At 31.5% G+C, this 120,405-nt stretch overlaps 11 protein-coding genes and 1 long non-coding RNA gene across 16 annotated transcripts; 4 read left to right on the forward strand and 8 right to left on the reverse strand.

Moving 5' to 3' along the window:
* Positions 1–21,019: 21,019 nt before the first annotated feature.
* Positions 21,020–23,646, reverse strand: LOC126668699 (serine/threonine-protein phosphatase 7 long form homolog). Its single transcript, XM_050361881.2, has 5 exons — positions 22,859–23,646; positions 22,706–22,786; positions 22,224–22,650; positions 21,775–22,140; positions 21,020–21,667 (listed from the first exon to the last, which is right to left on the reverse strand). Exons 1-5 carry the CDS (start codon positions 23,581–23,583, stop codon positions 21,473–21,475), a joined length of 1,794 nt encoding a protein of 597 aa, XP_050217838.1. The 5' UTR covers positions 23,584–23,646; the 3' UTR covers positions 21,020–21,472.
* A 24-nt stretch (positions 23,647–23,670) lies between these two features.
* LOC126668700 (uncharacterized) lies at positions 23,671–25,077 on the reverse strand. The gene is made up of 3 exons (XM_050361882.1): positions 24,507–25,077; positions 23,985–24,431; positions 23,671–23,909 (listed from the first exon to the last, which is right to left on the reverse strand). The coding sequence occupies exons 1-3, from the start codon at positions 25,030–25,032 to the stop codon at positions 23,671–23,673; spliced, it is 1,212 nt and encodes a 403-aa protein (XP_050217839.1). The 5' UTR covers positions 25,033–25,077.
* Positions 25,078–31,520: 6,443 nt separating this feature from the next.
* On the forward strand, positions 31,521–33,308 carry LOC126667882 (heat stress transcription factor A-2). 4 transcript variants are annotated; one of them, XM_050360998.2, is made up of 3 exons: positions 31,521–32,018; positions 32,106–32,742; positions 32,963–33,308. In XM_050360998.2, the coding sequence occupies exons 1-3, from the start codon at positions 31,710–31,712 to the stop codon at positions 33,034–33,036; spliced, it is 1,020 nt and encodes a 339-aa protein (XP_050216955.1). In that variant the 5' UTR covers positions 31,521–31,709; the 3' UTR covers positions 33,037–33,308. The 4 variants fall into 4 exon arrangements, 2 of the variants coding, with proteins under 2 accessions (XP_050216955.1, XP_050216958.1); XM_050361001.2 differs by having other exon boundaries at positions 31,524–32,018; positions 33,088–33,308; XR_008790055.1 differs by having other exon boundaries at positions 31,528–32,018; positions 32,106–32,863; positions 33,088–33,308.
* A 135-nt stretch (positions 33,309–33,443) lies between these two features.
* Positions 33,444–36,008, forward strand: LOC126667880 (cytochrome P450 711A1). Of its 2 annotated transcripts, none has more exons than XM_050360995.2 (5): positions 33,444–33,880; positions 34,206–34,358; positions 34,482–35,268; positions 35,379–35,474; positions 35,562–36,008. In XM_050360995.2, exons 1-5 carry the CDS (start codon positions 33,648–33,650, stop codon positions 35,889–35,891), a joined length of 1,599 nt encoding a protein of 532 aa, XP_050216952.1. In that variant the 5' UTR covers positions 33,444–33,647; the 3' UTR covers positions 35,892–36,008. The 2 variants fall into 2 exon arrangements, with proteins under 2 accessions (XP_050216952.1, XP_050216953.1); XM_050360996.2 differs by having other exon boundaries at positions 33,444–33,773.
* Positions 36,009–36,162: 154 nt separating this feature from the next.
* LOC126667881 (protein IQ-DOMAIN 6) lies at positions 36,163–38,994 on the reverse strand. The gene is made up of 5 exons (XM_050360997.2): positions 38,544–38,994; positions 38,222–38,467; positions 37,907–38,134; positions 37,673–37,786; positions 36,163–36,994 (listed from the first exon to the last, which is right to left on the reverse strand). The coding sequence occupies exons 1-5, from the start codon at positions 38,607–38,609 to the stop codon at positions 36,305–36,307; spliced, it is 1,344 nt and encodes a 447-aa protein (XP_050216954.1). The 5' UTR covers positions 38,610–38,994; the 3' UTR covers positions 36,163–36,304.
* A 2,279-nt stretch (positions 38,995–41,273) lies between these two features.
* LOC126669717 (IQ domain-containing protein IQM4) lies at positions 41,274–44,480 on the reverse strand. Its single transcript, XM_050363258.2, has 8 exons — positions 43,771–44,480; positions 43,557–43,671; positions 43,300–43,365; positions 43,094–43,182; positions 42,925–43,012; positions 42,537–42,767; positions 42,260–42,361; positions 41,274–41,847 (listed from the first exon to the last, which is right to left on the reverse strand). Exons 1-8 carry the CDS (start codon positions 44,172–44,174, stop codon positions 41,458–41,460), a joined length of 1,485 nt encoding a protein of 494 aa, XP_050219215.1. The 5' UTR covers positions 44,175–44,480; the 3' UTR covers positions 41,274–41,457.
* Positions 44,481–45,873: 1,393 nt separating this feature from the next.
* On the reverse strand, positions 45,874–50,105 carry LOC126670042 (mitochondrial carrier protein CoAc1). Its single transcript, XM_050363694.2, has 7 exons — positions 49,205–50,105; positions 48,736–48,821; positions 48,438–48,645; positions 47,403–47,535; positions 46,737–46,921; positions 46,402–46,530; positions 45,874–46,120 (listed from the first exon to the last, which is right to left on the reverse strand). Exons 1-7 carry the CDS (start codon positions 49,400–49,402, stop codon positions 46,022–46,024), a joined length of 1,038 nt encoding a protein of 345 aa, XP_050219651.1. The 5' UTR covers positions 49,403–50,105; the 3' UTR covers positions 45,874–46,021.
* A 10,211-nt stretch (positions 50,106–60,316) lies between these two features.
* Positions 60,317–62,544, forward strand: LOC126666684 (cytokinin riboside 5'-monophosphate phosphoribohydrolase LOG8). The gene is made up of 8 exons (XM_050359523.2): positions 60,317–60,423; positions 60,649–60,777; positions 61,126–61,223; positions 61,355–61,385; positions 61,622–61,721; positions 61,838–61,908; positions 61,997–62,140; positions 62,284–62,544. Exons 2-8 carry the CDS (start codon positions 60,661–60,663, stop codon positions 62,374–62,376), a joined length of 654 nt encoding a protein of 217 aa, XP_050215480.1. The 5' UTR covers positions 60,317–60,423; positions 60,649–60,660; the 3' UTR covers positions 62,377–62,544.
* A 2,088-nt stretch (positions 62,545–64,632) lies between these two features.
* Positions 64,633–68,589, reverse strand: LOC126670549 (probable magnesium transporter NIPA9). The gene is made up of 9 exons (XM_050364304.2): positions 68,278–68,589; positions 68,057–68,155; positions 67,752–67,881; positions 67,500–67,592; positions 66,462–66,514; positions 66,302–66,360; positions 65,595–65,715; positions 65,258–65,406; positions 64,633–65,164 (listed from the first exon to the last, which is right to left on the reverse strand). The coding sequence occupies exons 1-9, from the start codon at positions 68,386–68,388 to the stop codon at positions 64,945–64,947; spliced, it is 1,035 nt and encodes a 344-aa protein (XP_050220261.1). The 5' UTR covers positions 68,389–68,589; the 3' UTR covers positions 64,633–64,944.
* A 1,144-nt stretch (positions 68,590–69,733) lies between these two features.
* Positions 69,734–70,389, reverse strand: LOC126669487 (uncharacterized). Its single transcript, XM_050362969.1, has one exon. The coding sequence runs from the start codon at positions 70,177–70,179 to the stop codon at positions 69,823–69,825; it is 357 nt and encodes a 118-aa protein (XP_050218926.1). The 5' UTR covers positions 70,180–70,389; the 3' UTR covers positions 69,734–69,822.
* Positions 70,390–93,504: 23,115 nt separating this feature from the next.
* LOC126667344 (uncharacterized) lies at positions 93,505–95,247 on the forward strand. The gene is made up of 2 exons (XR_007638166.2): positions 93,505–94,755; positions 94,885–95,247. It is a non-coding gene; the product is annotated as an uncharacterized LOC126667344 (long non-coding RNA).
* A 1,468-nt stretch (positions 95,248–96,715) lies between these two features.
* Positions 96,716–102,253, reverse strand: LOC126669932 (uncharacterized). The gene is made up of 12 exons (XM_050363574.2): positions 102,013–102,253; positions 101,764–101,825; positions 101,620–101,670; positions 101,336–101,362; positions 101,150–101,254; positions 100,199–100,306; positions 100,009–100,080; positions 99,863–99,913; positions 99,296–99,358; positions 98,852–98,976; positions 98,501–98,708; positions 96,716–97,554 (listed from the first exon to the last, which is right to left on the reverse strand). Exons 1-12 carry the CDS (start codon positions 102,113–102,115, stop codon positions 96,850–96,852), a joined length of 1,680 nt encoding a protein of 559 aa, XP_050219531.1. The 5' UTR covers positions 102,116–102,253; the 3' UTR covers positions 96,716–96,849.
* Between the last annotated feature and the right edge of the window lie 18,152 nt (positions 102,254–120,405).

Below are 120,405 nucleotides of genomic sequence, written 5' to 3' on the forward strand. Positions count from 1 at the left end.
GGCTAGATTGTAAATTTTGAAAAGTTTAGGGGCTAAAGTGCAAATTAGCCAATTAAGCCCGAAAATAGAAATTTGAGGATTTTCGATGGAAATATGTATTTTTGAGTTAGTATTATTTATTCGGAAATAAATAATACGTATTTGAATTAATAGAAAGATTAATTGAATAAGTTTTGGATTAAATTGAAACTTTTGAAAAGTTTCAAGGACCAAAGTGTACTTTAGCCAGGATATATATGAGATTGAGATGAATGAAGAAGGGATCAGAACCTTCATTCCTTTTCTTTCTTTCTTTCGTTCTTAACGGCGATCGATTACGGTTCCATCGCTCGATTCCGTTTCTCGTCCATTTTCGACGTTTAATAGCTCGAATTGATCGTACTCTCGAGGCGAATCACGGTAAGCTTGACGTTTTACCGTTTCGTTGATTATATTTTAAGTTATATCGATTCAAAGTTTTAGGCCACGAAACGATTTTATCGTTTTATCGAGTTTAGGATTGATATATAACGTTTTGAGCTTAGAATACGCGTTTTGGTTGAGTTTGGAGCGTTTTTACGTATATAGCAGGTCGGGAACCCCGGAAATCGATTCCGGGGGATCGTGCACGACTGTACACGATCGTGTACTGTGGTACACGAACGTGTACTTGAGGTACACGAACGTGTACCATCTATGGTACACGAACGTGTACTAAAGTACACGAACGTGTACCATCATATGGTACACGAACGTGTACCAAGATACACGAACGTGTACCTCCCTGCACGAGCGTGCACCCTTCGATTCTCGCACCCTGAATCTTCGTACCTCGACTGAATTAATGGAATTCACGTATTGAATCGGAAATCGAATAGTAGTTAACCTAATGAGGTTATAAGAAGATTGAATTGGAAGTAATTTGCGATCCATAAACGAGTTTGATATCGTTTAATGGGATATGCGTGAGAAGCACGACGATTAATAAGAGTTCAATGTGTCGAGTCTCGAGTCTAGAGTCAATCTTAGAATAGGATTCTGATGTGAGTCAAATGTTTTGAAATTGTTTTAGATCCAGCGAGGCAAGAAGGAGCTGGACCAGGAGTTCGGGAAGCTTGACGTTTCTAAAGCCCCGACGTATTTTTGGATAAGCGTTTTCTGTGAGTTTATACGATTTGCTTTTAAAGTATTTAATTAAGCAATTATTTTATATTGCTTTATATTTGAATTGCATGATTTATATATTAAATCTTTAAGTGAGTTGCACATATGCTTGATTTGAAACCAGTATTGATCCGATGGAACGTGCTACCTATTGAGCGGCAATAGGACTGTGTGATCACCAGTTTTGATTTGATACAGCTGTGAATATGATTAAGTATATGAGTTCTGAAGGTAGATGTATGATTGTGATACGAGAGTGAACTCGGTTACGGTGTAACCTGAGCCCCGTATCTAGTGGGTTAGACCCACCACTGGGATTAAGAGAAGTGTCGCGACTGACGTGGTAGAGTGTGAATACTCCCGGGTCGGACTATTGGATAAGTCTTCCTCTGAATATACACGGTTAACATATTTGAGGATTAGGGTTTCAATCGGATCCTGTACTTGGCTGCATATGATTGATTACGATTTTATGTTTTATTTGAATACTTATTAGTAAATGTATGAACTCACTCAGTATATCCCAATATACTGACCCCTCACAGATTTCCTTTCAGGATAAAGACGCTTTGAAGCAACGGACTTCTATCCTACTTCCAGAAGTCTGTATTTTTGAGTATGTAAAGAAACAGTACTTTACTCTTAGAGCTGCAGTAGATAAGTATTTTGTGAGTCAGCTGTAATATATAGTTTTATGTAAATATTACTCTAACGTTTTAAAGTTTTAAACGTTTTACGCTTGCTGCGTTATTTATATATGGTGACTGCCAGAGGATATGTGTGCCTGGCATGTGTGCTTCTGCATGACACGTGTTTGCTTATGTCATGCATGACGTTTACATTTCGCGAAAAATTATTTTACGTTCTCAGGCTTGCTACGGGTTTCGGAGCAACCACTCCCATTCCCTAGCGCCGGTCTCGGCCCTGAGATTGGGTCGTGACAATGTTGGTATCAGAGCCAGGTTCCAGTTACCATTGCTTATGTCAGAAGAGTGATTGATTTTCATAGGAGTCTACTGCAGCACATAGGACTTAAGTCTTGTCTTTGTTACGTATTCATTTAATTTTCAAACTTTCAGCTTTCCCTCTAGGTTGTGAGTCTGTCTTACGTGTGTGTTCGCATGTGATGAGATGCGCGTTTTATACGGTATGCGTTTGCGATAATATGTGATTAAGTGGCTAAGTAACGCTGTTTGTCATGGTCAGGATGTCTGACCAACGACAAGAAGTAGAGCGAGCTGCCGCTGCAGCACGTAATGTTATAGAAGGGGCGCATGACGTCCATCCAGAAGCTCAAGATGAGTCTTCTGTTCACGGAGGAGGAGGTGGCCAAGAGGCCCAGGCGCAGGCACCTGGAGTGCAAGCGCAAGCCCAAGCCCAGCAACCTAATGTTGTGGGGTTTGATCTGAATCAGTTCCTTACGGGAATTGCGGCTATGCAAGCTAATCAGGCTGAGGTGCAGAGTATGCATCGTGAGCAACTACAGCAGCAACAGTTGCGTAACGTGGCTTTCACTGATCGAGATATCGTTTTGGCTTATATGCGCCTCAAGCCAACTAAGTTTGACAGTACAGGCGATGCTCTCGATTTCCTCGAAGAAGTAGAACGTAATGCTCGACGCCTGCAAGCTAATGAGAGACAGACCATCATTATGGTGGAAATGTCATTGAAAGGACCTGCGAAAGATTGGTTTCAGCAGCATATTCAGCCAACCATGGATACTATGACCTGGGCTGAATTTGCAAACCACTTTAGGGAGTACTTTTTACCATATGCGGTGACGGAGAATTATCGTAGTCAGTGGTTGACCCTGAGTAGAGGCAATCGGTCTGTGCAAGAGTATGTAACGGAGTTCACCAGAGTGAGTAGGTTTGCACCAGACCTGACTACTGACCCTGTTAGAGTGAACTCGAGGTTTGTAGAGGGTCTAGGAGCGGAATTTGTGAGTCTGACGTCCGATATCGGAAGAACCCTAGTGCAACTGATTGATAGTGCTAGGCAAATGGAAGTTTCTCTGATCCGTTTTGGAAGAATTCCTGACCCTTCCAATGTTGCACCTGTGAGAGATAATACGTTTCGTAGCGTACAGAGTGCGCCTACTCAGTCATATGTTGGGAATTATTCTCGATACACACAACGTCAGCGAGAACGCAAAAGACCTCGACGCGGAACACGAGTTAGTACCTCAGGCACCGGATTTAGTGCCAGATCGATGAGTGACATGGGAGGCGGAGTTCCTCTATGTTTGAACTGTAATAGGAGGCACTATGGCGCGTGTTACACTGCTAATGGAGCATGTTTTAATTGTGGTCAACGGGGCCATTTCGCTAGAGATTGTCCGAGGCAGATGCCTCAAGGTTCGATGACTACAGTAGTACAGCCTTCTTATCAGCAGCAGAGGACTGCACATCAGGCAGCGTCAGGGTATGATCAGACTGGAAGTACCTTTACTGGCCAGAGAGGCCGTGGCTATGGAAATCGTGGAGGAAGAAACGGCGGAGGACGCGGTACTGGCCAGACTTCGCAGGCTGGCGGGAGTCAAGCTAGGGTCTTTGCACTGAATCCTCAGGAGGCTCAGGCTTCCAATGCGGTGGTGCAAGGTACCTTTCCTATCGCTTCTCAAGACGCATTAATTTTATTTGATCCGGGCGCTACGCATTCGTTTGTTTCGCCTAGTTTTGCTAGTAAGTTAGGAGTGCAACCAGCGTATCTTAGGAATCCCTTATCCGTAGCTACCCCAGTTGGAGAAAGTGTGGAAGTTAGTATCGTTTATCCGTCTTGTCCTGTGAAAGTTCAAGGACGAGATTTGTTAGTCGACTTAATTTTACTCGAGGTATTAGCTTTTGACGTCATTCTAGGAATGGATTGGCTAGCTCAGCACTACGCTAATGTGGATTGCCGGAAGAAGACGGTGACGTTTAACACGCCTGGAATTGAAGCGGTTTCAATTGAGGGCGATAAGATGGAATCTTCTACGAGCATTATTTCAGCTATTAAAGCTTGTAGTATGTTGAAGAAGGGATGTCAAGGATTCTTAGCAGTAGTACGAGACGTGGAGAAGAAAAGTGTAAACTTAAGCGACGTACCAGTTGTATCGGAATATCCAGACGTTTTTCCAGAGGAATTACCTGGATTACCCCCAGATCGCGAGATTGAATTTTGTATCGAATTGGCTCCTGGCACGAAGCCAATATCGATACCTCCTTATCGAATGGCGCCAGCAGAGCTCAAAGAACTTAAGGATCAATTAAAAGAATTGTTTGATCGTGGTTTTATTAGACCGAGTGTATCCCCGTGGGGTGCACCAGTGTTGTTCGTGAAAAAGAAGGATGGATCGCTTCGACTATGTATCGATTATCGACAGCTGAATAAGGTGACGATTAAGAATAAGTATCCGTTACCTAGAATCGACGATTTGTTCGATCAGTTACAAGGAGCGAAGTTTTTCTCCAAGATTGATCTAAGATCAGGCTATCATCAATTGAAGATTCGTAACGATGACATACAAAAGACTGCTTTCCGAACTCGATATGGACATTATGAGTTCCTCGTTATGTCGTTCGGATTGACGAACGCGCCAGCAGCCTTCATGGATTTGATGAATAGGATATTCAAACCGTACTTGGATCAGTTCGTGATCGTATTTATCGACGATATTTTAATCTATTCGAGTACAGAAAAAGAGCACGCTCAACATCTGCGGATAGTACTACAGAAGCTAAGAGAGCATCAGCTTTACGCCAAATTCTCTAAATGTGAATTTTGGCTAACGGAAGTGGCTTTCTTAGGTCATGTGGTTTCACAAAGCGGCATTAAGGTTGATCCAAAGAAGATTGAAGCTGTGATAGAATGGAAACGGCCTGAATCAGTTACGGAAATTAGAAGTTTCCTTGGTTTAGCGGGATATTACAGACGATTCGTACAGGACTTTTCGAAGATCGCTGTACCTTTGACGAAGCTAACTCAAAAGAACGCGAAATTCAACTGGACGGACCAGTGTGAACTCAGTTTTCTGAAACTGAAAAAGTGTCTGACAACGGCACCAGTCTTAGCGTTACCAGAAGGAACGGAAGGATTCACAGTTTACTGTGATGCGTCAAGAGTTGGACTAGGATGTGTCCTTATGCAACACGGTCGAGTGATTGCATACGCTTCGCGACAGCTCAAGAAGCACGAAACGAACTATCCGACGCATGATCTAGAATTAGCGGCGGTGATCTTCGCGCTAAAGATCTGGAGACATTATTTATACGGCGCTACGTGCGAGATCTTTACAGATCATAAGAGTCTCAAGTACATTTTTGACCAACGAGAGTTAAACCTCAGACAGCGGAGATGGATGGAATTACTGAAAGATTACGACTGCACGATACAATACCATCCAGGCAAGGCCAACGTAGTGGCAGATGCCTTAAGCAGAAAGTCAGCTGGAAGTCTCGCGCACGTTACAACGACATGGCGGAGGCCATTAATCAACGAGATACATACGATGTTTAGCCAAGGAGTGGAGTTCGAAATCTCATCTCTCGGAAACCTAATGGCTCAGTTAACGATACGATCGACGTTGATAGACCAGATCAAAGAGTTGCAAGCAGACGACCCTCAATTGAAGCATCTAATTGAGGAAGTTCAACAAGGAAAGAGTCAAGATTTCAGTATCGTCAACGGAATCTTGAAATACGGCAGTCGAATGTGCGTTCCAGATGCGGAAGACTTAAGACAGAAGATCATGGAGGAAACTCATGGAACGATCTATAGCGTTCATCCTGGTTCCACGAAGATGTACCACGACATCAAATCAACGTATTGGTGGAGCGGAATGAAGAAAGACATCGCAGAGTTCGTGGCGAAATGCCCGACTTGTCAGCAAGTCAAATTGGAGCATCAGCGACCTTACGGATTTCTTCAGCCGTTACCCATCCCGGAGTGGAAGTGGGAACAGATCACGATGGATTTCGTAATCGGATTACCCAAGACGCAGAAAGGGTTCGACTCTATTTGGGTAATCGTGGATCGTTTGACGAAGTCAGCACACTTCATACCTATCAAGACGACGTATTCTGCAGCAAAGTTAGCAGAGATCTACATCGATAAGATCGTGAGTCTACACGGAGTTCCCGTGTCAATCGTTTCAGATAGAGGTTCCGTATTTACCTCTCATTTCTGGAAAAGCTTACAAGACGCGTTAGGAACGCGATTAAATTTCAGCACTGCGTTTCACCCTCAGACGGATGGACAGTCTGAGCGAACGATTCAAACGCTAGAAGATATGCTTCGACTTTGCGTATTAGACTTCGGAGGTAGTTGGGATACGTACCTACCTCTAGTCGAGTTTGCCTACAACAACAGCTATCATTCAAGCATCGAGATGGCTCCTTACGAAGCATTATACGGTCGCAAGTGTCGATCCCCTATCTGTTGGGATGAAGTCGGTGAACGAAAGCTCACTGGAGCAGAGATCATCCAGATTACGTCAGAAAAAGTACCGTTGATAAAACAACGTTTGAATACTGCTTCCAGTCGACAGAAGAGTTACGCGGACCCCAAAAGGAAGGATATCGAATTTCAGCTCGGAGACTACGTGTTTCTCAAAGTATCACCGATGAAGGGAGTAATTCGTTTCGGAAAGAAGGGTAAATTGGCTCCGAGATATGTCGGACCGTATCAGATCGTGGAGCGTATAGGCTCAGTTGCCTATAAGCTAGACTTGCCACAGGAGATGTCGCAAGTTCATCCGGTCTTCCATATTTCCATGCTTCGGAAGTATGTACCAGACCCTTCTCGGATAATTCAACCACAAGTGGTGGACGTGAGCGAGGAACTAACTTACGAAGAACGACCAGTGCAGATTGTCGATACGCAGATACGACAATTGCGAACGAAAAGAATTCCAATGGTGAAAGTTCTTTGGAGAAGTCAATCCGTAGAAGAGTGCACGTGGGAGACAGAAGAGGATATGCGGCAGAAGTATCCATATCTGTTTACTCAAGGTACGTGGCTAATTTTAAATTCGAGGACGAATTTATTTTAAGGGGGGGTGAATGTAATACCCCAAAATATTTTAAGATAATTACGTCGTGCCACGTGACGTGATTTCTGATAAATTAAATTAAAGAGAATTTAATTTAATTATATCGGAAATTCAGAATAAAAATCTAATGAGTCAATTAGCGGGATTTAAGGAATTAAATTTGAAAAGTTGGATGTGGAGATATTTCGGGGCTAGATTGTAAATTTTGAAAAGTTTAGGGGCTAAAGTGCAAATTAGCCAATTAAGCCCGAAAATAGAAATTTGAGGATTTTCGATGGAAATATGTATTTTTGAGTTAGTATTATTTATTCGGAAATAAATAATACGTATTTGAATTAATAGAAAGATTAATTGAATAAGTTTTGGATTAAATTGAAACTTTTGAAAAGTTTCAAGGACCAAAGTGTACTTTAGCCAGGATATATATGAGATTGAGATGAATGAAGAAGGGATCAGAACCTTCATTCCTTTTCTTTCTTTCTTTCGTTCTTAACGGCGATCGATTACGGTTCCATCGCTCGATTCCGTTTCTCGTCCATTTTCGACGTTTAATAGCTCGAATTGATCGTACTCTCGAGGCGAATCACGGTAAGCTTGACGTTTTACCGTTTCGTTGATTATATTTTAAGTTATATCGATTCAAAGTTTTAGGCCACGAAACGATTTTATCGTTTTATCGAGTTTAGGATTGATATATAACGTTTTGAGCTTAGAATACGCGTTTTGGTTGAGTTTGGAGCGTTTTTACGTATATAGCAGGTCGGGAATCCCGGAAATCGATTCCGGGGGATCGTGCACGACTGTACACGATCGTGTACTGTGGTACACGAACGTGTACTTGAGGTACACGAACGTGTACCATCTATGGTACACGAACGTGTACTAAAGTACACGAACGTGTACCATCATATGGTACACGAACGTGTACCAAGGTACACGAACGTGTACCTCCCTGCACGAGCGTGCACCCTTCGATTCTCGCACCCTGAATCTTCGTACCTCGACTGAATTAATGGAATTCACGTATTGAATCGGAAATCGAATAGTAGTTAACCTAATGAGGTTATAAGAAGATTGAATTGGAAGTAATTTGTGATCCATAAACGAGTTTGATATCGTTTAATGGGATATGCGTGAGAAGCACGACGATTAATAAGAGTTCAATGTGTCGAGTCTCGAGTCTAGAGTCAATCTTAGAATAGGATTCTGATGTGAGTCAAATGTTTTGAAATTGTTTTAGATCCAGCGAGGCAAGAAGGAGCTGGACCAGGAGTTCGGGAAGCTTGACGTTTCTAAAGCCCCGACGTATTTTTGGATAAGCGTTTTCTGTGAGTTTATACGATTTGCTTTTAAAGTATTTAATTAAGCAATTATTTTATATTGCTTTATATTTGAATTGCATGATTTATATATTAAATCTTTAAGTGAGTTGCACATATGCTTGATTTGAAACCAGTATTGATCCGATGGAACGTGCTACCTATTGAGCGGCAATAGGACTGTGTGATCACCAGTTTTGATTTGATACAGCTGTGAATATGATTAAGTATATGAGTTCTGAAGGTAGATGTATGATTGTGATACGAGAGTGAACTCGGTTACGGTGTAACCTGAGCCCCGTATCTAGTGGGTTAGACCCACCACTGGGATTAAGAGAAGTGTCGCGACTGACGTGGTAGAGTGTGAATACTCCCGGGTCGGACTATTGGATAAGTCTTCCTCTGAATATATACGGTTAACATATTTGAGGATTAGGGTTTCAATCGGATCCTGTACTTGGCTGCATATGATTGATTACGATTTTATGTTTTATTTGAATACTTATTAGTAAATGTATGAACTCACTCAGTATATCCCAATATACTGACCTCTCACAGATTTCCTTTCAGGATAAAGACGCTTTGAAGCAACGGACTTCTATCCTACTTCCAGAAGTCTGTATTTTTGAGTATGTAAAGAAACAGTACTTTACTCTTAGAGCTGCAGTAGATAAGTATTTTGTGAGTCAGCTGTAATATATAGTTTTATGTAAATATTACTCTAACGTTTTAAAGTTTTAAACGTTTTACGCTTGCTGCGTTATTTATATATGGTGACTGCCAGAGGATATGTGTGCCTGGCATGTGTGCTTCTGCATGACACGTGTTTGCTTATGTCATGCATGACGTTTACATTTCGCGAAAAATTATTTTACGTTCTCAGGCTTGCTACGGGTTTCGGAGCAACCACTCCCATTCCCTAGCGCCGGTCTCGGCCCTGAGATTGGGTCGTGACATTATTAATAAAATAATTTTATATAAAATACTTATTATTTTCCCATACTTTATATTCTTTTTAATATATATCGTTTATTTTGTATTTATTTTATATAAATTATCAGTTCTAAGAAAATTCTAATGAAAAATTGTTATATCTTATATATAATCATTTTCATTTGATCTAATATTTATTGTATTATATATTTTTGTTAATTTTAATTATTATTTTCTTATATAATATTTATTTATTTTATAATTATCATAGTTTATTTATGTTTATTATCTGTTCATTTTAAATTAATTTTTCTATTATATGAAAACTATATTTACTAATACAATATAATAGTTTTACTGGCCATTTGAGCTGTCTCTAACTTGGTCATTTAAATCTCATCTCGTTCGTTGTAGTTGCAAAATAAATTAAAATAAATATTAAATTAAATAAAAATAATTATTCAATAAAATATATATATTCTTCATTGGAATTTTATTAGAACTGATAATATATAAAAAAACAAACATCATCATTTAAATTAATAGTGTATACAAATAATATTTTATGAATTTTTAATTATTAATTATTGATTAAAATAAATATATATCAAAAATAAATTATAAATTAAAGTAAATTTAAAACTCTCAAGTTCAGGGGTTAAAAATGATAATTTAATAAGTTTATAGGTGTGATAAGTTAAACAAAAATTTTAGAGGTCAAATAGGTAAATTAATATAAAATCAGGGGTCAAACAATGCATTAAATATTATATATTTGGTGATGTGGCAGACGAGCTGATAACCCGGTCAAAGGTCATTTTCCACGTCAGTGTGTTTGAGACTCAATCTCCTTTTCAGGGGTTAAAATAAATTATTTTAACAAGTTTAGAGGTTTGATAGGAAAACCGTTAAGTTTAGAGGTTAGATGGGTAAAAGGGTACAAGTTCAGTGGTTAAACTATGTATTAAACCCATTTCTTTATAATTAGACAATTGTTGGTACCCATGCACTGTTTATATCATTAATAATATAAATCGAATAGAAAAAGAATTTATACAAAAAATTCAATACATAGTATAAATTTATATTTTTGTATAAATTAATTTGGAATCACATGGTATAAACTAATATATTTTTTTGGTGAAATTGTTTTTAGCACAAAATTAAACAATATTATTTGGTACTTTTTTTGTTTTTTGATATATAATTTTGGAGGAAGTTGGAGTGGACCATAATTAACGGAATATTAGTTTAGATTATTTTTAAGTTTGATGTTTTAATAGTATTTAAAATTATGTACCTTAATTTTAATCAGAATTTATACCAATAATAGTTTATGTTTATATTAATTCTGGTTAATTAATTGGTTTAGTACTTGAATTCAACTAGTTAATTAGCTGAAATCAAATATTAAATTAATCATTTTATTAAATGATACGTGGCAGCATCTCAATACTTATTGCAGGAGTTTCCTTCAACTATGTTTGGAGGAAATTTTTGTTCCTTCAAAAATGTCCATCATATTTGAACTTTCTAGAACATTCCTCTCCATTTTCAATTATCCAAATAAAATAAATACTAATAAAGATTACTAATTTACCATCTTTGTCAATAAAAAATAATAATTTAACTTTTAATTAAGTACTATTTCCATTTTAACAAAAACTTAAAAAATGAAAAATAAAGTATTTATTCTATCCGAAAATAATAGTCTACTTGTTTATTTTCACACAGTTTAAAAAATATAATTAATGATCTAACGTTTCACAATTGTATTTTAAATTTTCTTACCATATCATAGAAACAACATACTAAAAACATGGACAATTAATTATTTAGGATAAAAAAGAAAAAAAAGATACTATTATTTTAAAACGGAGATAGTAAAACAAAACAAGTCTAGAGAGAAAATTATAACATTAAAAGAGGAAGAAATTATTATTGTTGCTGCTGCTGGAAGAACTTCTTCTTCACCGTCTTCAAGCTTTTATCCACAACCAATTAATTAACCAGAATTACAAAGACGTATGAAATAGTTTAGGATCCATCGACCGATTCAATAATTTCATAGAGTCGAGCTCGTAATAGCTTCATTGTTCGGGATTCTCATAAATTCTCTACTACTTTACTTCCTAAGTTTTTCAAAGCACAATAATTTCTCCAGGTTTATTAGTCACCTTAATACTTACGTAAGTATTGATTATAGCTTCAGTCTTTAATGGCGATCTATGTAGTATGTATGCTTTGTCCGATCAACATATTCGTTCTCAGAAATGTTTCAAACACATTATATTTTGGACATGAACTTTTTCTTATATAAAAACCCCTCACAATAATATTGTTTTGCCGTATTCAAGTGTCTCGTATCAATTTTTAGGAAGCGTCTAGTTCAATTTTCTAGAGTGACTTCAGATCCCTATAGTCAGTATTTTTGACGTATGTACAATATCATTTTTGTACTCTAGAGGTCCGCAATAAACCCCCTTCACATTTCTTTCAATTTCTTGTATGTAAATATACATATTCTCTATAAATGTGTGTGTATTTGTTATATGTATCTTAACATGAAGATAAAGTTAATACAAAAAAAAGTTGTGATAGCAAAGGAATAGTTGTGTTTTAACAGGTTGTCTTTGATGCTATGTTAATATTAGTTATGATAATGTTAATATTAGTTATGATAATGCTATGTTAATATTAGTTAGTGTTTAAAAATTATACAATCGTTAACGAGGTACATCACGAATCATGTATGAAGCTCTTAAGGTAATATAAGTTTATATAAGCTCTCCAAATTCATTTCTCATCCTTTTCTAATTGATGGAGTTAGTAGCTCCGTCTATGAAAGAAGAAGAATATCCGACGAAGGTAAAAATTTAGTTAAAAAATAAAGTCATCAACCCAAAGAGGAAGTCAAACGGAGATTATGAATTAGCTCTATAATTTTTAGGTTTTGGTTAGTTTTTGTAAGTTAATTTTTTAAAAAGTGACAAAAAAATTGTTCGGTTCATTTTATGAGTTTTACTTCTCGGATAGTTGACGTCAAACTTTTCCTTGACTAGGAGAGTAGTATTTTTAGTAAATATAGATAAGTTGTACTTATCTAGATAAAAACAGCTATAAAATATAATAATATTTTTAAGTTTAATTGTTTAATTATTTATTAAGAATTTTATTATTTTTATCATTTAGTGATTAAAAATAAAAATCAACTTTTGAAAAGTTAAAAATCATACCAAATAGAATTATCACTAATACTCCTATAAAGTTTCTATGTAATTAACTTTTTAGAAAATATAGTTCCCGGAAAGTGAATAATTATGAACCAAGCGAGGTCTAAATTGGATGATTAGTTTATTCATATGTACTTCTTTTTCTCAAATATATTTTTCAGTTTTGAAGAATTATCCTGAGAGATTTACATTTGCAGGAATAAATAAATTATTTAATTTTATGTATGGCTTTGTGCATTGTTGCTATGTTAAAATTTTGGGTTTTAACCGAATATTTAGATACATAATTATCAATTTTTTTGTATCAATTCGTTCGATGATCACATTTGTTAAGAACCGATTCACTTAACCAATGATAAAAACCATTTTTTATTTATTTAAATCCAAACCATTACATTTGAACGATTTTAATGAAATTAAAGCAAATTTTGACATGGTTTAGATTAATGGTTTGATTCTATTTTTGCTCATATTTAACAGCTTGATTTGCTGCTCTATTCTTTCTTTGGCGCATCACTTTTCCCCGCATCCCATGCAACTTTCACCGACTCCGCCACTTTATTTCCGATACTCTCCACTGCTTCCTCCGCCTTAGCCCTTCTTTCAGTCGCCTTATCAGAAGCTGCACTTGCATCATCAGTCGCCTTTTCCGTCACATCTTTTGCAGTACTTGCAACATTATCTATAATGTTTTTGATGTTGTCTGATGGTGATTCACCCTTCGCGCCCTCTTTCGTATCGTCTGAGGCGGATTTGGCGACAGTCTTCCTCATTGAGACGCGGTTATTGCCGATAAACTGAGGGGCGGAAGGGGAGAATTTAACCGCCTTTTTGGCAAATGACGGGGAGGAGATAGACATCATAGATGAAGCCATTGTTATAGTAGTGAAGTGATTTGTGTTTGTTGTAGTTAGGTCTCTCCATAGTGTTACTATATATTAGAGAGGAGACTTGTTAGTGAATTCTGATTGGTAGAGGTTAGATTTTGTTCATCTGACTTGGCCTTCACTGCACCACAACTTGCCTTGGCTGCCGACATGCATTTGACTGCAACCAAGAACACTGCCACGTCTGCTGCCGACGTGCTGTGAGTTACTGGACAAGATGATCAGGACCATATATAATAATGCATGGTGAGGAATTATCATCGAAGATAGGCTTCAGTGATTGAAACATCTGATTTGATGAAGTTGAAAAAAGATATTTACATGGAGAAATGGAAATATCTGGCTACATCCTTTTGGCCCTATTCTTAAAGTGGTATTTTTATACACTAAAGTGTAATAATATGGTATTTCTATAAATAATTCTATTGTATATTTCTATACAAACACTAAATTTGATATTTTTAAAAGAATTCCTAAAATCAAAAGGGAGAGGATTTTGTGTGTTTCCTAGGATACAAACCATGCTATGTTCTATGTATGAAAATTTATTGTATTTAGGATATTTGTTTTCTTTTTTAATGAAAATGCTTAAATTTTCATCTCTGTTTATAAGGGATATAGAAAGTTTGGGGAAATCAAAAGATGAGTAAATTTTCGGAATCGTATTAAAAATCTGATTTTTTTTAAATAAAACTTTCAAGCAGTACTAAAAACCAGAAGGACGACAAAGGCGAGAAAAGAAGAAGTTTGATGCGTTTCAAATAATATCTTTTTAATTTAGAGTTTTGGTTCTACCGGTTGGATACAATTTAGTAGGCCAATAACTAATTAAAAATACGGATATTATTTTAAACATAATCATGCAAATTTTGTTGTTAAGGTTACCTATAAAAGCACGGATTGGGGGGGGGGGGGGGGTGAATAATACTTTTCAGTTTACTATTAAATAAAGGTTTTATAGTCATTAACTAATTAGTTATTTAATTAATCACTATTGTAATTAAATTTCTAATTAGAATAGGTAGCTAAATTATCTCCAATTTCGTTTTTAGTATTTAAAAAATAACTAAATTGTCTCCAAATTAGTAGGAATACCTATCTTTTAGTTTGATTGAACTATAAAATTAAAATATTGTATTTGGTCAATATATTATTATTTAAATTTCTATCTTATTATTTTTAAAGATATTATTAATAAAATTAAGTTAATTATGTAATCATGATTATTATAAAACTAAAAGAAGAATAAATTTAGTATGAAAAGAAATTTAATAACCGAATATATTATATTTACTTTTATAAAAATTCTTAACTAATTTAATATTAATTATAAATAAAAAATTGATATAATTATAATAAATTTATTAATATGTTCATTGACGAGTTACGTTACGAGCCACGTGCATAACACGTAATGCGAAACTAGTCAATATAAAAGTGTTCGCTCCCTTTCATCCGCACTTTCATATTGTAGTATTTTACAATGTGCTACGCTCGTGAATGATATCTATGTGACATGTTTGATATATTAACTATCAATTAATTAATATTATTTTTTAACTTAATTTTTTTAATTTTAATAAATTATTATTAACTATGTTTTTACGAAGAAATTATAGCGTGGGAATGATATAAGCATGACTCATTATATGTAAAAAGTATCAATTGAATAATTAAATATAATATTTTAATTACTAATACATTATTTAAATTAGTTCTATTTTTTAATATTACTTAATTGCATAAATAATTCGACAATTTATTAATGGCATTTGATAATTTATTGCACCCTATTTATCAAATAAATTAGAATCGACACTTCCTGAGCTAGTACTTGAAATGAATAAAAATATTTTGATATACAAAGATAAAATCTACCGGTTATCTTGATAAATTAGGCAACAATTTTGTTATAAATTATGTACAATCTAAATAAAAGATTAATAATACTAGTCAATTAGTTAGTTGATAAGAGCATGTAGTAGCTCTCTTTTTAGTTTTTGGCCAAACGTATATTTGGGTCCTTGCACTTGTCGTCTTTTTTAATTTGGGCCCTACACTCAAAAACATCCATAGTGAATCCCTGCACTATCAAAAATGACCATAATAAGTCTCTCCGTCTTATTCTGTTAGAGAGTGAAACACAAGCGCTTTTCTTTGAGACTGGTGATATTTATACTATACAATTTTGCCAATTGGATCCTTACACTATAATTATTTGCTAATTGGGTCCTTACACTATAAATTTTAATTAAAATTTTTTTATTCAAAATTTATCAAATTATAATTTTATTAATTAAATTAAATTAAAATATAATATAATTTTTAATATACACATTAAATAAATAAAAACATAAAAAAACACTTTCATTTTACTCTCATTAAAAAAACCCTACACTTTCATTGCCCTCTCAAGCAAACCCATCGTCACGAGCAAATCCATCGCCCCCAGCTTTGTCTGTCGGCTCTACCATCATCTCCAGCGTCGTTTACCGGCTCCAACATCATCTTTAGCGTCGCCTTCCTCCTTTACCATATTATGTCGCAAAACGGTGACGGCTCCGATGAATAACAGTGGCCGCACAACGGGGGCAACGGTGGCAGAGTGTAGGGATGGATTAATTTTAGGAAAGTTAGGGTTATTGTTTTTTTTTTATTTTAGCCATAAAAGTATTTTATATGTAAATAATAGATTCGAGTTCTTTTTTTTATATTTAATAAAAATAGGGTTGTCTTCTCGAAACTAATAAAAATTAGGTTTTGAGGAATGTTTTTTAATATATTTAATATTTTTTATAAAATTAAAAATTAATTGTATATTTGAAAATATTTATTTTAATTTAATTAATTAAAAAATTTAAAATAATTAAGATTTTCAATTAGATTTTAAAAAAAATTGTTGATAGTCGGAGACAATTTTAATATTAAAAATGCTAAATATTACAAATAAAATTAAATAAAAAATTATTAATATTATTTGATGACAGAAGGACCCAATTTGAATATTTTTTAATGTAAGGACTCAATTTCCAAAACAATTATAGTGCGGGGATGCAATTTGGATATTTTTTTAATGTAAGGACTCAATTTAAAAAATAATGACAGTGCAGGGACTCAATTACACATTTTGCATCTGTTAGTTTTTAGCGTCATCTACGTTCCGTTTACTCGCTTACCGATAGGGACTTGAAATAGATATTTTTGATAGTGCAGAGATTTACTATGAATATTTTTGAGTGCAGGGACTCAAATTAAAAAAGACGACAAGTGCAGGGACCTAAATATACGGTTGACCTTATTTTTAGCCAAGTGTCGGCTTAATTAAATAACAATGAAAATATATCCTAAACGCCCGCTAAGTCCAGAAGAGAACACAAGAGCTAGACAAGGGCTTCTATACATACGGGGAATAAAGACACTGGCAAGATCATCCGAGAGAAAATTGCAAATTTCTGTTGAAAGTATGTTGGTGTTAGCATTGATTCTGAAATTCCTGTTGTTCAAAATGTCCACAGCGAGCTTGTTTTAATACAAAGATTTATTTTGTATTTTGAATAATGGGAATAAATCACTATAAATTTGAAACATTTGAATTTGTTTTGCCATTATTTCCACATTTTAATAACCTATTTTTATTAGCTTACCATCAAAAGATCATTTATAATTATTTATTAAAACAAAAATCTTGAATAGTTTGTAGTTCTTTTATTTAAAAAGGTTTTCAATTTTTTTAGAGGATTTATATATCTTTTAAATAGAATTATAGGTTTGATTAAGTATATGTTTTGTTAAAACTAAACTCCATTTACATTCATAGTTGAAACTTGAAATTGAATTTGTCATACCTTTGACTGTTTTTTTTAGATAAAACTAAAGTTATCTGATACTTTATTATTTATTATTAATTGATTATTTATATAACTAAATAAAAAAAATTCACTTACTACTAGCCTTAGCTAAAATACTTTAACTAAAATGCTTCTCCGTCCATTCTTAAGCAATTAGCCTCACATTTAAAAGACTAAGCTAATTATAATCAAAATTTTGAAAATCATATAAATTATACTCATATTTAAATGTAAAAGAATTACTATGAGGATCCTTACATACTATAATTAACAGTTTGATACTCCTTATTTGAAAATCTTATTTAATGGTTTCTCACTTTTAATTTCGCTAACTGTTAGCCGCTTCTCTTAACTTGGGGTACCCGATAGTTAACGGAATAGAATTTTAGGTACCAAATTGTTTGAAAACGAGGTATCAAATCGTTTGACAAAATAAAAAATGAGGGACCAAATCATCAATGAAATTGAAAGTTAGGAACTAAATCATTTAAAAGTAAGTGTCAAAATTAATGGAGGAGTCTATTAGTTAACAGAATTGAAAGTGGAGGAGCAAATAATTACAAAATTGAAAGTTGGCGACCAAATCATCTAAAAGTAAATGTCAAAATTAACATAATAACCCAATAGTTAACAAAATTAAAAGTAAGGGAACATTAAGTAGGATTTTAAAATAAAAATACTATCAAAATGTTAATTAAAATTTAACTGGAGGACTTTGAAATAATTTGCTCTAAATGTAAACTTATCTTCTATTAATTAGTTAATGTTTTTCTTATTAAAATTAGACTTCGAATTAACTTTATGTTTCTTTTATTTGACTAATATCATAATTTTTCTTTCTCATATATATATATATTATATATATATATATGTTTGCAGATAAATAGAGGTGTCCACGTTCAAGGAAGACTTGAACAAACTCTGGACTGTCTTTTAAGCGATTTTGGTTATGTTTATAGCTTCAGACGATTTTAAAAAAATTCAGTTTAAAATTAATGTTAATAGATTTCTTTTGATTTTAATTAACATTAGCTATTTAGAGATAATCAAATAATAGATAAAAATTAATATATTGAATATTATATAGAAAACAAAATATAAATATAATTGATATATTAATAATTTTTAACTATTTAAGCCATAGAAAATTGAAACCGGCTTTCCCATATAAAATAGATATAGATGGACTAAGCAGTGAAATCTCGAAAGATGAGAGGTACTCATTGATATTTCTTTTATGAGAAAATTACACTAAATTACCCAAAAATTAAAAAATTTATGTTAGTGACTCACATTTTTTTTTGCAGTAATCTCTCAATTTTTAAAATCTATTTTCATGCGTACCTAAATTACTTTTCTTTTCCTATTTTATCCCTCACTTGTATATTATTATTGTGTGTGTAATACACACAATCAATTCCTTTTCTTCTCCTCTAAAAGCCTACTACAAACGGCATTGTACATATAATCATAGTCGGCAATCTATGGTGGTTCCACTATTGTTTCTGGTGCAGATTTCTTTTTATAACTCCTGCTTAAGGATTAGGGTTTGCAGGTTGGTGTATATGTGTGGTTGGTTGGTGGTTGGCCATTGGGTCGGAGCGGCGAGATGATCGGAGTTCCGGTGGTCGAGGTGGGATTGCTGGTGGTCGATTTCAACATTCCTGGTTATTATTATCTAGATCGGTATAAAATGGCTGATTTCAAAATTCCAATTGAAGGTGAAGCAAATCATAACAAAAAAGTTAAATCGTCAGTTATGATAACTTAATAATTGATGTTGAAAGTGGCCATAAAAGGATTGAAGGACTAGATCTTCTTTTAGTTTGCAGTGTGCCCTATGATTTATTTGTAGATGCAAATATACTGGTGAGTTGATTGTTGACGCCGGAAAAGTTTATATTTATAAACGCCAGAATATGTAATAATTTTGTATTTTTGAAATCCGATTGCTACGTTGCCAAAGATGAAATCATCTCTGTAAATTTGTTTATAGATGTGTGCATATAATGTGTCTTGGTATGCATCCATTTGACATCGGTTTACGACAAATTGTGCATTTGACTGCTGCATTTTATAGTTTTAATTGGAAAAGTAATGCGCAAGGTGGGTGTAGAAGTCATTGCTATTTGTGCACTTAAGGTTACATAGTTGTTTAGAGAACAAATGCAAAACAACACTAGCTTTGAATTATTGTAAATTATTTAGGCAACACAAGAGGTATAGACTTGTATGAATCATTCACATTATTCATATTGATAGTTTGCAAATTTGTTATTATTTGATTGTTATCTTTCTCATGTTTTTGGTGTAAGTTTTCTTATCCCAATTGTAAATTTAATATAAGTTTGAAATAAATTTAGGTTATTTAAAATAATTAATTTAAAATTTAAAATAGCAAAATAAACCAATTAAATGAAAAATACCTTATAATATTCTGAAAGTAAATTTAACATAATTTTAATATCAAGTTAATTTCAACTTAATGGCAACTTGATATAAATTTAATGTCAACCTGATGTAAATTTAATGTAACTTTAATTTAAGCTTGAATTTTTTTTAGTTTATTTAAGGTATTGCTTCCAATTTCATTTTTCAGTTTTTAGGTTTTAGATTTTGTTAATTTTACGATGTTTGTTTTATTTACTGATTATATGTTTGTATTTGTGATTCTATTTTGAGATTTAATGTAATATACAAATTTAATATCTCTTTTAAGTGAAATGTATTTGACACTATATATAACCGAAAAAAACCTAATGTGAATCTGGTGTGAACCTATATCAACTGAACTATCTTAATTAAAAATTTGTTTTACTGCTCTTTACAATATTAACTGACATTTTAAATTGAGAGTATTTTCAGATTTAGTGTGATATACAAATTGAATATCTCTTTTAGGTGAAATATATATCACAATCTATATAACTGAAAATCAACCTCATGTGAACCAATATCAATTGAACTACCTTAATTTAATTTTTAATAAAATTTGTTTTGCTGCTTTTTACAATCTTAAATGGCATTTTATATTGAGAGAATTTTGAGATTTTGTGTAATATACAATTTGAATATTGCTTTTAAGTAAAATATATTTGACAGTTTATATAACCGAAAAGGGTTTTTGACGGATCTGTGCCTACGGGCTTTTAAAAATTCCATTTTAGTGCCTGTGTGGAAATTAATTCCACATTTGTGCCTGGGTCCACGTCATCCGCGATTTAATATTGCGGATGACATGGCAATCCGCGATATTAAATCGCGGATGATGTTAATTACTCAATTCTGAGTAATTAACCGAATTAGATGCAATCCGCGATATAAAATCGCGGATTGCATCTCTGTCTCCCCAATCATTGGAGAGAGACAATGATTGAGTATTATTTACCCAATCATTTTATTTTTATTTTTAAAAAAAAAATTACTATAAAATCACTAAAATTGTTTTAGTTAGCGTTTTTGAATAAATTCCGTATTTTAGATTTTTGTTAAAATTCTAATAAAATATAAAAACCGTTTTTTAGTTAGCATTGTATATTATTTTTTCTGTTTTTACTAGTTTATACAAAAATTACAATTTGCATAAACAATATGAAATGATGAACGATATAATAATACGGAATAGTCGATAAAATAAAGTAGGATTACAAAATTTAAAGTGTCTACAAAAACAACAAAATCATAAATAATCTCGATATCTAGTGTTCTTCTCCAGTTGAGTCCTCATATCGTACCCCATATCTTGCCTGCGGCGCAGACTGCTCTCAGTAAGATCGCGATACTGTCTATCACCCGGTCTGTCACCTGGCGCGCCCTCGCTCTCGTGATCATCGTCTAGGGATAGCTCCTGATCATCTGCAGCCGGTGCAGTAGTCGGTGCCTCCTGTGACTGCGGAAGGAGGCTGAAGGACGGACCCGAAAACTGAATACTACCGGACTGTAACGCCTCGAAAGAGCCCCCCTCCCCGAGACCTGGACTGTTCAACCAAGCCTCTGATAGCGAAAAAAACATCTGCGACGGATCCGCGACCGGGGTGGAAGGGGAGGGACGCGAATGTGACGCTGACGGTTGATCGAGTCAAGAAAACACGGGCCGGTAACCCTGATCAGAGGGGGTAGAAGGTTGACCATGCTGAGGTGCCTGAAATGGGGGTGGTGTAGCCTGTCGATACTGAGCCGGCTCTGTCAGAGGAGTGGTATACGGCGTCGGTTCAGAGGAGTAAAAGAACGGCCCGGATGACGGTGGTACCGGAAACGATGAGATCGGAGGGACCTGTGTTAAAGAATAAAATTAAAAATATAAGAATCAACATTTATTAACTTGTATTTTAAAATAAAGTGAAACTATTATGCAAAATAACATAATAAAGTACGCAATACCTGCGAGTGCTGCTGAAACTGTGAACCGTCACCCTGAAACTGAGTAGGCCCGCAATAGTTCTGTCGTGTCTGCGAGCTCTCTCCTGCATCGTAATGATAGTACACAGGGGGCGGTATAGGCTGATCTGGCCGCTGGCGAGGCTGGCGTGGTGTAGGCCGTTGTCTACGACGACCGTGAATGGAATCCAAGTCAACCGTCAAAGGAGGGAGAGGAGGCAGTACAAATGCCGGGACTGCTGGCTCAGGCGGTGGAAGAGTGACATCCCGACGATCCTCCATGTACGCCATTTGTGAACTGCGTGCAGCGGACCCAATTATGGAGTCACGGCTAGATCTCCGGACGTGGACCATCTCCGCCAGATCACGCTATACAAGGGAAAACAGTAATCGGTAAATATATAGAAAGTAGAAAATGTAATTGTAAATTTGTAAAAAAAAAAGTTACGTACACTCGAACCGTCAGCTGCACCCTGCCAGGTAATCCACCTCCGGGTGTGTCTCCGATACCACTCCATGTACTGGGAATGGTAGTGTGGTGGACGCTCAAAACGGTAACCGCCAACGACATGTGACTCCCTGTGGAGCCAAATCAGTACGTAATACCCGAGGATCTCCATGTAGTTGTTGCTGCTCTTGTAAAGGAGGGAATGGAGGCGGTGATCTTGCACTGGGGCCAGAGGGATAGGCTGAATAAGCCCAAACTGCTGCAATACTCTATCTGGCTGGTGCCACTCCACAATGTTGTAGTAAATCAAGGGTACCCGAGCACGCCAAACTTCTGAACCCGCAAGGTACTGGGAGGGTATGGATCTGAGGAGATCGTCGGTGTATGGCTGCCAAACAATCTGCACAGAAAGAATTAGGTCAAAACATAAACTAAATTAAAATGAAAAGTATTGTAAAAAAAAATAAACTTACATCACCATAACGCAGCCTGTCAAGCAAGAGTCTAAAGTAAGACAAATCGTGTCTGGGGGCCCCTCGGACCCGACGCTCCCTAGGGCCCGCCCATCTGTCAATTAAAAAATTTAAATGTCAAATTCATATATAACTATCAAATAAAATTAAACGTTATAGTAAATACCTGTCGCCTAAAGGAAGATGCTGTGTGATGGGAAGCGCAGCATAACGGGGACGTAACGGCGTCAAACGCTCAAAAGCCCAAAGCTGCAAAATCCAAAGGGCGCCACCGATGTTACGTCTGTGCTGTGAAGCCATAGAACAAATGCAAAGCTCGTGGTACAGGTGGGCAAGCACGGCTGATCCCCAACTGATGGATCGCTGATCCTCCAAATCCTCCAAATGTGGTAAAATCCTCAACCCCAAATGTCCACTGTTCAAATCAGTGAAGCACAGCCCATCCAAAGCGGCCCAGAGATACGCCCGAACAGCCCACTCCACCTCCATATCTGAAACGTCGTCGTCTAACTCTCGAAAATGACGGAACTGCTCGAATAACCACCTAGTCCCTACCCACGAAGAACCAGAAGTCGTCCCGCTCAACTCTAACTCTCTCCCCAAATGGGCTACGCCGACGCCCTGGTAGTCGTGCTGTGGACCTCCGATAACTGCAAATCCATCTACAGGCAGTCCTGTCAAGATGGCAACGTCCTGTAGTGTGACTGTGCACTCCTCCTCAGGTAACATAAAGGTATGGGTCTCCGGCCTCCACCTCTCCACTAAGGCAGTCACCAGAGACATATCTACCTGATACTGTCTCATCTCTATAAAACCAGACAACCCTGTCTGTACGACCCCCTCTCGGATACGAGGATGGATACTGTCGAAGGGCGTAAGTCCAAGACTCATACGCGATCCCAATGGTCTCAACTCCCCCTGTCAATAAGAAATGAGATGCAGTTAGATTGTGTTAACATAAAACGTTAAATATAAATGTTAAATTAAAGTCTCAAGCATTGATGAAATTGGAAGCCCCCTAATGTTCCTTAGGGTCGCATTGACCGACTCGGCATAATTTGTTGTCATCACGTTGTGGCGCTGTCCTCGATGGTCGTGGGCCCTTGACCATTTTTCTTTCGGTCGATGCTCGTCGGTTAACCATGCATAACCTTCTGGGCTTTTTATCCTCATGACTTCCATATATCTTTTGTATTTTTTCTTCTGATATGCCCGACCTACACATTATTTGACATCAATGTAAATGCACATTAAAATATTATCAAACTACAATCTTATGTTCGAAAAAATACCTGCTTTCTCCATCAATTTTTTCAACGACTTGTCCCTAAAGTGAGTATTGAAATTACTGGCCAAGTGCCTTATGCAGAATTTGTGCGGAACATCAGCCCATTCAGGACGCCTCAGAACTGCTAAAATGCCAGCATGGCGATCAGAAATAATGGAAACCTTCCGTCCAAGAATGACCTGTTCCCGTAAATGCCCGAGAAAATATTCGTAACTTTCAGTACTTTCTGATTCCACAATTGCAAACGCTACTGGCATTATATGGCTGTTTCCATCTATCGCTGACGCTATCAACATCGTCATCTTGTATCTCCCATACAAATGGGTCCCATCGACAAACAGAACAGGTTTGCAGAATCGAAATCCAGCAACCATCGGAAAAAAAGTCCAAAACATTCTAACGAACGTTCTAATATTCGGCTGAAGCATCCCGTTAATGTAAACATCATCGCCTACGCCAAATAATATAGAAAGTTTTAGAGTTAGAATATAAAATGTTTAATTCACCGTTAAACATGATTACATACCTTCCGCATGCCAGAATGAGCCCGGATTTACGTGAACCATATTATGCATTATGTCATTGATACATCCGAAGGATTCATGCCAGTCCCCGTAAACAGAAGCAATTGCCTTCTCCTTTGCATACCACATTCTTTTATATGGAGGTCTCACTCTATGTTCATCCCAAATGCCAGCAATAAGGGTATTAACGCGTATGTCACGCTGCTCCATCACTTCCCTCCGCACGTATTTCGCAATTTCTCGTGCCCCAAAATTTCTATGATTAGCATTTGGCACCAGCTCATTGCACGTATGCGGCCCGATATATTTTGTGCATGTCCACGTATGAGTTGCTTGAAGCAGAGTTGCACGCAGCCACCATTTGCAAATAGGATTATACCTACATGCAAACACAACAGTATAGTTGGTTGTCCGGCGACTTTTGTGCTCCCTCCCATTCTCAACAGAATAAGCAGTAGCGCATGCCTGAACAGAAGCACGATTTGGGAAGATCATCCCAACTTGGAACTCCATCCCAGGATTCCACATAAGGTTCTCATCAGATTCTGGTGCCACATCAAATCATCCAAATTGACATGGTTAAAACCTTCTGGGAGTTGCGATTGGTACACTGTGTCTTCTCCAGAATCATGATCATTGCAATCCTCTTGCTTTCTGCCTCTTCCTCGCAACCAAAAAAATCCTCTTCATCATCTTCATCTTCATCACTCCCTATCTCCGACCCACTCGATTCACTCAGAACCAACTGATCCACAGAGACATCGTGACAAATGACAGTACGATACTCGACGTAAAATTCTAAAGTATCAAGCCCTCGGTACCGCATCGTCTCTCTCAAAATTCCAAAAATATGCTCGTTGTTTTCTACTGAGTACAACGAGTAGGAGACAATACGACCACTTTCAATTTTTGGAAGCCGAAAGTAGATTTTTGTAATCTCCACTTCCGAGTCCGTAGCGACTGCCCTTATACAAATATTTCTCAATTCTTCAAAATTCATCCTATCAATAATTGGCATATCCACCCGACGGCCGCCCTGGTATTCTACTCCAGCCGGAGAGCTTACCATACGACCATTGCACCATATCACAAACGATAGGTTCATAGTCGTTATTGCTACAAATTTTATCAAAATAAATATACATCCAACTTATTTTAGCATTTTTTCAAATTCATTAAATAAAGTCTATTTTTTTAGCAATATTTTTTTTTCATTTTTCATAGTGTAAACTATTTGTTGTCATTTTTCACAATTATTACTATTTTTTTAAAAAATTAATATTTCACTAAATTAATATTTCTCAATAAACTATAATAACACCTACATTTTTGCTAACAATGACTAATTGAAAAATATAACATATTATACTAAAACCTCGTATTTTTTTAACGTACAATTACTTAATAAATAGTAATTAAAAACCTAACATTTAAGTTATATTAATCTATTTTTTTCTAATTTAATATAACAATAAAAAATGAAAAGTAAATTTACCTCTTGTAGTCCTCCTCCAATAGTGCCAAAATAATAAAACTCTTCAAAAATAAATTTCTAATCGAACCGCTATAAAAATAAAATCCGCTCTAAACCGCCGCTTGAGACATTATAATTGAGAGAGATTTGTTTGGTGTGAGAAAAATGAGGGTTGTGAGCCCCCATTTTATAGAATGCAATCCGCGATTTAATATCGCGGATTGCATTCAATTGTTGACCGTTGGAAGCTGTGCTTCCAACGGTCAACAGATTCCCTGCCAATGGCAGGGAATCTGTAAATGCCATCCGCGAAATTAATTCGCGGATGGCATTTAAGTTAGGTTAATCCACAGATTAACCTAACTTAACATCATCCGCGATTTAATATCGCGGATTGCCATGTCATCCGCAATATTAAATCGCGGATGACGTGGACCCAGGCACAAATGTGGAATTAATTTCCACACAGGCACTAAAATGGAATTTTTAAAAGCCCGTAGGCACAGATCCGTCAAAAACCCTAACCGAAAATCAATCTGATGTGAACCTGGTGTGAACTTATATCAACTGAACTACCTTTATTCAATTTTTAATAAACTTTGTCTTGCTGTTATTTACAATCTTAAATGACATTTTATATTGAAAGAATTTTGAGATTTAGTATAATATACAAATTGAATATTGCTTTTAAGTAAAATATATGGAACAAAGGATCACTTTACCCCCTAAACTTGGCACAAAGTATCAAAAACGTCCAAATTAACAAAACGGGATCACTTTTACCCTGAACTTGTCAAATTTAGTACAAAAAACCCCCTCCCCACTCTCACCCTAGAGAGTGTACCTCACTCTCCGGTTTTAATAGGGGTTTTGGTTTTCTAAGGTGGTTTTTGATTGAAAAAAGTTTAAAATAGTCCTAATTTTTTTTAAACATTTTAAATTAATACCTAATAATTTAAAAAAATAACAATTTCATCCTTTTAATTTCAAACGTAAAATTACAAATTAATCCTCCAACTTTTACTTATATACCAAATTAATCCCTAAAATTTATGTTTTTTAATAAAAAAAATTAAAATTTTTTACACATTAAATCAGACCCATGGGTCAAAAAATTGACCCATGGGTCTTGAAGAACAGACTGCCGTCTGTTCTTGAGAGAACAGACCCAGATCTGTTCTCTCAAGAACAGATCTGGTCTGTTCTTGAGAGAATAGAACTCGCCGGTCTGTTCTCTCAAGAACAGACTTCCGGCGAGGAGGAAGTCCTCCTCGCCGGAAAAAGAAAAAAAATTATTTTTTTTTGGATAAAAGTTCAAAAAGGCCCCTAGATTTATTAGAGTTTAATTGTTATTAATTAGTGTTTGAGTGTGATTAATTAGAGTAAATTAGGTTTAATTAGAAACCCACTCTCCAATTAAGTGCCACGTCGGCATAAGGGGTGTTTTTGTACCGGTTTTAACAAGTTCAGTGTAAAAGTGATCCGGTTTTCTCAATTTGGACGTTTTTGATACTTTGTGCCAAGATGAGGGGGTAAAGTGATCCTTTGTTCAAAATATATTTGACAGTTTATATAACCGAAAATTAACCTGGTGTGAACTTATATCAACTGAACTATCTTTATTTAATTTTTAATAAAATTTGTCTTGTTGCTGTTTACAATCTTAAATGACATTTTATATTGAGAGAATTTTGAGATTTAGTGGATTAGTCAAAGTAACCAACAATAAGCATAAATGATCACAAGTGCACGCTCTTTTTATTTTCTTTAATGAAACAATTGCATAATCTTACAAATATGATTCATACTACTACAAATCTTAAAAACCAAAAACATACATACTACTAAAAAAATAGGCTTGTAATATATAAATTGAATATTTCTTTTAAGTAATATGTATTTGATAGTCTATATAACCGAAAATTAACCTAATGTGAACCTGATAACCTTATGTGAACTTATATCAACTGAACTATCTTAATTCAAGTTTTAATAAAATTTGTCTAGCTAACTGATATTTTATATTGAGAGAATTTTGAGAGTAATATACAAATTGAATATCTCTTTTTAAATGAAATGTTTTTGACAGTCTATAAAACCAAAAATCAACCTGATGTGAACCTATATCAACTGAACTAACTTAAATCAATTTTTAATAAAATTTATGTTGCTGCTCTTTACAATCATAATTAATCTGCCATAATTAGTCGGTTCTGGATCAAATTCTCATCAAACGCCAAAATAAACGCAACACAATCGGTATGAAAAAAAAAATTAAATTAGTGCTTAAATTGATTAAGATAAAAATATATTGCAATATTTAAATATTAGTTGTTTTAACTTGTTATCAACCTAATATAAACCTGAAATCAACTTTAAATTGTTCAATATTACCATTGTTTATTTTCCAAAAAAACTTTTTAAATAAAATTCAAGTATACAAACTTTTAAGATGACTTTAGAATAGGGGGATAATAAAAATAGTTAAAATAAACAAATATAGTATATTAGTTTAATTATTTAAATTAATTTGTAAAATGGTAAAATCATGAATTTGGGTCCATTCACTTTGGTCTTTCTTGAATTCAGACTTTGAAGTTTTGGTACAAAATAACTAATTTATTTTGTTTCATCATAAGAAAGAAATTAATTGTGGCCATAACTATAACAGTGTTTGTTGTAAACCAGTAATACCAACTTCCCTGCCACTGAATAATAATGGAAGCATGAAGACAAGCAAAAACAAGCGAAAGTCTAAATTGACAGTAAATACAGTTTAGAGAGATTGGTGTCTAAATTGTGCCAAAACAACACTGCCGTTAAAAAGCACTGTAAGCAAAACAATCGGCACCTATGGATCAAAAGCTCATTGCTCTTTTGGTGCCTACGGATCTCACATAGTGTGACAGTTCCGGGTTTGAATCTATGCGGCTTCTTCACTCCACCGGTTGCCGAAGCGGACGTGTTGGCTACTTTTGTTGCTAACAACTTACGTGGAGCTTTTCCTCCGGTGGATTTTTTGGCCGTTTGCTTATTTCTGACCATGTCAATAAGAGTGATGTTTCCCGCCGTCAAATCTACTCCTGTCCATCCTCCCATCACCACCACTGCTGTCGTCTCGCCGGAATCCTCTTCAAAACTCCTAAATATGAATTTGATTCAACGGAAAAAGCTACTTCAAATGACATCCACTGCATTGAGAATCACGCCATTATTCATAAACATAATTAAACATTGAATCTTAACACCTGAATTGGTATCCAAGACGGTTCCGTAGATCGATCGAGAGAAGAGAACTGATATTAGAGAGAAGAGAGTTTTGTTCCAATTTCTTCTCTGGCACTCTTTGATGAAGGAGGCATAATTGTCCAATGATATTATAAAAACAGCTAATATTGGGTTATGGGGGAATTGTAAATTTTTTTTATTTTATTGAGAGTTTACTGCAAAAATAAAAATGTTGAGGTAAAAATATTAGACAAAATCACTTTTAGGGAATTTGTGTAAATTACCTTTTTTTTATTTTGTAGTAAGTATTTATGTTGAGAAAATTAGGGAAAATACTCCATTTTTTAAAATAATAGTAATGTTTACCTCAACAAGAAAAAGATAGAAAAAATACCTCATTTTTTTAGCACCTTTATTTTTTTTACTCTAAACCTTTTTTTTATTATAATAATACTTCTTTTATATTATTTTTTACTCTAAATATTTATTTTATTACTTTAACACGTGTATTTTTTATTGTTCTCTGATTTCTTCTCTTTCCTCTCTCTCTCTCTCTCTCTCTCTCTTCTTCTTCTTCTTTTCCATTTTCTTCTTTCTTTTCATTTTCTTTTCTTCTTTTTCTATTGTTCCGCCGTTGTTCCTTCATCGATCTGCCGTCGTTCCGCCATCACGCCGCCGTCGATCTGCCATCTCGCCGCCATCGATCCACCGTTCTTCCATATTTAGTTTTAGCGATTTTTTTCTTAAATTGTGGTGATCATTGCGATTTTTTTAATTCTCAGATCAATAAAAATTGCTCTTTATTTTTCTCAGTTTCAGATCTAAAAAATAGCATAAAAAACGATTTTATAATGGAAAAAACGATTTTCTGCAGAAAAAACGATTTTCTGCAGAAAACAGCGTCTGATTATCATATCGGTATCACTATGACATTATCATATCATTATCATAACACTGTAAAAAACAATTGTCAAAAAAATACTTGATTATCATATCGGTATCATTAACGTTAGCATATATGTATCATAATATTATCATATCAGTATCATAATATTATACGTTTATGATAATAGTATGATAAGGTTTATGATAATAGTATCAAGAAAAGTGATTGATTATCATTTCGGTATCATTAACGTTAACATGTATGTATGATGGTTATCATATCAATATCATAACATTATACGATTATGATAATAGTGTGATAAAGTTATGATAATAATGTGATGCAGTTATGATAATAAGATAAACAACGTTATGATAACAGTATGATAAATTTGATGATAATAATATGATACCCTTTGATAATAATATGATAAGGTATATTAAAATGTTATGATATAGTTATGATAAAGTACGTTATGATAATGTTATGATAATATATTGTTATGATAAAGTACGTCATGATAATATTATGATAATATAATGTTATGATAAAGTACGTCATGATAATGTTATGATAATATATTGTTATGATAAAGTACGTCATGATAATATTATGATAATATAATGTTATGATAAAGTACGTCATGATAATGTTATGATAATATATTGTTATGATAAAGTACGTCATGATAATGTTATGATAACAGTATGATAATCAAACGTTTTTTTATAGAAATTTTTTTATTTTCTGCAGTGTTATGATAACGACATGATAATGTAGTGATAATGATATGATAATCAGACACTTTTTTTTCGCAGAAAATCGTTTTTTTTTTTGCAGAAAATTATTTTTTTCAGATGAAAATCGTTTTTTCTACAGATTTTTAGATCTGAAAACTAAAAAATTGTAAGATCGATATTTTTTAGGTCTGTAAGTTAAAGTAAACCATAAAAATTACAGAATCGATAATTTAAATCTCAAATAATAATGGAACGACGGTAATACGACGGCGGAGCGATGGCAGAGGTGATGGCGGAGGTGATGGCGGAGAAATAATGAAGAAGAAGGGAACAAAAATGGAGAGAAAAGAACCATAGGAGAGAGAGAGAGAGAGAGAGAGAGGCTGTCATTAATGTGAGAGTAAAATTCTGAATATTTTGACACGTAGAGTACAAAAATAATTAGACAAAAATCCTGAAGTATTTTTAATATCTTTTCTACACTGAGGTAGTACTTCCTATTATTTTTTTATTTTAGGTAAACACCTAATAAGCCCATTTATGTTTATAAATCCAGCCCAATTTGGAATTCATACTAAGCCCACATAAAACAAAATATCTTCTGCGGACGAGACAATGCTCATCGTGGCACTCTGTAATCTTTCCAGCAAAACGCAGAAATTTCTAGAACGTTTTCGTTGTCCGAAACCGGACAAGAGTCAGAAACTTCTTCTGATAGATACTTCTAAAATGGCCACCATATTTGAACTTTCTAGAACATTCCTCTCCATTTGATTGCAATGCAAATGAAATAAATTCGTCTTCAATTGTGCTTCAATTTAGTTGAAACTCGACCAAATCCTTAAAACAATAACTAAATAAAGCAAAGCAAAAATCTATGGAGAGAGTAATAACAGTGAAAGAAGAAGAAATTACTACTGTAGCTGCTGCTAGCAGCACTTCTTCTTCATCATCTTCAAGCTTTTCTCCTCGACCAATGGAGGGTTTACACGAAATGGGCCCACCTCCATTTCTTACAAAGACGTATGAAATGGTAGAGGACCCATCAACTGACTCAGTGGTTTCATGGAGTCGAGCTCGTAACAGCTTCATTGTTTGGGATTCTCATCAATTCTCTACTACTCTGCTTCCTAAGTTCTTCAAGCACAATAATTTCTCCAGCTTCATTCGTCAGCTTAATACTTACGTAAGTATTCATTAAAGTTTCAGTCTTTAATGGTGATCACTTACATAATCTTGTACTAATTATGATAATTATTGTTGTGTGATGCAGGGTTTCAGAAAGATTGATCCGGACCGTTGGGAGTTTGCAAATGAAGGGTTCTTAGGAGGGCAGAGGCAGCTTCTGAAGAGTATCAAGAGGAGACGAAACGTTTCGAGTACTATGCAGCAGCAAAACGGAGGATCTTGTGTTGAATTAGGACAGTTTGGATTGGATTGTGAAGTTGAGAGGCTTAGAAGAGATAGAAACGTGTTAATGGTGGAGATCGTAACGCTTAAGCAGCAGCAACAGAAGTCTAAGGAGCTTATTGCTTCAATGGAGGAGAGGTTAATGAGTACTGAGAAAAAACAGCATCAAATGATCAATTTTCTTGCGAAAGCTATGAACAATCCGTTGTTTATTCAGCAATTTTCTCAGATGAGTGCTCGGAGAAGACAAGTGCCGGGTGTCGAAATCGGGCGTAAGCGGAGGCTTTCTGCAAGTCCAAGTGTGGAGAATTTGCAAGAAGAGGAATTGGGTACTGATGAAGAGTTGGGAGCTGAGATTGACACGTTATTGTCAGCTGAGTTGGACAAGGAATCGAATAGTAATGTTAATGAGATAATTTGGGAGGATTTGCTGAATGATGATGGGAATGATGAAGAAATTCTTGGCAACGACGAACCAGAACTTGAGTTTGATGATTGGGGTGAGGAATTACAAGAACTAGTTGATAAAATGGAATATTTAAGGTCAAAGCCATGGCTTAACATATAAAAAAAGTGTTTGTCATATTGTACTGAGCTGGTCTCTGCAACTCGGTTATAAGGGTATGACCGTATGAGTGTGGATCTTGGTTTGATTTCAATAAGTTTTCAATATTGTTGTTTGGTTTGATTTTAACTTGGAATGTTGTTTTTATTACACAGCTTGCAGCAAGGCCAACAGATACTCAAATTCCTCTGTATCCTTTAATGAATTTGGATTTCAATACTGTTTCTAAATGGTTGCAGAATTGTGTGTTTTTGTTTTGATTCTATGGTGCATTTTGCAGGCGGACCGGCCAATGAAGATTCATAGGGACTCGACTCGACTCGGTCATCAACTCTTATTGCCGAGTCATTACAAGTTTTATGTAGATTTGCTTGTATAGCTCTGTTGTGCAATCTTTTGCTGTACATTAGAATCTACTACTACTATATAGTTTTGACTTACTTTATAGTATTTGATCATTTGAGCAAGACTATAAAATATTAATGAATTATTATTCCTGTTCTTCTGTTGCATAAGGACAAAAATCATCCCATGTTAAAGAATGTATCCTTTGCACCACATGGACAAAAACAAAAGTGTTTTGAATATATTAAAAACCAGAGACAGATCATGGCTCTTGTCCTAAAATTTGATAAAAACCGATAAAATGGTATCAATCTAATGGTTGAAAATATTAGAATCAGGACAAAAACAGAAGCTCAAAAAGATGCTTATTTGCCCATTTTTTAATGTTTGTCAACCCCCACATCATGATCAACTTTCTTGCAAGAAAGTGTATAAAAACAACTCTATATTTTTCTCATTCTCTCCATCTGAAATAGAAATATATTTGAAAGATTGATGATGATGGATATTGAGGTAATTAAAGAAGTTTTGTTTACTAAAAGTGCCAGTTTTACTGTAGTTTTCACAGGTTTGGCGATTTTATTGGGTTACTTGTATAAGCCTTATTGGGGTGTTAGGAAGGTACCAGGCCCTCCTTCAATCCCTCTGCTAGGGCATCTTCCTTTACTTGCTAAGTATGGTCCTGATGTTTTCTCTGTTCTTGCTAAGCAATATGGTCCTATTTTCAGGTTAGTTTTCTGCTTCAAACTTCAATTTGTTTTATTTGTTCTTTGTTATGTCTGTGATTTGGGAATAATAATCTGTGTTTTTTTCTAAAATAAGGGTTTTTCTTGTGTGTGGAAAGGAATCAAGAGAAAAAGAATGATCTCCCTTGAAATTTTAATATATATGGGGTTAAATATATGTTGCACGGAAACTTGTCGACTTTTTCAAAAGGTTTTCTGAAAATAAGAAACTTTATATTTGGCTATGTAATCCCCATGGTTTTGTTGAATGTCTGGACCACTTTGATTAAAAATTGTGAACATAGAGATTTTTGGCTGGGATGAGCAGGTTTCATATGGGAAGACAACCATTAATAATAGTAGCAGATGCAGAGCTTTGTAAAGAAGTTGGAATCAAGAAATTCAAAGACATTTCAAACAGAAGCATTCCTTCTCCAATTGCAGCTTCACCACTTCATCAAAAAGGTCTCTTCTTCACCAAGTAAGTAAAAAGCACAACTCTTGTTAAAACTAACATTTCTTTTAATATCGATCGAGTCGTTCCCAATTGATCTTATTAGTATTAGATTTTAAGAATGATTTCGGTATAAACTCGAATTTGCAGGGATTCAAGATGGTCAACCATGCGAAACACGATATTATCAGTTTACCAGCCATCACATTTGGCCAGCCTAATACCCACTATGCAATCATTTATCGAGTCAGCTACCGGTAATTTTGAATCCGTCAGCAAAGAAGAAGACGTGACTTTATCCGATCTCTCTCTCAAACTGGCTTCAGATGTAATAGGACAAGCTGCGTTTGGTGTTGATTTCGGACTTTCTAAGCCACAGTCAGTCTCCGAATCATCCAACAATACCCGTTACCAAAAGAACGGAAAAGAAGTCTCAGAGTTCATCGACCAACATGTCTACTCAACAACTCAGCTTAAGATGGACTTATCTGGTTCCTTTTCGATTATTGTTGGTCTTCTAATTCCTATCCTGCAGGAGCCTTTTCGGCAGATTCTTAAGCGAATTCCCGGCACTATGGACTGGAAAGTGGATAGAACTAATAATAATTTAAGTGGTAAGCTGGATGAAATTGTGGCAAAGAGAACGAAAGACAAAAACCGAGGTTCAAAAGACTTGTTATCGCTCATATTAAGTGCAAGAGAGTCTGAAACTGTGTCGAAAAACGTTTTCACTCCAGATTATATTAGTGCAGTTACATATGAGCATCTTCTTGCCGGTTCAGCTACGACATCATTCACATTATCTTCAGCTGTTTACTTAGTTTCTGGACATCCAGAGGTTGAGAAAAAGTTACTTGCAGAAATTGATGGGTTTGGTCCACCTGATCAGATGCCAACCGCCCACGATCTTCAAACCAAGTTCCGGTATCTTGATCAGGCAAGTTTCATAGACTTCAAATGGTAAAAGAATCATCATTGAAATCATAATATAACAATTCTATTCTTCATTTTGATATGTAACATACTGGAAAAATTATAATTTTTCAGGTGATTAAAGAGGCCATGAGATTCTACTTAGTTTCGCCATTAGTCGCGAGAGAGACGTCGAAAGAAGTGGAGATAGGAGGTTACCTTGTTCCAAAGGTATGAATGTAAAACAAGAATGTTGAAACAAAAATGTTGGGATTACTATTAAATGCTCATTGAATGACACATTTTTGTTTTAAACAGGGCACATGGGTGTGGCTAGCACTTGGAGTTTTAGCAAAAGATCCGAATAACTTCCCAGAACCAGAGAAATTCAAACCAGAGAGATTTGATCCGAATTGCGAAGAGGAAAAGCGGAGGCATCCTTATGCTCTGATACCATTTGGAATCGGACCGAGAGCTTGCATTGGCCAGAAATTTTCCCTGCAAGAAATAAAGCTGTGTTTGATACATCTATACCGAAAATACGTATTTCGACATTCCCCAAACATGGAAAAACCTCTGGAACTCGATTTCGGCATAGTTCTTAACTTCAAACATGGTGTTAAGCTTAGAGTCCTAAAAAGAAACTAATACATGAATTATTCTGTAAAGCTTTAGAGTCATCCGTTTGATGCAATCAACTATTAATTTCCATGTTTGCTTACAAAAGTTACATCATCTAAATAAAGAAGTATATTTTTTGAGCAATGTCACTGTATGAAACACATGCCGTAGCACGGAAAAAGAAATGTTGAAATCAAAATTACCGAAACAAAAACTAGAACATCGACATTTTAGTAAGAATAGGCCATAAATATAGTGGTTCAGGAGTTTTAAAACCATTTTCAGAAGCAAAAAAAACTCAGATAAATACAGAAAACTTATATATCTTGCAAAAATTAATACATTCTGAAAACACAAAAAATAACTGCAGAAACAATCCTAACTAATTCACACTCTATAACAGAACAACAAGTGGTTGAACTTCCTGAATCAGAATCCATCTAATCATACAAAGGATTCTCCAATTCTCTGAACTGTTTCTCCATTCTCGTTGGCACGCCGAGGGGCTTAGACATATTAACAGAAGCAGGATCAGAAGCTGCACTACTTTTCGAGTCTCCATTAGAGAAAACACCAGACTTTTTGAGAAACTGAAACTCATCCATGGATTGCCTTTGAACTCTGTTAGACAATTGTTTATACGTTTTCCTCTTCGCCTTAGTTGACTCAGTAAAATTCATATAGTTTGGCCTACTATTACCACTCTCCTCTGTTCTATCTGATGTTAAACCTGAAATTGGTGTTGCAGAAGTGCAAAATGAAGATGAAGCTGAGCTCTCATCGTATCGAAATTCAGAACTCGGACTTGACGATGAGCGAGTTGTAGCATTCATCATAGGTGGTTTAGCAGATATTCTTGTGCTGACATTGTTTTTTCTCACTTTTACTAAGCTTCTTTCGGAGGAATTTGAATGTTTGGGGACGAGTAAAGCTGCAGAGGATTTTGGTGGTGGAGTTGTATCAGAAGGGTCATTGAGAGATTGTTCCAATAATCTAGTCTCCCATGGCTTGGCTGCCATCCACCGTTCTAGCCAACTCCATCCCCAGCTGTGCTTATCAAACTTGTTATTCTTCAAACTTGACACTGAACTATTGCCTCGAGCATTTGAACTAGTGTTGGATCGCCATTGCTGAGAGATCAAGCAAAGTTAGTAAAATATACTAAGCTTTGCATGAAAAGTCTACTTTCTTCAATTCATTGGCTAAGAATAGGATGTAACTGAGCCGAAGCGAGTGAATTTTAAAATTCAAAGATAGATACTATTTGAGTTTGATCAAATTTTACTTTTTAGGAGTTTGAGTTTGCATTCGATAGAATATTTGAGAATCTAACTCGACTCAATTATGTACATGTACACAAATTTTAAAATTAAATTTTTTAGTATATAGATTAGAGAGTACTATTGTAAATGTGTATAGTTGCAAAAGATTAAAAAAGACTAGATAAAACCAAGTTAAATTAGGCATGCGAGTTTCTTTGAATCGAGCATTTCGATATTCGATTTCAACTCCACGGTCAGCTTGAGTAGCTCGAATCCAAACTCAACTAGACCAACATCGTCGCAAGGTATCTAAACTCGCAAAGTATTTTGATATTTGAATTCGACTCCACAGTTAGCTCAAATCCAAACTCGACTCAGTTAACATTGAGTTAAATTTTGAATAACTCACGAGTAAGCCAGAATTCGAACTCAGCTCGATTAACATGAAGTCAAATTATGAATATTTTCCGAATATCGCGAGTTAGCTCGACTCAGTTATAAACCTAGCCATGACTCAATTCCTCAAAATCTTGAAGATAAGTTTACCTTCTGAGCAAGAGAATATGCAATTGCTCTTTCCCTCTTGAATGCACCTTCGTGCCTCATTTGTAGCTTAGTCTTTATATCTTCCATTGTTCCCATGCTATCACACCACCCTTCCTAAAATCATCACAACAAAAAAAATTTACTCTCAACCAAACCAATTATAGCAACACAAATGAAATCTAAAAGAGCTGAGATTAACAATCAGCAAAACAAAACATATCAAATCATAAGTACCTCAGCTTGTTTCAAAAGCTCAGCCTTGGTTCTATGTTCATCCAACATTTTCTGCACAGCCTGTCCTTCAATGGACATTCGCACACGACGAGCCCTAACTCGAGCCTGAACTCGAACAAGAGCCTGCATGCACCTAAGTGTCACAGCAGCTTGTTTCCTCACTTGTCTACCTCTAACCAAAGCTTGAAGCCTCACTACTCCTTTCAATGCCCTCAAAGCCCTTCTTGCCTACAATATATTCACATAACAAAACTTCACCACCACAAATCAAACCATAATAACAGATCTTGAGCTCTTAGAAGAGAATAAACTTACCAAGAATCCACGGAAGGCGGTTTGGATGCGTATGGCAGCCCATTCTTGCCTTAAAACCCTAAAATCTTTAGGAGGAGCTCGAACCACAGTGGCCATGGCAGCAGAAAAAGCATCAGCCATTGGTGAAGAGCCTGAAGTTTCAGACATTGCTCGTTGACTCCCTTTAAAGCCTTTCCATGAAGAACCCAGATCACCAGAAGAGCCTCTCCATAGCTTCCATTTCTTGGTTTTACCATTCATCTTCTCCTGTCAAATTTAACAGTCACCTTCAGTTTTCACACTAAACAAAGAAAAAAAACAAATATTTTATATTTTTGCTTACATTGTATTCTTTATCAGATTTCTTGAGACCTATAAGAGATTTCACCCATTTCCCTGATGCACCCATTGATGAACTAAGAACTCGAACTTCTAAGAAACGAACTTTTTTTTAATACCCACCACAAAATAGTGGATAAATATCAGACAAAGAACCAATCTTGAAGAGACAAGAGCTCAAATTTACTAAACTATGGTGGAGAAAAATTATTAAAGATCGAAGCTTTGTAATGAAAAAGAAAAACGGGTAGCAGTTAAAAACCGAAAACGTCGTGAGAAATCAGAGATAAAGGAGAGAGAGAGACGTGGGTTAGTGGGTGAAAATGGGTGGGTTAATGGGTTAATGGGTAAGACTGAGATGAGATGAGAATAAAGTGCCGTTTGATTGATGTATTTTGAAATTCAAATACTACAAAAGAACAAAGGACTCGTCCCGCTCGATTGTCTAGAGAGTACTGTGAGATTCTTTTGTTTTTTTTTTTGGTCCCGACTTTGCCAAATTATTTCGAAATTAGCCCCTCCAATTGTACTTTTTGTGTCATAGTTCATGAAAAGGCTCAAATCCTTTTGAAATTTTACAATTGAAAAATAAAAGAAGCCTGAAAGCATGCCGACAACACAATCTTTTGTTTAGTGAGTAATGTCAAGATTTGGTTTTCTTGCATATAAATATGGAGTAACAATTTGGTATTACAATTTTCAATATCAATATTTCAAAATTAATTGTTGAGATTAGCAGTACTTGCAAAAATGCCAAAATGGAGTTTGAATTCAAAAATTATAAATGTAGACGCATGCATTTGTTTGTTTGTATTTACCCCTAAAGCCAAATGAACTTTGGAGTGGTTACCAAGGGGTTGGATTGGGATTAATTACTATTTACGTCAAATTTCAAATCATGCATGGATCTTGATTTTCGAAAATTAAGTGTATACACATCTTTTATTGTTGCTATTTGAATAATAATATGATTATGACAAAAAAATAATAATAATATGATGATCGAATACATGTTTTTTTCACAAATATCATCTGTCGGATGTCCGAAGTTATTGTTCCGATTAATTCAAATCATACTGGATATAATTAGTCAAGATAAAGAAACATTTTCAGTATTTTAAATTACTCTATCTTATGTTTCAAACTCAATACTATTAATAAAAATCAGGAAAATGGTCATTTATATCCCTAAAATTTGTCAATAAGTGAACTTTTAACGTCTGAAAAAATTCAAAAATGCCCATAACATCTTAAAAATGAACAATAAGCCCCTGATTTTATTTCATAAATGAGACATTAGGCCTTATTGTAAAAATCGGGAGTTTAGTTATTCAATTTTTAAAATATTAGAGGTATATTTAAATCTTTTTAGACGTTGATGATTTATTTGATCTTCGAGTCAAACCTTACGGACATAAATAACCTTTTTCTCATAAAAAAAAGAGTTGATGGAATAACATTTCTTAAAATCATCTTGATATAAATATTACACCAAACCGCCAAAGTCATGATATCATAAGAATTTTATCTCGATCAAAATGAGCATTAAATGAAATGCAGCAGCAGGAGAAGTTCATTAAGTGGCTGTACCTGCCTTAAGCCGCAGGTTATTAAGCGAATTTGCACCCACCCACATACAATACAGCTCACACCATAGACTGAAATGCAAGCAACAATAATTAATGGCATTGGAATAAGTGTAAGTTTTTGTTTTGCTTTGGTTGTCTTTTATTTTTTTTAACTTTTTTACAGCAAAGGTTAAGTGCCGTTGCCAGGCAATGACACCGAGGATGAATGCTGTGTTACTAGTAGCAGTTTGCAGCCAACTTTGGCCTGGTTCGACTTGGCCTTATCTTTGTACTTTATATTAATAGAAATTCATTACTACAATTTAACATTTTGACTCCTTAGTTTAGTCCTTGTCTTATAAATTTATAATAATCCTTTTAGCCAATTCCAAATTCCTTATTTCACATGGACCACTCTAGCTACTTTTGACCATCGACAATACGTCAATGCCAAACATGGTATCCAAAGTATCGAATTTACTTAACTAGGCAACACTTTGTAGTTTGTATTACCAAAAATTTTAAAGATATAAAATCAAACTATCAATTGAATTAATCAGATTAACCGAATTATCAATATTTATCGATCAGTTAGTTAAAGAAAAATTCCAGTTAACCAAATTTTCAAACCGAAATACATTAGTCAATTCGATGATGGTTAATATTTGCTCATCTCTAACTACTATACACATACTCCCTCCAACCCACAAAGATAGGCTTAACTAACTTTGTATAAAAATTAAGAAATATAAATTAAATTAGTTATTTATTGGCAACTTCCTACTATACCCTTAATTTAATAATATAGATATTTTATTCTATTTTGGGAACAATAACTAAGTTTATTATTAATTTTTATATTGGATAAAGTAATAATTAATGATGATTAAGAGAATATAGTAAAAGTGGTTGAAATTAATGAAGGACAATGGTGGTAATTTAAATTGACAATTCAAATTAAAATAGCAATTTTACCTCTATTATGGAACGTCCAAAATAGAAATTTTGCCTATTTTTGTGGGACGGAGGGAGTATATGATTACTTTATGTTATAATTGCGCGATAATAAAAGATTGTGGGAGGAATTGAACTCACGATATAACCGAATGTTGTTAAGATAACATGAGTATGTATCCTATAAGTAATGTGTTGGAGATAAAAAAGAATACTACAAAAGTAAAACTTTTATTCAATATACTTGAGAGTAAAAAAAAACTAGAACAATCAAATAGAATACAATAAAAAGAACAAGAGATTTCAAAAAAAATAAAATAAGAAGAGTCAACTTTTTATGTTACCTTCTAGTGAAAAAAAGGTTATATATCCACATTTCAACAAGAAAGATCCAACTTAGGCAGAAGTGACAGAAACTCTTGGGCTAGGGAGGCCCATATAAGCAAGCCTAGGCGAGACTCTTATCTTTGGGCTGGGCCTTGGTGAATGAATTGGAAGAGAGGATCCAAAATTGGGAGGAAGAGTAACCCTAGGTGATAAATTGAGTTGCTCAAGTGCCTTTAATTGAAGCTCTTGTGGGTAGTCTCTTACACACCCAATTCTTGGACCCACTCCACTGCTCCATTTACATGACAATCTCTTGCTCATGTCAAATGCTTCAACTTTTATATTTTCTTCTTCAACTACTTCAACTACTTTTGTGTCCTTTTCAGTCCTTTTCTCTTCTTGGTTTAATTCTTCACTACCCATCTTATATGAAGCATCATCATCATCTACTGCACATTTCTGTGAGGAAAATTATAAGTTATAGCATTTGTAACATTTAGAGTAAAAAGTCATCCCGGTTTTTAAATGTATGAACTGGAATCATATAAGTTAAATTGAACCTATTTTGACAATTTAGTCAAAAACTCACTAAAATAAAGTAAATTGCATCCGCTTTTGTACTTTTATAGCACATTAAAGCAACAGTGAAAATTTTGAGTTTAATATTTTATGTCAACTACGAATATTTTCACGATTGCTTTTCTCGCGCTTTAAAAATACAAAATTTGATGTAATTGAACTTATTTTGAATAATTAAAATATGGTAAGTTTGACGTGTATGAATTCTCCTATAAAATTAAGAACCGAATTGACTCTTTATTTAAACATTCATTTTTTGTCTAATTGAACATAAAATGGCTCTAGGGTTTACCTTAACATTTGTTAAGTCCACATTATGATCTTCAAGAAAACTGATAAACTCCTTAAAATTGTCCTCAGTTGGAAGGTAGTGACCACTATATGGCCATATTGCCTGTGAGAAGAAAATTGAGACATTGAAATGTTAAATCGTATAATTCACATAACAACCATTATAATAATAAATTAATTCTAGTTCATAAGCCAATTGAGTGTGGCTGGATATGGACCTATTTGACATGATTCTATAAAATTTTAGATCTATTTGATTTTTAACATTATGTATATACCTGGAGAATCCCATCATGAGCTACCAATCTGCCAGCAGCAAGTGTAGCAGCACCAGATAAGAAACTAGAGTGTTGAAAAGCACCCTTCTTTTTCTGACCAACATACAATTTTCTTGATGCACTCAGCACAAATATCCATTTTGACCCCTCACTTGTATTCACTACACTCCCGTCCTCCCCATACACTAGCTTCCCTTCCACCACTTTCACTTCATATGTTTCCCTTTCTTTCTGCAAACACCAAAACATAACTATCAACATTAGCCTACTATAAAAAAACTATTCAGTCCGGACAGATGATTGGTTCCCGGTTCAATTGATCGAACCTGTCCGGTTCTTTAAACACTGGTACAGAGTTACAGACAGACATAGGTTTAATTAGACTTACTGGTCCAAGATATTTGATGCAATCTCGTTGTAGAACATTTCTTGCACACCTCTCAATGTTTATTTCTTTACCATCACCAATGTCCAACCTTCAATTTTACAAGAACAACATGTTAAGTTCAGCAAATACAAACATTATTATTACTATAAGAAGATTTTTTTATATATACCAGTAAAAGAAAGGCTGAGGGCTCTTGCTATCACACCAAATATCATAGTACATATGTAAATTATGTCCATATCTATGCCGCGGATCGATCTGTATAATTAAAATAAACAGTCAAGTAGGATTTTATGATCCAAATTTTTTTTCTTGATTCTGACTCTAAATCAGCAAATGCTAATTTAAGATAGAAATTGAAAAATTGAGACTTACAGCTTCAAGCCAGTGTTGTAATGCTAATTTTTGAGCTTTCTCATCCTTTGACAACCCCTTCCCAACCTGAAACAATGAATCTTACGTCAAGATAACAATAATATTACACATAATTTCAATCATCAAACTAGCAAATTAAGAACCGAACCGGACAGACCCGAATGTCAGTCCGGTTCGGTTCTTTCCTAAAAACTAGTGGCCATACTGGTTCAGTTTTTAAGACACTGCATCAAACAGAATGTATTTTCTTGATTTACCTTAGCAGCTCTTGTGGCAGCTCTAGTCCACTTTGATACAGCAGTTTCATGCTTCTCAATGTTAAAGAATGACACTGAACTTCTCCTCAGAGCAGCAAAATCCAAAGCTTTCCACCTGAATTTTCACATCTTTATCAGAATAAACTCAATTATACCCGAAAATGTCAAAGAATCAAGAACAGGTATAGATAAATAAAATGACAAATCAACAAACCAGAGTTCTTCAACTACAACAGCACAATCAGCAAGATTCCTTCTTGTTCTGTAACTTTTATATACTTTCTGAACAGTAGTTGCAGCAGCATCAAGCTCACTCAGTGGTCTCGGAGAAAAGAACAAAAACGGTTCAGGAACTATAATTGTCGGTTTCTTTATCCGAATCGTTTCTTGATGATGAACTTTATTACACTTTCTAGAATCAGAAGCTTTTTCAGGTTTTTCTTCATCCCAATTCTTGAAGCTCAGTGACCTTTCTAGCATAATTTGCCCTGGATATTCTTGTTCTTCTTCTACAGAACCCTTTGTAATAACCTTATCAATGGTGTCTGTTGTTCCAAAGAACTTGAGAGAGATTATATTATTCCAAGCAGAAATTAGCAGTGAAAGAGAAAGGCCCATTCAGCAGTAGACTTTTTTTATAATAAGTTTTGTTTCTGTTGTTTGGTATCAGAAACAGTCAATCAGCCAATAAGAATATAATTAATGTAATTTATCAAAAAATACCAACTTGGAATTCAATATTATTAGATTGAAAAAAGAAACCGGTTCACCTAAAAAATGCAGAAGACGGGTTGGTCTTAAATAGAGGCTATTTACAAGTTTGAAAAATCAAAGTTGGTGTGTGGAAATATACAGCTTCAAGGAAAATAAAAAGAAAGATTGCAGAAGTTCATAATTAGCTAATGAAGCATGTTTTATACGACCAAATATAATTAGAGTTGATTTAGTTGTTTTTTTTGTTCTTGTTAAGTTCTTCTGTTGTGTCCATTTTGATGTGTGTTTTTTGTTAAAATTGATATAATATAAAGTTTATCAAATTGCATGTACATCATGATTGTTTTTATAATGATTTTTGATATTAAAACATCAATGATTCACGTCTTTAGAAGGAAATGACGGCATCAATTTGGAAATTAAGATGGTGTCGTTTTGTGGAGTTGCTTGGCTGCTAGGGTAGTTGAGGCTCTGGGGTCAGCATGTGTTATTTAGATGATATTGACAAAAAAAATTTCAATTTGAGTATAACAAATTGATAAGCTTTGAGAGCCAATAATTGAAGGCTTCTGTGGTCCATATTATTGAACAAGTCTTTGGACTTGACCATATTGTTCCATGTAGCTACTCAATACTTCCTCCTCCACACCTACCTAATCGACTTAAATATGCATTAAACCAGTGTTTTATGGGAGTTGGTTCAAGTGGTAAGCGGCTTGATATTGCTTAAGTAAGGTTTCGGGTTCGAGTCTTATGAATGCAGAAAATTCCCACTGATAGAGTCACCCACCATGCCAGGTGCGTGACATGGGTCGGATTAATCAGGACGAGGCCCTGAAAACCGGATGGTCAACAAATAAATCAAACCGGATTGGTTGGTTCAATCAGTTCAACCGAATATCAAATTCAGTGCAGCCCGAATATTCTATAAAAACCAACCATACCATTCAACCTCTTTATTTATTAGTTAAATATGATATATTTACTAATTTTTTATCAATAGACTTGATCTACAAAAAAATATATATGTCTTATATAAATTGCATAAACATATTTTTTTTATCTAACTAATTGAATTGATGGCCACAACAGTTCAACCATGGATTCGACTTTTTTTTAAATATTGTTTTAAACCAATGATTACCGAACCGAACTGAAATAGCCACTTCAACCGGAAAGCGGCCACATGCCTAGGCCAATTGACCCAAAAAGACAGTAATCAAATCCAACCGGTTTGGATCGGAATAAACCGGACCGAGCCGGCAATTGAATTGGTTAAACCGGCAGGTGAGCCATTAGTCATACCAGTTCGGTCACCGGTTCAACCGAAAACCATATCAGTTTGATCACCAGTTGGGTTTCTAAAGCACTGCATGCAACTATAAATTAAGTTATTTAAGCAGTAAATCACAGCACTTGTGGTCCACTCCACCAGCTCTATCCCAACTTAATTTATCAGCTTTCAGTGGCTGGAATATTTATAGTTTTACAGCTTTGACAAACAATTGCATTAATTTATGGGATGCAGATATTTTAATTTCATACAAAAAGACAACATTTGAAGGGATGCGACTCTTCACCTATAACAATTAAAGGATAAACATAGATCAAACAGTTTTTTCATTAAACTAAAGCCACTATTTTTTACAGAAAACACAAATGGTGATCTAATTTGAAGTTGCAAAACTATAAGGTATTAGTTACCGACAAGTACAAAGTCCATCTAATTAGCTTAACTGGTCAGAGATTAATCATGCTGATATTGCTTGGGGTTTCTGTCGTGGTGGAATTCGAAGCCAGATCTTCATCGTGTCATATGCAGTGAAGCCAATCGCTACAGATGGGACAATCTGAGAATGAAATGAACTTTGTCAGCAAAAGAACACGCTGGATTAAGGCCTACGTCAAATAGAGATAAACAACTACAAAAATTATCCGAATGAATTACCTATGATAACAGATAACTAAATTTGGATTCAATTTAAAGATTCGGTATGCTTATAATTGATGACCAACAACATTACAATGTTTTGGAACAGTCAAGAAGGTAAATCATCCACCTGTGAGCTAGTTGGCCGTAAATCCCTAGTTAACGGACAGTATATCGAGGTATTGTATCAAAGAGCATTACCTTAATGTAGTTAATGCTGAGGCCTGCAAATAATTGTCTCCATCCTTGATTGCGGACTATAGTAGATAGTCCATCCCACGTGTTCCTGTATCTGCTGTGACCTTGAACTGAAGGTTGAAGATTCTCAACCTGACATAAAACATTCAAGAGTTACTTCTTAACTTCCATATACATAAGGCGAGTTTTATATCAATATTTTCTGCCATTTTACACTTTCAAGTCTAAAAATTATGGTATCCCTTCAACCATCAAAATGATGTCCCACTTCCACATACTATGCATGTGCAAAACAACCAACAGATACCAACTCCAACATGTACACGAGCATTGCATACCTGCATTTGTCTCCTAACGACATCTAATGGATATGTGAAGGTCTGTCCAAGTAATCCAGCAAGTGCTCCACATGAAAGACGCATCACAATTGAGTTTTGTTTCTCTTCAGGAACATGCCTCTTAAGTTCCTCGTAAACATAGAACTTCAAACCAGCATAAGGAAGGATTCCAGTGAGCGTAGGGCCTGGTTAAACAACACACAATCATTAAAAATCAAATACATAATAGGTTATCAATATCAGTCAGAAAAAGAAAAACATAAATTCCTAAAGAACTATGACCCTTCAATAAAATCTCATAGCATATTTCAGCAAAGAAGGGACCAAGCCCAAGGGAATAGCTTGGCCAAAGCCTAGACCTAAAATAAGGACCAACAGAAGGTCCATCAATTATATATCTCAAGCCTATTCCAGCAATCAGGCTGATAAAAGCCTCAGACAACCATACAAGTTAAAGGAGGCTAACAGATCCAATAGAGACTGAGTTGGACTTGACTGAGTCAGAGAGTAAATCAAAAATTATTTAATTATGCCACGTGACAGCTGGCACAAGCCCTCTTGAGTAGCACTGGGCCTGGGCCTGGGCCTGGCTGGAAGTCATCCCCAGCTGTGAATGTTTCCAGACTGCATTGTAATCTATGCATAAAAATATTGGTATACACCCACCCACTCCTCGATACAGTCCACGCATTCCCCCTTCTCTGTAGACACTTGTAAGTACATCTTTCAGGCCACCATAAGCAGGTTGAGCGCATATATTTTTCACACCACATCTGAATTTTCCACTTGTATTCGAAACCTATATAACATTAGATTGAAATTAAAGAGAGAAGAAGAATATTTAACAAACTATCCAAGCTTTTCGAATCACTCAAACAGAAAAGATTGATAGACATACAATAAATCCTTGTCCCATTTTCAATTTCAACAATCCAACCTCACAAATTGCAAATGTAAATATGAGGATGACACCGCAAAAACAGTATTGGGGCAAAATCATTATAGGTGTCAAATAACCAATCAATGCAAAAATTTAAACTGGTAGCTAAGACTCTAACTACGATTTTATTATGTCCAACACCCACACTGCAAATGTTCATTGGGGTTAAAGTGTAAACAAGCAAAAAATCCATATTATCTTATACTTAAATATTTAATTAACCAAATGGAGGTTGCCAAAAGTAGAACTCTAAACATTTCGATCATAGAAACTTTCATACATGTCAAATAATCAATTAATCCAAAAATTTAAATTGTTAGGGGAACCATCAGGTATGATTTTATTATCCCTAACAATAAGAAATCAATTAAGAATTTAATAAAACAAAAAATATCCCCAAAGAATAGATTCTAAAAGTTCATACAGCTTCAAAAACAGTAGTTTGAAAGTTGATATCTTTGATCAAAAGACAACATTGTTATGATTTTATATAATTCTTATTGCTCGGTTATACTTGGGACTTCAGTTAAAACAATTGTGCTGAAGTGTAGATAGATAACAAGTAAAATCATTTCTCATCAAAGACATAAATCCATGATTCATAGCTTTACGATGCAAAAACCAATAGTTCATCACAGTACCAAAGTTACTAACAATATGACACAAGGTTTAGCTAGCACACAAACCAAGATTGGAGAGACTACCATTACCAAACAAACTTGAAGAAAGTAGATTCCTTAACAACTATGCAATAAAACTACCTGATATGCAAGCTTAGTACGAGCCAAATCCAAGGGATATGTGCACAGAACTGCTGTTCCTCCAGCCACTGAACCAGCTAGTAAATCTACAACGGGTCCTGAACCTAGAGCAGGACAGTTATCCAAAATCCAACCACGATATTGCTCATATGTCATGAAATGCAAAGCCGCATAAGGAACAATGCGAATAACACTAGCTCCATTACCCCTAATAGAAAACATAATCACGAATTATAATAAATTTCTTAGTGGTAGACAACATAAGCTACATGAGAAAACAATAAATAACAGAACTCACTTATAAAAGCCAAGAATTCCCTCATGCTTAAACAGTTTCTTCAAGGATTGAAACACCCCAAGAGACTGAAACCCCTCGGTTCTTGTCTATAAAATTTAGAAAAGTTAGGACTAAAGATAACTAAACTAACTACATAGAAACAGAAAAAGTGATTGAACATTAAGAACAATACAATCATGGAAAAAAGAACAAATTAGGTAGCTAGAAAAAAATGTCCCATTGACAAGCATCATATTGCATTAAAAAGCGTCTTTATGAAGGAAACGAAAGTGATGCTCAACTTCACAACAGCAACACCATAGTAAGTGCATGCTCCAGCATAAAAAAACATCAATGCAGTTTACAACATCAATCATTTAACGAGTACAGGATCCTACATAATCACAAAATACATATCAACTCGAAAGGGAAATGACTGCTACCCAACATATTTCAGGTAATTTTTTTAACAATGAAGCAAATAGTTCACCTGCAAGAGAATTTTAGTTCTCTCGAGGGGTGCAACAGCGGTCTTGGCAATTGCCCCAGCAGCTCCACCAGAAATGAGCTCCTTAACATAAACAGGCATACTATCAATATAAGAAACCTCTCTACAAGTGGGAGAACCATCGACTAAGCCTGTCATATTAGCCGATAACGCAGACCCTTGTGAAGAATCCATCTTCATAAAATTCCAGCTAAAATCCAAATTATTGTATCACCAAGAACAGCGCGAAGTCGACAAATCTAAAATTTATCCACCCTGGAGCTTAAAAAACTCCTTATCCCATCTATCTCTAGAGATACAAAAAGAAAATGCCGTTTTTTTAAACGGTAAAATGACTAAATTCAAATCCAATGGCCTGAGAATAATACCCAGAACTAAATTGGGCAATTTCACAAGCCTTTTCTTCTCTTCAATTACAATAAGATTCATCAACAGATATACACACTTCAGGCTAATCAAATCCGATTTCAATTTTTCGATTCTCCCATTATTCAACCGAAGAAATAAAAAAAAAGCTGGAAATTACAGAATTAAGCAATACCCAGATGAGAATTTCAATGGCTTTAATCAAATAAAGCAGAAGGGTCGATGATTATTGATTGATCACGTTACAGAAATGCCCAGAAGCATCAAGGATCAAATTGAACCGAATCTTCAATTATTTGAACCCACGAGAGATTAGTAAAGATTGAGGACGAATTATGCGTAGAGATCGTTAGAGAAACCTACCAGGAAGAAGATTGGGAGATTCCTCTAACGATTCTGATTCTCTCGGGATTCTTTTGTGTTCCCTTGCTTTGGGAAAAAAAAGGAAAAGGTAGTTTTGAATGCCTACGTTGTTGAAAGCGAAATTTTATAAAACGCCGGCTAACGTGTCGGCATTAGCTGGACTTACATTGCGCACTTTCTTAACGGCCAAGGAGGAGTTTTTGAAAACAAATAAAAAGGAAGGACTTATTTTTTAGAAGAAAAAAATATAGGGGGTTGAAAGAATGAAGGAATTTGTTGTTCCTCTCCAGATTCTTTGCATATTTTGATTGAGATATAACAAAATTTTAATATCACTTCATCCACATTGTAAAAAATAAAACAATTATAAAAAGTACCAAATTTTAATATTCTTTTGAAACATAATTTATTTTTTATTTAATAATTGTTTATGCAAGTGATATAATTAAATAAATTATTTAATTTTATTGTGGTAGAGGAATATATATTGATAATTATATTAGCTCTAATGAATTTAATAAAGATTCAAACTAACAGTTTATCAATAAATTAAAATTTAGTGATTTTTTTAATATGCATTTAAAATAAAGATTTTGATTATTTAAATTTAAAATTTAATTTTACTTTATTATAAATATTGATTTTAATTTTTTTTATTCTAAAAATTTGATTTTTGATTTTTAATAAAAAACGGAAAAAAGTTAAGTTAAGTGGAAAAATAGAAACATAGACTATTATTATATAATATTTACAAAAATAGTAAAATTATAAATTTAGTTTTACATTCTTTCTACTTGAAATTCTCTTTATTCTATAAGTTTTATATATCTTGTAATATTTTACGTAGAATATGAATTATCTTTTTTTCCTTGAAATTTATAAAATTCATTAGAATATTTTATCTTTATAATTTTAAAATATTACTTATTATTTCAAACAAGGTAAAATAACACATAAGTAAAACACCATTTGGATTGACATTTTTTTTAAAGTTCATGGATTTTAGATCCATAAAATGTAAAATATGTGGATTATAAATTCTATCTTTTAGATTAAATATGAAAATTGTGAATTTATAAAGATATATTTAGAATAGTCAAATTTTAATGTAATTCATCATTCATAAAACATGTTGAATTTTAATTTTTTACCTAGGAAATAGGATTTTAAATGAGAAATTTTGAGGTATAAGAGATTTCATAATCCATGGATTTTCATACTTTTATTTACCAAAACAAGAATTTCAATGAAAATTATGTATTGTTCAAATTTTATAGACTTTATACCTCCAAAATCTCCTGATCCAAACAGGTTAGTATTAGTAATTATTATGAAAAAAAAACAAGTTAATTTATTATGAGAATTGTATTGTAAATTATCTTGTTAGCATTAAACCAATAATAAACAATACTCCAATTCATATAAACTTGGTCTAGTGGTAGATGTATTCAAATCTCTCAATTCTTGCAAAAATTCCTTTACATGGCACCTCTATAAATCAATGGTTTAGGCATGTTCAGCAAGAATTGAACGATTGGTTCAGTGCAGTCTCCAGAGTCCATTGGTATAAAACTATTTAATTATCTTGTTAAATGACTCCGATTAAAGTTTGGATATGAAAAGTAAATTCAATTAAATTTAATTCAATACTTACTGGAAAAAAAAATTAAAATCATTTCAATAGGCAAATGTTCTTGTTTTTCCCCAATTTTGTTCTTAGTATTTCATTTCATATCATCATCATCATCATCAAATCAAACCTAATTAATCAATCAAATTAAGAACTGCATGCATCTCTGAATCTGATAACATACAAAATTACCAACAAAAAATGTCAATCACAAGAACAAAGACATTCAATCTCCTCTATCATCTCCGAAATCTTGCCGATGAGGAATTGCACTAACATCAATACAAGAATTCTGCCGGGATACCGGCAAAGATTTCGGAGTCTTCGGATGATACGTACAAATTCTTTTCCCTTTCGAATCATATATCACAGCTTCTTCATCATCTTCGTCCGGAACTTTACATTTCTCCCCTAATATTATCGTCTTCGTCCATATCGAGTCCTCATTTTTCAACTTAATCCCCCGCTTTAGATTATTGTTCTTATCTTGATCCTTCTCCTTCTTCGACATTGACATACTTCTCTGCATTTTTATGCTCATGTTCTTCATTAAATTCCGCGTCGAAGCGGACTTCGTTAACAGGTTCTTGCAAGAAAATGTTTCTTTTAAACTCTTAACCGGCGCCGGTACCGTAGAGTCTTGCGTAATAATGTTGTTATGATGCTCTTTTTCTCGTACCTTTACTGATTCTTCCGCTTGTTGTTGTTGAAGTTGATGGTGATGAGACGATCTTTGAATGTTTATTCTTAGGGTTGATGGTGTCGTAGGTAACGGTAACGGACTCGTTATATGCAAATTTTCTGACGGGGTGTAATTGGAATAAGGTGACGAAGATAATTGATCTGACGGCGGCGATGGCTTTGGTTTTGATCGTCGTCGGAATTTAACGCCGCATAATGCTGTGGTTATGGCGATGACGGCGGCCATTCCGGCGATGAGAAGAGAAACGGAAACTATTTGATGCCAAGAATGTATCGATAAATCATCAGCTAGAGGAAATTTTCTTCCCATAACTGATTAAACCAAACGTTTTAAACCAGTCTTGAATCTTGATTATAAATTTTGTATTCTTTTTAGAAATCAAGAATTGAGAAAGAAAAAAAAACAAAGATTTTTGTTTGTTTGTTTGTTTGGGATTCAAGAAAATAGAATTTGTGAAGAAGATGAGGTTAAGAGGCGGAATGGCTAAAATTTGACAGCTCTGTGCATGTTTTAATATAGTAAAATCCCTTGGTTGAGGGTTTTTTTGTAAACATTCTTTGAAAAACTCTAAAAATAATAATATCTAACTGTTTTTGGGGGTTGTTTAATTTGTCAGAGGAGCAACATTTTCAGGGTATTTCAGATTTTCAGATCAGAAGTTCAGTAATCATATCTAACTTGTTGAGTTTATATAGGTATCTTCAGTTGGATTATTGAGATAATTAATTAATTATAGTTTTGTTTAATTAGATAATAGTACTAGTTTATTTATGCTGAAGAATTTACATTTTGTCTTTCTTTTTGTTGAAGAATGTTGAAATTTCTTGACTTTAAATAATTGGCCAAATGTTTTAAAAAGGCCAAATCTTTCACAAAAGTTTCACAAAAGTCCTGACCTTTCAATTTTATCGATTTTGGCCAAAAATTTATTATTTGGTTTCAATTGTGGCCAACTCTCAATTTGATTTCAATTTGCCTATGTGGAGCCTATGTGACGCCTATGTGGCATGTCAAATATTAAAAGGTCAGGATTTTTGTGAAACCAAATAATCCATTTTTGGCCAAAATCGACAAAATTGACAGGGCGGGACTTTTGTGAAACCAAATAATCAGTTTTTGGCCAAAATCGACAAAATTGAAAGGTCGGGACTTTTGTGAAACTTTTGTGAAAGGTTTGGCCTTTTTACAACATTTGGCCTAAATAATTTCATATGACAATATTGAATATATTTAAAACTTAATCAAAATATAATACTAACCGTCCATAATTGATAGACTTATTTGACTTATACATATTAAAAACTTAATTTTTTAATAATTATTATAAACTATTTTTAATATTAAAAGTATGAAAATTATTAATTATTATTGTTATCAAAACTATGTAATTTAATTTAGATGGCTAAAATTAATTCAGTTATGGAGATTTGAGATATTTACATAGTTATCAAACTTCTAAAATGAAAATAAATCTTTAATTAGGACACTTAAATTTAAAATCAACTATCACTAATAAATAAACACTTAAATTACATTGTTGATCCTTAATTTGGGTATGAATGAGACGGCATTTTGCATTATAGAAACAGATATGATTCCATGAATGCCATCAGTATTAAATATTGATGAACCCAATTCACATCATAAGTCGTTCAATGTAGGTGGCACCTATGTTGTACGGTTTTAATTGGCATCTAATTTTCCTTGCAATCTTTTAATAATTAAAAAATATCACTAATCAATAATTTTTTTATTTCGAAATTAATTTTATTTAAATGAGCTAAATCACTTGTTTTTCAATTAAGCCAAAATACAATAATTATATGACAACAAGTTATTGGGATAATTTAGAGATTATTATAATTTAGAAAAATAATTACAACAAATTCACATATGTTTAGCTAGTTTCTCTCGGTATCCAAATTTATAAAATAATTTAAAAAATGACATTTTTTCTAATTAGGGTTTTTTGTCTTATTCTTTTTTTTTTCATTTGGCTCGTGATTCCATCGGAAATTTTTAACGTTTCTTAGGATTTTGAAAAAAAAAAGACATCTCTGTGCTAGCATGACACAAGCACCCCAATATTGTAATTCTCTTAGAGCATCTCCAACAATGCTCTCTATTATAAAGAGCATCTTTAAATAAATAAAGAGCATCTTTAATAATAGAAAGTAAAAATATAACCTCTTTTCAATGGACTCTTTAAATTTATTTACTTTAATGGTTATTTGATTTTTTTTTCTTCAGATTTTCTCATTAACAATATAATGATCCATACTGCATTTTGAAATGAATAAAAATTTCCTGCTGCCTGGGCAGCAGGAAATTCCTGCAACACAGCATGTGGCAGCCTCTCATAGGCTGAGACACATGCTGTACTCCCTTCTCAGCTGAAGGTTAATAAACCAGTTTGATGTTGGTCAATTATTTAATTTAGCTATTACAATTTAAAAAGCTGCCATATGCCGCCTATTATTATCCCAACATGGCCAGATTTCATTCTAATAACACTAGTATTTAGAATTTTAGACGAATACTAAACGTACGCATCTCAGTGTTTTTTTTGTTATGTTCTATAGCTTTCTTTTGACAAGTTCTTTATAAACAAATACAAATTCTTCCACTTCTCTTACCTGCAATCTACCTTAATTTTGAGGACAACCAATAGCACATCCTAAAGCCACATTAGAATCAATGCCACAATTTATCTAACAAACAAAAAATTATAACTTAATTTCATTATCTAGCTTAAAAAAACAATTTTAATTTACAAACTTGTCATAAACTCAAAGCACCCTCCATTAGTGACGCCATGTAATTTTTCTAGCAATTAATTTTGTTTAATTTTTTTTAGGAAATAATAATTGGGTTATGCATACCTAAAGAATAAGCTGATTACAGTCTTTTCAACTTGTGTTCTTTACGATTATTGGTTATTATGCAGATGTTAATTATTAATCACTATCAAATGGTTATGGTTTATTTCTGTTGTTCCTTTAGCAAAAATGGTTGCAACTATTTTGGCTTGGTGTAAAAAGATTTTAGGTAATGGGTATAATAGCAACTTTTAAATTATTAAAAGAAGTTATAATATTCTATATTATTATTAATATATGAATTAAATTTTATTAATTTAATTTTTTATTCATGATAAAATGTTAATAAGAAATATAGTTGGAAAAATGAAAAAATAAAATAGTCTAAATAATTAAAATATAACTTTCAATAAAATATAGAAACTCAAGTTGAAATTTTACACATATATTAAATGCATTGAAGATGACCACTCAAAAAATGACATGTCAATGGTTGTAGGAGTTTTCTACAACCTAGGTTGTAGGAAAATTTTATTCTTTTGAAATATAATTTTTTTGATGAAACTTGCAAATCAAAGATGAACTCTCTCATTTTCATTCAGTTCAATATGATAAGTATTTTTTTTTTCAGGACAAAGCAATCACCAAGTCCCTTCCAATCTCATGCATATTTTGAACAGGACAATTACAAAAGAAAGAAGTGCCAATTTCTGCACTCCCATCTCAATACAAATGGAGTAAGCAGAGCGAGAAGCTCCTATTATAGTGGAGACTTGGAACTTTTTTCTAATCCTTACAAACCTTCACTAGATAAAAGATTCATAATTAATTGTTGTCACTAATTACGGACACAAATCTCTCGGGTCAAGGAAGTTGATATAGATTATTCATGGCATCTGCGTATGAATATGTACAGCGAGGAAGGGATTGATATGGGTAATGATCACTCAGATTGAAACCCCCAACAAGAATCTTTGAATCAATAGCTGTGATCTTTCCTACTCTGAGTAAGCATCCATGTCCATTGTTCTGATTCTTGGAACGACTGACTAACCAACTCACCCGAATTGTTTTCATCCCAAAAATGCACAATGACAATCTTGTTGTCCGTCCCTAAATTAATGAAAAAAAAATGGTATATGAAGCTTTTATGTTGAAAACAGGAAGACAATGAATACAAGAGATTTTTTACCTACAAATAAGGAAGTACTATTTCATTTAGTTATACACGTGTTTTTTAAAAATAGAGAGTTGGATTTGGCTCTCTAAATGTGGAGAGCCAAATTCACTCTTTATTTTTATTTTTAATAATAAAGAGTCCATTGGACTATATTTTTTAGGTTACATTTTTTATAATAAAGAGTATTAAGCTAATAGAGAGCCTATTGTGGATGCTCTTATTCAACTTTTATACTTTCCAAGCTGACTTAAGCGATCTCATAGTTATGATAACTTGTGGATTTTACTATTGGCCGCCCCTTTTTACTTAACACCTCCCATACAAAAGACATTTTCGCCCTTCTAGTAAAACTAAAATCAAAAAATTCTCTCAACTCATTCGAACAAATATGTAATAAGTTGATTAAAATGACGGACAACAATTACAATTTATCGGATAATGGTTCTCAACGTTCGAAAATAAATTTTTTCGACTTTTCCAAAAAAAACGTATTTTTCTTTAATTACTACAGGGACGTTCCGGAGGGACTTCCCTCCATATGGAGGGACTTCAACGTCCCTCCATATCGAGGGATGTTGGACGTCCCTCCTCATGGAAGGACTTGGGGAAGTTCCCCCATGAGGAGGGACGTCCCTTGTGGAGGGATGTCCCTTTGAGACGTTCCCAAAGTAATTAAATAAATTAAAAAAAAAAACGATTTTTTTTCGGAAAAACCGGAAAAATTTATTTTCGAACGTCGATAATCATTATCCGACGAATTGTAAACGGAGGGACGTCCCCCCCCCCCCCCCTTCTGCCGGCAGCGGCGAACAATATCGCCGCCGACAGTATATTTATTAAAAAAATTGTTTTAAATTTTATAAATTGTTAAACGTAATTATTTATGTTGTGCAGGTTCATTTAGAAAATTTTGGCGGTGACAAAATTGATTACAACGATCAGTCTTTTTCGGTCACAGATTCTGATTCAGCTGTACGAAAAAATATTAAGTCATACTACTAACATTCGGTCAATATTAAATCAATTAAGTTTCTAAAATAACTAAAATTACAAAAAAAAAATATTCTATATTTTTTTTCAACAAAAAAACTCGGCTGCGACGTTTCCGGTTGCAGCCGGAAACAGTCCCTTGAAGGGGGACAACCATGTAGAATATGATTTTAGTTTGAATGCATTAAGAGGTTTTAGTTTTTTTTTATAGGAATAGGGAAAAAGGCAAAAGGGTAAATTGTAGGGGCGGTGGGTAGTAAAAAAAGACGGTATTTAGTAATCCAGTAACTTGTATATCTTTTATGGGTTGGCCTCAATTCCTTTTTGCAAGACGAGGTATCCTATAAACTTCTCTGCTGGTACTTCAAATGTACATTTATCCGGGTTCAACTTGAGTTTGATTTTATTTTCAATGTTTGGAATATTTTTTCAAGGTCTTTTTGCATGATCTTCAATATTTTTTAATTTTACAATGATATCATCCACGTAAACCTCCATATTCTAACCATCTGATTCTTGAAAACACAATTCACCAGCCTCTGATACGTGGCACTCGTATCTCTTTTTTTAACTCAAATAGTATTTTCTTGTAATAGTATCTTCCATCGTCAATTATGAAGCTTGTTTGCTCCCCATCCTCTTTGTGCTTTATGGAGTTTTGATGATATTCCTGGGCGACATCTATAAACGAGTATACATCGTATCCACTGGTTGAATCTACCAGCTGGTCTATACTCGACAGTGGGTAACTATCTTTCGGGCAATGCCCAGTTTAGATCTGTGAAGTCGATGTACAAATAGCTATAATGAGGAACGCACTATCTTCGGCGTTTTGTAACTGTTCCATCTATCTTGTTATCAATAAGTAATTGATAGTGTTACTTTAAACAATGCTTTTTTTATTAACCGTTCTCTCTAATACATCGCTATCTTTGTTGTTAGGGGTGTAAACGAGCTTGACTACTCGTAAGTTACTCGAGATCGATTCAGAAAAAGCTTGAGGTCAGCTCAAAAAATCCGAGCGAGCTCGAACTACTCGAACTTAATCTCGAGCCGAGCTCGAATATCAATTACTGAGACTCGCGAGACTAGATGGAACTAAACGAGTTTGTTATTTAAAAAATAATAATACTTTTATTATAATTATAATAAATTTGTATACCTTTATATTTAGGTGTGTACCGTATAAATGGAATTGAATTGCATATTATATATTTAAAAATAATTAAAACGTATCAAATATGATTATTTTTTAATAATTATTTTAAATTTTATTAAATCCAAGTCAAGATCAAACTCGAGTAGTTCGAATACTGTTCGAACTCGAGCTTAATCTCGATCTCGATCCTGTAAAACACACTCGAGTTTGGCCTAATTCGGACTCGACTTGGCCCATTTACACTCCTATTTGTTGTACATATTTTTCTTACTGATTAGATTTATGGCCACAACTATCAGAAAACAGGCTCATATCACAAGTCCAAAATCAAGAAATTCATACCAGTATTACTTGTGGGTGTTTAGCCTCCTTTAAGCAGATCAATATTTACCTGGAGCTGAAAAGGCTTAAATCAATTAAGCATTTTTTTGAGAGAGATTTGCTACCCAATCTGAAATAACTCTGGCACTGGACTTCTAGGGGCGGAACCAGCCTTATGGCGGAAGTAACGACCGCCCCCGTAATTATATGTTTTGTTTTCAAAATTACTCCTTCAATTTTTTTTTAAAAAAAGTATGATTATTTAATTTTAAATTTTATGCAATTAGCTCCCTCAAATTTTATTTTGTACAAATTTCCACCCCATGGTAAAATTCCTAATTCCGCCCCTGTGTACTTCATATAATCACCTGCATAAGCACGACGAGAGGGACATTTTTAAGATTTAATTTTGTCTTCTAATTTTTCTATTTTTATTTTTATTTTGATAATTGGTAAAAAAGAAATGCTTGTGGAAATAACATCATCCACGATATTAATAAAATATTGTCCAGTGCTTTGTGCTTATAGCATTTGAATTTTAATTTCTAGCAGCGTTTTAAAAATCGGACTGGACCAACCGGTCGGATCAATTAAGCTAACAACCGGCCAGTAATCAGTCCAAAACATTAAAAAACATAAATTCCAGTCAAACTAGATTGGACCGAACCGAACCGGAAAAACAAGATTGAATCGGTAGTAAACTTGTTGTTGAACCGGTGAATCCCTTGTTGAACTGTATAGGAGAATTAGTGACGAAAAAATCTGCCGGTAAATACTTAAAACTAATTCCATCTTATTTTTAAAAAAATTCATTTAGCCGGTCGAACCGGGAAACGGTGGTCTTACCGGTTTGGTTTTTAAGACACTGCCATATTAGTCAGATTACTCCATATAGTACTGAAGTTCAGTGCATCTTTTTTTTTTCTTTCCTTTTAAATGGTTGGGCAAATGTTGTAAAAAGGCCAAACCTTTTACAAAAGTTTCACAAAAGTCCTGACTTTTCAATTTTGTCGATTTTGGCCAAAAACTGATTATTTGGTTTCACAAAAGTCTTGACCTTTCAATTTTGTCGATTTTGGCAAAAAATGGATTATTTGGTTTTACAAAATTCCTGACCTTTCAATATTTGGCATGCCACATAAGCGCCATATAGACAAATTGAAATTAAATTGAGAGTTGGCCACAATTGAAGCCAAATAATTTGTTTTTGGCCAAAATCGACAAAATTGAAAGGTCAAATTTTTTGTAAAACTTTTGTGAAAGGTTGGTCTTTTTATAACATTTGGCTTAAATGGTTTTTTTTCTTTCTCAAAGGCTAAAACTTCCATTGATAAAATGAAAATTACATAAAGGAATAGTTCCTCAACAAATTGAAAGAACTAATCTAGAATAATGATGAGAGCTGTTTGATACAGTCATCGAATAGGGCTTTTCAAACATTAAAAAGTTACCCAAATACATAAATATTGAGACTACGATATTGAAACCGCTTGAATCTTTAAATTTCAAACTTTTTAAATGGTTTGACTGCAGAGCACAAATTAAATTGATTATTCAGCATTAATTGATTGTAGACACGTGACATACTTTGATTGCAATACTAATATTAATATTATTAAATCATTAAAAGCCGACACACTACACATTGGATTACAAAAGGAATACAACATGTGGGTTTCTCTAATGCCTCTTCTCCTCCAATTTATATAAACACAAAGACTTTTTTTTTTTTTTTTTATGTTTTGCTTTCTTGAATTTCTATTTGCTTCTATATATTTATCATTTCAAGATTACCCAGATTATAATTCTGCTTCTTTTTTATCATTTCAAGATTGGCCCAGATTATAATTTTGTCTTTTGTTGTTTTTGTTTTGTTATTGTCCTATGTTTTATAGAGAAGATTGACAATGGAAGAAAATAATATAATCAGGAGCAAGTTCAAAAGAATGTGTGTTTTCTGTGGAAGCAACTCTGGCAATAGACAAATCTTCAGTGATGCTGCTATTCAATTGGGTGATGAACTGGTTTGTTTTAATCTGCACTCTTTTTATTATTATTGTTTCATTGACTAAACATGGTAGTTTTGTTTTGAGCTAAGTATTTGATGAATTACATTAAGGTGGTTTCTTTTGATAATGGGTTGGTTAAAAGAATGAAACTTTCTGATCTTTATAGTTCAGTTATGAAATTTTGGTTTGTTCTGTTTTATACTTGTATTTGTTTGAATGTGCTGTTTTATTGAATGTGTGGTGAATATTTTATTAGTCTAATTTTTTTTAAACATAATTTCTTTAAATGTAATCTTTATATCATATTATTAATTGCTGATATGAAATGGTGGATGTTAAATATAATGAGTGTGTGGATTACAGGTGAAAAGGAAGATAGAGCTAGTGTATGGTGGAGGTAGTGTTGGGCTTATGGGTTTGATATCTCAGAAAGTGTATGATGGAGGCTGCCATGTTCTTGGGTAAACATTCAAGAACGTTACTCTTTAATTCCTTGTTTTTCAGTAATTTGAAATGTCGTTAATTGTAATCATGGTGTTTGTTGGCCTTATTTCATCACAAAATTGAGTCAATTGTTGGTATTTGAATGCAGGATCATTCCGAAAGCACTCATGCCACTTGAGGTAAATATATTTTGATTTGGTTTTGGTTTTCGTTGATTAGTTATTTAGTGTTTGATGTAGTTTTTCGCTTATTTCTGTAAAAGTAAGTTATTCTTTTATCGTGATGATGCTTCATTTTTTAAATTAATTTTTATGAAACGCTTTATAATAGGTTCTAGCCTCTTTTGGTTAGACAATTGAGTGGTTTCAGAATTGTGTTTGCTTGTTCTAAATTTCTTTCATTTGGGAACTTACAGATATCAGGGGAAACCGTCGGAGAAGTAAGAATTGTTTCCGACATGCATGAGCGGAAAGCTGCTATGGCCAGAGAAGCTGAAGCATTCATTGCTCTTCCAGGTAGAAAGAACTAAGTACCTTAATTTATGCACTTGAAAAAAATGTTCCAAATTTTTTAAGGTTATGGATTTTGTTGCAGCATGTTCCCAGTACTGATAATTGTTTAATTGCTTTAGGCGGATATGGAACCATGGAAGAACTACTGGAGATGATAACTTGGTCACAACTTGGTATCCATAAAAAACCGGTAACTCATCAATCGTCTATCTTTATGTCCGAAGATCTAATTTTGGCGGTTTCATTTTACATTGTAACTGGTCGATTAATCTGGATAGGTTGGCCTGCTAAACGTCGATGGTTACTATAATAGTTTGCTTGCTTTATTTGACAATGGTGTTCGAGAGGGTTTCATTAAGCCCGCTGCTCGTGATTTAGTTGTCTCTGCTCCCACAGCCAAAGAACTTTTGGAGAAAATGGAGGTATATAGTTAAATTTTTCTATAGTTGTTATGCTTTCATTCAATGCAAAGCCCATATACGGATTTTGGGGGCTAGAAATATTTTCTTCTTCTGGATTTTTATGAGTAAATCTGCAAATTGAAGCTGTATTGAATTGTTTTCAGCAACACTCTCCTTCTCATAAACATGTTGCTCCACCTGAAAGCTGGAATATGGTGCAACTAGAGAATTATCCAACCCAGCAGAATGCACAGTAAATGTTGTGGTAGGTTTTTCGCCTACAATTTTTACTGAAGTGATTGATTGTCCCTCAAGTAATGTGTACAAGAATTCTTTTGAATGGGCTCCCATATTGTTGATGGCTCTGTACTTCTTGTCGTTTTAATGATTTGAATTATATAAGAAGTTCCTTACTGTTTTGTCAACATTTTCTGGTTTATGGTCATTCAAGTCACTGTTAAGTGGTCAAATTTTAGCATTTCTACTGATTGAAAGATTTTTGTTCAATGAGAATTGATGGTAAGGAGTTCTAGAGCATCTTCTTATATGCAATGATATGACACCACTGTGGTATGAAGTTTCAGATCATTGATATTTATTGGAGAAGTTAGTGACTTATGTCGCACGGAAACTTATCGGGTGCTATATTTTTGTGTGATACGAAAAATACCATTTCACTATTTTTAAAGGCTCAGACAACTCCTGACATCTTCAACTCTAAATTATTTGTTAGATTTTTCATCCTTATCAGTTGCTTTTTTAATTTGTTGGCCACATTTATTGAGAGAAACAGATGCTACCTTTCTAGCAGATAATCATAAAGGAAACCAACTTCAATGGCTGCAAATTCACTATATTGAACGGAAACAGAAACGTTGAATTATGTTAGAACATTTTTTATGAGAATATATTATAAAAATAAAATTTTAAATTTTTCAAAATGTTAAAATTGGAAACGAGTGGAACATTGATGATTCATAAAGTAGCAAGCAGAGTAGAAATTTATGTCTGCATTATTGAAGCTTAATATAATAACTGAGGATGGCAGAATGATATATTCCAAACCAATTTGTCCGGAATGTTAGGAGCCCAACTGACCTGTCAGCTTGTGGAAATGCCATCTGTACTATGAAGGAACCAAGACTTTATTTCAGTCTAGATTTAACCTTTAATCTATTTCTAACTTTCCGATAGTCTGGACTTAACTTTTTTTTTTAATCTTATGTTTACTACAAACCCTACTTATCGCACGTAGCGAAAACCCCTACATTCTTTTGAGTTTGTAATGAAACAGACACTCTTGGTTTTAAATGTTTATATAATTGACTGTTGCGAATAAACGTTTCTTGATTTGATGAGTATCAATGTGCATGATTTGAGGAAATTGTTTTTACGAAATAATATGAACGACTTATTCAGATCTAGACCTCCATTGTGCCGAAAATTTTATTGTCAAGACAGCGGTTCTTACACGACACAACTTCACTGATAAACTCTTCATGTTTTATGATTATCTCTACTGTTTTACATGTATTCTTATACCTCATTCTCTTGACAATTTCTAATGGCAGCTCGGACTAGAGCTTATCCTAGTCTCTTAGTAGATCCGCCCCTGTATGCGGACTTCACTTTGAAGGTGACAACTGCCACCCACATGGATATCTCCTTGGAGGGGGTCCTGATTTAGTATGCATTCTCCATCCATGTCAACAGTTTTTTCCAATTATATGAACTTGAAATGGCTTTTTTTGGGACCATGAAGATTGGTCTATGAGATTCTTAAAGTGTTGTTTTTTAGTAATAGCTATTTTTATGTCATGGTGGACCTTATAGGTGTTTGTATTGTATATGATGAACAAGGAGGCAAAGATGGAGATGGCTGAATGTTGTTTTCTCTTGGTAGGGGTCAGTTTTTCAAGTTTCGTTATGAAAATGAGTTGCTACAACATCTGAAAAGCCATTTTTCTGTTCATTGTGGTTGGTGTTGGGTCCATGATAATGAAAAAATTAAGATCAGGTCAAGTCTTGCTTTATAATTTCAGACATGGACATAGGCTAAGTTTCCAACAAAGGTCAGTTTTGCACCTTAAATTTGACATGAAAAACAAATAACATCAAATTCTTAGTTTCAGATAAAAAAAACACTTTTAAAATTGACATTTTAACTCGTTTTATCCTTTCAGCTCAAATTTGTACATCATGCTCCAATAATTTTATGCCACCTCAACTCCAATATGTTGACAATTATAGAATATGATGTATTAATTGAAATTGAGGGTTAAAACGGGTCAAAATATCCATTTTAAGAGTGCTTTTATCCAAAGCCACAGTTTGATCCTTTGTGCCAAATGTAAAATGTAAAATGGATGTTTGTTCGCTCAGTTTCATATTGCGTTCCCAAATCAGTGAGTAATTTTTACGGCATTTTTATATTTCTTTGAATTATTACTATTTTCCATGAAAATGGGAAAGTTAGAAATCAGATTGAGAAGAAATAACTATTTAGTCCAGACTTCTGAAAAGTAAAACATATAAGCATTGTTATGTTGGAGAAGTTGTTACAGATACATCTACTGATAACCAGCAAATGCTGAAAGCAGCTGTACCTTGCAATGAATATGAAATGTTGAGAATTTTCAAGTTTTGGAATTCATGTGATATTACATGTCTCGGAGGGATGATCTTCAAAACCTCACGCCCTCCGACAGAACAACAACGACCAGGCCCACTGTACACCGCAGCCTCTACACAAACCGACATTCCATTGGGCTGCGTTTGCCCGTTAACCCATAAAAAGTTATATCTCTGGGCGAAATATTTTCTATTCAAGCCTTCTCCTTCGCTGAAGTTGATATCAATTGATGCAATGTTGCTGCCTGGATGACAGCACTAGGGTTTGAGTCTTTGGCCCGAAGTGATCCTGATCGACTCAGATTGAGATTCCGATCAATTTTGCTGCGCATCAAGCGTCTCAAAGGCCGCGGAAGGTGTCGCAGTAACCGAGTTGAACTCACAAGCAAAACCACACCCACTATGATAAGTAGCCTGCAACGGACCTTTGACTCTAAGATTTCAAATAATTTATTTCTTAATAGCAGAAAACCAAACAGTAAAATAGAAGAAGAGTCGTGGTGTTACCATCCCAACAGAAGTGAAAATCGAGCAGCAGGTGCGGAAGGCAATCGTTCTCCCAAAGCAAGCATTCCAGAAAGTACACCAGTCACTATGGATGCCACAGCAGCACATGTAGAAACTACGATTGCTCTTCCGTGCTTCAAACCACGAGTCTGTTCAAAAAAGAAAAAAAGTTGTTTGATCTGCCAACTATTTCTGCACCAACAGCCTCAATTTAAAGCATGCAGCGCATACAGAGGATGCAATATAACCACCGACATTTTAACGTGATAAGATGTCGTACTTTAAATATCGCATATATAAAACGTCAATGCCCTGATCTGTTGAAGGATGAAAATACCTGGTAATAAAATCCTGTTGCGCTGCAGAATATGCTGATTGTAAGGCATGTAGGAACCAGCATTCTTGAGAAGCCCTGCTCCAAGAAGACAAATGCCATCTTTGATATCACTGAAGCCATCCTGCAATTGGATGCCAAAATGTCTTAAACTCCACATTTCAGGATCTTAAACATAAATCTCCAGTTGTCAATGAAATCCTAATTATATGACTTGAGTACCAAATTTCAACATTTAAGATTCTATCGAATTTGCAATTGAACTTCCAAAAGGGTTCAAACATGTAAAAAAAGAAATACTAAAATGAAAAATTAAACGAATACCAAAGCATATTGTGGCCAATAACTAATAAATTATATAATCTGAGGCGCTATGGTCTTATTATCTTAAACATACAAATTCAATACCAGCAGTATTTCTGTCTTTCTTTTGACACAAGGTTCTATACCAAATAAGTCAACTTACCACCTGAACGAGTAAAATTATGTGCCAGTCATGCAACAAATATGCTATGTAGATCCGCTAAATTTTGGCAACAGAAAGAATTCTAACTCTTCAAATTTTTACAAAGGTAACTCTAGCCATGTGATACTTGATGGCATAGCTTCTATAACTGAAGTGCAAACTTCTAAATTTTCATATACAAAAGAGGAGCCAACTATGAAACTAAGACTATCTCAGCATAAAGTTGTCATAAAAGGATTTTTACCCAAACAAAATGCCAGATTCCAAGCCGTATATGATTTCCTCAACCACTTCATAATCCATCTGTATCACAAATATTCTCAATTGAGGAAACGAGGAGGGAATCTAAGAACCAGAGAAATATGTCACCTAGCAAAGTATATTCACGAAATAGCAATTGTTACCGTCTCCTGTTCTCTCCGTTCACGCTTGCAAACACGAAGCCATCCATTAAGGCCTACCTAATTCAAACAATAACAGTTAATAGGAGAAGTCCAGACATGTATAGTAGCAATAGTATTTTGAATTTTCTTAGATGCAAGCCGTCTAGCTGCTGAGACGCATATCAAATACGTATTAATGGAAGAAAAAAACATTAAGATGTAAAAGCGGATATTAAACTCCCTGAGTCACTTAGTTATTCCAATATTACAAAAAGGGTACTAAATTTTAAATCGTTAAAAAGTAGTCATAAAGTTATCGAATTATTTCTCAGGGAAGTCACCGTCTTAAAAGAAGGTCATTAAATTTATCGCAAATTACAAAACGGGTACTGAGTTATACCATTTTGTGAAAAAATGATACTGAATTATACACCTTTTTGTAATTATGGCATGCCACGTAGGATAAAATGCAAAAAGTTTGTTGCGTTTTGCCTCGAGTGCCATCCCGTGAAATAATTTGATAACTTAATGACCATTTTTTAACGATTTGAAACTTAGTACCATTTCTGTAATATTAGAATAACTCAGTGACCTATGCAGTTTAATATCCATGTAAAAGCACAAAAACAGAACATTCTGACAAAAAAAATTCTCAACCAAACAAGGGTTTGGGAATTGAATAATGAAACTGCCCATCTTTTCAGCATTTTTGCATAAAGTGAACTCTCATGTTTCAAAATTTGAGAGTCAAAACTGCAGCTCATGGTGGATTGTGAGAGTCAAAACTGCAGCTCATGGTGGATTGTGAGAGTCAAGTCCATCATCCATAACTTCTAAAAGCAGCTCAATCTTAAGAAACATGCAATCAGAGGTTCAGATGAGGTCTTTAGGTTCTCCCTCCCTTCTCTTTCTATAGTCATTTAGACTTTGTTAAAACTTTCAGATATATCACTATTTTAAATGTTTGAAAGACCATAAATCAAACATATAATGGGACTCAAATTTTTATAAAAATGCAAATTTATAGTACAAAATAGAATGGTCCACAAGGTAAGTTACCTACAAACAAGAGGGCAACAATAAATGCCAGCCATGGTAACTGGAAAACAGATATAGAAGTAGCCTCTTGCTCTTCACCTCCAGCTCCAACTCCTGCCAACATTGGGACAAAATGACAAGTTACTAGTTGCCCACACCTGATAAGTAACACACTTAACGCCCATGCATTGTTTACTCTTACTTCAAAGACAAGTGCAATAGGGTTTTCTAGGATATAGCAATAAACTAAAGAACCACGGATAACTTACATACCTATGGTACCGATGGCAGCCATCGTGATCCCAATCCAATCAATGACATTCATCACTTCTTTTAGATAAAAATGTGAAAAGACAGAAAGAATAGCGAGACCACAGCCAGAAACCGGCTGGATGACAGATATCTAAAGAAAACAGATAAAATTATGTAAAATGCATTTGCTTAAACTTCGCCAGGACGCATTGAAAATAAAGCATTCAACTCATATTCAACTGTCAGTTTTGTAACAAAAAAGCAACTTTTAATCACCTATGTTAATGTATAGGATTTAAGACCATAATGGATTAAAATTCACTTACTGGAGCTTGAGATAATGCCTTCAACATCAACATTGCGCCGCCTATATCCATAAGGAAGCCTATAACCCAAGCTTTATTAACAGCATATGCCCTAATTACCTGAACAAATAAACACAAAACCATTGACATCCACAAGAAACAAACAAATTCATGATTAAAATTTCAATCTTTACTAACCATCTAAAACAATTATGAAAATCAAAATTAAGAAAAAGGAAGACCTTGAGTTTGAAAGAGAGAGGAGGCAAAATGACGGTGCCCTTTTTCTGGAGAACTTTTCCGATGTTATTACCGGCGGCGGCAGCCAACGTCAAACAGATTGATTCCCACATGTTGTTTCAATCTGTAAATCAAAAAGAACAGCAAAGATCTCTCCTTTTTCCAAATTTTTTAATGGGGGTGAAGAGGTTAGGGATGGTGTCAAATTGGTTGGTGGGTTTCTTTTGTTTTTCTGTTTACCTGTCGTATGCAGCTATGATAATCTTTATTAGTTATTAAATTTTACAAATTTGGATTGGTTACTTTGTTTAGAGTTTAATTTTTTTATTATTTGCCGAGTTTAGAGGATTTGAAGGGGGATTTTTAAAAAAGGGGTAAAATTTAAAGTTTGGTATAATTGGACGGTGGGTGAATTGATGTTCAAGTAGATGTCCAGTAAAATTTAAAGTTTTGGTGAAATTTTAAAGTTTTGGTGTTGCATTTACTTCAGCTATGATCATCAATTGTGGTTCTATGTGATGTCAATTGCCGAGGGGATATTCGTTGCTGATTCTTAATTCAATTTCACCGCCTAAAATGCAACAATTTGGCCCCATCAAGAACTTTACCTAGTACCAACGAGACATAGTTTAAATGAAGATGCGGTTATGGAAATGAAATACAACTCCATATAAAAAAGGGAGCACAAAATGGTATAACAATATGTTCGTAATTTTGTCAGAGTTGGAAGTGTGCGATTCCAATGGTTCTGAGGCTAAATTTATTGACAACGAGTCAATAATCGATATACATTAGCTTTACTCATGTCTGTCACTTTGGGGGCAAATTTGGTTTCTAAAATGGCATTTTTGCAATTATGTCAGTTTTTAAAATTTTTTTATTTTATTTTCTATTATATCTGGTTTAGGGTTTTCGTTTTATATTAACATTTAAACAATATTATGAGTTGTTGAATAACAGTTTATGTTATTTTAGGACAAATTTGATTATTTTTCAAATATCGATATTTACTTGAATCAACGACATTTGATGTTTAAATTTTTAGTATTCGTCTTTTAAATCAATAGAATTTAGAACTAAATGGAGTTAAAAAAACGTCTGCAAATGGTACAATGAAATAGGTTTCTCAAGCAGAAGCGGTCTTGAACTAGCAGACATAGAACGCTATAGCTCAAAATCAAAAACTCACCAAGCTTGAAGGAAAGATTGATAACATCATAAATAAAAGTAACAAGGTAGTCAGTCATATAACAAAACAAATTTGCTGAAAAATTAAAAAAACCAAGAATCAAGAAAAGCCAACAATCCAATACAAAAACCCTCCAATTAATGAGTTAATCCCACCATTTTTAACAAGAAATCATGCAAAAGAACTAAACCTTTAACTTAAATCCTTTTCCAGATTAGATAAAAACAAGCAATTTATAATACAAACTCAAAGCTAATCCAACACCAACAGATCAAACTATAAACTTTTCTTGCCAAAAATTTCAAATTTCCACATAAGGATGTTAAATAAACAAAACAAAAAAGATACAAACATTAAATCACCACCATCCATAAACAACTTGGGTATACCTATCCTTAAGCCATCTAAAGCTTCTTCTAAATGAGCCTTTGACTTGGCCTTCAACACTGTACATTTTATAACTAGCAACCCTTTTTTTCCTTTGAAACTCAGGATCACTCAGACTCCAATTCTTACAAGAAGAAGTGCTTTTGTCTTTCTTGAGCTTCAAGTTATTGTTGTAGTTAGCCATCTGTGTCTGAGCATAAGCAGCACTGTAAGACCTTAGCTCGTAGGAACCGGTCGGCCCCGGCGGTCTTTGAGGAGGACCATAGTAATTTTCTATCTGCATGTTACCGCCATATGAGTATGATCTTGATCTGCTGTAGTCCTCCATGGATTCTTGAAATATTGCAGACAGAGGGGGACAGATGAAGGAGAGAAATAATGAGAATACAAACTGGAGCTGGTTGAACTTGATCTTGACAAAAGAGGCAAAAAATGGGAATAATGAAAATTGTGGGGGTATAAAATATAGGTAATTAGGATATTTCTTGAACAGATTGAAGAAAAATTTGATTGATTCAAGATAGCGTGTTTAAGTGGGAATCATTTTGTCTAAGGCAATTAATAACTTATATTTTTTTATTATTTCTTGTATTCATGAATTTTGACTAGTATTTCAACATTTGTTTTGTGTTATATATAAACTATAATATAATTTTTCGTGTATAATTTGTTATTTTTAGACTCTGGCTACTTAAGAATTCAAATCCGGCAATTTTTAACAATAATTCTAAATGTTAAATGAGGGCAATAATTAATAATTTATATAAATGAGCTATAGTTCAAAGGATATAAGCTAAACAGCAAACTGGTAGTTAATGAGTTCAATTTTTCCCACAAGCGCTTCCTCTCTCCAGTTATCAAAAAATAATTAATACTATTTCAAGTAATCGCTATTGCTTCTATATAAAAACAATAAAGATTCATTAAGAACTCCAACTTGAAACAAATGATTAATATAGTCCAAGTTTAATGTTTCGAAAAAAAAAAATCACATTTTGACAATTGTGGGTCATTTGCACCCTTTGTTTACATCATTTTCGGTGGTTAAAGATGTCAAAAAAATGACTAAAAATTGATGAATTGTAGAATTTATTTTTTCAAAACTACGAATTTAGTATATTTTTTTTAATATTTTGTTTCAAGTTGAAGATGTGAAATGATTTTTTATGAGCAAAAGAATTATAAATAGAAATTTGTAAGATATTTATACTTTCGGCTGCCAATAATTATTTTTATTCTTTCTTTTAACTTACTTAGTTACTTGGGACAGCCATGTTTGAATATAATTTCTCCATGCAAATATATATTAATGACAATAAATCAGCCTTGATCTCCCTACATATTCAAATCCAAACATAAATTCTACCTGTAAATGTTTTAAGCTCTGGACAGAATAGAAGTCAAAAATACACCTCATGTGCAAGTGCAAACTCAGAACACAGACATTACACAACAATTTCCATATAAATGTCTTGTAAGACAAATCACAAAATTAATGGATCAAATTGTCACAGTTATTCTTTAATGATATATTTGTCATTTTGTACAAGAATACATACTTAATTATAAAATAATTATGCCTTAATTACTTGATCAGAAGTGTATTGAATACATTGCACATATGAAATTTCACTACCCATATTTGTTATAAATACTAACAAGTAACAGGCACACACCAACTATGTATAAGTATACATTTATACACAAATTAAGAAAAAGATAAAATTGTTCCTTTTTTTTCATTTACTTGAATAAAAGGTAGTTTAATTAAGAAAACACAACATAAAATTTAATTAAGAGAAACAATGTTAATTTGTGTAATTTATTCTATAGAAATGGCACCTTTAATAAAAACTAAAGGTTCAAAGGAGCAAGCTTTATGTAGAAAGACATTCATAAAGAAAGGATGGAGATTGGAAGCTGAGTGAAGAATCATATGCACCTGATAGCCAATGATGAAATCTGGAACACTATTGTAAATTTTAGGGTTCGGGTTCGGGTTACAATTTTTTTTTAAATTTCCAAATTTCATAATTTTAAATTTTACGTTTTTTTTTTAAAATTACGGTTTTTAATTTTTAAAGAATTAAAAAAGGTGTTTTTGTATAATTAATAACATTGACGTGTAATTCGAATATATACTAAAATTGAAGGACTATTTTAAACTCTTTTTCAAATGAAAAAAGGTCAATTTAATACTTCGAGGGTAGAGGTGAAACATAAAGACAACGTCAAGGGTATATGTACCATTTTTTCTAGATCAGGGTATAAACGAAAAAAAGATTAAAGGTGATGGCTTTTAAGTAATTAAGCGTAATTTATTCTATAGAAATGGCACCTTTAATAAAAGCTTAATCATTTAAAAGCCTCCCCACCGTTAATTTTTGTTCAAGTGCACCCTGACGTAGGAAAATTCTCTCAGAACCCCCACCTTTAGATTCTTTTTAAATTGTACCCCAAAATATTAAATTGACCTCTTTTCACATAAAAAAAATAAAATAATATTTTATTTTTAATCTATATTCTAATTAAACACTAATATTATTAATAATGTAAAAAATTATTTTTCCTAAATTTATATCAATAACTTTTTAAAATTAAAATCATAAAAATTTCTAATTTATGGTACAATTAAAAGAAAATCTAAAGGTGGGAGGGGGGGGGGGGGGGGGTTGAAAGGATTTTCCTAAGTCAGGGTGCTATTGGAATGGAATTTAAAGGTGAGAGGATTTTGAGAGAGTTTTTTAATGTCGGGGTGGAATCGAAAAAAAAAATAAAATGAAAGTCGTTTAAGTGACTAGACTCGCATTACGTGCTACGCACGTGGCTCGTAATGTAACTCGGTATATGAATGTATAGTTTATTTATAATAATAAATATAAAAAGAAAAATAAATATATTTAAGTATTAATTTTTTATTAAACAACAAATGATTATACAACAAATGTGTATGGTCTTACTCCTTTTTATATTTATTTATTTATATTTATTAAAATAATAAGTAATTATACATGTGTTTTAGATTTTTATTTAAATAAATAAATAAATAATTATAAAATTTAATTTAATTGAGTGAATAGTTTAAATAATCAAATTCATTAACACATATATTTCCATTAACTTGTATTGGATTTGTAATAAACATAATCACGGATAGGTGATGTATTCTATTACTATACGAATGAATTACTTAATTAAGTGTTTATATTCTTTAACTAATTCATTTATAATTAAAGACAGATTATACTTATAAAGAACAAAGAATAATAAATTCAATTTGAATGGGAAAATAATAAGTCTACAACGGAGGAGAAGATTCAATGCATGCATAATGAGGAATTTGAGTTATAGAAGAACAAAGATGTTGTAGGGATCAAAATATATAGGAAAAGAGATAAGTGAAAAAAGTAAATATTCTATGAAAAAAGAAGGTTTGTAATCAATAGGATTCTATACGAATTAGTGCTGTAATTAGATTTTCTTTTATTTAATAATTTAACTTTACAATTAATTAGATAATGGCCATAAAACCAGTAATTAACTAATTAATTAGAAAGGGCTTTTAGGTAAAAGTGCTTGTCTCCCCCCCCCCATCCGTGCTTTTATATATAGTATAGATTAGGCCTTTAATAAAAACTAAAGGTTCAAAGGAGCAAGCTTTATGCAGAAAGACATTCATAAAGAAAGAATGGAGATTGGAAGCTCACTGAAGTATCATATGCACCTGATAGCCAATGATCAAATGTGGAACACGTGTCGAACTGTGTTGTCGTATATCCATTTAATAATAGAGAATTTTCCAATCAAAACATGTCCTGTTTAATTAACCGTATTAAAATTTCAAACTCAAACACAACTTGTTTATTAAATGGTTTAACACGTGTCGAATTGTGTAATCAATTTACTAAAACAGATTATAATGGATCACATGTTAACGTACTTAACTCATTTATTAATGTCTATTTGACCTATTTTGATTTATTTTTTTAATTAAATAAGTATAATAATCAAATAACAAACCTTTAAAACAATTATAAATCTTAATACCACAAACAAAAATTAATAGATTATATGAATATATTTGATTACATATAATAATTTAATTAACTAATATAATTAATAAATATTAATGTGTCAAGTTAAGCGGGTTTAGCCTATTTATCCCGCTATGTCATAAACAAATTGACCTGCTTATGACTCGAATCCACATAAACTCAACTAAAATTCGTTTAACATCATGTCATGTTATGTCGTGTCGTATAAACAGATCATCTCAAAAATTGCCGGTCTTAAAATTGCACCCCCTATACTTTACAGCGATGGTCAATTCCATTAATAAGCGAGTTTCTGAACTAGTTAATCAATCTGAAACATCTAATATTAGTGAAATTGACCCTTACTTAGTGATGTGTGTTTATCACAATTTAAGAATTAAATATTAATTTACCCTTTAAATTTGAAAAAAAAAAAAAGTGCTTCATGCTCCATATTTATGAAGTTTATTTTTTAAAATAGTTAATTAGGTCAAATTTTCTAGAATTAAAGTTCTTTCAAGTTAATTTGAACATAAGACATCACTTGGTCCACAATTTATATATTTCTTAAAAAAATCTTCTTAAAAAGTTAATTATTTAAAAAAAATATTTTCATTAAATAGTTTGTATTTTGTTTAACATACTTATTGACTTTTCATAAAGTGATATTTTAATTTTATTTATTAAAAGTTAAGGATGATGATATGTTTATTAAGTAATTAAAATAATTAAATTTTAAAATATCATTGAATTTTTTTTGAGAATAAATATCATTGAGTTTTACATCAATTTAATAACAGAAGTAGAATTTGTTTTAAAAAAATCAAAAAGTAATTTGTCTAATTAAAGGGAACTTGGACTTTCAATGAAATTGTTGTGGAATGGCAAATCCACGGGCAATTCGCTTTCTGAATAATTGAGCTAAAACGAAGAAACCAAATTTTATTTTTTTAAGTGAAACTTTTATTACTTTTATGTGTGTTGAAGCTTAGAGGGCGGATCTTGATTATGAAGGATGTTTTGTACATATTATTGTTTTAGAGATTGATGTGCAGAAATGGCGTATTATGGGCTACTATGGTTATCCAAAGCGGTTTAGAAGAACAGATTCTTAATTGTTATTAAGAGAATTAAGTTCTTTCCTTTCTCTTTCTTGGTGTTTTCTGAAATATTTTAATGGCTTACTTGTCCAAGAAAAAAAAGCGAGGTGGTCTTAAACAACCATTGTGGGTGTTAAAGGGGTTTGAGAGACGCTGTGATTGATTGTGGTTTATCAGACCTTGGTTCAAAAGGTGGTCAATTCATGTGGGAAAAGGGTTAGAGGTTCAGTTGGTTGGATGGAGGCGAGATTGGATAGAGCGTTTTGTTCGAATTTTTAAAACGCTGCCTCAAATTCGAGCCAAGGTAAAACACGGCGTGTTTTTAAAATTGAACAATTAAACCTTTGTTGTTTTAAAATCGAACAAATAAACTCTTTTAGTTTACTTTTGGGACACTTACCCCCTCAAAATTTTGGTAAATATTTTAAACATTAAAATTTTTTTTGAACTTTTTTCCTATATGATTATGAGAGACATGTTTAACGAGTATTTCTAATGATGCTGGATGAAAGGGGTTATTTGTTTTATTTAAAAACAAAAACGGTTTAATTATACCTCAAAAAGTAAAAAAGCTGATTTGTACTTTTGTGAAAATTACAAGGGTTTCTTTGTATCTTTTGCCAAAATTAAACCTCAAAATTGATAATATTCAATTAACATGTTATTAAAATTAAAAAATAATACAGAAAAATTCCCTAGAAAACCCATTGGCCAAGCAGAATTCCTTTAAATCAATAAAAATATAAAAATCAGAAAAAGTTATAAATTATATAATATCTATTGACACTTATTATAAAATGTTCTTAGAGTAGAAATAAAGTTCACTAAATCAAGTAACACTGTTATTAAAATTGTTTTAAAAAACTATTATTAACATAAAATTATCAGAATAATTTTGATAATAATAACTAGCATTTTATTGAATCACATGTTTCATGGAAAAACAAGAAGGAATTACTAATTAGTGATGAACAAACATGAGTTTGCAAATGCAATATTGGGCTTCAGGTGGGCGTTGTGCAGATTGTAGTATTGGGCTTGGCCCAGCTTTCTTTTACCTTTCCACCTCAGCTAAATTCTTCATTTAAGTCCTCCTAAATTTCATCTCCACAATATTCATTTTAGGATTTGATGTCATTTTGCTCCTCCTCATATATATACAATATGGAGAAATTTTTAGGTAGACTCAGTCCACCACGTCATCCGTGAACTAAGCCTATCACATAATGACACGTCATTAAAATGATGGCAATCTTGTAATACTACTATTCAAAAGTGTAAATAAGTAATAAACGAATTTACAAGATTGTCATCATTTTAATGACGTGTCATTATATAATAGGCTAGTCCACGGATGACATGGTAAACTCAGTCTACCTAAGAATCTCTCATACAATGTGATGACTCAAATAAAAATTATATTTAATTTAGATTAAGAAAATTAAATTTATATTTCATAAATAATGATTATTATAATTATAAATTGTGTTTAAATGTAAAATATCAATACTTATTGAAATAATAATTAATGAAGAATAGTTTATCTCATGAATAGAAAATATCAAATAATAATAAAATTAATAATTTATCTTAATTAGAATGTTAGATAGTTAAATAATAATTAAAATAGCAATTATTAAATAGTCTATATAGTCTATTAATTTAGTTACTCTAGACAACTACATTAACATATTCATAAAAAAGATATTAACATAATATTATAAGTAGTTTATTTTATTTAGTACTCTAACTCTAATAATTATCTCAATAGTTTTTTAATTGTTTATGATATTTTATAAAATAAAAATAAAAACATTAAGGTAAATGTGTTTGTCTCCCTTCCCATCGTACTTTTATATATAGTACATATAGCTACACACATGAATCAATATTAAAAAGGGTCAATTGCAAATGCATACACGAACAATATCCTAATTTGCAATTACAACATAAACTTTGAAACTGGGCAATGTCAGTAACCAACTTTCATTTTTTGGCAAATTGGTACACCGACCAATCATGCAACGACACATGGCGGTATATTACAATGTCCACGTTAGTGTTTTTCGTGTTTGGTGTATCGATTTGCCAAAAGTGTAAAGTTGGTTACTAACATTGCCAAATTTCAAAATTTATGTTATAATTGCAAATTAGGGTAAATTTCGTGTATAAATTTGCAATTAACCCTATTAAAAATAATAGTATTATAAACAACGCATATAAAATCTCAATTTTCAGCGTTTTTCGGAATTTAAGCACATTATTTAAAATTTGACATAAAAAATCTTGATATTTTTTGTATTTCACACTACCCTAATACTTAATCTGATGTCATTTTAGTCATTCAAAAATGTCATAACGACATCGTTTTTGCATAAAAAAAGCTCTGTCAATGCTAAAAATGCCAAAAATAAAAGATTGTTTTTTTAACGTCAAAGTATAAAATAAATACTTAAATCGTAACAATTGCTAAAATTTAAATGCACATAACCCTTATAAATATAAGGGTTAATTCCTAAAAAAATCACGAACTTTACACGGATGAATTAGTAATGGCTTATAATTTAACTTCTAAACTTGTACTCTTTTACCCATCTAACATCTAAACTTAACGTTCACCTATCGAACCTCTAGACTTGTTAAATAATCCAATTTAACCCCTGAATTTGATAAATACGTAAATATTGAATCCCTCTGTGCCCACCTGTCACTTGAATCATTTTAGAAGAAATTGTGTATAAAGGGGTTCAATGTTTACGTATTTATCAAGTTCATGTGTCGAATCGGATTATTTAACAAGTTAAGAAATTCTATAGGTGAGATGTTAAATTTAAAGGTTAGATGGATAAAAAAGTACAAGTTCAGAGGTCAAACTATATATTCAGCCAATTAGTAATTGAGTTATTAGTATTTAAAATCTCAAATATTTAGATTTGTAGTTAAGCATAAATTTTAAAATTTGACAGAAAATAGTTCAACATTTCATTTCTTAACATTTTTTAATACTAAAGTATTTTTGTTTCTTCAGCATATGATGTCATTTTAGAGACTTTTAGTGACTGAAACTATATCAAATAATGATTTTGGGTTGTAAAATGCAAAAGAATAAAAATTGGGTTTTTTTATGTTAAAGTTTAAACATTATACTTTAATCGGCACAAATATAAAAGGTTGAGCATGAAAAAAACTCTCTAGTATTTTACATGTTAAAAATTCTATAATATTATCATTGTTAGAGCATCATCTAACATTAAAACTTTTGAAGGAAACATTATTTAATATAGTATCAAAACTTCTATAATCAAAAGATCCATATTCGATCTTTGATAATTTTATTTGATTAATTAAACATACAAATAAAGTGAATTTATATTATTTGTGATTCAAATTCAATAAACATTGTCATGCGAGATGTGCTTAATATACGGGATTTAAATATTTAAATAAATTATTTAAAAAAACAATCGTAGTGATAATGTCGCATAGGAGAACAATCTCAAATCTCAACCACCTAATAAAAAGTCATTAAGTCCAACAATTTGAAGACCGGTCCAAAGTCCAATGATTAAAAAACAAGACCATCTGGTGTAATTCGGTGTCAGTCATAAATCGTTGTCTTATGGTAAACTCTTAAAGACAGACAAGCTAGTTGATAAATTTGGAATATTAACAGCAACGTCGACTTTCAACCGAAGTCAAAATACGATGTGTTAGACGAATTGAGACCGAATTAGGCGTAGTTTAGACATTACTTGGTCAGAAAGATTGTAAGGGACCATAAAAATATTGTAACATACGAGAAGTGTGCAGCTATGTGGATTTTGACACATTCTTCCGAAACACTTAACAAAATTGTACAACTTCACAATCAGTTATAGAAATTAATGAAAAGTATGTGACGGGTTATATACCTCTTATATATACTATTTTTTCATGAGCTTTAATATATATTCTTATTAGGGTAAAATTCTAACTCATTCATTTTTCTCATTTAACTCAACATTCTTTCTCTTCTACTATTGATTTAGGGATGAACGGTCGGAAATTACTATTGGATGATTGCACTATTTTGGTGAAATACAAGTGTATAAGAGTGACGAAATACTATATTATAAAATTATAATAAAGATTTGGAAAAAGTTGAAATGTTTGAATGTCCGCATACATCCGGGCCGAAAGTGAGAAAATAAAAAGGCAAAATCCATGGGGAAACCCCTGTACTTTACTTGTTTTATTCGAGAGGTCCCTGTCTCAAAGTTTGTCATGTCTGGATCCCTGTACTTGTCATTATTTCAATTTTGACATCCTTACCTGGACGGAATTGAGCAAGTGTATCACACTCTCGTTAAATGAGAGTGTGCAAAAATATAATTCTCACATTTTAACACTTTAATCCTAAAAAATAATACATAAAATATAAGGACTTTCTACCATATTTTACCATCATCTTTTTCCTTTTTCTTCTCCTACTTTATCTTCTTCCTACTGTTAAATTCCTTTTTGCTTTCATATGTCTTTAAAGAAGCACTAAAAACCAAAAAATGTCTAAGAAATATTGATTTAAACTAACTGATATTATTACTCTTTAAAAATTCTTCTTCTCGATTTTAACTAACTGGTTTTATTATCAAGACTATTCTTGATCCATCTGATTGATTTAAACTAACTTGATCTCAGAGTTTCACTCACCGCACCAAAAAAATGTTCGCTACCAATGTCACAGACATGAGAACAGGTAAGAATATGACGATAAGGCGGTGATAGTGACGGAGGCGACGGCGGTGCTGTAATAGAGGGAAGACTCTGAAAATTAGGATAAAAAAACTTGTCAATGTCGAAAACAACCAACGACCCATCATCATAAGCGGAAAACCCATTAATCTTTACGCTGTTAACTTTAACTTAGTCGGAAGAATTTCTGTTGGAAGTGACGACTAATGAGTGATTAGCCCAAAATGTTGGAATTTTGGAACCGTACGGAAGAGATTTGAGTGAGTTGAAGGAAATTGAGAACGAAAATAGGTGGAGCTAGAGAAGATTAAGAGGGGGTTGTCGGTGCGAGTGATCGGCATCGGAAGATGGATTGTCATTCAAGTAGAGAGTTATATTAAGAGTGAAACAGGGAAGAAGAAGATGGCTAAATTCTTATTTTATCATTAAATTTATTGTGTTTTACCATTTGTTATTTAATTATGACTTTGAATAAGACAAGTCCTTAGTTATGATGCCATGTGGACTTTAATATATTAAAAATAATGCCATGTCATATTTTTCCGTTTGTTAACGGAGAGTGAGCATCACTTGCTCAATTCCGTCCAGGTAAGGGTGTCAAAATTGAAATAATGACAAGTACAAGGATCCAGACGTGACAAACTTTGAGACAAGGACCTCTCAAACAAAACAAGTAAAGTACAGGGGTTTCTCCATGAGTTTTGCCAAATAAAAAAGAAAAGGAGAAGCAGCAGACACATGACATAAATTAAAAAACTAAAAAATTAGTGGCCATGCTTTCTTATCTTTTTATGATAACTTTAAATTAATTACTAATAGTTTTTTAGTTTTTCCAACCAATTGTTACTATCAGTTTTGTTGGGATAATAAAAGTGGTGCATGCAATTTCAGCACCTCTACATTTAGCCAATTGGATTGCACAATTCTTCATCCTATAACTGCATGTGAGCAACGCACATGGCTCCTTCTTCACCACATGCTCCTCTTTCGAATATCATGGTCCTCCACACTCTTTATTGTTTCATTAATGTTTCTACATTTCTTTTATGTGAGTCGAATGCAGGTATTTACCAAGCCGTTTAGAAGTCTAATTGGGTTAAAATCAAATTTAATATATGTTACTTGGAATATGTCTTGTAATTATAATTTGTATTAGTATGGTATTTGGAAAAAGGATTGTTTCATTGTCATTGAGCAATTAGAAAGATATAATTCAATTTGAATTAGTACTCCTAATGTTATAAATAGATTATTTACTCACTATATATAGCATATTTTATTCACCTTTTGGAGTACACCAAAAAACCGAACACACAATATAGACATTGATGTGAATAAAAGAAAAATGAGTTGTGTGTGGTATGAGGTATAAAAGTTAATCCTAACCCTTTCGGGTTATTTTTTTTAGAGAGTTAAACATTTTATGGTTTTTTTTCCTAAGAGCATATTTACTAGAGATATTCTTTATTCGGTAATTCTCCACCAATTTTCTACTCCATTTGATGATTAGTGGATGACTCGATTCTTTCGCTCGTGTATATACGCTTTAATGCAGAAACACGTAAATCTCTTGTGTTATATATTATTTTGCTATATTGTTGATCATATCTATGATTAAATACCTAGCGAATGGTTTCGATTCCGCCGCGCAATACCAATCCGGTCACAAACCGGTCACGACAATTGGTACCATAGTTTCAACAATCTGTTGCAATGTTACAACATATGTAAAATAAGTTAGAAGTTGAACGAGTTTAAAGTATTTTAACTCGAATTCGAACGATAATACTCGAGTTATTCGAATCGATTCTAATTTGAATAGCTCGAGCTTAATCAGTAGCAAAATTAGAAAATTTAATTCAAAAAAAATGAAATTTTATTTTCGTGTTTGTCCATTTTTTGTCTTTTTAGGTTTAATGTTACATTATTTTTCTATTTAATAATTTTGTATCAAACATCTTTTAGTTCATCCACAAAAAAATTAAAAATCATTCGGCTTCTCTTGATTCATGGCACTGGTCTTGCACATCTCGCGCTATTCCCTCTCCCTTGATTCTGCCATTAAGCTCTCCCTTGATTCTACCATTAAGCTCAACTCAATTTTTTCGAGTTATTTTTCATTTTTACGGAGTCAATATCGAATAACTCACGAATAGTAAAAGTCATTTTTATGTGAAAAGTTTTGGATCATCTTTTACTTAATGCGTAATTAACCCTTTATACTATATTTTTTCTAATAAATAAAACTATATTTTTATTTTTATTTTTATTTTTATTTACACCTTTTAAAAGAATATGTCAAAAACTTACCAAAATTATAAAAATAATCTTTATTTATGAATAATTATAATAATAATCTACCAAAAGAGTATAATATTTTATAGGCTTATTCACCAAAAAATGCCAAACCTTTGCGTCTCGAGTCAGATTTAGCCAAAGCTTTAAAAACCACCAGATTTAGCCAAACCTTATACGTTATGTGTTAATTGTGGCCATTTTTGAATCGAACCGAAATTGTTGCCCACATGTCATCCACGTCACCTCCAACTCAGCAAAATTTGATGACATGGCACATTTCAAACCACTAACCCAACTTAATCAAACCAAATAATAAACCAAAAAAAAGATATGTAATTTTACAAAAAAAAAAGAGAGAGGACATATTTGCAAATAATTTAACAATTTTTTAAAAGAGTCTTATAAAGAACGATCGCTCTATATTTCAAAGTTATTGGTTGTCCATCTATAATTGTTGATTACTCCCTCCGTCTCAATAGAGTTGTCCACTTTGAAAAAAAAAATTATCCCAAAATTTTTATCCACTTTTAAAAGTAACTAACTTTTACACTTAGTTTTTCTATATTATCCCTATTTAAAATTCACTAATGAGTAAAGTGAAAGTAAATTGCAAGTGGGCCCTATATTAAATAAGGATATGACAAGAAAAGTAGGGAACATTTCACAAAATCCACAAATAATAATTGCTTTTCTTAAACTGTGTGATAAAGACAAAGTGGACAACTCTATTGGGACGGAGGGAGTATTATTTATTTTTTAAAATTATTTTTAGTTTAATTATTTTGTCTCCTACTCATCCAATTACAAGTAATTTTCATTCATTTTTCTCCTCATTTATTCACTCTTTCCTTTTATAATAATTCTCAGAAAATCATTTTTTTATAAATTAGTTATATTGTATTTTATCTCCAATAAAATCTCATTATTTTAAAACCACATGTCCATATAACAAAAATTCCATAAAAATAAAGAACTAAAATATACTTTATTTCCAACAGAAAGAATTAAATATATAATTCTATCTTATCAAATCTGATTCTCTGCCTTCTTTTTGCCAATAATATGCAACATTAAGTAAAGAAAATAATATTTTTTATTATAAACACGACTAAAAATATGGATAAGTAACTAATGAGTTATAATTTAAATAATATCAGTATCAAATAATAGTTGAGATCGTGAATTTTTTCCATAAACGTTCTTTCTTTTTAATTTTTTTTTTAAAGAATGAATAAAAATTAAACTAATTTTTTAATTTAAATCATATCAAGCTGAATTTATTTTAATTTAAACAATGATTTGGATATAGATAATTTAAAAAATTAATTTAGTCATTATTATTGGTTAAATTATATATATATATATATATATATATATATATATATATATATATATATATATATATATATATATTCTGGATATTTCTATGCCTTCTCTCCCAATACCACGGGGTGAAAAGACCCATCCATTTGAATACGAACCCTAGCCACACAGCTCACTGGACCACTTAGATTATATTCTCTCTCTAGATATATGGAAATCTAAAGTGGTCAAGGTGGGGAAAAATAAAGATAAAGCTTATCGTTTATTCAAAATGATCGAATAAAATAAGATAATTAAATAAACTGTATCATAATATTTTTATTTATGTTACTTTTTACAAATCGAGTATTTCAAATGTCAGTTAAACAACAAATAAGTAAAAATAATTATATTCATTTTTACAAATCTCTAGATTGATGTTGGAGTGTAATTCTTTTTAATGTTTAAGAAATGATTTAATGGTTAAGAAAAACTATATTTTTGTTGTTGTTTATAAATTAATTTAAAAAATTTAAAACTCGTAAATTTATTACAATTGATAATTTTACTGCGATTTTTCTTCCAATTAATCTTATTTGTAAGCTTTCAACTGGTAAATTTTAATTTCAGATGAATTTCTATATTAATTTATCAGTTCGCAAAATTTATTTTTAGAACTGTAAAATCTAATTTTTAATCCAACCAAAAAAACAGAAACAACAATAACATTTAACTACAAAGTATATATTTTTCAGTGGTTTAAGTGAAAATGTTGTACTGATATGAAAAGTTGACACGATTAAATTAGAGGTTATTTGTATATAAAATTCCGACTTTTAACGTTCGTAGCGGTTTAAGTATTTAAATGTGCTATCTCACATCTCAACTTTTCTAAATTTAGTAGCTTAATCTAAAAAACAGAAATAAAAATAAAATTTATCTACAAAGTATTTATGTTTTAGTGGTTTAATTAAAAAAGAAGCTAGGCTGATGCTCAATATGAATAGAAAATAAATAAATGTTATACTGATGTGAAAAATTGATACGATTAAATTAAACGTTATTTGTATGTAAATTTATGGCCTTTAACATTTGTAGCGGTTTAAGCACATTATTTAAAATGTGTTATCGCACATCCCAATATTTCTAAACTTGGTAGCTCACGTGTTTTATAGCTGTTCGAAGCCTATGTGGCAAAATAGAGCAACAATCTCACACAAACTCAGCAATACCTTGTCATCCCTATTTGAGATTACTTGCATATTATATCCCGACCTTTCACGTTTGTAAAGATTAAAGTACATCGTTATAAATTTGGAAACTCGTAGCCCAATCTTATTTGCCACTGATGCTACCAACAGCCAGAATACAGCAATGAGATATAGAATGTAAAATTTAAAAAAGTTGGAATGTGGAATGCTATATTTTGAACAATGTGCTTAAATTGTTACAACCGTTAAAGGTTGAGATTTTTAGTTATAAATAACCTTTGAATTAATTGAAAAGATCAACTGAATAGATTTAAGAATTGAATAGATTTCTAGCAAAATTGTGTAATTCAGACAGATTGACAAACTTTCATACTTTTAGATAAATTAGGAAAAAACAAAATCCGGTTAAAATGATAATATAGCAGCCGGATTTTGCTATTTGACGATTGTTTTACTTGTAATTTTTTTTTGAAAATTTGTCAAATATGCATAATTTGAACTATACAAGGAATTTTTAGATAATATATGCATGCATATCAAGTTTTTAGGCAAAAAAAAAAAGTAAATTCCGACTACCACATGTATGTTTTGTCTATAAACTTTTCGTCAAAACAAAATTAACATTTAGTACCCATATTATTAAAAAAATTAAGTTTGGTAACCGAAATGAAAATAAAAATAAAGTTTAATAATCAAAATGATATATATTGATAGTTTGAATATCTTTAAGTGTCTATTATCCAAAATGCAAAACAATAAAATTTTGAGTACTTTCAAAATCAATATCCTAAATAAAGTTATATTTTAAGACATTTTAGAATTCTTTAACTAATCCCGAAAACTAATCAAATGTGTTATCATTTTTTCTATTAAGACTTAAAAGAAATAAGAACAAAGTTTTCCACCCTTTTATTCGTTGACACATCATTGATCTAACAAATAAAGTGGACAAATAGTAAGAAAAAGGAAGAGATGCATGATTGTAGGTAGGGCAACCAAAGTTGCTAATTATTGCAAAAATAACAAACTTTAACCGTTGCCCATGTTCATCAAAATCAAATTAACTAACCCTAGATTGACACTTAGCATCAAAAAGATATCCCAACTTCTATCCCATTCTTGATGGCCGAAAGTGGTAGAAGATGAGGATATGGAACATGGTAGATGAATATGATCCAAAGTCTCTTTCTTTTATGTGTTTCTAATCTAAAAGAGAATAATAATAATGATAATATATGTGCATGCCTATCATAATTAGTGATGCATGTGGAATATGCCTTTTTGGACAAACCATTTTTTGCTTTCATTATTCTAGATGGGAATCAAATTGCTTGTACATATGCAAGCACTCTCCTCATCATCCACTCCTAAAAGGGAAAGTTCCGTTGTCACTTCCATAATGGGAAAATACATTGCAAATTCCATTTTTTTTATGAATCGACAAATTCCAATTTTTAGTTTAACATTATTATAAGTATATGTCTTGCTAGCTAGCTAGACTATCTTTTTTATTTGAAATAAACTATATTAATTAGAATTAGCCAAAAATAGAAGTAAAGATAAAAGTCTGATACAACTGAGCTCCAAACTGAAACATCAGACATAGAAATGGACGCTCTTAACAAATTTATCAAATTCTACTACAGCAGCTTCTAGTGAAGATACATGCAGCAAATCACCAACTCCATGCAGCAGCTTACTTAGTCAGCAAGATATAACATAGGATTCTTTATTCTGTTATTTCTTTTTGCTATTTGTATAATTCAACATGAGTTTGTTATTTGCAACTGATTTATGCCAGCTCATCATAGCAGTTATTCTTGATGCAGCTAGTATAAATCAGAGAGCTTGTAATTTCTGATTTTTTAATGAGAAAAACACAATTCTCGTGTTATATCAAGAGTATAGGCAACTGTATTTACTGATCTCCTTATAACAAAATACAATATATATGCAATTCTTAAAAGATTTTTATATTCATCGATGATGACACTAACATAAGAACGATCTTCTTGCGATGAATGAAAAGCCTAAACCAGAAGCAACACATCTGTTTCAAAACGAACATTGTATGTAGCCAATTCCTTAACCTAAGGTAAAGATTCTTTGAAGCTGATGACTTCCGCCACTAGAGAGTCTTGCAATTCTGGCAACGAACGAGCTTTTGCCCCAAGCCATCTGCCATCATCAATTTTTTACTTGTATTTTTTAACTTCATATGTATGTTTGATTATTTTTTAGTTGGTTTGCAATTTGAAAGATCATATGTTTAAATTTTTGTTATATGACTTTCATCAATTTATAACCATCTTCTATCTTTGGAAAAAAAAATAAGGGATACAAACGGGAAAATAGATGATGATTTTCAACAACAAACCGGATATCGTCCCCTTCCACACTCAAAATTCACGTATCTAACCCATCTCCCTCCAAGGGTTTTATGATAAGTCTTGTCCAAATAATTACTCCATTAATTGTAAAACCATAAAAATTGAGTATTAATTTGTGAAATTGCGCCGTATGGAACCATAAATTAGTAGTCACTTTAGGGAAGCATCAGATCTAAGTAGAATAATAGGGAGTGTGAAAAAGGAAATGACGTCCAAAGAAGAAGTGATTGGTTAGGGCAAAATGTCAAATGATTCTTTAAGTATCATTATTAAGATTAATTAATGTAAAAGCATATCTACTTTAACTTACTTTACCGCCGTATTGGTTGTGTGTTAGTGTGAATATTGAGCCGCTGTTGATCTGTCATTGGCTGGATCATTATTTTATTTTATCTTTTTCTTTTCCAAAGCTAAGGGACCATCGCCATATGGTTGGTTGTCTCAAAGCTTAAACATGGTTTTCAGTTTGATTAAATTATTAATTAAGGCATCTTTGGAAGGAACAAACAAGTGGCATGCATTTGTCTATAGAGAATTTATTAATTTTTTTTTGCTAATATATACTCTTTGTTAACTTTAGTGGTCACACATAAAGAAACTTGATCGGATAACAATTTTTTTATGTTTTCTTGATCACCTCACTTTGTTGATGTAATCTTATGTCAGTACTTAAACAAATTTTTAATACTCCAGTGAGATATCAACAACTGGGGGGTAAATGAACCGAACTGCTCACGAGCACTTCGGTGTTCGGCTCGATAAAATTCGGTTTATATTCGTTCGTATTATAAACGATTCAAATTCGAACTTAATTTTATATTCGTTAATTTAAACGAGCCGAACATGAATATAGTGATGTTCGACTCGTTTATGTTCACGAACAACTTGATTAGTGATTCGTGAACAAACTCGTGAACAAGTTCGAATAAGAGTTCGTGAACAAAGTTCGGATAAGAGTACTTCGTGAACCAACTCTTTTAGAAACTCTATTAGGTGTTCGTGAACTGACATATATTTAAATTAATTTTAATAAATATCTTATATAATTCTAAAACTACATAAGTTTACAAAATTACATGTTTTGATATAAGAAACTGCTGGATTTTTGTGCTCGTGAATTTTATATGTTTCAGTTGTTAAACGAGCGGGCTCGCGAATGAGCTCGTTTCGTGCTTATCGAGCTCATTTGTGAGCTTGTTCGTTCAGCAACTAAACAAATGAACACAAGTTGAACACAAATTGAACATGAATACTATAAAATTTAAACGAGCTGAACACGAACACTTCGTTCAAAACTCGAACAAACATGAACCAAAAATATGAACACCTTATTCGCTAAACGAGTTGAATATGAACACTCAAAAACTCGACTCGGCTTGGTTCATTTACACCCCGATCAACGACGCTCAAGATCTCAAGAAAACAATAAAAACATTCTTAAATATTGTAAATGTATTTTATAAAAATAAAATAAAATAATATATCCACAGTAATTATGAAGTTACTAGATATATTCTGAATAAACAACTAGTTAAGTAACTTTATAGTTTGAGTTAAATATATTCAAAACATAAATTAAAAATATAAATGAAGAATTTAATTAATAAAAATAAAAATAGGAATAATAAACTAATTTTATAAAAATATACTATTAGTTAAAAAAATAATTAGTGTTTTTGAAACATGCACATAATTATTAATATTGGAGATATCTATATATTTAAATTAAGCGTTTTTAGAAAAAATAATTAAAAATAACTAATTTAACTATTACCTTTTGATTTTAGGTAGATCAAATTTTATCTATCTCTATGAGACTGATAGAGCTATGATTAATTATGACTTCGTGTCAAAAATAATAAATATAGTGATAGAGCGATAATTAATGATTAGGAGCAGATGAAATTTAACTTTCAAAAATTGGCAAAATAGATTAAGAATATCAATTAAAACTATTTCAGCATCTCTGTCATTTATTATAGGCTTAATCAACAAAAGATGTCAAATTTATACGTCTTGTGTCAGTTATAGCCAAAACTTTAAAAACCATCAGATTTAGTCAAATTTTATATATTTTGTTTCTTTTTTAGCCATTTTGAATCGAATCGGTTTTTTTGACACTTTGTCGTCCACGTTACTGCCTACTAAGCAATTGTTGTTCAAATAATATAATTGTTGGACAGTAAATTGTCAATATTGTGAGTTTAATTTCTCACACAAGCGTTTCCTCCTTCCAATTATCAAAAAAAAAAACTCCTCTATTGGTATTCGTAGTTTTAGTGTCTCACCACTATTCGTTCCACAATGCCAGAAAACCACCGTGCCTATATATACCATAATTTTAAAATTTTCAATTTTCAATTTTGAAATATTTTTAATAATCAAGTATTATTCTTTTGTTATTCAAATGTTTAATGAAATTTTAATATGCTTTTTATAAGAATGAAAGGTCATTACCATGGGTGTAAGAGAAAAAGAGTAATTTCCAACAAAAGATTAATCATATTTTTATTTTTAAACAAATTTTGATAAAATAAACACAAATAATAAAAATCATTTATTTTCCATTCCATTATCCCTTATTTTTCAATCAACCAAACACCCGCCACTGCTTAAAATTTGACCTTATTTACACTATTTTATGTAGTTTGGTAAGGATGAAGCAAATTTATTCACAACTACGCAAAAGTGTGTACATAACATGAGTCTTACTATTGGAATCTCAATACTTCTTTTTAATATACATTAAAAAGTTTAATTATAAAAATATATAAATTATGTTGTTAATGTTAGGTGTTAATTTTATAATCAACTAAATGATCTAAATTATTTTTACTCATAAAAAACTAAATGATAAAAAAAACAACTATTTAACTACGTCATTTTATCCTAAAGAACATATCTATGAAAAATTAAAAAAATCCTAGCCGTCCATAATTTTTTTTTTCAATTCTTCTTCGGCTGATGTCAATAGTTTAAGTATGCCATTAACGATAGCCATCTTTTTTATGTTATTTTAATTTTATATAGTATAATAAATTACCAATTTTTTTTTCTTGATGGATTAATATTTACCGACGAAGCGCAAATCCAATTCAAATTTTTATAAATCAAGAATTGAAAATAGATTGAAAATCTTTCAATAAAGATGAAATCGTTCATGAGATATAATAATTTTTTTATTTTTTAATATTGTATTTTTTTGTTTGTTTTGAGAATTTTATTTTGTCATTTCTATATAAAAGGTTATTATCCCTTTTTTATGAAGGGTTTTCATGTGTTGGTTGTATCCGATGACTGTATAGTTTATGATTTCATAAACCAGTTTGCGGGTGATGGTGAATATTGAGCGAAGACGACACTTTATTGGTGAAACGGTTAGATAATTTATTTTTTATTTTCATAAATAGATATGTGAATCAGACAGCATGTTGTCTGTTATATGTCAGGTCATCGGATTTAGTTTTCAAATTTTTCCGAATTTCTTACAAATGTAAATGTTTTATATTCGATTAATGAATTTTGATGAATTCTAAAAAAAAGGAATATCTATGTTAAGATTTTAATAATAGAAATTTAATGTGAAAAATTTATGGATTTATCCAATGAGATGATAAGAAAATGAGAAGAAAGAAAAATTTATCTTAAATTTTCTAACACCTTATTGGATAGGTATAAAGATAGGTCAAATTAAATTTGTGTGGAAGTTAAGAAATGGAAGTTAAATTAGTTAGTTTAGTAACTTTTTATTATACTCTTAAATTAAATATTTAGATAATTTAATTAGTCATAGTTTTATGTTTTGAAAATATCAATTCTTTATTGAGATTATAAATATATTTTGAGAAACTACATTTATTATTTATATTTGTATTAGATTTAGTGATTATTATTAATGAGCTGAAAGAATGTAATTTGAGTGGTTGAATTGATGAAGGATAAAGTTGACATTTCTACTAAATTAATAAAATAAAAATAAAAATTCGGCCTATATTTTAGGACGCTCAAAATAACAATTTGGCCTATTTAACAGAAAGAGTATTTGAAATTGAGATCATATAAACCCCCAAATATCTGAATTTTTTTTTATTTTATTTTTATAATCCCAAATATCTGAATTTAAAGATCCTTGAATGGTAAATTTTCTATTTATTTATTTAGAATTCATCAAAGATATCGAGAGAAGTACTTGACTTTTTTTCAAAAAAAAAAAAATCATTGTCAAATTTACAGCAAATATAGCATTTTCTAGTTAAAAGGGATGGAGGGTTAAAAAACGAGTTCATAAATACTTAGGTTAAATTCTCAAAAAAAGAATACGTAGGTTACACAAAGTTGGTAATTGGGAAGAACAGATCCTTAAAGGACTTTGGATTTGGATTCATTAAAAGTTCTGTTTGAATTTAATTATAAAAATTAATAAATTTGACTTTGATAAATTTAAGTTTATTTTCACACGTTCGAAAATAAAAATTATAAAAATTTATGTATTTCAAACTTTTATTCTTTATTTACATTATTTTAAAAATTGACCGGTTCTACTAGTTCGTCAAATTGAAAGGCGGAAAATTAAAAGTTCTAAGTTTTTAAATCATAAACGCTAAACTCTACATCCAATCCTAAATTCTAAAAATCAAAAACTTGATACTTAAAAGCTAAAATTTGAAATCTAAAAGGTGGGACCTGCCTTTGACTAAAACTCATCGTCTCTCCGTCTGTTTGTTTATATTTTGTGATTTTTTAATATAATTTGCTCAATTATGGAAACTTTTATGTAGTTTCGGTGTGTTTTTGTAGTTGATATATGTGATTTGTGTGAGCTTCTCAAGTGTTTTGCGGGTTCGATAAGTATCTTATTATTTTGGACGATCACCTATTCTGATTGTTGATGTATCCTATTTTATGAAGTTTAATTGATTTATTTAAAAAAATTGTGATGGTTCCAACTTTTTTTTTATCATAATATATGTTGATTTCAGCAATTTTTATAATATTTCAAGTTTCTAACTGCTGATTTTTTGAAAAATTAAACATGTATATAAATCCAACACAATTATTTAATTCACCTCTTTATAGTTTTGTGATATGACTTTCCTTATGTAACTTAATCTTTATCAATGAATTCTATCTATGGGGCCTAAAAACCCTTTGAAAAAAAAAAGTATTTATCAGATCTGCAGATTTACAATTTTGCTCCTCATCTTTGAAAATCAAACAATGTGGTCTCGCTTTGAGGGTAATTAAGATAGGAAAGTTGTACATTCCGGGAAGTAGCAATTTTTTTTGCTTGGTTCAATTTATACATTTTACTTTCCGGAAAATTTGATGTTTGATTTTCCTTTGAATAGGGAAGTAATTTTCCTTACAAAACCCAAGAAAGTAGAACTTCCCTAAAACTTTTGTTGGATTTTTCTAATTTAATTTCAACTCTTTCCTTTTTTTTCTTTTAAAATTCATATAAAAATATTTTTATTTACTTCAAAAAAATATACATACATTATTTTACAATTGTTATTTATAATAAAATTAAATATTTTTATATAATATTTTATATTATGTAAAATTTAAATAAAAAAATAAATTTTTAATATTTAAAAACTCTCAAATATACTTGAATCGTAAAATAAGAGTTAATAAGCAAAAAATAAATTATTTATTGCTTAATTTAGAAACAATATTTATTTATTTAACAATATAAAAATTATCAAAAGATATTTATGTCTTTTAATTAAAAATATAGTATATTATATTTAAATCAATTTCGTACTTCTTGAGAAGTAAAAATTAAAATAAGTAATATTTATCAAACTTTCCGGGAGTTTCCAAAAATTGCTAAAAAAACGAAGCAAGCGAGACCTCAAATTTTACTAATCTATACTATATATAAAAGCACGAATAGGGGGGGGGGGCAGGCAAATTTACTGAATAATTCTTTTCAGTTTACTACTAAATAAAGGTTTTATAGTCATTAACTAATTAGTTACTTAAATAATCACTATTATAATTAAATTCCCAATTAGAATAGGTAGCTAAATTATCTCCAATTTAGTTTTTAGTATGTAAAAAATAACTAAATTGTCTCCAAATTAGTAGGAATACCTATCTTTTAGTTTGATTGAACTACAAAATTAAAATACCGTATTTAATAAATATAATATTATTTAAATTTCTATCTTATTATTTTTAAAGATATTATTAATAAAATTAAGTTAATTATTTAATATGATTATTATAAAATCAAAAGAAGAATAAATTCAGTATGGAAAAAAAATTAATAACTGAATATATTATTTTTATTTTTACAAAAATTCTTAACTAAAATATTAATCATAAATAAAAAATTGATATAATTATAATAAATTTACTAATATATTCATTGACGAGTTACGTTACGAGCCACGTGCATAGCACGTAATGCGAAACTAGTTTGTTAAAGATGAATATGTCACGCAAATTTGATAGGCTGAAGACTAGCCGTAACAATAAAAACATGAGCATATTATAATAGTTTCACACTCTTGCTGTGTCAAAAAATGTTCCAATAAATGTAGAAGACAAGATTGACCAAATCAAGCAAGAATAGCGATAGGGATTGAGATGAAGATACGGATTGGATTAGATTGGAGTTTTTAAAAAGAAGATAAAAAAAAGTAAAAATAAATTTAGAATTACAATGTGCATTGGTAAAAGTAACTGAATAAATGTGTATGGTTTAGGGTTCTTCTTTCTACAAAGAATTATAAAAAAGTATTGCTATTCTCTCATTATTTTAATCATGAAATACCCTACTTTTTCACTCTATATAAACCCCCAACATCCCTTCATTTCTTCACACACCAAATCTTTTGTATTTCAAACTATCTGGTCGCTCCAAATTAGGGTTTTCTTTTTTGTTTTTCTAGGTTTTTGCTGTTCTTGACGATGATGATGGAACATGAAGAATCTTTGAAATGGGTACACTGCACCACATCTGTTATTTAGGTTGAAGGGTAAGGGAGGTGACAGAAGAGAGTGAGCACACATGGCACTTTCTTGCATGAATTCATGCTTGAAGCTCTGTGTGCTCACTTTCTATCTGTCACCCCGCCGCTTAATTCTCTCTTTTCATCTATATTTTACTGTTAAGTTAATCTTTTTTTTCTGTTTTTCCTGCTATTTTTGAGATTATTTTGTCACTTAAATTTAGAATAAAAACGAGCAATTCTCTTCTGTTTTGATGTTTATAGTTTAGGGGTTTAGGAAAAAAAGCAATTTTATGTGATTGATCACTGACAATTTTGGTTCTTGTACTTGTGTTCTATAATCGTACTTGTTGTCATGATTATTAGAAAGGTTTGTACTTCGATCAGTACATTTATTTCATACCTTAAATAGAAAAAGTTGATTTTCTAGTTTTTTAGCTTATAGTTGTTCTTTCCAGATCTTCATTCTTGTTAATCTCAACCTACGAGTGTTATGTTTTGTCCTTTTGTTTCTATTTTTGGAAAAAAAACTTAAAAGCTACAAAATTTTACATTTATGATCAATTCATATAAAATTCATTATTTCACTGTTTTTTTTATTTAAGTTTCTTATATGAATTTTCCATTATATATGTTCTTTAATCAATTAATTCAACTAATATTTGTATATGATAGATCTGATTTTATGTTGCATGTGTTCATAACTACCAGAGTATTTAAATATTCTTCTCTCATTTAATATAAACTATAGCATAATTTTATTATTATTTATAGATCATGAGCAAATCTTATTGGTTCTTGAGTGAATATTTATATTATAGCTAGCCTGGTCCTGCAGAAAGGAAACATGATTTTCTGATGAGCAACCAGCTGAAAGTATGTGTTCCCACTACACAAGGCAGCATAATTAATTTTTTAATGGTTGCAAAAACAATGGATTTTGGCAATAGTAAATTTTAAAGCGCTCATACTATGCTTGAATCTAATTTTGTTTTGATGGTGCAGAAGATTGCAAAGCAAGTAGTACAAGAACAAAATAAGTTGAAAGCAGATTTTGGTCTCAAATTTCAGCTGTGATCGATATACCAATTTCTATTTGTACATCTAATGTGGACCGAAATTGAAATTCGTAGAGTTTGGTGATCCGAAAATCATGAGATTTGTGGAACGAAATTGAAACTCGGAGAGTTTGGTGATCGAAGGTCCTAAAGTCATGAACAATGAGTAGTTATTAGTTCATTAGCTATTGCACTAGGTTTCCTTATTTTACCTGCTGCTGCTGTATATGCAAAAAATCTCTCTATATATTTATTATTTTTGTCTCTTGTAATGCTAAGCTACAATTCATACATATGATTGTTTTTTTTACTTTTGTTATTAAGGGTTTGGTTCAAATTAATTTTAGAAAAAGTTATTAATAAATGAACATTGTAATTGTATTTGATTTACTTGAAGATTATATTGTTTATTTTTTTGAGGAATTAGTTATATTTATATCAAATGAATTCATCCAGAAATGAAATAAATTTTAAAATAGCATTGAATCAAATATGAGTGGAAACCATTAATGGCATGCCTAGTGAGTGTTTATGATCAAACTGTTGTCAATAATTTCCTCAGACAACAGTTAAGAAGAATCCTTTGGCAAAAAAAAAAGTTAAGAAGAATCAAACGCGCGTTTTGGAATGAAGGTTTCTAAGATTTTACTAAGTCAACAGATTTTCAATTCAAGAATTGCAAAATCACCAATGAAATATAGCTTAAATGTCATAAGCGCTTTATTAATTTAATTTCTCCCACAAGCGCTCCCCTTCCCAATTATATATATAAAAAAGGATCGCAAAATCAATCGTTTGGATTAAATATAAAATTCAACAATTTATGTGAATAGTTTTAAGACAATCCATCACATATAAAAAAATGATCGGGATTTTAACTTTTTCACTTAAAAGATGGGAATTCAAATCGTCAATTTTGGAGGACGGGGAATTTTAAAAATCTTATGAATTTTCATAACTATTTGTCCAACCAAATGATGAATTTTGTTTCAATCTATAAAGATTGTAAAATACATAGATTTGATCATCCAAAATCACTAATCTCAATACAAACGGTGCCTAATGATATGGGGAGTATATCTTCAATAAATTATCAGACATTGGAATATATTAAACATGCACGGTAATAGTGTGTCTAATTTAGAATTTTTTATAATGTGGATAAATTATTATGCATATAGGAGGGTTATATATATACCGCCCAGGACATGCACCCTATAGCGTGTTTGAGATAAATTTTTTATAAAGTGGATAAAAATATAAAATAATACTATATATTTTACTATAATTTTTTAAAGATACATAAAAAAAAAGATTAAATGGACAAAATTTTATATTAATAGCATTTTCTAGTTTCAAAAAAAAAAAGATTAAAAGAAGAAAGAAGAAGTTACGATGAGAAACCTACACTTAATTCTACAAGTGGTGTTGTGTAAGTGACAGTGGATACATGTCTCTCACAAGTCATAATGGTTTGAGCTAGGGCTTCTTGTTTGAGATTTTTTTCTTTTCATGGGTCCCATTTGACCCCTTTTTCTCATTAAATTTAATTAAGAAATTCATTATTTTCTTTGAACTACTAATAGATATGAAATTGCTGCTCTCACCAAGTTTTGACATTTCTTGCATGCATGTGATATACATTCAATAGATTTAAACTTATCCTGGTAAGTGACTTTAAAAACAAACAAAAAAGAGGTCAAAGAATTGGCAAATTCTTATCTTTGGAATCTGCATAATCACAAGCAGAACTTGCAGTAAATGAAAACAAAAACAGATAACAATCACGCCATGTTTTATGAAAATAATTGGTGAATTTAAAATTTCAGAATCCAAAACAAAGGTATAACGCCTAAACATAGAACTCAACAAATTTCCGCCGCGAAGGGCCAAAAGAGTGAGAGTTACGATTTCACTGCATCTGGAAATACATGATATTCAATGCTGAACTCGGGATATTCTCATAAGCATTCTCTGGAAACCAAGAGCTAATAATGTGAGGTGAATTTACTGGATTTCCTGATGGCCACTTATCAATCAGATTAAAACCAAACTGGGATGCACTTGAAAGTATATATGGCTCATCAACTCGCCGAAGGACGTGGCAAAGTATGAGTGCCGGTTTCTCATCTTCTCCATTATAGTTAGACGCCATGAGTTCCTTTGCACTCGCAAACAAAGGCGATATAGCTTCAGAGACATAAGTTACGTCAGTGCCTATTATGACATCAAAACCTCCGTGATTGAGTTCCTTGATGGCTAGTATGTCTTCTCTATTTCCCCATTCTAGTCTATTCACAATTAGCTTTGCAAGGGATGGCGGTGTAAGGTTGGAAGTAACGTTCTGCAAAAGCAGTTCGAGTGCTTTCCCATCTCCATCGGTGGCAACTATAAGATTGGCTGATGTAGCAGCAACCATAGAGCATATACCTGCGCAGCCACATCCCAATTCTAACACTTTTTTCCCTTTAACAAGAGTCGGATTATCGGCTAACAAAGCAGCCATCATCCGAGCTGATTCCCAAAGCATCAAGCCTGTCGATTTACAAGTGTGCTGGTATTCTTTGGATAGCACATTAATCTTGAAAATCATATCTTTAACTTTAACCTCAAGTACCTATTGTTGAAATTTGAAAAAAAAACAAACGATGCATCAAAACTTCAAAAGTATCTCAATTCGTTGGGTAATTGACCCTGAGGGCACCCAAACTATCATTTTTTATTATTATTTTGGTGATCAAACTTTTTTTTTTCCATTTTGGTTACCAAACTTTCATTTTTTTTTCTGGAGGTTTTCCGGCCAAAAATACTAAGGTGACAGCCAGAATTTATTTATTTGTTTACCTAAAAACCTACCATGTATGCATAAGTTTGCCTAAAAACTCCCCTCCAAAATGAAATTATGGATATATGACTTTCAAGGTAAAACTAGCAACGTCCGATTGCCACATGTCAAAATCCGGCTGCGACATATGCATTTTTGCTGAAAAAACTCATTTGAAAAAAATTAAACTTTAGTAACCAAACTGAAAAAGAAAAAAAAGTTTAGTCACCAAAAAAAGACGATAGTTTGGGTACTCTCCGGATCAATTACCCCAATTCGATGATTGCAAAGTATCTTCATTCGCTGAAAATTATTTTTACTCCAGCAAACACTCTTAAATAAGATAAAATTATAGTGGACAGAGAAAGTTTTTTGGTTCAAAAGACATTATGACGCATGGTGAATAAGATTTCCATAACAAGTACTCCCTCTGTTCCCTTTTGTTTGTCCATTCTTAACAAAACACACATATTAAGTAAGTCATTAAAATTTCATGTACATGACTAAATAACCTTACATTGATATGCTAAAATCCAAATATTAATAAATGCTATCTCTACTCCACTAACTAAAGTAAAGGGCAACAATGGAAAAAAAATTGAAATTTGTCATTAAAACTTGTAATGGACAAATATTTTGGAACAAAAAAAACTTCAGAAAAGGACAAACAAAAGGGAATAGAGGGAGTAACTAACAACATGAAAAAAAAATCGAGAAGATAGAGTGAAGCAATATGTACCTCACTATCATGGGAAGGCGAAATACCAAACATCTCAGCTGCCAAGCCCTCAGACATGTCGACCTCAACATTGTTCAAAGTTTTGTTTTGTATATTGCCCTTGACTTCAACATTATTTTGATTAGGAAGGTCATCCTTGATTTCTGCATTGTTACTAAAGGAAGAGTTGGAAGTGCCTGACAATCGGAACACGGCTTGGATCCAACGCCTGAAGTCCAAAAAGAGAATAGCAGCCTAGATGATATTATTAACTCTAACATGCGAAGTAAAGCATATTACTGTCTTATAAAAGGCTTAGTTAATGAGTATCTAAAAATGGTTAATCCCCATGCTTTTTTTTTTATCAATTACCTGTTCATCACTATTTCACGTGACCGGTTCTCGACTTGCTTGCAGCACACACTAATTTCTTCAAGATCAAATCCATTGTCTTTAAACAGGGTTGTCAAGAAGTCATTTGAGAAATAATAAGCACGCTGACAGATAGAACCAAAGGCCATATATTAAGATGTAATATTGATTAGTTAAATACCATAGCCCTGCTATATTATTGAGAGTAGAAACTAGGGTCTTAATCAGCTAATCATCGTGTTCCATGCAGGGCTAGCTCAGCAAAAATGAAGAGACAATGGGATGAGAAACCTAGAAAGAAAAGGATTTACTAAATTCTCTGTCAGCATATGCGCAAACATGAGAGGTAGAATCGAGATAATATCTCGTTTCTCAATCTCGCTACCTAATTTCTGGATACCAAATGAAACATAAAGAGGACAAATCCACAATCTTAAGACTTACAGTGCCATCACCCCTCGCATAGAAATTTTCACTGATCTTTTGGTCCTTGCATGTGAATCTTTCCTGCTCATGTAATAAAATGAGATGGGTAAGGGCTATATGCAACAAAGTACACCTTTAATTGAAAAAAGGAAAAACAGGCTTAAATGAGTAACAGAGTAAATTAAGATGATTTTTTTATCTAAATGAGGTCCGATGGTATGGTTTACCATATTTCAAATTAACTGCTTAAACATTCTAACATTAGGATAATCTCCTGAAAGCTATCATATATGAAAAATCTGAAGGATATTTATTCGAAGGTTGTTTATATTTTGACCTTTAAAGCATTTATAGCCACACTCAATTTGCTCACCTAAGAGGCTGCATTAATAAGCAAACTTGTGCTTTGCAAACATTCCAGTTCCTCAAAGTATAACACAAAAAAAAATGAAAAAGAACAAAATGATGGAGCACACGTAGCATTTAAAACCCAGGTTCATGCATAATCATGGTTGGCATAAAGATATTTCAACATCAGCCAATTTATAAAAAAATGATGAAGTTGAAAGGAAACTGCGAATTAACCTGAGCCAGGTCGCCTACAGCATAGTCACGAAACAGCACATAAGAATTTGGCTGAAAAGATAAAAAAAGTCCAAGTTGCATCAACTAATCTCAGCAGACAGATATATCTCTTACATATAATGCAGTTACAGTTGATTATTCTTTACCTTGAGAACTTTCTTGACATTCTGCAGTATAAGATGCATCTTCTCAGGGGAAACTGCAGATAAGATAAATATCTGCTTAAAATGTCAGATAGTTAAATAAAATGAGGCGGAATGATAAAAGCAGTATGATGACAGAAAATCACTTAAATAAAATGCGGTAATATCTAAACCTCATAAATCAATAAAATACCATTGTCACAATATCAACTGAAGATGGTGAAATCTCCTTGCTCAAGTCATCAATTGTCAGATCACATGCAAACGCATTAAATTGAGCTTCATTAAAATCTTTATGTGCCTGTAACAACAAACAAACCATAGGTAATCTAATTCATATTTAAAATTAGTAGGAGAAAAACAACAACTAAAAGTGTACAGTTATAATCTGAAGGTTTTGGTTATCTATATCTTTTCAAGTGCAAATCCTTAGCTATAATTGGAAGGCTTAATTACCGAAAAAACCCCCACCTTTTAGCCCCTTTTCAAATGCACCCTGACGTTGCAATTTTGTTAGTTGCACCCTAATTCGCACCTTTGGTTTTCAATTCCACCCTCAAGTACTAAATTGATTTCTTTTTCACTTGAAAAAAGTTAAAATAAGTCATCCATTTTTAACTTTTTATGTGAAAAAGAGCTCAAACGAGTACTTTATAAGGGTTTTTATGAATTTTTCCCGAGTGAAAAAAGTCAAATTTGATTTTGAGGGTGGAATTGAAACCCAAAGGTGCGAATTAGGGTGCAACTGACAAAATTGCAACGTCAGGGTGCAACTGAAAAGGGGCGAAAAGGTGAGGGTTTTTTTGGTGATTAAGCCTAATTGGAATATAACCTAGTTGACTGTAGTAGTATTACTAGGCATTAGGGTCAATCATCTAGACTTTGTTCAATACAGATACAGAAAATTTTCAACGCAGCTAGCAGCTTTTACCTCAGCTACCGCTACCAGCACCAAGACTAAAACTTTTCCTGCAACGATCTAAACCTTAAACCTACATGTGAACTCCTAGATTCATGTTTACATGTCAAGATTAAAATATATAATAAACAAATAAAAGAGTAATATTTGAGACTATTATATCAAACTTGTTCCAATCAATCAGCCAGTACAAGTAAGTAAGCAAAAGGAAGAAGAAGAAAAAACCTTGACCAAGTTAACTGCACGTGGAGAGAAATCACAGGCGTGAACATAAATATCAGGGTAGGTTGCAACCAGCGGAAAAATGGTGTTCCCAGCTCCACAACCAACCTGCTCATTAGCATCTTTCACCATTTAACAATGACTAAACAATGGAGGCCCAGGCTACCAAAAAGAACATTTAGTATTTACCTCCAGAAGAACTTTACTATCCGCTCCCTGAAAACATCCAATTCATAAAGTTACAATCTTTACATACTCTACAAAATTAAGCAAGTATCACTGTTCTCTTCTCAATAATCACTAAACTAGTTTGCGACGACAAACATGTTAAAGAATTTTAATAAAGTTAAATTCTTGCTAAATCATATATATATATAGTCATGTTCCAAACAATTAAGTAGAATTCATTGCATTCTATTCTATTAAATTGAATTGAATTCTTCTATTTTTAAAAACATCAAAACGACACTCACCGAGAAATATTGACCCCATTCCTTGTCCAGGTAATGCCGATCCTTAAAGAACTGAACAATGAACAGAAACAAACTATTACAAACCTATAAAAATATATGACTTTATTAGACCGAATTGGAAAATGCAGAGACGAAGAACATCACTTTATCTTGATGCTTCTTGTAGAAGATATCCCAATACTTTTTAGCATCCCTCTCATATTTCTCTAAAACATAAAAAGAAACAGTAGTATTAAAACCGATAAATTTTACAAATGAGCTATAGCTCAAACGGTATAAGCACTATGCATTGGCATGTTAGGCGGTGAGTTCAATTTCTCCCACAAGCGCTCCCCTCCTCTAATTATAAAAAAAACTGATAATTTTAGAGATAATTGAAGAAAAAGAGAATACCTTTCCAGAAACTGCTGACTCCGGTGTTAGATGTGGAGTAAATTTGCAATTTTTGCGGCGGCTGCTGCTCCTGCTCTAAACTGTGTGGCGCAGGAGATGCCATTACAGGAACTTTTCTACGGGAGAGCCGAAGACAGAAATCAAAACACGATGGGGTTTAAGTTTAAGGGGTTTTGATCTGTGCACACGAGGATGCAACCAACCAACCAAAAACATAGATTTCTGCATTTTATTGTTTAGGGTTATTTTTCTTCATTATATTATTACTAAAAACATTATTGACATTTAAATACTCATACTAATACTAAAATTAATAAAAAAAAATTATCAGTCAACAAAATAATTAATAATTTTTTTAAAACATTATCTATCAATATCTATACTATATATAAAAGTACGGACGGGGGACAAGCAAATTTACTGAATAATCATTTTCAGTTTACTACTAAATAAAAGTTTTATAATCATTAACTATTAATTATTTAATTAATTACTATTGTAATTAAAGTTCTAATTAGAATAGATAGCTAAATTATCTCCAATTTAGTTTGTAGTATGTAAAAAATAACAAATTTTCTCCAAATTAGTAGGAGTACCTATCTTTTAGTTTGATTAAACTACAAAATTAAAATATTGTATTTGGTCAATATATTATTATTTAAATTTCTATCTTATTATTTTTAAAGATATTATTAATAAAATTAAGTTAATTATTTAATTATGGTTATTATAAAACCAAAACAAGAATAAATTCAGTTTGAAAAAAAATTTAATAATCGAATATATTATATTTATTTTTACAAAAATTCTTAACTAATTTAATATTAATTATAAATAAAAAATTAATACAATTATAATAAATTTACTAAAATGTTCATTGACGAGTTACGTTACGAGTCACGTGCATAGCACGTAATGCGAAACTAGTATAAATAAATACTACCTTTTAAAATAGAGTTTTTACTGGATTGAGATTGAGAACATTCTTATTGGTTGGATTAAATTTATTAGAAATTACTCGGGAATTTTTTTTATACTAGTTTCGCCTTACGTGTTACACATGTGACTCGTAGTGTAACTCGTCAAATAATATCAATTATACTTATTTAGATTAATAATAATTTCTATAATTATAAATTGTATCTATATCTTAATTAGAATTTTAGATGATTAAACAATAATTAAAGTAGTTTATTCTAATTGGTACTTTAGACAATTATTTTGATATAATAGTATATAAGTAGTTTATTTTAAATAGTACTCCAACTCTAATTATTATCTCAAACATTTTTTTAATTAATAATTAAATTTTATAAAGTAAAACTCGTAATTTGATTCTTCAATTGTTATTTTATTACTTATTAATTATTTATTCTAAAAAATAAGAAAATATAGTAATAATAGTATATTATAGAAAACACTCCCTCGCGTCCCGTAAAGATATAAAAAATAGTGTTTTTATGAGAATTAAGAAACTCATTAATTATATTTATTTTATTAAAATATTTTTACAATATCCTTTAAAGAAATTAAAAGTGAATCATTATAAAACTACTATATTAAATGCTCATTTAATAAAATTGTGAGGTAGTTTGATTATTTTATTTTAAATTTATAATAAATATGGTTATTTGTCTATTTTATGGGACAAAAAATGATTATTTTTTATATTTTTAAGGAACAGAGGGAGTATTACATGTTAATAATTAGTGAAATTTGAAATTCTAATTATTGCAATCACAAGCCTATTATTATTATTATTATTATTATTATTATTATTATTTAAGCAAACTTAATATTGTACTAGTTTCGCATTACGTGCTATGCACGTGGCTCATAACGTAACTCGTCAATGAATATATTAATAAATTTATTATAATTATATCAATTTTTTATTTATAATTAATATTAAATTAGTTAAGAATTTTTATAAAAGTAAATATAATATATTCGGTTATTAATTTTTTTTTCTATACTAAATTTATTCTTCTTTTAATTTTATAATAACCATAATTAAATAATTAGATTAATTTTATTAATAATATCTTTAAAAATAATAAGATAGAAATTTAAATAATATTATATTGACCAAATACATTATTTTAATTTTGTAGTTCAATGAAACTAAAAGATAGGTATTCCTATTAATTTAGAGAAAATTTAGTTATTTTTTTTGCATAATAAAAATTAAATTGAGATAATTTAGCTACCTATTCTATTTAGGATTTTAATTACAATAGTGATTAATTAAATAACTAATTAGTTAATGACTATAAAACCTTTATTGAGTAGTAAACTGAAAAGGATTATTCAGTAAATTTGCCTGTCCCCCCCCCCATCCGTGCTTTTATATATAGTATAGATAAGTAAAACTTGATGCCGAAAATATCAATTTAGATCAATAAATGTTTCACTTCAAAATATAGTAGGATGTTTATTTTGATAAGTATGTGTAAATTCCTTATTCTAATTAAGCTCTTTTTTAATAACTAGTTTCGCATACGTGCTATGCATATGGCTTGTAACGTAACTCGTCAATAAACATATTAGTAAATTTATTATAATTATATCAATTTTTTATTTATAATTAATATTAAATTACTTAAGAATTTTTGTAAAAGTAAATATAATATATTCGGTTATTAAATTTTTTTCCATACTGAATTTATTTTTCTTTTGGTTTTATAATAACCATAATTGAATAATTAACTTAATTTTATTAATAATATTTTTAAAAATAATAGAATAAAAATTTAAATAATAATATATTGACCAAATACAGTATTTTAATTTTATAGTTCAATCAAAGTAAAAAATAGATATTCCTACTAATTTGAAGACAATTTAGTTATTTTTTACATACTAAAAACTAAATTGGAGATAATATAGCTACCTATTCTAATTAGGATTTTAATTACAATAGTGATTAATCAAATAACTAATTAGTTAATAAATATAATACTTTTATTTAGTGAGAAAACAACAAAAATGCCAAAAATTGGGCTCCAATTACACTAATTGTCATTTAACTAATTTATTTTCTATTCATGCCACAAAACATCAAAACTTTACATCCATGCCATCCCAATAGAAAAAAGACACATAGTCCCTCTTTCTCTTTTCCACGTGATCCATTTTTCTCTCTCATGTGTCCTTTCCTCTCTTTCTCTTTATTATCACATGGTCCCCTCTCTTTTTCTCTCTCATGTGTTTCTCTTTCTCTCTTTCTCTCTCACTCTCTTGCCACGTGGTCCCCTTTTTCATACACACACACACACCATATGTCTAAATAATTCATTTATATAACATAAATTTTAAAAACAATATTACTTTTAATTTTAAAAACTTAAATTTACTAAATTTATTAAATTTTAAAAAATACATAAATACACAAATAATACAATTTTTATAAATTATTTAATTTTTATGCCATGTATAATTATATATTATGATGTATCTATTATGTATAAATATATATCATGATGTATCTATAAAGCACATTTTAAAAATGTATCTATCATGTATAAAATATGTATCGAAAAATGTATAAATATAAAAATGAATCTATCGAATTAGTCGTTTGATTCAATTAAATCGATAAAAATTAAAGATAAAAATTAAAAAATTTAATTAATTCGGTTAATTAAACTCCAATTTAGTACATGTAATTCACTTTCTCGATCAAAAGATTTTGAAAAAGATAAATTAATTCACCTACGCGTCTTTTAACAATTTTTTTTTGAATAATAATTTAATAATTATCTGATATACCTGAGATGTATCGAAAATGAATCAAATATGTATCAAAAATGATCAAATATGTACCGGAAATGTATCAAATATGTATCGGAAATATATCAAATATATATATATATATATATATATAAACAAGAAAAAATATTTTGAACGATCAAATATATATCAAATATGTATCTGAGATGCATCAAATATGTAACGGGAATGTATCGAGAATGTATCAAATATGTATCGGAAATATATGTTTCGGAAATGTATCAAATATGTATTAGAGTTGTATCAAATATATCTCCATCATTTTTGTAATTTTTTTTTCTAATATCTTGAATATTTTTTAATTTTTTGACAGTATTTGTATAAATATTTTTCCGAATAGTTATAAAAAGCTTCTATTCAATAATAAATGGAAAAAAATATAATAAAAACATATAAAAAACATAATTTTAAAGTTTTTTAATTTTTAAATTAATTGACATGTCTTTTCCAACCTCCAGCTACCTCCACCACAACCACCACCCAATATCATAACTAAATAGTTAAATTATACTCTATAATTGAAAATTTTAGCTCATTAGAATGAACAATTAACTTTATACACAAAAGCTAACATTAAGAAAAAATAATAATTTCAGAATACTTCACCATCTTCTCATTCTTCTCTTTTAACTCTTGTACATCCTGTCAAATTTTTTTTTTTCAACAATTAAAAGCAGAAACATTTCTGGTACAATGCACCTACCAAAAACAATTGGTTGGGGCTTGAAAAGACTCCACTATTTCTTTCATGCCAATGGCTTGAGAGGACTCCACTATTTCTTCACAGTAGAAATTTTGTAACTACTGGTATGGACACTTTTTATTTCTTAATAGATTTTTTTGGTAGTGGGTGGTTTGGAGGGAATGGTGGGAATGGTGGGTTCATCAGATAATAATAAAAGTAGCACTACTAGTTTAGGTGCATATTATGGCAATTAGTGTTCTTAATCAGTTGCAATTTTATAATGAATATGTATAATGGTTAGTAGCAGTAGCAAAGTGTGGTATCGTATAAGAGGAGAAGGAAAAGAGAATGGGGAAGCAAATCAGTTAATGTGGGTGGAGATTTGAACACATGTAAGTTTAAGGAAGATGGCAGTAAATGAAAACGAAATGGGTTTTGTGCTATTAATTGAAATAATAATGCTAACAAAGAAATAACTCTAACTAAAATGGCAATTGGTGAAAAACAATTGTGATTTATGATTTTTCTTGTTATTTTCTCTTATTTAGTAGTAAACTGAAAAGGATTATTCAGTAAATTTGCCTACCCTCCAATCCGTGCTTTTATATATATTAGTTTCGCATTACGTGCTGTGCACGTGGCTCGTAATGTAACTTCTCAATGAACATATTAGTAAATTTATTATAATTATATCAATTTTTTATTTATAATTAACATTAAATTAGTTAAGAATTTTTGTAAAAGTAAATATAATATATTCGGTTATTAAAATTTTTTTCATACTAAATTTATTCTTCTTTTGGTTTTATAATAATCATAATTAAATAATTAACTTAATTTTATTAATAATATATTTAAAAGTAATAAGATAGAAATACAAATAATAATATATTAATCAAATACAATATTTTAATTTTGTAGTTCAATCAAACTAAAAAATAGGTATTCCTACTAATTTGAAGACAATTTAGTTATTTTTTACATACTAAAAATTAAATTGAAGATAATGTAGCTACCTATTCTAATTAGGACTTTAATTACAATAGTGATTAATTAAATAACTAATTAGTTAATGACTATAAAACCTAATTAATGACTATAAAACCTTTATTTAGTAGTAAATTGAAAAGGATTATTCAGTAAATTTGCATGTTCCCCTCCCCCCATCCGTGCTTTTATATATAATATAGATATAGTATAGATAGACATACTTATTCTAATTAAACTATTCCTTAATAGTAATAGATAAATAGGCTTATTCACAAAAAAAAATGACAAACCTTTGCGGATTGGGTTAATTTTAGTCAAATCTTTAAAAACCATCATATTTAGCCAAACCTTTGCGGATTAGGTTGTCTGTTTCTTTTTTTGCCATTTGCGAATCAAACCGGATTTTGTCTCTACATGTCATTCACGTCAGTGCCCACTCAACAAAACTAGCTGACATGGCACATTTCAAATCACTAACCCAAATTTAACCAAATCAAATAAAATCAAATCCAACTAAATCAAATCAATTTAAAAATTATTATTTAAAACTCATAAATATTTTAAATAATTAATATTAATTCATTTTCGCCCGCCAATTCAATCCGACCACCGCAAATCTTTTCGGCGGTCTTCCTCGGTCTGTTCTTCGATGGAAGAACAGAGCTCTGTTCTTCCATGGGGGAGAACATATCATCTGTTCTTCCATGGAAGAACATGCCATTGAAGAAGACCGTCGGAAAAAATTTCCGGCGGTTGGTTTGATTTTTTTGGCAGGCGGAAAATTGTCGTTTCGGTATAGATTCAGAAAAAAATTTAGCGGCAATTTTTATATTAATTTTAGTTGATTTAATTTATATTTTTTATGTAACTAACTAAAATTATATAAAAATTAATTAAAATTAAATTTAAATAAATTAATTAGTCATAGTGAATTTTTTGAATCTATACCCCTTTAATAAATTAATTACCCCTTTAATATTCTTTTTCTGTAATGGAAATACTACTTTAAGAATAGGGCCAAAATGATGTAGCCAGATATTTTCAGGGAAGATTATGATAATACTCTATTTTCTAAAATAATTTGATTTCCTACCTCAATAAGGAAAATATAGAGAAAATACCTCATAATTCTAATGCTTTTATTTTTTTTACTCTAAAGCATGTTTATATTATAATTATATCTATTTTCTATTAATTTTTTTACTCTAAGTACCTCATATAACAGCTATTATATTTTTATATTTCCCTCTCCTCTCTCCTCTTCTTCTTCTTTTTCTTCTTCTCCTGTGTTTTTTTTTCTTCGTCAATTTTCTTCTTCTTCTTTATTTTTTTTTCTTTTCCATTTTTCTTTCTTCGCCGTTCCTTCATCGCTTCGCCGCCGTTTCTTCGTTGCTCCACCGTCGCTGCATTATTCATTCATATTTTATTTTTTCTTTAATTCATGGTGATTATTGTGATTTTTTAACATTCAGATATAAATAAATTACTCTTGATTTTTTTTTCAATTTTAGATCTAAAAATCTTCATGAAAAAACGATATTATGATGAAAAAACGATTTTCTGCAAAAAAACAGCATCTGATTATCATATGATTATCATAACACTGCAGAAAAAAAGATTTTTTATAAAAAACAAAAAACAGTCTCTGATTATCATATGAGTATCACTGTATTATCATGTTGTTATCATAACACTGCATTAAGAATGATTTTCTACAAAAAAATTGATTATCATGTTGTTATCACTGTATTATCATCTCGTTATCATAATATAATCATATGATACCGAGATGATAATGTATTATTGTACCTAAATGATAATGTTATGACAACGACATAATAATAAAATTATGATAACAGTATGATAATATGATACATATATGAAAAAAAATTACATAAAAACTATGATAACGAGATGATAATGTGAAGAAAATGGTATGATAATGAAGTATAATAAGGTCATATTATCATACTATTAACTTCACATTATCATCTTATTATCATAATTTTTTTGTAATTGTTTTTTTCATACATGTATCATATTATCATGCTATTATCTTCACATTATCATCTCGTTATCATAAATTTTTGTAATTATTTTTTTCATACATGTATCATATTATCATACTATTATCTTTACATTATCATCTCATTATCATAATTTTTCTATAATTTTTTTACATATAGGTATCATATTATCATACTATTATCATAACTTTATTATTTTATTATCATCTGGTTATCATACCGGTGTCATGAATCTTTTTGTTATTCTATTTTCACGTACGTTATCATCTAGTTATCATAACTTTATCATAATTCATTATCATCTAATATCATACTCCAGTGTTATGATAATGACATGATGATCAAACACTATTTTATCATACATTATCATAGATGTTATCATATATGTACCATAAATATTATCATCTCGTTATCATATGATAAAACATTATCATATGACACTATTTCTGTAAAAAAAAATCCATGTAAGTATCATATGATAATGTTATGATAACGATATGATAATCAAACATTATTTTCTGCAGAAATTTTTTTCCTGCAATGTTATGATAATTACATGATAATATAGTGATACTCATATGATAATCATAAGATGTTTTTCTATATAAAATTTATCTTTTCTGCAGTGCTATGATAATGTGATGATAATGCAGTGATACTCATATGATAATCAGATGCTGTTTTGTTTGTAGAAAATCGTTTTTCTGCAGAAAATTGTTTTTTTTCATCATAAAATCGTTTTTCATGCAGATTTTTAGATCTAAAATTGAAAAAAATCAAAGAGTAATTTATTTAGATCTGAAAGTTAAACATAAATCGTATCAATCACCATGAATTAAGAAAAAAAAAATTCTAAAATCAAATATGAAACGAACAGAGAGCGACAGTAGAATGATGGCGGAGCAGCGGCGGACTGATGGCGGAGCGGCGAAGAAGAAGAGAATAAAAATGGAAAAAAAAAAGAAGAAGAAAAAAAAATGGCGGGAAAAAACAAACAGAGAAGAATGAGAAGAAGAAAAAAGAAAGAGAGAGAAAAAAAGAAAAAAGTGACAGTTGTCATTTAAAGTAAAAAAAAGTGGTTAGAGTAAAATAATAATAAAAATTAGGCATAATTATAATATAAATATATGTTAGAGTAAAAAAATAAAAACAATAAAAAGGTGAGGTATTTTCTTTATCTTTTCCTTGTTGAGGTAGGAAATCAAATTATTTTTAAAAACAGAGTATTTATCCTAATTTCCTCATATTTCCATTTCTCATTAAAAAAAAAATTGTATTCAACTTCATGAAATCAGATGTTCCAATCACTGATTCTTCACCATGCATTAATTCTTCAGCACCAGTGTTCTTGGTTGCATTCACATGCATGTTGGCCGTAAATGCAAATTGTGGTGCAGAGAAGGCCAAGTCATAAAAAACAAAAATTCTAGAATTACCTTATCAAAATTTTCAGCTGACTTGAAATTGCTGCGCTGCGAGGACGGAGTTGTAAACTCCGACTAATGCATTACTTCGCAATCCTAAAAGAGGCAAGCATTCCGTCGAGAGGGAACCTGCCCTCCAATCTATTATCTGCCAACTGAACAAGTTCATCCGTGCGACTAACCTAGAAAATTTAACAAAAAAAAATTAGAATAATAATTAGCTTGCATAAACCATAAAAAAATTATGTAAGTTTTAAAAAATTCCTACCTTATCTTTTAGACAATAATAGCTTGGAATCCTAGTAAGCAACTCCAAAAAAGTGACTCTAAAACGGTAAATATCAGATTAAACAGCTACATGGACACGATAATAAGCAGCTCATTGTTGGTGGAGCTGTTGCTCCCCCACGTTGGAGGAGCAGCAGCTCCTCGTTTCAGGCGAGGAACCGCTCCTCGCCTGAAATATGGCAGATCTGCTCCTAGAGAAGATCTGCTGCCTGAAATACGGCAGATCCGTTCCTAGAGCAGATCTGCTGCTCCTTAGGCGAGGAGAAGCTCCTCGCCTAAGGAGATGGAAGATGAGGGTAGAGGGTGGTGGTGGCAGATGGTGGTCGGAAAAAATGGAAGAAAAGGGATGGAAGAAGAAGATGGGAAGAAACGGAAGAATAAAGGAAAAAGGAAAAAAAAAAGGGTTCTTTTTTTTATTAAAAAACAAATTAGTTATTAAATTTTTAAAATTAAAAAATATAATTGAAATATAAAATTATTAAGAATTACTTTAGGAGATAATTAAAATATTAAGGGTGTTTTTAAATTTTTTACGGAGAGTGTATCTCACTTGCTTGGGTGAGAGAAGGGGAGGGTTTTTTGATATAAAAACGCAATTTTTGGGTTTTTTTACTAAAAGCAGCGAAAATGACTTATTTGATATTTTTTGACAAGTTGAGGGGGCGATTTGATCCTTTGTTCCTAAGTAATTAAAACAACAAACACACACATATTCAGAAACGGAATCTAACAAGTCATTAGGAGATCATAAACATCTATTAATATGTATTCATCTTCTTCTTTTTTGCGTATTTATCATTATTCATGAAAAAAGTAAGAGAATAATGAACTCACAAAACCTAAACGCTTTCCAACAATCACAAAAATAAGTGATCACTTTCACAGTGTTTTCAGATATATTAAAACCTAATCTAAGTAATTAAAATAGCAAACACACATATTTAGAAACCGAATCTAACAAGTCATTAAGAGATCAGAAACATTTATTAATACTAGTTTCGCATTACGTGCTATGCACGTGGCTCGTAATGGAACTCCTCAATGAACATGTTAGTAAATTTATTATAATTATATCAATTTTTTATTTATAATTAATATTAAATTAGTTAAGAATTTTTGTAAAAGTAAATATAATATATTTGGTTATTAAATTTTCTTCTTTTGGTTTTATAATAATCATAATTAAATAATTAATTTAATTTTATTAATAATATTTTTAAAAATAAATAAAATGGAAATTTAAATAATAATATATTGACCAAATACAGTATTTTAATTTTGTATTTCAATCAAACTAAAAGATAGGTATTCCTACTAATTTGGAGACAATTTAGCTATTTTTTTACATACTAAAAATTAAATTGGAGATAATTTAGCTACCTATTCTAATTAGGACTTTAATTAATATAGTGATTAATTAAATAACTAATTAGTTAATGACTATAAAACCTTTATTTAGTAGTAAACTGAAAAGGATTATTCAGTAAATTTGCCTGTCCCCCCTCATCCGTGCTTTTATATATAGTATAGATGTATCCATCTTCTTCTTTTTTGCGTATTTATCATTATTCATGAAAAAAGTAAAAGAATACTGAACTCACAATATCTAAACGCTTTCCAGCAATCACAAGAATCAGTGATCACTTTCACAGTATTTTCATATACATTAAAACCTAATCTAAGTAATTAAAACAGCAAACACACACATATTCAGAAACTGAATCTAACAAGTGATTAGGAGATCATAAACATCTATTAATATGTATTCATCTTCTTCTTTTTTGCGTATATATCATTATTCATGAAAAAAGTAAAAGAATAATGAACTCACAAAACCTGAACGCTTTCCAACAATCACAAGAATAAGTGATCACTTTCATAGTGTTTTCAGATATATTAAAACCTAATCTAAGTAATTAAAATAGCAAACACACATATTTAGAAACCGAATCTAACAAGTCATTAAGAGATCAGAAACATTTATTAATATGTATTCATCTTCTTCTTTTTTTGCGTATTTATCATTATTCATGAAAAAAGTAAAAGAATAATGAACTCACAAAACCTAAACGCTTTCCAGCAATCACAAGAATCAGTGATCACTTTCACAGTATTTTCAGATATATTAAAACCTAATCTAAGTAATTAAAACAGCAAACACACACATATTCAGAAACCGAATCTAACAAGTGATTAGGAGATCAGAAACATCTATTAATATGTATTCATCTACTTCTTTTTTGGGTATTTATCATTATTCATGAAAAAAGTAAAAGAATAATGAACTCATAAAATCTAAACGCTTTCCAGCAATCACAAGAATCAGTGATCACTTTCACAGTATTTTCAGATATATTAAAACCTAATCTAAGTAATTAAAACAGCAAACACACACATATTCAGAAACCGAATCTAACAAGTGATTAGGAGATCAGAAACATCTATTAATATGTATTCATCTTCTTCTTTTTTGCGTATTTATCATTATTCATGAAAAAAGTAAAAGAATAATGGACTCACAAAACCTAAACTCTTTCCAGCAATCACAAGAATCAGTGATCACTTTCATAGTGTTTTCAGATATATTAAAACCTAATCGAAGTAATTAAAATTGCAAACACACATATTCAGAAACCGAATCTAACAAGTCATTAAGAGATCAGAAACATCTATTAATATGTATTCCTCCTCTTCTTTTTTGGGTATTTACCATTACTCATGAAAAAAGCAAAAGAATAATGAACTCACAAAACCTAAACGCTTTCCAGCAATCACAAGAATCGGTGATCACTTTCACAGTATTTTCAGATATATTAAAACCTAATCTAAGTAATTAAAACAGCAAACACACACATATTCAGAAACCGAATCTAACAAGTGATTAGGAGATCAGAAACATCTATTAATATGTATTCATCTTCTTCTTTTTGCGTATTTATCATTATTCATGAAAAAAGTAAAAGAATAATGGACTCACAAAACCTAAACTCTTTCCAGCAATCACAAGAATCAGTGATCACTTTCATAGTGTTTTCAGATATATTAAAACCTAATCAAAGTAATTAAAATAGCAAACACACATATTCAGAAACCGAATCTAACAAGTCATTAAGAGATCAGAAACATCTATTAATATGTATTCCGCCTCTTCTTTTTTGCGTATTTACCATTACTCATGAAAAAATTAAAAGAATAATGAACTCACAAAACCTAAACGCTTTCCAGCAATCACAAGAATCAGTGATCACTTTAACAGTATTTTCAGATATATTAAAACCTAATCTAAGTAATTAAAACAGCAAACACAGACATATTCAGAAACCGAATCTAACAAGTGATTAGGAGATCAGAAACATCTATTAATATGTATTCATCTTCTTCTTTTTGCGTATTTATCATTATTCATGAAAAAAGTAAAAGAATAATGGACTCACAATATCTAAACGCTTTCCAGCAATCACAAGAATCAGTGATCACTTTCACAGTATTTTCAGATACATTAAAACCTAATCTAAGTAATTAAAACAGCAAACACACACATATTCAGAAACTGAATCTAACAAGTGTTTAGGAGATCATAAACATCTATTAATATGTATTCATCTTCTTCTTTTTTGCGTATTTATCATTATTCATGAAAAAAGTAAAAGAATAATGAACTCACAAAACCTGAACGTTTTCCAACAATCACAAGAATAAGTGATCACTTTCATAGTGTTTTCAGATATATTAAAACCTAATCTAAGTAATTAAAATAGCAAACACACATATTCAGAAACCGAATCTAACAAGTCATTAAGAGATCAGAAATATCTATTAATATGTATTATTCTTCTTCTTTTTTGCGTATTTACCATTACTCATAAAAAAGTAAAAGAATAATGAACTCACAAAACCTAAACGCTTTCCAACAATCAAAAGAATCAGTTATCATTTTCACAGTGTTTTCAGATATATTAAAACCTAATCTCAGTAATTAAAACAGCAAACACACACATATTCAGAAACCGAATCTAACAAGTCATTAGGAGATCAGAAACATCTATTAATATGTATTCATCTTCTTCTTTTTTGCGTATTTACCATTACTCATGAAAAAAGTAAAAGAATAATGAACTCACAAAACCTAAACGCTTTCCAACAATCACAAGAATCGGTGATCACTTTTACAGTGTTTTCAGATATATTAAAACCTAATCTAAGTAATTAAAATAGCAAACACACATATTTAGAAACCGAATCTAACAAGTCATTAAGAGATCAGAAACATTTATTAATATGTATTCATCTTCTTCTTTTTTTGCGTATTTATCATTATTCATGAAAAAAGTAAAAGAATAATGAACTCACAAAACCTAAACGCTTTCCAGCAATCACAAGAATCAGTGATCACTTTCACAGTATTTTCAGATATATTAAAACCTAATCTAAGTAATTAAAACAGCAAACACACACATATTCAGAAACCGAATCTAACAAGTGATTAGGAGATCAGAAACATCTATTAATATGTATTCATCTACTTCTTTTTTGGGTATTTATCATTATTCATGAAAAAAGTAAAAGAATAATGAACTCATAAAATCTAAACGCTTTCCAGCAATCACAAGAATCAGTGATCACTTTCACAGTATTTTCAGATATATTAAAACCTAATCTAAGTAATTAAAACAGCAAACACACACATATTCAGAAACCGAATCTAACAAGTGATTAGGAGATCAGAAACATCTATTAATATGTATTCATCTTCTTCTTTTTTGCGTATTTATCATTATTCATGAAAAAAGTAAAAGAATAATGGACTCACAAAACCTAAAATCTTTCCAGCAATCACAAGAATCAGTGATCACTTTCATAGTGTTTTCAGATATATTAAAACCTAATCGAAGTAATTAAAATTGCAAACACACATATTCAGAAATCGAATCTAACAAGTCATTAAGAGATCAGAAACATCTATTAATATGTATTCCTCCTCTTCTTTTTTGCGTATTTACCATTACTCATGAAAAAAGCAAAAGAATAATGAACTCACAAAACCTAAACGCTTTCCAGCAATCACAAGAATCGGTGATCACTTTCACAGTATTTTCAGATATATTAAAACCTAATCTAAGTAATTAAAACAGCAAACACACACATATTCAGAAACCGAATCTAACAAGTGATTAGGAGATCAGAAACATCTATTAATATGTATTCATCTTCTTCTTTTTGCGTATTTATCATTATTCATGAAAAAAGTAAAAGAATAATGGACTCACAAAACCTAAACTCTTTCCAGCAATCACAAGAATCAGTGATCACTTTCACAGTATTTTCAGATACATTAAAACCTAATCTAAGTAATTAAAACAGCAAACACACACATATTCAGAAACTGAATCTAACAAGTGATTAGGAGATCATAAACATCTATTAATATGTATTCATCTTCTTCTTTTTTGCGTATTTATCATTATTCATGAAAAAAGTAAAAGAATAATGAACTCACAAAACCTGAACGCTTTCCACCAATCACAAGAATAAGTGATCACTTTCATAGTGTTTTCAGATATATTAAAACCTAATCTAAGTAATTAAAATAGCAAACACACATATTCAGAAACCGAATCTAACAAGTCATTAAGAGATCAGAAATATCTATTAATATGTATTATTCTTCTTCTTTTTTGCGTATTTACCATTACTCATAAAAAAGTAAAAGAATAATGAACTCACAAAACCTAAACGCTTTCCAGCAATCAAAAGAATCAGTTATCATTTTCACAGTGTTTTCAGATATATTAAAACCTAATCTAAGTAATTAAAACAGCAAACACACACATATTCAGAAACCGAATCTCGCAAGTCATTAGGAGATCAGAAACATCTATTAATATGTATTCATCTTCTTCTTTTTTGCGTATTTACCATTACTCATGAAAAAGGTAAAAGAATAATGAACTCACAAAACCTAAACGCTTTCCAGCAATCACAAGAATCGGTGATCACTTTCACAGTGTTCTCAGATATATTAAAACCTAATCTAAGTAATTAAAATAGCAAACACACATATTTTGAAACCGAATCTAACAAGTCATTAAGAGATCAGAAATATTTATTAATATGTATTCATCTTCTTCTTTTTTGCGTATTTATCATTATTCATAAAAAAAGTAAAAGAATAATGAACTCACAAAACCTAAACGCTTTCCAGCAATCACAAGAATCAGTGATCACTTTCACAGTATTTTCAGATATATTAAAACCTAATCTAAGTAATTAAAACAGCAAACACACACATATTCAGAAACCGAATCTAACAAGTGATTAGGAGATCAGAAACATCTATTAATATGTATTCATCTTCTTCTTTTTTGGGTATTTATCATTATTCATGAAAAAAGTAAAAGAATAATGAACTCACAAAATCTAAACGCTTTCCAGCAATCACAAGAATCAGTGATCTCTTTCACAGTATTTTCAGATATATTAAAACCTAATCTAAGTAATTAAAACAGCATACACACACATATTCAGAAACCGAATCTAACAAGTGATTAGGAGATCAGAAACATCTATTAATATGTATTCATCTTCTTCTTTTTACGTATTTATCATTATTCATAAAAAAAGTAAAAGAATAATGGACTCACAAAACCTAAACTCTTTCCAGCAATCACAAGAATCAGTGATCACTTTCATAGTGTTTTCAGATATATTAAAACCTAATCGAAGTAATTAAAATAGCAAACACACATATTCATAAACCGAATCTAACAAGTCATTAAGAGATCAGAAACATCTATTAATATGAATTCCTCCTCTTCTTTTTTGCGTATTTACCATTACTCATGAAAAAAGTAAATGAATAATGAACTCACAAAACCTAAACGCTTTCCAGCAATCACAAGAATCGGTGATCACTTTCACAGTGTTTTCAGATATATTAAAACCTAATCTAAGTAATTAAAATAGCAAACACACATATTTAGAAACCGAATCTAACAAGTCATAAAGAGATCAGAAACATTTATTAATATGTATTCATCTTCTTCTTTTTTGCGTATTTATCATTATTCATGAAAAAAGTAAAAGAATAATGAACTCATAAAACCTAAACGCTTTCCAGCAATCACAAGAATCAGTGATCACTTTCACAGTATTTTCAGATATATTAAAACCTAATCTAAGTAATTAAAATAGCAAACACACACATATTCAGAAACCGAATCTAACAAGTGATTAGGAGATCAGAAACATCTATTAATATATGTTCATCTTCTTCTTTTTTGCGTATTTATCATTATTCATGAAAAAAGTAAAAGAATAATGAACTTACAAAACCTAAACGCTTTCTAGCAATCACAAGAATTAGTGATCACTTTCACAGTGTTTTCAGATATATTAAAACCTAATCTAAATAATTAAAACAGCAAACATACACATATTCAGTAACCGAATCTAACAAGTTATAGGAGATCATAAACATCTATTAATATGTATTCATCTTCTTCTTTTTTACGTATTTATCATTATTCATGAAAAAAGTAAAAGAATAATGAACTCACAAAATCTAAACGCTTTCCAACAATCACAAGAATCAGTGATCACTTTCATAGTGTTTTCAGATATATTAAAACCTAATCTAAGTAATTAAAACAGCAAACACACACATAATGAGAAACTGAATCTCGCAAGTGATTAGGAGATCAGAAACACCTATTAATATGTATTCATCTTCTTCTTTTTTGCGTATTTATCATTATTCATGAAAAGAAGTAAAAGAATAATGAACTCACAAAACCTAAACGCTTTCCAGCAATCACAAGAATCAGTGATCATTTTGTGTTTTCAGATATATTAAAACCTAACCTAAGTAATTAAAACAGCAAACACACACATATTCAAAAACCGAATCTAACAAGTGATTAGGAGATCAGAAACATCTATTAATATGTATTTATCTTCTTCTTTTTTGCGTATTTATCATTATTCATAAAAAAAAGTAAAAGAATAATGAACTCACAACATCTAAACGCTTTCCAGCAATCACAAGAATCAGTGATCACTTTCATAGTGTTTTTCAGATATATTAAAACCTAATCTAAGTAATTGTGTTTTTCAGATATATTAAAACGTAATCTAAGTAATTAAAACAGCAAACACACACATATTTAAAAACCAAACCTAACAAGTGATTAGTAGATCAGAAATATCTATTAATATGTATTCATCTTCTCCTTTTTTGCGTATTTATCATTATTCATGAAAAAAAAAAAAGAATAATGAACTCACAAAACATAAACGCTTTCCAGCAATCACAAGAATCAGTGACCATTTTCAGATATATTAAAACCTAATCTAAGTAATTAAAACAGCAATTTACACCGATTAAGATCGGATTCAGAAATTTCAAAAATAAAAATTAAGACCGGTCTTACCAAAATTTACACTGATTCAGTTAATACAATCGAAAATCAATTATGATCTGATTCGAATGAGAAAAAAAAACTTTCAATAATATCAGTTTTTAGTTGTCTTACCAAAATCTAAATTTATTCGGTCAAAAATATTCTAACAAATTGACCTACTTAATTTTATTTAACTCGAAACTTAAAATTCCATTTAAAAATAAAATTAACTAGTCGATTTGATATTATAAAAAAACTAATTTTTTTGTTTTGATTTGATATTGACATAAAAAAATTATATAGGTTCTTGATAAAAACTCAATTCTGCATAAACACTATAAACCAAGTTCAATGGGATTCACCCGCTGATGCGGACCTCGGAACTCGCCAAAGAATGATTAACTCAAAGAACCATATTCAAGTTAAACAAGACCGAGTCCTATGAGACTCGTCCACATGAAGAATCCATTAGGATTCGCCCAAACAAGTAAAAGACTGAATCCCATAGAATTCGTCAATCATATTTAATCACAAATATTAAGAGATAAATTCTGAATACAAATACAATATTGTAGACACCTATTTCCGGACAGGTAAAACGTGATAAGGGACTAAAGCGTTCAATGATGATCTCCATAAAAATTTATGGTCCATTTTAGATTCAAACTGGTTAGATTCGTGCATAATTGCGAACTTGAAGAATTAAAACGTAATTAGCCGTAAATAACCTATAAAAATTCAAAGAGATTGTGATGTAAGTCTAAAAAAAATAGACTAATTATAATATC

Source organism: Mercurialis annua, linkage group LG2, assembly GCF_937616625.2.
Source record: "Mercurialis annua linkage group LG2, ddMerAnnu1.2, whole genome shotgun sequence".
Lineage (NCBI taxonomy): Eukaryota > Viridiplantae > Streptophyta > Magnoliopsida > Malpighiales > Euphorbiaceae > Mercurialis > Mercurialis annua.

Excerpts from the sequence above, each read along its gene's own strand:
- LOC126668699 (XM_050361881.2), bottom strand. The coding sequence starts at position 23,583 with ATGAGTCTTGGACTTACGCCCTTCGACAGTATCCATCCTCGTATCCGA. Across the intron at positions 22,141-22,223 it reads GTGCAGCTGACGGTTCGAGT|CGTGATCTGGCGGAGATGGT; the intron begins GTACGTAACTTT and ends TCCCTTGTATAG. Across the intron at positions 21,668-21,774 it reads AGTTTCAGCAGCACTCGCAG|GTCCCTCCGATCTCATCGTT; the intron begins GTATTGCGTACT and ends TCTTTAACACAG.
- LOC126668700 (XM_050361882.1), bottom strand. The coding sequence starts at position 25,032 with ATGTGGAATCCTGGGATGGAGTTCCAAGTTGGGATGATCTTCCCAAAT. Across the intron at positions 24,432-24,506 it reads CTCATTCTGGCATGCGGAAG|GCGATGATGTTTACATTAAC; the intron begins GTATGTAATCAT and ends TATTTGGCGTAG. Across the intron at positions 23,910-23,984 it reads AAAATTGATGGAGAAAGCAG|GTCGGGCATATCAGAAGAAA; the intron begins GTATTTTTTCGA and ends AATAATGTGTAG.
- LOC126667882 (XM_050360998.2), top strand. The coding sequence starts at position 31,710 with ATGGAGAGAGTAATAACAGTGAAAGAAGAAGAAATTACTACTGTAGCT. Across the intron at positions 32,019-32,105 it reads TTCGTCAGCTTAATACTTAC|GGTTTCAGAAAGATTGATCC; the intron begins GTAAGTATTCAT and ends TGTGTGATGCAG. Across the intron at positions 32,743-32,962 it reads ACTTGAGTTTGATGATTGGG|CTTGCAGCAAGGCCAACAGA; the intron begins GTGAGGAATTAC and ends TTTATTACACAG.
- LOC126667880 (XM_050360995.2), top strand. The coding sequence starts at position 33,648 with ATGATGATGGATATTGAGGTAATTAAAGAAGTTTTGTTTACTAAAAGT. Across the intron at positions 33,881-34,205 it reads CAATATGGTCCTATTTTCAG|GTTTCATATGGGAAGACAAC; the intron begins GTTAGTTTTCTG and ends TGGGATGAGCAG. Across the intron at positions 35,475-35,561 it reads GAGGTTACCTTGTTCCAAAG|GGCACATGGGTGTGGCTAGC; the intron begins GTATGAATGTAA and ends TGTTTTAAACAG.
- LOC126667881 (XM_050360997.2), bottom strand. The coding sequence starts at position 38,609 with ATGGGTGCATCAGGGAAATGGGTGAAATCTCTTATAGGTCTCAAGAAA. Across the intron at positions 38,135-38,221 it reads CCGCCTTCCGTGGATTCTTG|GCAAGAAGGGCTTTGAGGGC; the intron begins GTAAGTTTATTC and ends AATATATTGTAG. Across the intron at positions 36,995-37,672 it reads CATATTCTCTTGCTCAGAAG|CAATGGCGATCCAACACTAG; the intron begins GTAAACTTATCT and ends TTGATCTCTCAG.
- LOC126669717 (XM_050363258.2), bottom strand. The coding sequence starts at position 44,174 with ATGGGCCTTTCTCTTTCACTGCTAATTTCTGCTTGGAATAATATAATC. Across the intron at positions 43,013-43,093 it reads CCTCAGCCTTTCTTTTACTG|GTTGGACATTGGTGATGGTA; the intron begins GTATATATAAAA and ends GTAAAATTGAAG. Across the intron at positions 42,362-42,536 it reads CTCATGATGGGATTCTCCAG|GCAATATGGCCATATAGTGG; the intron begins GTATATACATAA and ends TTCTTCTCACAG.
- LOC126670042 (XM_050363694.2), bottom strand. The coding sequence starts at position 49,402 with ATGAAGATGGATTCTTCACAAGGGTCTGCGTTATCGGCTAATATGACA. Across the intron at positions 47,536-48,437 it reads GTACTAAGCTTGCATATCAG|GTTTCGAATACAAGTGGAAA; the intron begins GTAGTTTTATTG and ends AATGTTATATAG. Across the intron at positions 46,531-46,736 it reads TCGTTAGGAGACAAATGCAG|GTTGAGAATCTTCAACCTTC; the intron begins GTATGCAATGCT and ends GTTTTATGTCAG.
- LOC126666684 (XM_050359523.2), top strand. The coding sequence starts at position 60,661 with ATGGAAGAAAATAATATAATCAGGAGCAAGTTCAAAAGAATGTGTGTT. Across the intron at positions 60,778-61,125 it reads TTCAATTGGGTGATGAACTG|GTGAAAAGGAAGATAGAGCT; the intron begins GTTTGTTTTAAT and ends TGTGGATTACAG. Across the intron at positions 62,141-62,283 it reads AACTTTTGGAGAAAATGGAG|CAACACTCTCCTTCTCATAA; the intron begins GTATATAGTTAA and ends AATTGTTTTCAG.
- LOC126670549 (XM_050364304.2), bottom strand. The coding sequence starts at position 68,388 with ATGTGGGAATCAATCTGTTTGACGTTGGCTGCCGCCGCCGGTAATAAC. Across the intron at positions 67,593-67,751 it reads GGCTGCCATCGGTACCATAG|GAGTTGGAGCTGGAGGTGAA; the intron begins GTATGTAAGTTA and ends CAATGTTGGCAG. Across the intron at positions 65,165-65,257 it reads TTTTCACTTCTGTTGGGATG|GCTACTTATCATAGTGGGTG; the intron begins GTAACACCACGA and ends GGTCCGTTGCAG.
- LOC126669487 (XM_050362969.1), bottom strand. The coding sequence starts at position 70,179 with ATGGAGGACTACAGCAGATCAAGATCATACTCATATGGCGGTAACATG.
- LOC126669932 (XM_050363574.2), bottom strand. The coding sequence starts at position 102,115 with ATGGCATCTCCTGCGCCACACAGTTTAGAGCAGGAGCAGCAGCCGCCG. Across the intron at positions 100,081-100,198 it reads CAGTTGATATTGTGACAATG|ATATTTATCTTATCTGCAGT; the intron begins GTATTTTATTGA and ends CATTTTAAGCAG. Across the intron at positions 98,709-98,851 it reads CGTGAAATAGTGATGAACAG|GCGTTGGATCCAAGCCGTGT; the intron begins GTAATTGATAAA and ends TTTGGACTTCAG.